The sequence below is a fragment of the Lates calcarifer genome, linkage group LG12, assembly GCF_001640805.2.
Source record: "Lates calcarifer isolate ASB-BC8 linkage group LG12, TLL_Latcal_v3, whole genome shotgun sequence".
NCBI classification, from domain to species: Eukaryota; Metazoa; Chordata; class Actinopteri; family Centropomidae; genus Lates; species Lates calcarifer.
The window spans coordinates 8,085,331-8,229,509 of NC_066844.1; the positions used below are offsets into that span (position 1 = coordinate 8,085,331).

Below are 144,179 nucleotides of genomic sequence, written 5' to 3' on the forward strand. Positions count from 1 at the left end.
CCCCTGGGTTTATTAAACCTTTTCATAACCATTTGGATCTTTAAAAAAATCTGTGGATGTCAAGCTAAAACAAGGTGCTTTTTATCCATTTTGGACATTTTAGATGTGTATGACTTTTTTTTTTTACCCAGCCACAGTGATATGTTTCTGTGATTACCAAATGGGGCCACAACTGTCAACTCCGGGAATGAAATATTAATATTTAGAAAGTTTCAACTCTTGGTGACATTCAAGCATAAAGGATAGGTTCACTCAAATTACAAAACATATTCCCTCTTATAGTGGTATCTAAACATGCAGATACAGTAATTTTGGTTTTATTTTAATTGGAATTTAGTTTGTCATACTGACAGTATTAGAAAATTACATTCATCAAGACAGGGCCTACCATGGTGGTAGGTCTAACCAAGGTTTTAAACAAACTAAAACTAACTGGTGGAACTAAATAACAAAATCATTACAGTTATTACAATTTTGAGGGACATGGATAGAAATACCAAATTTCATTGTGGTCTGAGCCATGGTTTCTTAGAGGTTTGGTCACATAACTGATCTACAACAAATGCAAAAACACGCAATTAGTGTGTGTGTGCGTGTTTGTGTGACCATTTCTTAATGTTTTCTGTATGCTAATTGGGATGTGCCGTCCCCGATACACGATTGGCTCCTGCTGGAAAGGCGTGCTCTTCCTCCTGCTCCCTGATTGGTGGTTCCCAGTCCAGCTCCACCAATCCCTCCGATGCAATTTGGGGACTGAAACCTACATAAATTCAGGCAATGTTGGCATGGTCGTCAGTTTGTGAGACGTGGACATGAACGTGTTACTCGTACAAACTAGTATTACTGAGGCGCCCGTAAGCTGATTTTTTAACTCTCGTCCCCCCTTTGCCATCACGAGCTAGTGGTCATTAACACTCAGAATCACAAACATCACGTCTATGAGGATGAACTAAGACACAGTGATGCTTCAAGTTAGATGCTAACGTTAGCATGCTATCGTGTTCACAATGGCAATGCTAACATGTTGATGTTTACCATGTCCACCATCTTAGTTTGGTATGTTAGCATGCTGCATACCACTGCTGAAGCTGATGAGAATGTCATTATTTGTGTGATTATATAGTCATTAAGCAAATTGGTGATATATAATACTGACAGGTGACTGAGTGTGAGATTATCCTCTGGAATCCATGCCAACGTGTGTTGGTAAAATTAAGTAGAACTGAATTGTTGTGATAATTAGTTATTATATTTTGTTTGGACCAAAGTGATGGACTGACCAATCAAGACACTGTCACCCATTGAGACACACTAAGTGCAGCCAAAAACTATTTACTACTTCCTGTATCTAGCCATGCAGGTATTTATGGTTTTGTTTTCCCCAAGTTTTGAGACGTCCAACTCCGAGCAGCAGAGATGACAGGGAAATGATTTGTGATGACTAATGCGCTGAAAAATCACATTTTGCTTAGAACAGTTTTCTTTGGAACTATGTTGCACTAAAGAAATAGTCCCTCTGAAAATTGTTGACTCCATGTTTTGTGGTGTTCAGGGCAATAAAAATTTAATTGAGCAGCAACGTCTCTTCCCAGAAACAGTGTCCCTCGCTGCTTGAGATAATCCACACTGGGGAGGAAGCAGAAATCTCAAAGATGACTGTCTCAGTCCTGGACAAGTAAAACAAGAACTAACTGCATAACAAAATACCACCAGAGGTTTGTTTGTTTGTTTTTCCTTCTGAATTTGGGTGAACCATCCCTTTAACATGCCAAAATACACTGTCTTTGCATAATTAATAGGCTGACTGTTCTGAATATGGTGACATATCAGGGTCAGTACTTGCTTTTGACACTTGGACAGAAGACAGAGTTTGTCTGTGCTCACTCCTGCACCGCCACTCCATAATGAATGAACATGGTGGCGTGTCTGTTCCTATACAGCAGCCCATATATCAGCTTGTGACCATACAGCCTCCAGTGGTGCGACAGGGCACAGCTGAGAGTCTGGTGCCAACATTAACAGGGGCCTCCTTCAGCGCCACGTACTCTCCTGCCGCACCTGTCGCTATGTGTGCGTGTGTGTGTGTGTGCACATGTGTGTAAAGCATGTAACTGAAAAGACATGTGGTGCTCATGGACATTCCTTCCTGTCCCGCTCATGAATCACTCTGCCCCCGCCACCGGCCCGGGGTCCTCAGAGAGACAAAAAGGGAGATGGGAGGGTGACTGAGGAGAAATGTAGGAGGTGAAGTATGTGCGGTACAGTGCTTTATGTATGTTCAGTGTGGTGCTATCTCCTCATCTGGGCTTATGGTTTCACAGCTTTGATATTACCATATGCATGTCGTAACGCAGGTTTTATTTGAGGAAAGGTTTGTCCGTGCAGCATAAAGAAAGAACAATCTGATTAGGGAGATGTAAGAAAACACACATGCATACCTCCAGTATGTTAGAGGCTCTTGGAGTGTATTTACTGTAGACAACAGATAAACTCCAGCTGGCTGTGATGCTGTGTGAGAAGATAATGAAAGCAAGCTTTGTGTTTTGATATGCATAAAGTTGTTAACATCTGCTTTCTTTTAATAGCCCTAAGGAGTCTTAAGGTTTTTAAAATCATGCACCAAACTGAGTGAAATTGGTTATTACTGAGTGCTAATGGGAATAATAGCAAACATGCCAATAAATAAAGACTGATTTTGTTAGGTCAAATTAAAATTCTCTAGAAATATCAGTTTTGTCAAGTAAAAAAAATTTTTTTCTCTGCTTAGTTTTGAGCTCAAAAATGTTAGGCCAAGTGCAGGATAGCAAGGAACTATGTACATGGCATCTCATGTCAATATGTCAAGTAAGCCTACTGTATATATAGAGGCAGAAAATGAATGGGACCATGCTGATGAAATATAAAATAATATGCATAAAATATGTTAAGTGAGAAAATGCAGTTATTACCATTGTTTCTAGAAGACCAATAGTTACTTTACTGTTTTTGTTTTTTTGACAATTGTCATATTTTTTTCAACAAATCTCTTAAGGATACTAAGACAAAAAAAATATTTATTTGTAATCCTACAAACAAGTGTCAACTCTATAGCAAAAGCCTGAAACTGATTGAAACGCTACTTTTTTTTCATGACTATGATGAACATGGCTCATGTAGTTTGGGAACACTTCAGTGATGTTTTGCTCTTTTCATGAGATTTGATAAATTCACTAACAATGCCAGCCTTATCCTTTAAACTATCTGCAGTTATTCTTGATAAAACTCATCCAAGACCATTTAACTTTCTCTGGAAAACCCTGACACTGGCTGCATCCCGTCCACTCACACTCTCCTGCTGGGGGGCCCGACGTGCCCTGGAACACAATGTCAAATTCCACAAGGCTGAGCTACCTGGCCGGGTTATTATTGGACCACATGCCTGACAGGACTGCAGGAGCAGGAGACAAAGAGCAACTGTGGGGCTGATTAGCAAGGTGCTGGAGACAGACAGAAGGACGAGGAAATCTCTGACAGGCATGAGAGACAGTCAGTATCACCCAGTGAAAAACTACCGAAAAGACCAAAATATATAAAACATAGGTGTCACAGGAAGTAAGATTGGATGCTACAAAAATTTGGATTTGACAATAAAATAGAAGGACAAGGTTATCAGACAACTTTGTTGTGTTATACTTGACATTTTCTGTGTTTTTATCTTTTTTTACAGTGGCCATTAAGTGCAAATCACAACAGCAAAATGATTCAAACACTTTAGCTACTGCTTACATTCACTGGTGCAATTTCACAATTAAGGTACTATCATTTCACAGTGGGTGACTGACAAGAGCAGCAGTCAGGGTGTGTAGCAGCAACAGACGTCCTGATCGCTACTTGTCCTGGATGAAGACAGTGGAAAACATGTAGAAAAACCTGATGGAAAAAATGGCATTTATGTTTGTTTTATGTACTAATTTGATGAACATAACAGGATCATCATTGCTCCACATATGTGATGTTTTTGTCTGTCCCATCAGGAGACATTTCAGTGCATGTGTAAGTCAGTGGTTCATGTACATCACAATTTATGAAGTTTCCATTGTCCTTCGTCACACTTTGTATCAATACGGCTTTTCCACCTCAGTCCAACATAAACACTTTTTTTTTGCGATTTGTTTTTTCGCCATTTCTACTCAAATCTTTTTATGCACAAACTAAAAATGCGTATAATAAGGAAATGTGCTTATTTTCTTTATTTTACTTTAAAAATGGCTTTCTTCTTTGTTTTTGTTGGCGTGTGTTTAATTTGTTTTTACTTGCTTCCTCACAATAGATAATTGAAAGGTTTCACAAGAATCCAATGAGGATCCTTTAATTTGCCACAAAGCAGACGTTTCAGAATTCTCATGGCAGGTCAGATATATCTAAACAGACAGTCGTTAACAATTAAGCCACCCACAATCATTTAATATTCCACAAAGGAAAGAATTTTCATAAAAGTTCTCTTTAGGCACTTTCAGAAATGTTTTCACTGGACAGACAGTTAATTTTTCTGTGCTTCGTGTGTCCAGAAAAACAAGAATTTGAGATGCTATTTAGGATGGCTGTAAGATAATCTACTGCCAGAGGAGCATGAGATCATCACTGAATCAGCAAAGCTTCGATCCATAATAACCACATATTACAGCCAGACGCTGTTGTGTTTGGAGAAATATGTAACGATACTATGCTCTCGTTTCTGCGGGGCAGCCTCTTCTCACACAGAGATTCATATATTTGTAACCTCGTCTTCACGTTCAGGCCCCCCCCACCCCCAAGCCTCCTCTTCCTCCTCCTCCCAGGTCAAAGATCTAGTATATGCAAGAGATGAATAAAAGCTTTTGTGGGAGGGAGGGTCAAACAGTTTGTCAGTGAGGTTGGCTGAGGAGGAGAGGAGAGAGGGCGAGTGGGAGAGAGGAGAGGAGGCTGTCATGGCCAAACACAACAGATGTTCGGCTGTGGACGTTTTGGGTCTCAGCTGCAGCTGGGTGTGAAACAGAAAGATCTCAGTGTGATTTACATCCAACACTTTCTTCTTCCTTCTCTCCTTTCCCTTCTTCCTCCCTCTCCTTTCTTTTTCTTTTCTTGTCCTCTCTTCCTCACCCCCTCCTCTCATCTTACTTCTCCTCTCCTCTGTTCTCCTCCTTTTCCACTTTCTTTTCCTCTTCCTCTCCTCCCCTCCACTTTCTTTTCTTATTGCCAAACCCTCTCTCATCTCCTTTCCTTTCCTTTCCTCTCTCTTCTTTCTCCTTTGACCTCCTCCTCTTTTCTCACCCCCCCTCTTTCATCCTGTTCCTCCACCTCTCTTTTCCTCCTCCCCTCCTCTCTCACCTTCTCTCCCCTCTCTGATCTTTCATTAGTGCTGCAGAAATTAGAAGGTTACATCTCCTAATCTTATCTGTAATACAAAATCCTCTGTCACTGCTAAAAAAAAAAAAAAACAACAAAAAAACAAAACTGCATATCATTATATTTCAGGGATTTAACATCTTATTTATCGGTTCAGAGCGAAATTAAGTCAGTTTGAGACCAGTTATCTCTGAACTGAGGGCTTAAGTTATTTCTGGTTCAGTCCTGGGAAATGATTTTAGACAAAAACGCTCCCTCCGCCTGCAGCTAGCAAATGGAAATCATTATGTGTGATTGGAGGGTTTGGCTGCCTGGGAAAAAAAAGAAAAAAAAAAGGTCTGACTGTCTCTGTGACTGACACACTGGACTACCCACGGTGCTCAGATGGAATTTGTGATAAAGCAATTGGCACTGAGGATTATAAAGGCCTCTCTGCGCTCCCTATTGGCCTGGATCACTGTTAAGTTTCAGTATTGCATTTGGCAGCGGTTTATCTGTATTTATCCCCAAATGCAGCGATGCCTTGTGTTTCATGTCGAAGATCCCCATCATGCAGACAGTGATGTCTACATGCCAGAGTCTGATAAGGTCTGAAAACAAGATAATTAGCTCAGACCTGTTGTTTTCTTGTCATGCTTTCAATGCAGCCCTGCTCCTGACCTATACTTTCTCTCTCCTCCATCAACTTAATCTCTGTCTCCCCTTCTTCCCTCATCTCCTCACCCCTCCTCCCTCCTTCCATCTCTCTGCTTTGATGTACCTTGTCAGCATCACTCCTTCCTATCCACTAAAACCAGACACCCCAGTTAGTCCAGATTACAGGGTGGTGGAGGGAGCAGCCACACAAAACAGTAATTTCTCCACTGTTGTCTACAAATGAAAAGTCAGACTGGTGTGTTTTTTGGTGATTAAAGGGCTGATTCACTCAACTTAAAAAAAAAAAAAAAGTGGTGGAAAGTACAGTACTTTAGAACAAGTATTTTCACACCATGCTACTTTATACCTATACCCCACATCAGTGGGAAATATACTTATTACTCTGCTACATTTATTTGAAAACATCAGTAACTACTTTACATTGCAAATCTGTACATACAAAAAACATATAAAGAGCTTCACAATATGATGGATACGCAGAAAAAATTAAAAAATTAAAACTAAATTGATCAGATTAATCATTCTTCATGAAAAAATGGAGTTCATGTTTGACAAAACAAACAATTTGAAGGTGTCACTTGTCTACAAGTGACTGTAATGAGCATTTTTTTATACTTTTCAGAATTTTTACCATCCAAACAATCAAGTGGTGAATAGAGAAAAAAAAAAAGATGACTAATCCATAATCAGAATAATTATACGTTGCAGCCTTATGCTATAAAATAGCAGCCATTTTTCTGTATTGACTAATTTCTACTTTTTATATACAACTTGATTATATATACATACTTTTAACTAAATAACAATGTCAATGCAGGACCTTTGCTTGTGATGGAGTGTTTTTACAGTGTAGAATTATTAGTTTAACCTAAGTAAAGGAGGTGAACAGATGCAGCTAAATTGAAAATCAACTTAATATGACCCTCTTATGATGCAATGTTTGCAGTGATTTTCCTCATGCTATAAAGTTCTGGAGTTTTTGCCTCATTTAGTCTCCCCCCTGTTCGTTGCTTTGTTAATGAAATTCCTAAAATGTGGCCTCCTGCAACATGCACACAAAGCCATGTTTCCCAAATCCCCTCTTAATAATGCAAAGACTTGTAAAAGAACAAGTGAGATTTCTTCAGTGGCTAGACTGCTACCATGGAGCCTTATCCCTCTAAAACCCCACAAAAATCTCCTTATCTTCAGTCACCTCGTCTACACCGTCCACCCTACTACAACACCCTAATCTTGACCCCAGCCCGCTCTTCCCCACTCCCCTAATCCTGACCTCCCTCTCCTCCCCTCCCTTCCCCTCCTCCTGTCTCCCTCCGGCTGTGTCAGTATAACGAATGCACTCCCATCCTGAAACCCAGCATGCCACCGGGCCGTGATGGATGTGCACATCATGGCCGCAGTTTACAAAGCCTTGGTGAATACAGTGCAGCCACCCCAGATCCTGTCAGCTGAGCCCCCTCCACCCCCGGAACCCTACCCCCCACGCCCCCTGCACTCGGCCCTTAACGCTGCACACAGAGGGGCTCCCTGCTAGTAACAACTCTTAAAACCTGATAGTAGAGATGGTGGAAAACCTCATCCATAAATGTCAACCCCCTTCTCTCTCCAGCCCCCACCGCTAACACCAACAGCAACCGCGGAGAGTTTTAGTTCACTCTGGCACTTTATGGGGGTCTTACACAGGAAAGCTCTGGTGTGAAATTGAAGATGAATTGTCGTCACTTAAGAATGTTCTGCACAGACGTAGAGAGAGTGATTGCTTATTTTGTTTGTGCAATAAAATTCTTTTTTCCCCCTCCACTTTTTCTTCTGTAATAGCGTTATTCATGTCTCAAGCAACGGGCCGTTAAACTGTAAATCAAACAGGAATCCTGAGACGGTCAGACATATCTTTCATACAACAAAACCTCCATCAATAACCCTTTACCTTTGTGCGAACTGGCAAAAATATTACATTGGCTATCTGTTTCATCCCATTCCTAACTTTCCACAACCCTAAAGTTGCACGCTTAGACAGTAACCTGAGCTCTGCAGTGATATTGCAACTCCCCGGAAACAGGAATCTGTGTTTGTGTAGCTGTGTGTGTGTGTGTTTGCAGAGTAGGAAGTAGTAGATTGAGGGACAGCGTCAGACCCTAAGCCCCAAGATCAGCCACCTGTGTGTTATCAAGGGCAGCCTGATAATCCTCCCTGCCCTGTATCTGCCCTCTTTGCCTCCACATGCACACACACACACACACACACACACACACACTTGACGTCGCTGGTTTACTCCTCAACATCACTCCCTGCGCAAACTATCTCTATAACTCAGTTCTGAAAACACACCACATATAAAATGTTATTATATTTGCAGTCAGGAGGTGGGGAGTCTGCATTTGTGATCCATTTTGTGTTGCAGGGTGTTATTATCTAACGCAATCAAAATATTTCTCATGTGTGAATTTGAAGTTCAAAAACCTCCAGCTCCTCCAGGCAGCAGAGAAAATAAACCCACTTCACTTCTGATGGAGGGGGGGGGATTCTTTTTTTTTCCACCACATAATTCAAACGCACAGAGAAGGATGGGAGCAGGTGAAGACCTCAAGATGCAAATCAAGAGAATATGAGCCCCAGCTGTAGACTATAATTTCCTCATCAAGAAGAAAGACATACTGTCACAAGAGCTGCTTCAATTCCAAACCACATCTCAACAGGTAATTAGACATCAGCCGTCCCCTCTTTAACCAAACCTACAGCAGGGTCTTTCTGAGCCCAAAATGCAGGAGCCAACATGTCAACCGCACAATGCGACCACAAACCACCTCGACACTTAATTTGGAATTTTTCACTTGCTCCCTCTGACCTGTTTTTGCCATTTACTCCTGCAGACATTTCCAAAGGGGGAAACTCCATTGCCGAAACATAGGTAAACCTATCCAACAAGGGAGCCCATTCTTTTGAAGGATCACTAAATTTCGAGTGTAATTTAATTCCCGCATGCCTCCTGTCCCGTATCGCGGCTGCGTGTCTCCGAGGTACAAAACCACAGTAAATAATGGCCCGGGGTCTCCACCTCTACTCGCCAGGCTGTTATTCCTGTACAGTAGAGAAATCATAAAGGGACAGCGGCCATAAATATACATCGTCCAACAGCTCTATAAAGACTCCACAGATGGGAATTATGGTTGTGCTAAGGTGTATGCATAAATTAAATATCATAAAGCCTTGAAATAAGATGCCTATTGTTATAGTGTAGTACATTAAGTGCTGTATAATGTGATGGATGGAACAAACATGCATGGGAGTTTTGGAGTAAGTAGCATTACATGGACATGGACAAAGCAGAGGACACACTTTATGATGAACTTGCAGGAATTATGGAAAGAGGTGAAGAACAGGACTTTGAGAGACAATTTTAAGATTACTTGATGATTACAGATGCTAATTAGTGGGTTGCTTCATGGTAAATATTGAAGTGAGAATAATTAGGCCTGATAGGTAACCAGCAAAATGCACACAAGGTTGCAGATTCCCTCCCCTCACCATCAGGTAACACAGAAAATGTTACAAGCCCTCTCTAGAATCAAAGTTTGATTTGTCCGTATTGTGTAAAATGGTGGGCTCTGTTCCCTTTGTAGACATGAAGGGCGAAGTCTAAGCTAACAAAAATGGGATGAAAACATTTTGGTTTTGAAGTCACTGTGAACTGTTCTGTGAGCACTTAAACATGTGGAGTGTAACCAGCACATTGACAAAATGATGCCAAAGGGTCCTGACCAAGCATCCGTATGTGATGAGCAAGACACAAGTGTGTGTAGTTGTTCAGTTGTTCACTTATAACTTCAAATGCCAACCTCATGGTGGCGCAGGAGGAAAAGTAAGAGGTTCAACAAAGTCATTAAGATTTATCCTCTGGGAACCATAAATGTCTGAACAAAATTCCATTGCAAACCATCCTGTAGCTGTTAAGATATTTCAGTCTGGACCAACCAAGTGACAGACTACTGGTGATAGGCTGGCTAAAAACGATCCAAGTTGCATTTTCATTTTTTCATGTTCTTTGTGTACTACAGTATTAAGTAGACAATGAAAATATGTCCCTGATTTCTTTCTTGAGGAGAGACATTGGAGTTGATCATACTAAGAAACTGAGGTGTTTGTTGTAGTCAAAGAACTGTCTATAATAAGAGGATTCTTGGTTTGCAGACGTGACACTGTTCACTTTGATTTCAAGTGTTGTGGCGATCCAAACAAAGTCCTGCATTCTGGTCTTAGTTCCACATCACATCCTCAGGGCCCCACCCTGGTAATCCGACACCACTTCCCCTCTTCACGAGCAAAAGCGGGAATGAAATCTATCGTTTCCAGATCAGTGGAGGGGGGAGAGTGCGCGCGGGTGGGGAGGTGAAGCGGGAGGAATAGCGTGACCTTCTTTGATCCGCTCTGAAGGTCTTCCTCATTCCCACCCTCCTTCTGCCCGCCTCGCACGCATGTTCGGCCCTGCCAAGCACCTGTCTGCAGGTATGAAATTAGAGAGAGAAAGAGAGAGAGAGATTCAGGACTCTTTGCTTGCGCACAATGTTGTCTCTGGTCTCACCTGCCCGTCCTCATCCTTGCCCCTGCTTATCTCTTCATCCTTATCTGCTCTCACCACATCTGTCAGCATCAATATCTCAAAGTAAATTACAGACTCAGAGTGGCACAAAATGGAGGCAATGATGATTACAATCAGACAAGGGGATATGCCATCCAGTAGTGTTTTAAAACCAAACACACTCTCTGTGTCTGATGTACTTAATGTACTTAATGTACCTGCACAGCTTTCCTGTTTTGACCTTCTCCACTGAAAAGCAGTCACTACATTCAACAAACTCTCTCTTCAGCTCCTTATCACCTGCTGAGCATGAGGAAAATCCAGAGGACGAAGAAGCTGTTCTCAGTGGCATTAGTTAGGACCCCCCCCAATTTTCTCCCATGATTTCTCCTGTCCTTTTGTGTGTTGTCTGTCCCCTGTCTGTTGTTAATCCTGCATGTGTGTATGTGTGTCTGCTGGGCGTGGCTTACTGATTCCCGCCCCTGCCAATTCACCTACACACCTGAGACTCATCTGCCTATCCACCGCCCATTAGCTGATGTATTTAAACCCTGGATTTTCAATCTCCAGCCTTTGCCAGATTGTTCAGTCACTCACTGTGGTCTAAACACTATGGCTCACTGCCTTTGAACTTTGTTTTGCCAGTTTGTCCATTTGCTCAATTGTTTGCCACCACCCAGACCTTACCTGTTGCTAGCCTTGTCTTCATCTGCCCTGCTCTCCAGCATACAAACTCCTGGCCAAATCCCTGCCTACCAGTTCTGTTCAATTCTTGTTTAGAAACCTGCCTCAGTCCAGCTAACTTACAATCCAACTCTAAGACCCAAGCTTAACAATAAATACTTTAAAACTTCACCTACTCCCGAGTCTGTTCTGACCATTGCAATTTTACAATTTAACAGAGGCTTTGTTTTTGCAGAATCAGAAACTTCTCAGTTTGAGGCAGTTAAGAATTATATCTAAAAGAAAGAAGAAAACTGAACAACAAAAATTCAAGATGAAACTCTGTCAGTGGGATACAGACTGGAGCTCCAGTCAGTGTTGACGTCAGGTTAATGCCCTGCTGGTGTTTACACCAGTTCACACATATCAATTCATCACTTCTGATAAGCTGCTTATGTTTATACTAGTTAAAGATACACGTCAAATTATCAAGATCATGATAAATCCCTGCTCCTCTTTAAATATTCTGTTGTAAACGTGTTGATTCTTCAGTGACATTTTGTTGGAATATACAAATTGGAGACATCCCGCACAGTTGGGTGATACTGTCAACTCATAAAATCATTTAACACACTCTGGGTTTGGACTTAGTGGATCAATAACTGAGGTCTGGCTGTTTGGGTGGAGCAAAAATAAGCTGCAAACACAACACTGACAAATTAACCAAAAAATCTTCTTTGACAGAAATGTATTTTTAACATTGTGTTCTACACTCATGATCCTTACTCCAATTGTTTTAGGTTATTTTATTTTCTCTGTTTGGCCATTTTGTGACATTTTTGTTGTATTCAATGGTACAGTGTTTTCTGTGCACCTCTGAAGCACCTTGTAAGAAATGATGTTTATTTACGTTCAAAGCAAAAATCGTCACTAAATCCACTTATGGGTCTACAGAAATTCGTAATGCCCTGTTCAAGTGTGTGTGTGTGTGTGTGTGTGTGTGTCTGTGTGTGTCAAGGGTGTGGCTCAGCTGGCTCATCTCCACACCTGCTCTTCATCAACCCATCAGCTCCAGTGTAAGAACCTGGGCTTTCCTCATTCATTGCCAGATTGTTCCACCATCTCAGTGCTATCAGGTTCCCGGCCACTCTGTCTTTGATTTAGTTATGAGTAATGTTTCAGTAACCTTGGACGCGCTGTCCTCCCACCTCCACACTTACCACCTGCAAACCTGCAAACCTCCAGCCAGTCTCTTCCAACATACCTCACTCTCCTGGCTGCCTGTCCCTGCCTTTGTCATCCCCCGATCCTTTCAGCTATTTCTATTGAAACATGTTACTTTTTTTGCAACCTCTCTTCCCATGTGTTGCCCTTTTTTAATTAGGAGAGTAAGGAGAGAACCCTGATCAAGCACCTTTGAGAGCTTTGTGCACTTCTACATCACGTTTTTCTTCTCACGTATATCAACTTGTATCTTTTGCATATGCAGAAAGTCATAAAATAAAATCTGCCTCAAGCTTTCCAGCAGACCACCATCATAGGTAGTGAAACTGCTGTCATTGCCCCCAGAGGTGCTATCTGTTGTAAGGATCAGCTCTCACCTCGGCCGGCCTCCTCACATCTCTCTCTAATCTTTCAGACTGGGACTAGAGGCCTTTGCAGAGACCTCCAGTGGAATGTACCAAGTCATGAGACCGCCACTGCTGCATCCCTCCCTCCCTCCCCTATTTCTCTCCCTCTTTTATGCACAGACTGTTGAATACAGCAATAAACGTGGAGGATATGAGACACAATAGTAGCCGACCCGGGTCACCTTAAATATAGTCAAGGTGTGTTTGATTTACCACACAAGGTTTGATAGCATTGCCGTAAAACTGGAAGGTCTGTGTGCCAGGCAGGATAAATCAAGCAAACCTCACATACCATAAATCAAAACACATGTTCAATCCAGCAATAGGCCTATTTTTAATCCTTAAAAATGTGCTGCACACATTACATAATGATCTACTTCTGCTGTTTCGTAGGAGGTTGATGCTAAAAGAATGTGATGATTACGTGTTACATCGCTCATAAATCATCGGCGGCGGTGGGTGGGTGGTGTCAACATCTCAAGTTAGCCTGTAAAAGGTTTCGCTCGGCCTGTGGAGTTAATCCAACATGACTTTTGCATGTCAGGATCCCATTTGCAGCCCGGAACAAAATTTCTTTTGCCGGCTGAGGTCGAGTAAAATAATATGTGGGCAGATTTGCAAAGGCAACTGATATGGATCCAAATGGCAGATGACAGCAGCAACAGAACGGAGCGTTAATGCATGCGAGTGTGCATGTGTCTGAAGGGTGAACATGTGTGTGTGTGTGTGTGTGTGTGTTTGTTCAAGTGTTTCCTTTATATGTGTCCGTGTGCATGTGCCTGCACATTCCCTGTAGCGGGAGATCCATCATCTGGGTCATATTACAAAGCAGTGGGGATCCTCGGTCAATTCCGGCTGACGGATGAAAAGAAGACCTAAGATGGCAGCTATGTCAATAACAGGCGCGGCCTCTGCTGACATCTGCCAGGCTCAAACCCTCACCCTCTCACCCCATTAGCTCCATTTTGTACGCCAAACCAACCAGATGTGACTCCTGCCCACATCTGTCATGGCCATGACCCCGCAACCTCACCAGGGTTCAAATTTTAATTCACTTACTTAGTTAAGTTTTAAAATAAGACTGCTGTTTAGCTGTTAATAGATGGGAATAATTATTTATTGCTTGCAAAACATACCCATACTCATCCCTTCACAGTTGCCTGCCAAACAAGCCCCTAAAATAGCAGCAGTGCTGAAGCATACAGTATATTGCTGTAATTAAATTAGATTTGCTGAAATGCTTTATCTAAATTACAGTTTGGATGTGCTTCACGAAAGCATTGACTTGATTTTCCATTTTGGAGGACAATGACAATGCAATATGCGCCGCGCTAAGCAGCATAAATCAAGAAATCATCACATAGCATAAATTGAAACACATGTTCAGTCCAGGCACAGGCTCATTTAAGAATTAAACTAATAAGAAACACTTGTATTCAGTTCCAGAATGCTGCATATGCGATAATCTCACGCAGGGGCTCAATGTAAGTTCAGATATGATGATTGTATGTTGAAGAACAACAACCTGGGAGGCACTATAGGGGATTGGGGGGGGGGGGGTGGTCACATTTTTAAGGTAGCACATTCTTGTTCAAGAGGAGGACTTTGCTATCTATGATCTCTCCTCTAACAGAGAAGATATGAGAAGTAAAACCAGAGATATGTCACATGCCATGAGATTATCCACCTCTTCAGAAGTAAAGATAGAGCGGGGCAAGTGTAAAGTTTCCACCTCCCCATCCTCTCTATCCTGTTACAGATTTACTTCTATGGTAGACACTGTAGATTAAAAAGAAGCAGTGGAAGTAACACAACTAAACTTTAAAGGTTTGATTCCAACAAAGAAATACAGCAGTAAGCATGCTTCTTGTCTGTAGTTAAAGGTAGCTTACCACTATAGGAGGTAAGCTAGCTAGCTGGGCTTTTACGTAAGAGCAGATAAACACAGTATAATCCATTTGTTACACTTCTGCTCTGGTGTTTTTGGATTTGAGAAGGTGATTAAACAAGACACCACCCATCAAACTCCATACACGCCATTTTGGCCTGTGGAGAAATCTAAAGCTTGACAGGCCTGTTGTGCTTAGTTACGGTTGCTAAGCCTTGATTAGTCAATCGCTGCAAGCAGTCAATTATCGATTTAGACAAACACAAACAAAACATTCTGTTTCGACCCAATAGCGGTTCAAGTGTTAAAAGCAAACCTTGGCTGACATGCTAACAGTGCAACCCCACTCTGATATGTTTCGTTTCACTAATGGAGATGGAAACTTTGCAGAATTGGAGTGACAGTGAAGCAGCTGTGGCAACCTGCAGCCCTGGAATAAAAAAAGAAAAGAAAAAAAAAGCCTGTGGTTGGTAATCATCTGTTAATGATCAGTGCTTCTGAATATTTGCTCAGCTTTTCCCTGATTGTAAATATCTGCCAGTGACATTCCATCTGGCTCACACTGTCACTGTCAGGAGACACTTAACGGCCCTATCTATGTCTCAGCTGCCAGTGCTCCTCTTTGAATCTATGTTACTGGTGTGTGTGTGTGTGTGTGTGTGTGTGTAAACTCTTGTGAAACTGTTCTTGATTTATGCACCAGCCTTTATGCATGCCTGTATGTTCCTGCGCCTTTTGCGTAAATTAAAAAAAAAAAAAAAAACATTACCAACCAGGTATATTGCAGAGGAGGAATCCAGTTTGCTGCACCAAATCTGTATGACAACAGATCAGTGTGTGTACACATAGCCCCTCAGCAGCTTCATATGCCAACATCTGGAGTCCCTGTGGTGTGTGGATGCAGGGTGATTGTTTGGCAAAGCAGCGCAGTAGCACAACGAACAACTGCCACGAACAAGCATCTTGTCAGAAGATGAATAACTGACAGCTTTATTATCATCTCGCCACCCTTCAGTATTGTCACAAAGACTGTCATTAAGTTACTGTTTGTGGCAAAACACTTTGTAATAACAATCAAGGTTCCTCTTTAGATATATTTGTAGACCAAGCAACCCTCACAATTAATAATACATAAAAATACAGGCATTATCTAATGTCTGTAAAACTCCAGTGCGAGGAATTATACTTAAAATGATGTAGGGTGTCTCAGGTGTTTACACCTATCAGCGACTGTATTAAAAACCCACAGTACTATCACAGTATGGCAGATACATTCTCTCTCTGTGAGCGTGAAAACTGCTCCCACTTTGCAGTAAATGATGGCAGACATGATGGCATTCCTCCTCTCGCTCACCCTGTAGCGTGTTTAGACATCTGCAGCAGTGTGGGATTACAACATCGGACTCAAACGCAGTGCCTATCTCCTCATCAGCACATTTAGGAAACATCAAAACATCACAGTATCTCAAGCCTCACCTGGTTACACCACCTCGGCACTGTCAAAAAAAACCAGAGTCTTTGAATACGATCTGCACTGTTAAGCTTCAGGTGACAGCAGGAGCAAAACCTGGCACGGATGCACTGTGGTTTATTTTCTTTACAGGAGAAAGAACAAAGAATAATGTGCCAGAGATGTGGGTGTCTCTTTTTTTTTTCCTTTTTGCTGGCTGTTTGTCTGAGCTATGCATCGAAGGGGCAGGGATGTGAATGTCTCATTAAAAAGTGGGGTCCTATCTGCAGCATAATGTGTAGCTGTGTGTTGGGTGTATATCCTGTTTGTTAACACATGCACAAAGACACTACACTACATTACACTGTACAGTTTGGGCTGCAGTGTTAGGCCATTCTAGTAATAAGGAGTGACTTATTTTATTTTCAACGATACACATACTTCTGCTTTCTTTGCTCTAATTTAGCTTGTATGTGTCTACTTTAAAGCTCACTGATTCTCAGTCCTACGGGGGGCGCTACTAGCTCATAGAGGGACCTGATAACGGGCCTCAGTCCAAATAGCCAGAACACAAAATGACCAGCATGAATGAACCCAGTCTAAAGTTTCTGTGTGAATATGCAGTCCATGTGTACGTGTATGTGATTGTGTGTATGTGTGTGAGTGTGTTTGTGTGTGTTGACATGTAGGATGTGTGCCCAAGCAAACACACACCACACACATAGCCCACCACAGTTGATAGCTCGTGCTTGGTGGAGGAGTATTAGTTACAGGATTGAGAAATTATTTGATTATAAAATAGCGTCGACTGTGTGTTCTTAAGCAACTCTTGCCAGCTCCTGTATGTGTGTGCCAGCAGGAGGCCGGGCCCAGTAGTTTGTGTGTGTGGGAGTGTGTGTTTGCGGGTGGATGTATGAGTCTGTGTATTAGAGACAGGAAAGGGGAAAATGGGAGTGAGGGTGAGATTAAAAAATTGTGTATGCATTTCATTTACATAAATATCAGTGTGTACTTGTGTGCATCTGCATGTGTCAGTGTTTGTGTGTGTGTGTGTGTGTGTGTGTGCGTGCGCGCATTCCTGAGAGGATCCTGAACGGATCAAAGCTGCTGACACCCCAGGCAGCGTCCTCCTGAGGGAGCCAGCTGTCAGATCTCGGATCAGAGATCAGCGGCGTCTGTCCTCCCTCCTCTTCACTCTCTGTGGGGTCTGTCACAGCAAGTTAGCACTTACCCAGAGGCACTGATCAACAATCAGATTAGGCTCTCCTGAAATAATAGCCGAGACGACTGAGCAGCAAGGATGGGACTGTCCAAGGAAATAGTAGCCGCAGAGAGGGTGCTGTCGTGTTTTGGGTTTACTTTGTGAGACAAGAGACATGAGGAGTCAGATGTTCAGAACAACAGTTTAGCCAAATAAACCAGATGATCCAAAACTTTAAAGATTTAAACCAGGGCACCCCTTTAACCTGTTGGATGCTTTTTCTGACTGCTGAGCACCTAGAGAACTCAAGTGTTGTATTAAAATCAAGTAAACATTGCCAAGTTTTCATGCAGTACTGTCTCGTAAGAATTACATTTATATATTCCTGATTTGAAACAGCAAATGCATTTTAAAGGAAACACAATGCTCCCAGGTTTTGTATCAACAGGAATGAGAATGTGTAAACACATCAACAATGTTGATACTGGGTGTGTAAGTAAAATGTGCGCTCACAGCGCTTTGTTATGTTTAGGTAAAGATTTGGATTCTTGTTTTCATGTAAGAACAGTCCACAGCATCCTGAAATGAGACAAATGTTTATTGTACTGACATTTAACCAAAACCACGGCTCAGGACGAGAATCCTCTGAATCTGAGTCCAAAGTCTGGCACTCTATACTCCAACCATCCACCCAACAACCTTCTCCCTGCAATTTCTGTGTGGTAAAAAAAATGTGGTGTAGTGTTTTACTTGATAAAAATGTTGCCTGCAGGCAGCAGTATCTTTTCTTACCATAACATAATTAAAAAACCATTGTTTTATTACATTATTAAAGCATGAATAAACATAGTTTACTGGAGACATGGTTGTTGTATATTGTTGGCCCATCTTTCAGGCACCTTTGTTGGCAACCACTGGTCTAAACCACCTCCTTCAGAGGTAAAACTGAAGGAAAATTCCTCATTGCACAAGTAAACTGTATGTCTATGGAAAACATGTTATGCCTACAGTTAGCAGGACACCTGTTGGTTGAGCAATTAACTTGGAAAGTAGAGTGTTATTGTTACAGATGGGAACGATGGCAAAAAAAATAAATAATACCCAGACTGTATTAAAAAAAAAGAACAGCGTATTCCTTTATTGCTCATCCATGTAGAGCTTCATGACCTTGAGAACGTGGCACGAAGACTGTGAGAAACTTTGTGTTATGGCTTTGAACATACGGTTCAGGAAGTACAGGTTTAGGCGGACTGACAATTGGCAAAGAAATGTTAATATAAGCAAGATGATGCATTACAAATCTGCCATAGAAAACATTGTACCGGTGGTAAAATTACTCAGCCCAATTCCATTGGCCATTGGCTGTGTATGTAATGGTGTCGGGAGTGTACGCACACCTGACCGTGTGCCAGGGCTCTGGTCAGCCCACCCGTCGTAGATGCGCTGCCAACTCTCAGCTTGGCAGGCACTTTGAAACCCTTCTTTACTTCTGCAGCGGTCAACAGTGTCAACAGTCCCGTCAGACCACATGTGTACACGGAGCCTATGAATCAGTGTGACTGGAGCGTTTGTGTGTTCATGTGTCTTTCTAATGGGGTGTGATACGGGTTTGTGTGTGTGTGCAGCTGCTGCCGATTTGGATTTAGACATTTCTTGATGCTGAATCTGACCATGCAGATAGTTTTTGAGGTTTTGAGATCATCATCAATCTATGACATTTTAGCCTCCACCCCAGTAAAATGTACGTGAATGGAATTTTGTTTGGGGTGTTTGCAGCATTAAAAAAAATTAAATTTAAAACTTCAACAGTAACATCTCTTCCCAGAAACATTGCTCCCATTACTCTCAATAAGCCACAGACCTGACTGTCAACAGTTTTCATTGGGACTATTTCTTAGGTTTTCTTTGGAATTATAGTCTACCATTCTCGGTGAGGTCTGTGGATTATCCAGGGAAACTGGGACATGTTGACACATTGCTATTGACTTTTTTAAACTTCTTCAATCCCAATACAAACTCATTCTGCGCATCCAAGTATTGTTCACTCTAACAGAACTTAATTTTAAATTCTAGAGAAGATCCAATACGTCAGACTGAATTTTGGGGAAATGTGTATGCAGTGATGCACAAGACGGAAAGTATTTCCATTTGACTGTCCATACTGGCTGTAGTTGTAACACAGAGAGGGAAATGGGTACTGAAATGCTTTTAACTTCGGAAAATACCCACTTGAATTGTCAGATTGCTAAAGCCTCATACCAGCTGCCTTTTCATCTTTTTCACCAAGTAAGGACTGTAGATTTAGTCCCCCATCACTTTCTTTTGAATATCTTCATAGCTAGAATGCTATATATGCTGTTTGTAAGTTTTGCAATTGCTACATAGCCAACGTTAACATTGACAGTTGTTCATGTACCAGTCTATATTAAATGTTGCAAGTTAAACATCAAACTTCATTCCTTTACTCTAGTAGTTGAAAGCAACAGCAATGCTCTGCCTGTAGTTCTATTACTCCTTTTCTTCTACTGAAGTTAGCAGCTAGCTCCTACTGGCCTGTCTCATCACTTTCCGATAGCGACTCACTGTTAGTGTCCAGACTATCCTGAAGAGGTAGTGCTGCTCAGAGGGTGTACTCTAACCTCTTGTAACGATCGCTGAAACTCTAAGTGACCATCACCACCATCTGCTCCCAGCAAGAAATTATGTTCAGTGGCAGAGAAAATGTACAAATAGCCCCTTTGAGGGAGAACTCCGCCAACTTTTCACATCAAAGTCTGTTTACAGGTTGGGGGAGTTCTACTACATATGTGAAAAAACTGTTGTATAAAGCTGCATGAAGTTTGTTAAAGCCGAAGACTGCAAATTTAAAACAGCTGGATACAGCCTGTTTTTGCTGATTAGTTAAAATTAATGTTGGATGTTGCCTTTTTCGAATCTTTAATCACAAGGATCAATAATTACCAAAACAAGTTTCATGAAGTTTGGTCTCATTTTTTATTTCGATAAAGAAAGAAACATAACTGAAATAAATGCTGCCCCATTTATATTGTAATTATGAGGTATTTTATTTAAACTATGTGTCCCCTTTTTGTTCTTATTTTATTGGTTACTTAACTCAGATTAGCCACTATGTGTGCCCAGATTTCTGTTTGCAATTGCTAGCAGAAATCTCAGGGGCAAAAATCTCAAAACTAGTACAATACAATTAAATTATAGCTAGATATTATTTAGATACAGTAAATGAGAAAATATGTTTTATTTAGTGGCTGCAGTGTTGACTCCTATTCACCACTACCCTTTTGCACCTTGCTCTAAAGGCTCCCCAGAGCCTTCACTTTAGGAAGTTTGAAGCTCAGACCCCCTCCTCCACACACATGCACAAAAGCACACACACAAACTTTCTTCATCTCTGCCCTCCCTCCATCTTGCTCTCTCTCTCTCTGTCTCTCTCTCTACTCCCTCCTCTCAGCTCTAAACTATAAGAGCCAGACAGGACTGCACACATACAAAATAGTCCTGCTCACATGCACGTACACACACTGGCTGCACATGCATCGAGTGGAACAGATCCACAGTGCTGCACAGTAGTGAACCAGCGGTGTGTGATTGAGAGAGAGGTGGGGTGGGGGGGGGAGGTGGAGAAAGCAAGAGACAGAGAGAGGGAGAGAGCATTTACTCTCCCTCTCACCAACTGAAGGGAAGCACCAGTGTGGAGAAGTTGCATGAAGCGAGTGGTTCCAACTGAGGACTTTCTTATCAGACCATGGAAGCCAAGAAGTGGAGGTAGAAGGACAAGAAGAGAAGAAGAAAAAAGTCCCTGCTGGCTGAACAGGAGACCAGAGTTTCATCTGAGGGATTACTGGACATTTTATATATGAGCTCCTGTCATGGTGATATCCCACCTGATCGTCTCTTGTTGACAGGAGCCCCTCTGTTTCTTGGATTTCCTGGGGATCAAAGTTTGTTTTCAGAGCAGAGTGTGTGAATGAAGTGTGTGGAAGCAGGAAACATGTCAAACAGACGTTTCAGTCACCTGTTGAAGGGAGTCTGGCTGCTGTGGCTGTGGCAAGGTGAGTTCAGCCACTTTCTGCAGCATGGCAGTGTGTCTTCCACTTGTCTAAACAGCTGCATTACTGAATATGTATTTGTCTTTAATTCTTCCTGTAAATTCACAGATTTCTGTCCAGTGAACTGGTGCAGATTTTGTCTAATTATATAAAGCCTTGTTTTTTTTACTTTGATTTTTATCTAAATTTGAAGTTTTAAAAGATAAGGAAAGCTTAAACTGATGCCGAAGTTACTCTTAAAGAAGTTTAAGTTTTTTAAGTGTGAGAACATTTTTGTGTAAATCTGTTCTTAAAAGATTGTAGTAGATTTCCCCCTGTAATCCAAAGCTTTTCCCAGTATGAAAACAAGATAAATGCTCTCTCATGTGAGAAATCAGCTGAACACTTGATTTAGCTTAAAGAACACATGGCATGTCACAGAGACAAAAAGGAAGAGATTATGACAGACAAAGTCATAATTAAAAGGAAGTTATTATGTAATTTGTCACAATTCAAACAATTTGCAAAGTTCAACATGTGGATCTGCATTTTGAAGAATAAAAACACAACCTGTGCTGACATTAGACTTATGAATAGCCAGTCTGTGCTCTCCCTCTGCTCCTCTGAGTGTCTTCAAAGCGTCAGTGGCCAGTGGAGGAGTCTTAAAAAGGAGCTCTGGCGGGTGCCTTTAAACAATGGTTCCCTAGGAGCAGGGAAGCGTGGCCCTGGAACTAATGTTGCCATTATGTTAATGGTTAGAATAACAGGAGACGACCATTACTGACCCTACCTCAGGCTGCTGTGCAGAGCTGATTGTCCAGCCGCCACAGCCTCGATTGCGGAGGCGCAGCGTTTTGCCCATCAGGGTTGGTTAGGGTGATGGGCAGCAGGAGACAGACAGTAGGAGGCATCTGCCCAGTTTTAATCAAAATTTGGTGACCCAAAGCCAACCTCTACCCCTCCCTCTAGATACCTACTGTAGCTGCTTCACTGGGATCTGGTGTCTGTGAACTCTTCTTTTTCACCACTCAAGTGTAGTAGAGGAGACAGGAGAGGTGGAGTTGCTGGCCCCCAAACAGACAGAGCTGAATAGTGATTTGAAATAAATTTAAGGGGCCACTGATATCAAAGTGGAACTGTTTGGACCTCAAAATCTGCATTCAGATGAATTCTGACAGGTGTAACATCACTTCTCTGCAAGAGAAAAGCTTCCCATCTCTGTTAAATCACTGTGACTTTGAGTTGACTCCACATTATTGACTCCACATTGAGCTAGACTTTTGAAAAACTCTTTACTGAGCACCCTTTGAACCCAAACTTAGTTTACACAGTTCCTCTTAAACTGATGTCTCCCATGTTCAAGATAAAAGTAACCAAATTTCTGTACGGAAAAGACTTCACAGTAAATATTTGGATTAGGTCTGGTTGATCCTTGGATGAAAGAATTTCCTCTTGTGGGTCAATAAAGATCTAAACTGAACTGAACTAGATGGGAATATTTAGCGATCCAATCCTTAATCATATTCATTTAAATTAAACTTTGGATGTGGTATTCCTGTTTCGGCCTGTAACGGTCCTGTTCAAAGTTTGAACTCTCCAAGTTTGTGAAACAGACACCGACTGGATCGCCCAAAACTTCAAACCGAGCACTTGGATTAAGGTGAAACTGATATAATTTCAGCTCCAAAACATCAATGGACCATCAACTTCTCTTGTCTGCTATCTACGTCTTGACCGCTGCGGCTGTCCACCAAGAAGAGGCACCACAATGCATGTCAGGTGCTATTATAGTGAGGGATCCTCTCTAGTGTCTCATAGCTCAAAAACCATAGCTGACTGCTGTATATCCATTGATGCTCAAAGAAGTAGTAAACAGCAGAAACTTTTTTTGTATATGTTATTTATAGCTTCACTATCTCATATAACATTCAGAGGATGAAAAGATGAGAAAATGGTGGAGTAGGTGGATGCGTTGGCTTGATGTGGCAGCTGTTTCCTCCATGGTGAGGGTGTGAGATGCAGCAGGAGGATCTGTGAGTTGTTGCTTTGTGAACAGGAGCCAGAGTCCGCTAACCGCAGTGGAACTGGCAGCAGCGTCCACTGGGCAAACCCCCGCAGATCCCTTGTCTAAATAAACGAGGCCGCTGGATTAGCCAGCTTACACTGTGATGAAAAGACAACAGTAGTCGTCCATGTGCTGCCCCAGGGACAGAGGGGATACTCCTGGTCGGGGGAGACCGTTTTGAGATACTGGGGTTAAAGCCCAAAAAAGGAAGGGGGACTTAGGGTTAGAATAACACAACAGACCTCATGTTCTCTGAAAAGCCTCTAAATCAACCTGACCTTCGCCTGACTTTGGCGACAAGGGTGGAGGGAAGGGAGAGAGACAAGGGCAGGGCAGAGCAGCGACAAGGCCTAACTAACCATTATTTTCTTCACTGTTCAGTAAGCATAGCCTTTAAAAAAACAAACAAACAAAAAAATGAATTAGTCACTTTGTCATGACATGTCAAAAAATTCTCACAAATAAAATGGCCATTAACAACTTCACACATCTCAACATGGCATCTTAAAACGTCATGTTTTGTTCAACCAAGAAATAAAAACAAAAAACATTTAGTTTACAATGATGTATGACAAAGAAAATCAGGAAATCCTCTCGTTTGAAAGGCTTTAATCAGAGAATTTTTGGCAATGTTTCACTTGAAAAATGTCTAAAATCAGTTATCAAAATAGTTGCTGATTATTTTTCTATGTATCAACTAATTGATTAATTGACTAATAATTTCAGCTCCCGCTGGGCTAAATGAAATTTAAAGTATTGTGATTTGTTTTGTTTTTTTTGGTAACTGATATTGTATCACATTACAGTTACAAATCACAGTAACTCTTCATTACTTCAACAATTTGGGGTCAACTTGTTTGCTGTCTCAAGGCCCCTTTAGACTGTGCAGCAACAATGATGATGTAAGTTTATTGCCTGGATATTGTGTTCGTAAAAAGAGGGCATAATCTGCATTAGGCTGTACAGTATCATTTCAGAGATTTCAGAACAGTGTTATGAGTATGTGATGAATTGTAAAGCTACTGAGTAAATAGAATAAAGTGTTTATAAATGCAGCTTTTTGCCAGTCCCACAAACTTCTTTTGCCTCCATCATTTTGGTTTGTGTCGAGAGGGCCAGTTTATTCTTCGTCATTTCATGTTGTGATCTGTTTGAGTTGTTTGTAAAGGTGGGTTGAAGCAGCAAATACGTTGTGAGAATTTTGTCCTAGATTTCTCAGACTGTCTCAGGCAGTCACTGGTTGCCAAATCAACCATCGGCAGACGTGTCTCACAATGTGATGTCTGTGACCCCTGTCTTGGATTGACTCCCAGACATTTTACCACGCTAGTAAACCCTTGGTCTCAGGCAGCCCAACATCTCCCAGTGTAAAGGGGCCTTTTCTGGAAGTTTGTTGGAGGGTTGATATTAATTTCTACTGCTGTGAGATGTATTAGCTAGACACAGGACTGGAGGTTGCGATGAGGGGATTAGCCTCTAGCAAAAGCTTTACCTTTAGTTATGGATAAGCTGCATGTGGTCAGTCACCAGGGCTAAATTAATATTCGCTGTTTTTGGACTTGTTTAAAGGCACTTTTGATTGAGCTGGGCTCCATAAAGTATCACTGAGCAACATAACTTGTGGTTGGTGTATTTTTACTATATGTCAGAGGACAATAAGTAGGTCCTGAAGAAGAGGAGAATAATTGAGTAGTCCTAATAAAAAATAAAATAATGATTTAAAAGAAGAAAAAGAATAAAAAGACCAAGAATAATTTGTAATAGTAGCGCAGTGCAGTGTGGCTGGACATGCAAAGCTGGTTTCCACTGTATGAATGAAAAACAAAAGCTGTTGTTTCTTGCTGTGGTCAGCAGTGAGATATTTATATCCTGTGTTTGTGCATGTTGACCTTCTCTGAGTAGGAAAACAAGAACAATCTGCAAATCAGACAATTACACAGGATATGCAGCTGCTCAAATTTCATGAGGGATGATAGATAATTCTCTCAAAAAATGGAAATCACTGTATCCATTAATATGTGAAGGGAGATATCATATTAAAAAACAGTAAATGCATCTTGTATATAACCTGGGCTAAGGACCCTACAACGGGGTCGCAAGATAAAGTTGCCATAACAAATAGGATAAGGAGTTTTTTTCTAAACTTTGCTCTTTTTTCTTGTAAAATGTTGAATAGTTTTGCTTCTTTTGGCTTTTAGCAACTATTTGAAATAGAACCATCTGAGATGTTTAGAGGGGAAATCACTCTTCGTTACTCACTGACCATAATTTATACAAGAATGCAACTTGTGATGATGGGTAGCAAGAAGAGACTCCTTCACTGTACAGGGTCAGAAGCCAAAAAAAAGTTGGGAATCACTGCCTTATAACACCTATCCAAGATCTGGAGGACAGCTCAGCGACTCAGACAGGCTGAAAAAGCAGCTGTGAACTGTGAATAATGTCCAGCACTCACCTAAATATGTGGAATCTCTGAGCTACTGTAGCATTTAATATTTCTATTCACTCACATACATGCAAAAACACACTCATGCACTTCACTAATCTTGTCACTGCAGCGCACAAAGATGCCTCCCACCTCCCCCCTCATCCTCCTGACCAACTTCATTCACCCCATCAACCACTAACAGACAGACAGAGAGAGAGGGAGGGAGGGAGAAAGAAAACAAAGACAGAAAAAAAAGAAAGAAGGAATCTGAAATCCATCCAGGAGAAATGAGCCGTAAACATCATGGCTTTTTCATCAGGGGAGGGGAGGGGGTGGTGGGCCAGGAGGGCACGGGCACTTCGGGGACAGTTTGGAAGGGTTTTGTCCCGCTGCACTGAGGCAAAGAAAGATGAGAGCTGCTTTACAGTACACAGGGGGTAGCCACACTGAGAAATGGAGCGAGGATGTAGTAAAAAAAAAAAAAAAAAAAAAAAAAAAGTAGGAAACACATGAGGAAGTAGTTAAAATACTGGAACATGACGGGCTTTACCATCATTTCAGTGCACCAACAACATTTTCTCTGGGACAAAATAGATTTTCTTTCACCTCCACTGCCTCCACTTTGGCAGGTTTAACGATTCTCCATTAAAAGCCTCAATAGAAGCAGCTATGGAGCAGACAAAGGCGTCTCTCTCTAATGAATGAGACGCTGGGTTGACTTAAACGTCAAGCACTTGATTCCCTGTGCGAGCCCTGAATCAAAAGTGCCTGGATCTGGTTCTTGTTTTTACAGGATAGCTCCAAATAAAGAGGTACATAAAACTGTATTTTGACTTTGGCACTGTGGATGAGACATGAGAGAGGAGACCAAAACGCTGCCAAACCATAATCACAAATGCAAACAAACAAACAGAGTGCAGCCTGGAGGTCCTTTATAAATGGCATCCCTTTTGCAGTCTACTGTAAATCAATGCACGCAGTGTGTTTTTGTCAACGTGCGTGCATACGTTGTGTATGTGTGGAAACAGGATGAATATGGGGGCTCAAAGGCAGGTAGATTACTTTGGCTGGTCATCACTCAGATGAAGCGAAGGCCAGTGGCAGCGGCAGTGAGTCAATGGTGGTGACAGACTGACCGTCCAGACCACACGCAGGTCACAGGCTGCTGCGCTGACCCCTAGTGGGAGAATTGTGACACTGCGTGAGAACAAATAGGAGGGAGATGAGTGTTGCCTCTGCCTGCCTGTAACTCATGCTATGCAGTGTGTTGTTCTGCCGCTCTTGACAATGAAGTCTGGTTTCCTGCAGTAGAGCAGAGTGGCCGAAAGAGAAAAAATTGGCTTTAGCACTATCAGTCCACCCTCTTAGAGACTCTTAGGTCTATCTCCCTGTCAATTAAGATATCAATAGTCCTGGCCCTCGTGAGCAAAACAAGCCATCGCAACTGTTTGTAACCTCTCTTTGTGTGTTGTTATGGCAATCCAAGCGACACGTGCACATCAAAGTTTGGTTGTGTCCCATTCTGGTAAATGGAGCCTGTAAAGATTTATTGGTTATGATGCTTTAGCAAACTATTCTCAATCTAAGTGTTGACCCTTGACCCCTGTGAAGTCATAGAGATTACTGACTGACTGGTCTGGCTTGATAAACAGAAAAAAGTTACTTTAAGTTATCAATTAATCTGTCAACAATTTTATCAACTCCTCAATAAATCAGTTAATTGTTTGGTCAACAAAACATAAAAAAAGGGAAAGACTATCAATTTACTGTAACATGAGACAAGGAAAAAGGAGCAAATTCTGAGATTTCAGAAGCTGGGACCATCAAGTATTTGGCGATTTTCTTGAAAAATGATCATAATTAATTGATTTTCAGACTATGGACTGATCAATCAATTGATTACTAATTGCAACTAGTTTTTGCAGCTCTACTTTGATTAAATGTATAGTGATACAGCTTACTTTATCTGTTCATTATGCGGTTATGTTAGTTACTAGTTGATGTCAGTTTCACCAGAAGCCTCACAGGTATCACTGTTCGTAGGCAATTTCATATTTGACACCTCTAGGTGAACCTGAATTCTGCAAATACAGTATAATTTCTCATAAATCCAAATGCAACTATTCACACGTCCTCCACTGAGTTTCATAAGTGAAAATACATAAAATCTGTTTTTGAAAGATGCATTGAGCACTACACTGTGACAGGGAGGTGCAGACTGTGGCGGGGGGAGTTTTAGGGGCCGTAGTGGAAACATAAATCAGTAGGAACCATTTCAGGGTAAAACTAATGATATTTGACTGCCTATGTAGGAAGTGAATCAACTAAAATAGTCCCCCAACTCCTCCAAATTGAGATGGGGGTTGGATATTATCATACATATTACAACATCGCCCTCACTTGTGGTTGGAATAGGCTCTTTTGTAGAAGAATACTTAAAACCCCACGATGAGCAATTTTGTTTTACTAAGCTCTGCTTTTATGAGAACTCTTTTAGTAAATGCAACCATATGCCCAACTGGAATGAGATCCAAGAGAGGGAGAGGGGCTGAATGACAAGTGACCTCAAGAATCACTCTATAGAAATGCTTTGGCAAAAACAGAAACTCAAATATAGCAACCCAAAATGACTCCACATCACATACTGTGACTCTTGCTTCTCTGTGCATTCACTGTAACCACTTAGGCAACATGCTGCATGCAGCTACAAAGGCTGGATAACAGAAAACAGACCGATTGAATGACTTGCAAGGAGCAGTGGAAATTAATTAATCCTGATTAGTATTTCTGCTCCGAGTTTTCCTGTGGGAGCGCAGCTGGGTCCGACTGACCAGGATCCCTTGCCAGCTGCAGTGACATGGAGCATAAACAAACACATCATTGCGTGGGGAAAATTGCAAACATGTTTCAATGCCTGTGACAGGAAAAAGAAGTATTAATCATATCAGCAAATAGACAGACTGCTTGAAGGAGGAGAAATATGCCTTCAGCTTAAATCTGGTTTTGTGGTCTGTGACTGTATAGTTCAAACACTCCAAACTCTACTGCATGTGTGTGCGTGTTTGCGTATCAGGTGGAAGGATGCGAGGAAATGACTGAGCTGCACACATGTCTGTGGTTGTGGTCAGCATATGGGAAGCATTCCAAGAGTGAGGGGAACAAAAAGCACCCTCCATCTGACACTAACAAGGTTAATAAATGCCGATCAGTCAGCCTCCATCTTGGAGGCTTTCACAGAAAAACCCAATGGCAAGTCAACATCACACACTTTCCGTTGAAAAGCCCACATTTTTCCTTCAGCTCCATCTGCCCAGTCAAAAGAGAACAAACTGATCTGCTCAGTCGACGCTTCCATAGCTAACTCCCAGCTCAACTGGAGGCTCGACAGGTGATGTGCTCCCCACGTGCATCTAAAGCTGAGCGAGAGAAAAGTGGAGTGAAATTACACCCATAAAGCTGTCTGTCCCGGGAAAGTTTAGAAAGTGAGAGAAAGAATGCGAGAGCATTGGGGATAAGAGGGAGCAAAAGGAAATAAAGGAGAAGGAGAAGGGAAACAGAGGAAAAAAAATAAGATGGATATGTTGACTTTAGAGCTGCAACTAATGATTCATTTCATAATTGATTAATCTGCTGATTCATTTATTGTTTAAACAGCAATTACAACCTCAAACACAAACAAACTAGCAGCAGTATTCCAGCAACTCCACTGTTCTGCAACAGTAAAATTATTGTTTTGGTCAGTGGATCTGGTAGTGACATATAGCAATGTTTCTGGATAAACAAAAAAGATCTTGCTCTTTAATTAAAAGCTCTATCTCTGTGGGAATCCTATCCATAATGTTGTCACATACTTATAGTAGCAATCTGGCAAAAACAAGCACTTTAGTGGATGTACTTTGACCTGGATGCTTGCCCGTTGGATTGTATTACAGCAGCTGTTTGCATTGACTGGGTATAGTGTACTTGCTCAATATTTCCAATGATTTTTGTCCCTATCACTCATTTATACCCAAAAACATGGGAAAATAAGACCCAGGTCCAAAATACTAGAATTATCCTTTTGGATAGGTTTCTTTTGATTAGTGACTTATTCCAGCTCTCTGTGACTGAAAGCAAAAGTTTCATGTTTTAAGAAATTCTCTTATGGCAGAGAGTTAGATGAGAAGGCAGATACCACTCATATAAGTCTACAGTCAGAAGCAGATTAGCTTAGCTTAGCATAAAGACTGGAAACAGGTGGCAACAGCTAGCTTTGCTTTGTGTCTACAAGGATCTCTAAAGCTCATTATTTAACGCATTGTATTTCATTTGTTTAATCCATGCTAAAATCGTAGTGTATGAACAACTCCGTAAAGAAGAAAGCAAGCTAGAAGAAAGCGAGAGGAAAAAAGAGAAAAAGTCAGAGAGAAAACAAGAGATGGAAGCATCTGTGAGAACTCATCTCCCTTTGCTTTTTGTCATTTGTTTTGGGAGAATGAAATTGAAGCCACAATTTTCACATGCACAAGAATGCACACACACATTGCTCACATGGACACCCAGCGGGTTTACTCATGTTGCAACCATGAATGCAATCAGAAAATTCTCTTGCCTTTGTCTCCTCTGAAACCACATTGGTGCGCTCTGCCTTGCCATGTTGACAACATACACTCATCTCAGTGCAACAACAAGTGAATAGAATAAAAAGAGCTGTTAGCACCAGTGACGGGCAAACAGACTGCAGATGTGCACATGTCAAATCAATAAATGCTATAGGGTGAATAATGGTTTCATTTCGGAAGTGTGTTTTTTGAGTCATATTATCAGCAGATGTGTTTGGCTTGGCTGGCTGCTGCTGTCAGTGACCCACTGTTTGATTCTTGCCAATGATACAAATGCATGCTCACTGTACAAAGACAATACACTCATGCACAATCACCTACATACACACCTCCTGCCTCCAAGCAAAACCAAAAAACAAGGAGTTTGTGTTGCAGCTGCAGGCTGATTGAAATGACAAGCCAAAACTGTCTGCACTGTGGCCAGCATCCTGTTTCACAGTTACAGTATGTATGATTCCTATAGCACGGACTCATCGCTCATTACATGGAAAATTTACCAAAATTACAGCCTTCAGTCAACCAGAATTGTGTTTAGATGTAACAGGGAGAAGCTGTGAGCGTTCCCCTTCAGCTTTTACTTATTCCCTTTATTTTCTGATGAAGGGACTGATAATCATCTCAGAACTGAATATTTTTGGTTTTCCTGTTTCCCACACCCACTCTAAAATCAGCCTGGAAATATAAATTAAGCCTCTATGATTATTTACTCACTATTGTTTTCTTACTTTCCCTCTAAACTGTAGCTGTGTTTGTGGCTGGGACTGGGAGTAAACTATGGGAGGTGCCCACAGCCTCCCTCACTTCCTCCTCCAACCTCAGCGAGAGCCTGCAGTGGGAGCCCCACTGTCAGTACCGCCACCTACAGGACAGAGTGAGAATCACAGCAGACATCCCCCCAAGACTGGACAGCACGTGGGTGTCAACGAGGTAAAATTTCATGGAATCAGTAAACAGTTTATGAATTTTTATATCTTATACAGACAGGAGAACAATCAAAGTAAGATCAGATTAGTGAAGAAATATGTGAAATGCAGATGCTTTCATACAAAGCATGAGGGGGTGACTAAGTGGCTTATAGTATGAAAATTATGTGAATCACATGCTATGACCTTCACAAATACCAGATGTCAACCCAAACGGAATATTTTGGACTAATGTTTTAGCCAGCACTCTCCTCCACCATCATCAGATATGGGGAAAATATTTTGGAAGAGTCACATTCATTCCCCCAGATCCAGAAATTTGGAGGATCTACGCCAAGGTGCACTGAAGCTTAATAACTTTATTTTAGTTTTCTCTTAAAGATGTTGCCCATCTATACAGTGCCATAATGTCACAATTGGTTTTACTTCATGTTTTCATAGTTAGTATCTTCCAGATTTTTTATTAAAGCAGATAGGACCAGCGCTCACAGAAATGAGGACATGATTGACTTGGAATTGACTCATTGACGGACTAGACTTGACTTGAGACTTGGAGACATATGCTTTGACATAGTTTTGATAAAGTAAATGAATAGAAGGTACAGCGTGAGGTTGGTCTTGCATTGCCACAATCCCCAATTATCAGGCCAAAACTTTGAAAGGATTTGGTTTCAGTTACAAACACTATTAAAAGATTTGGATTACATCTGAGCAGCTGCCATGGGTATTTTGCTTGGGCATGTCAAAACTGTGTCTCTGTGGCCAAATAAAGTTCACTCCCTGGCTAATGTGTGCTTTGTGATGCTGGCTTGATATAGAGGTGTTTTGATAGCTGGCACGGACCTGTCAGAGGGTTCAGTATATTTATGATGGAGCTGCCCGATACTCACTGCAGAGCCATCAGTCAAAATTTAATTTACCTGGTCTTCCATAACAGTGCTCACCAAAGTTTTGGCACTTTTTACTATGTGTATTGATAAGGAAAATGTTGAAATCCCATGTCATCTCAATAGTCAGTCTTTAGAGACTGTGAGGGCTGTATTCACAAAACAGGATAAAAGTAGGTTAGAGTTAAGAGAAACTAACTTTAGGACTGTAATTCAGAAACCCTTTTATCACTATAGGTAGTTCCAAAGTCTGAGAAAATTTAAAGGATGTCTAGAGTACTCCTAAATCAAGACCTGCTTGCAATCAGTCATCTGTTGCAGGTAATATGATTTGTCACAGCAGTTGTTTTGTAATAATACAATAATAAATAACTTTTAAAAGGATATTTTGATGGTAATGAGTTAAGACAGGTCCAGTCAGCTCACCAACGACTCAAAACAATCCAGAAACACCAGAGCTGATGGTTTGCAAACTCTGCACTACTGTGATTTTGGAAAAATCAGTTCAAAGTGCTGATCAACTTGGAATATCACAGCTGTCTGTCAGAATTATTCACCAAACCAAAATGCACTCTTCAGACCTGACTCTAACTCAGTTAGCCTCTCTTAGCATGAGATCCTAAAACACCTTTAGTGTGCGTTGTTTTTTGCTCCCTTGTCACTTGACAGACTTTAAAACACCTCTGAAAATAGCAGGAATCTTAACCTAAAGCTTTTGTGTACAGATGTGAAGTTCGGCCCGGTCCAGAGTTCCTCACCCGCTCCTACACCTTTCATCCCAGCCGTCACTTCCATGCCCTGCAGCACTACTACACTGACAGCAGCTGTGAGGACCCGGCCTACTCCCTGATGATCAGGGGGAAGCTTCGTCTGCGCCAGGCCTCCTGGATCACCCGTGGAGGCACCGAAGCCGAACACCACCTCAGCAAGGTGGGCATTGTGGTCCACAGCCTGGCAGCCAAGCAGCGGCTGGTTTCAAGGCTGCCTCAGACCTGCGTGGGACTGACCTTGGGTCGAGCGGTGCCAGGGAAGCTGTATGAGTTGTACAACACCCGTGCAGGGAGGGGATGTCTGGCAGCACTGGGTTTCTCCATGATGGAGATGGGTCTGATTCGGGTGGAGACACAGCACCACAGCCATGGAGGGAAGATCCAGGAGCTGTTTTTAGGGGATATCCACACTGACTGGACTCAGAGAACTCAATACAGACCGACAGGGTACCAGCAGCCACTGCAGAATGCCATGGTAAGTAATTACAGTGCTTCTCAACCTTTTCTGAAGGGCCTTATTTATTCATTTATTTCATTTCAACAAAACAGAAACAACAGTTCAAAAAGCAACAGAGAAACCAAGGAATATATTTACAGTAGATATTGCATTTATACACCTGCAAACCTCCCATGTTTAGAGTATAGGTGTAACATAAAGTCTACATATGAACCACACATCTCAATGACAGAACAAACTCATTATATTTCAATATGCCCTTTACATCACAAATACATGGGTGATACATCGTAAAAGATTCAAGGATCAAGGCTAAAAAATGTAATTGTTTAAGTTCTGATGTGTTTCAGAGGAGAAACACACCAGAACTGAAACAATAAGCTGACTAATCAATCATCAATATTAATATTATATAAATATTAATATGAAATAAATATTAGTTGTTGTTTTATTTTTGATCACATATAAAATGTCAAGATATTATGATCAATCAAAACTTTAAATAGCTGATTTTATTCAGGCAAAAACCACCCAAAGTATTATTATTTATTATTTAAAGCTATAACTGTTAGTCAATCAAATGATTGATCAGTTGGTTGCTTATAAATTTGCTGTCAGTTGATGAATCGATTAATCATTTGACCAACTAATTGTGATCACTAAGGAGAATACTCATAGCTCCAACACACAGTTTTACCTTTTCCTCTCCTTTGTACAGCATCACATCCACCCCTGCCCTGTGTGCGCACTGGTGTACCGCTCCTCTGAGCAGCGCCCCCCGGTGTTGCCCCGCAGCCCTGCGGCCCCTCTGTCTCTGGCTGGCCGCTGGGTCAGCAAGAGCTGTGAAACCCGTCCCACTGTCCTCTTCCTCACCCGAGACTTCACCTTTGACCCCGACCAGCACGCATGGGAGGGCATCTACCGGCACTACTCTGACCCCGCCTGCTCTCAGCCCACATTTACCCTGAGAGCCTCAGGCCACTACGCTCAGGGAAACCCCTCCGCCAAAGTCTCGGGGGCCACTGAATTTGTCTTTAAGGTGATCCAGGTGAAAATCACAGCCATGGAGGAGCCCACAGCAAAGCTGCTGAATGGGACGAGGCCGGGAAAGTGTGGTCGGGGTGGAGGGTGGGAGGTCGGGGTGGAGCGGGACTTGACCCCCACAGACGGGTGCACTGTGCTGGGCATCAAGCTGCCACACAAGGAGTACGAGCTCTTCAAGACTGAGCTGGACCATAGGAAACACCCACTGCTGCTCATCGGAGAGAGGCCGAGTGATGGGTCCAGTCCTGACCGACCACAGAGGAGGCCCACTTCCTTTCAAGCTCCGATGGTGCTTTGCAGTGGGGGCGAGACACAGCCCTCACATCGCTATGGATCAGGTTCCAACAGCAAGCAAATCCAGTTAGAAGCCAATGGGACAGAGAGACTGGCACAGCTGGTGTTACTGGTGTTTGGATCTGCGCTGTGCAGCTTGTTCTGCATTTATTAGAGACACTGTTCACAAATCAAGCCACACACAAATCAACTTACACAGCTGAAGTCATTGACAGACATTGTTTTCTGGCAGCTTTCCTCCATTCTTCCTCCATACGATGATGACCACATGTGTGATGGTCAAGAAAATCATGAGACATTCAGCAGAGCTCAGTAACTTTTCAATATCTGGCTTTCGGATGCTGCCTGTAGGTTCACTTTAATGACTCTTAACTTCAGCTGCATTTCTACCTAAAACTAATCTGTATATAAACCACCAGCATATACAAGTGCCATCATTTCAGTATGTAAAAAATATATTCTCTTAAACCATGTTCCTTGTGTATAATGATCAAATAGATGTTTTCACTTCACAGGTCAATTCTTTTTTTCACATATCTGGGTAAATACTGATTTCCTGTAATATTACAAAGCAAGATACCAGTGCGGAAATGTGGATCACTTATATCCACATCAAAATGAAAGCCATGGACATTCCAGTGGACTCACCAAGATGCAGTATATCTAATGCACTTTGTACAGAACATTTTTTTAATCAACATACTGGAAAGAAAAGAATCCAGAAAGTAGAACATGTGTTGTCTGCACTCTCAACAGTTACAATGTTCATTGGTCTAATGCCACTGTGGTGTGAAATGTTGCTTTATCTCTGTCCTCTCTCAAAGCAAGTGCATTAGGCTGCTTTGCTTTCAGCAGTCAGTCTAGACAAATCAGAAGAATATTTATTTTAACCATTTATACTGTACTTTTTGATAAAAAAAAAAGATGATGTCAGTCTAATATTTTACTTAGTTTCACCATTTAAAAAGTGATTATTTTCTATGTGTATTAAAAATGGCTTTTCATAACGTTTTGTGTTCATTAGTCTTTACAACAGAGAAGAGTCTGCATGTAGGTGCTCTGTGAGCCACAGCACTCTACAGTGGGGCTATGAGCTAAATGCTAAAGTAGGCATGCTAACATGTTTACAGTAACGATGCTAATATGCTTACGTTTTTCAGGTGTTATGCAGATTCACACAGTGTTTGCAGACAGGGAGAAACAGGAAAACTGTTTGGAAATAAAACCAGATACAAACAAACCAAAATAGTGTACCTTATGCGTTGTACACACGGGTACCTTAATAAAGTGACACCAAGGGTCCTGACCAAGCACCCTTATGAGATGACTTGGGAGTGAGACTGGGTCAGATACTGACATGGAGGTTGGTTTTTTGAATTGTAATCACCGTCTTCATAATACTATGTGAACACAGCATATGTTATCACATCTTACTTTTGAGTATTAGCATGTTAAGTTGTTATTCTAGTTGCAGATATATAAGTATTTGGCAAATTCAAATTTTAACCAGATGATACCATAAGATAAAAAGTTGGGGGGACCAGTAAAGTTCAAGTAAGTTCAACCTGAGAGGGACATGAAAGTCCAAATTTCAATGCAATACATGACAACAATAGTTGCTGTGTCAATAACCTTGACCTATGCTCGTGCCCAAAGAAAAGTCAGGGGCTGGAAGTTTACATGTGTCCCAAAGCTGCTGTTTCATTTCAAGAAGCAAACAGAACATTGGGACTATAGCATCAGCTGGATTTTGTCTTCTCTTTGGTGTTCGTACTATGCTCTGATTCAAAGCCCAGATAGTGGATGAGCGTTTGATAAATAACTGTCATATGGCTCACACATTACGCAAGACATTCCTGTGCAGGTCCAACTGCTGAAACACACACAGAAGGATATCAGATTGGATGCACAGTGTATCATAAGAATGCACAGCTGTAAGCCAACAAAATAGATTTCGCAGTCGCTCTTACAATAAATGAGCCGAGAGGAGCAGCAGTTAGGAGGTAATAGAGGAATATATATATATATATATATATATATATAATATATATATTATATATATTATTTATATATATATTTATATATATTATATATATATATATATAGCTCCAGATATTCTGTGTTATGACTGAAGCAAGTGAAGCGTCGTGCTCCACAGAGAGATGCCCTCCATTTGTAAAATCCTTACAACTACTACAAAATGACTACAGCATTTCAGTTCAACTCACTCTAAAATATCACAGAAATAGTCAACAGTGTCTTTACATTTTTATCCAAAATATATTCATTTCATTATGCAAATAAGCTGGAGTTTTAAACAAATGAGGTAGAAAAACAACATCACCTGTTTTCCTCATAAAAATACACATTAGCAGCAGTTTGAAACAAAAAGTCCTGAAAACACATTTTCTTAATTAGTTTCTTAGTCTCTGGTGTGACAGTCATGTGCTTTGTACGCCCACTATCCACCTCCTGGTGACTCTGCTGCCTTTAATAAATGTAATAAACTTCATTCATTCAAAAAATGTTGCCTCTGAACATCATCCAGCCAGTGATTACATTTGCCACCACAATGTAATTGGGAAAACAAAGAAATAAATAAACTATGTTCACCAGCTATTTACTAACTTTGTCTGTTTAATGTTTGGTGATGTGCAGGTAGCATACAGTTGGTATTTATAGATTTCTGCATTACACCATTCTACCTTGTAGGATTCCATCTCTGATGCATCTTTAAAATTAGGAAATAAGAGGGGAGTTAAAAAAAAGAGTGGTTTCTGAAAAAATAAAAGTAAATATCTAAATAAATAATGAAGGAAGGTAAAATTATGTTAGTTGGCTCTTTAGTGTTGAACTAGTGGGGACAAAGAAAGAAAGAAAGAAAGAGGGAGGTAGTCCATTCCAGAGGCTACATACTGTTCCTATTAACTCCTGCGAGAATGGTGATGGCAGCTGCTAGCCCCATGAGGTCATCCTTCAGGCTTGGATGGAGAATATAGGTTTGTAACCCCCACAAGCCAACACACACATACACACACAAAGAACAGAGACTGATTGAAAAAAAAAACTGAGGGTGGATGAATGGCATTTATCTGTACAATAATGTGCAGCATCTGTCACTGAACTGCTCCAAACCTGGATAAATCTTCATTGAAACCAGTGAATCCAGCACTAACCACATACAGTAGATCCACCCAGTCTTGTTGTGTGTTGGGTGGTGATGATGACTGAGAGGAGGGCCTGGGGGCAGCACAAGTTTTTCATAGTCTGTTTGTGGTTTCTGTTGTGTGCCATAAAATAGAGAGACTGTCAAGGCAGAGAGGAGTACAGGGCCAACCTGTTAGTAATCAGGCCCAGTGGCTTATTGAATGCATCCATTAAAAAAAAAAAAAAGATAAAACACAGGCCCAATTTTGTTAGTAACATAAAAAGCAAGCATGATTGCATTCTGGATGGGTTTATGTGTATTTGCACCAGTTTAATTTGAGTCATTACCCAAAATGATGGTAATAAGATGGTTAAGCTGCTGAAGCCAAGTTGTTCTGTCTTTATATAGAGTAATTTTTGGAGCTCAGTTGAAGGTATAGCTTACCATTTTTGAGAGACATGCTAATTTGCTTTCTTTCTGAGAGATAGATGAGAGGAGCTATGTAGATATGTAGCTGAAATAAGAGGACTGAAGTGAAGCAGGTTTTAATGTCTAAGGTACAGTTATTACAGTTAGGTAGATTAGTCCAATCCAGGATTCCAACCACAGGGTTGTGACCCCTCCAAACGTTCAGAAGCTAAATCTATGTGGACACAAGCCAAAAAGGCTGGGGACCACTTGTTTATGACAATAATTTATGTACAACTTATTATGTTTTATATGTTAAATATTAATATTAATTAATTTAACTGTATTTAGTATTTAGGTAGGTTTTTGCTATCATTACATAGCCAGTGTTAGCATTAACAGCTGTAATTGCCAAGAGCTTCAGCCATTGTTGTGTATACAAGACAGTGAAAAGAAAGTAGATATTACGGTAAGTCACCGGGTCACGTTAGCTGTTTCTTCCTCCACTATTTATGCTAACAAAGCTAAATGCCTATTAGCTGAAGCTTAATATTTAACAGAGTGGTATTGATCTTCTCATCTCTTGGCAGGAAAGGGAATAATCATGTTTCCCAAACTATTCCATTAAGACAATTATATGAAACTTTGTATTACCTAATATTTTGGTAGCAAACCAATTAGGTAACACAAGAATTAAAGGACCATACGTGGCCACATGGCCACATGTGTCCCTTAATGAGCAAACTGGCCAAAATTCTTTCACTGAGCAAGCAGTTGAAATCTTCCAGACTAGAAATCACATCCAAAATTATGTCAATCCAAAAAACAAATGTAATGAGGAAACTCTTAAGGGCCACAAGCACAAATGGCCAAGTTGTCTTCTGTGTAGTTCATGTTGCTCATATGGGTTTCTGCAACACATGTGAGGTTTTAGCTGACATTACTGAAAATCAATCTCTTGAGTTTGTTGTTGAACTTTCTGTAGGTTTCTCTGAGCTACAACTATGGAAGACCCAACCTTTTAATATGACTTCAGGAAGAATGTTCCTATAGACTGAAAAAAAGAAAACAAAACAAGCCCTAAAGAGTTTCCTTTCAGCTAAACCAATTTTCCAAACCACAAACAGTTTGGTGGTTTAGTCTGACAAATGTTCTGGTAAAAGAAAGACACAGTGCTGCTTTTGGACGAAAACTGAATAGAAAATACAGCAGAGGTATGTTTTTTTTTCTTTTTCTCCCATCTCCTGCCTTCCCATAAAAATCTTGCATATGCAGTTAATGCACACACACACACACATCATTGAGATGACATCAGTGCAGTAGTACGGGTAACTTCCAGCCTCTCTCACTCATTCAAATTTCAGGCTCTGTTAAGAAAATCCCATTATTTCTATAAGAATATGAGCTGCAGCTGCCCCATAAAAGATAACATCAGCCATGAGTTGACTGGCTCAGTCGAAACAAATGAGTTTCTATTGAGAAATATTTCTTTTTTGGTTCTGGGACAAATGAACAAAGTGTTGTGTTTTGCCCATGGAGCTGCAGCACAGGGCAGCGTCTGCACTTTCCTGCTTGATCTCATGCCAAACAAAAATTGGGCTCCTTTCTGTCATGACCTCATTCTCATATACTTAACCAGCTACTGAACAGATCCAACGCCACATAACTCCTCACTGATTAGGACACCAGTGGTGGCAGAAATAAAGTTAAAAAGTACCAATACAACAATGTAAAAAATACTCAATAAGAGGTAAAAGGCAGCAAAATGGACATTAAGTAATACTTGTTCTGCAAGAGAAATAGCCCCTATGACTGATATTATTATTATTATTATTGATGCATCAATATGGCAGCAGCTATGGAAGACGTATTTGGATCCTTTATTTAAGTTAAGCTGGCAATACATTCATTCATTCATTTATTCATTATCTATACCATTTATCCATTAAGGGTCGTGGGCTGCTGGAGCCTCTCCCAGCTGACATTGGGCGAGAGGCAGGGTACACCCTGTACAGGATCACCAGTCCATCGCAGGGCCAACACTAGACAAACAACCATTCACACTTTTGACACACACATTTACACCTGTGGGTAATTTAGCATCACCAATCAACCACATGTGCATGTCTTTGAACATTGGGAGGAAGCTAGGATTACCCGGAGAGAACCCAGCAAAACAGGGCTCGAACCTGGAACCCTCTTGCTGTGAGGTGACCACCAAGCTGCCCAGGTAGCAATACAGCAATTTAAAAATACTCAAATCAAGTCCTGCACTGAAAATGTCACTTAAGGGGGTTATAGCATCAAAAGTAGAATTAACCCTATTGCACATAGAAAAGTGGTGGGTGTTGTACTATCATATCACTAAATTATTATTTTACTGTTGTAGCTGGTGGAGGTGAAGCTGGTTTTAATTGCTTAATTAAATTTGAATTAAGTCATCACAAAAGTTGAAAGGGATGTGTCCTTCTGGTGGAACTGCTAAGGGACTGTATGAAGCCAGGTTCAGCCATGATAAAAAAAAAAAAAAAAGGAAAGTGGCTGTTTTGTCACCATTGTGTTATATTTGCCACTGATATGTTATTTTGAGATACTGGCAGGAGGTGATTGAAGTACTTGACTTAATGGACTTTCCACCACTGCAGGACACAACAGATACCATAAAGAGACAAAATTAAAAAAATAAAATAAAATTGAGCTACTCTTCACACATAAAAACATAACAGATGGACAATAACTTGTAACATCTAGTATGACACAACCTTTTTAACATACTTGTTGCCTTTGGGATTCATTTTGACAGAAGCGTTCCCCTGAGAGTGATCTGTCTGTTCTGGTGGCTCGTTAAATCAGGTCATGTTTCTGCTCTAAGGTTAAGATCACACAAATGATTGAAAAGGTTATTGCTGGAGAGATCTGCCACAGGCCGACTCTTCCAGGCTGCGTCGCTCACTGCCAGTTGTCCGGCCTCCAACCCCTCTGGCAAGCTGCGAGTCCTTTTTCAAACTGTTACGGCCCCAAAAACTCTTACAGGGACCTCTTGTAAGCAGAAAATTTGCATGAAATTTGGCTTATTTATGTGCCAAACAACTATGCCGTGAAGGGTATTCTGTTTCACTTGTGCAACGTTGAGAGGGAAAATAAATTAAGGCTATATATAAACATGCCAAATATGTAAAAAACCTGTTGATAAAGCAGGAGATGGATTGTTTTCTCTGTGCACTTTAATAACTGTGTAAAACAATACTCATCACATTGCCAAAAGTAATTATGGCACACAGTTAACACCAAGAATAGGATTGTGTCAGGCCGATGCATAATTGAATGTTTTATGTGTTTTCCAACTTCGAAGCGCAGCCAGACATCAGGTTTATAGTACAGACCTCAATATGAAGACCAGATTCACTGAAACAGGGTGGGAGTGAGGCAGAACAGTTAAAGATCAGTCACAGCCTCTGAAAAAAAAAAAAATCTGTGTCCTCCAGAAGACGTCGAGTCTGAAGGTCAGGGATCAGTGTCTGATGTGGTTTCCTTATGGTCAACATGGATAATAAGAAGCACCGGTTGAAGATGGTGCAGGATAAAGTTTAAAAAAAAAGTTAATTAACTCATCAAAAGCCTGTACTGTGGGCACATTATATCATTAACTCTAGCTCTGTCTCTTCTAACCAATGTTCTGATGCACACGTTATCGTTGACCTTTGTGCTGTTTCTCCCATGATTGGTAAAATGTCAAATATGTGTGTTTTGTAATCTGGGACTACACTTTCCCTTGCTGAACATGTCAAACAATAACTGCTTTTCTTCCTTTTTTTTCATCCTGAAGACCCTGGGCCCTCTTTAATGGATAAAAAAAATAACCTTATCCTAACATTGTTTTATCACTTTGATACTTCATGAGAATTTAACTGATGACATGTTTCAGAAGCCCACTAAAGAAAATTACACATTACTTTTGTTTGAGGTTTTAAAATCCCCAACTGTAAAACTTAGTTTGATACAGCGGATTTTAATTTACTTTATATCTCCTTTTTAATGAATGAACAGCTACCCCTCCAAAAAATTTCCAATGAATGTGTACAGTAGAATATTTATACTTCTGTTATTGGAGTTATCTGTTTGTTCATTAGAAGTCTAACATGTAAGACTGAGAGAGTCTGATGTATTTCATAAATGAGCAGAACTTGTCTTTATGTCATTTTATTTCAGTTTTTTGTACGTAAAACCTGCTTGAGAATAAAACAATGTCACTGATAACAAACAATTCCTGTCTGACTTCTTGGCAAAAAAGAAGAATATATATTTGTCAGTGCAGAACCCATATAACATATAACATATGAAATGTTTCCTTATTTGGTGTAATAATAATGCTATATTGTTATTCCTTTATTGTGTCACCATCAGCACATGTGACAAAGGGAAAGGTTACTGCTTAATTACTTTTATTCAAAAAACTAGCAAGCTGAATATAACGCGTAGACTGGAAAGAGGAGGAAACAGTTAGCCTGGCTCTGTTCAAAGCAAAACAAAAACTTCTAAAGCTCAGTCATGAATACGTTAGTTCTCATTTGTTTACTTGGTACAAAATCTGAAATGTTTAAATGATAAGTTGTGGTTTTATGGCAGGGTCATGTGCTGGACTACTTCTTGGCGAGGAACAGTGATTTCCTGGAGTCTCTTCTGGTTACCTGACAACATCACAGTCACAACAAAACACAGTCAGTTGCTGCCTCTTTGACCTTTTCTTCAGGTGAGCAGCAAACCTCAGAACCTCTTGTAATTTTCATCTTCTCAGTATTTTGAAACATTCCTCTGCGATTTACCTTGGAAATGGATTATTTCCCAACTGAATGTAAAAACGTAAATTAATATTGGTTGGTTTCTACCATTAAGTTCGCAGCTGTGTTTCGCCGTGGCCAAGCCAAACAGCTGAGGAGCTACCGGGCCCAGGTGCACACCGGGGGGTTCCTGACACAAACTCCACTCTGCTGCCTCTAAACCACGAGGTGCAGACAGAAACACTGTCTGGTTGTTACTGATACAATAACAGTGGATGAATCACCAGGACTTTATTTTATTCGACACCACAACTGCAGATGTTGAAATCTAAGGGGTAATTAATTTCCTTGCAGCTATATATTTTAACACTCTTATCCCACTGCAAATTGTGGTACTGCCAAATCAAGCAAAGTGGTAACAACTAACAAGTCAGCTCGGCCTTGGATGTCAGTGGCTGCAGGTCTGGCTGCGAGGAAAGCAGTAATCATGCAGCATGTCGGTTTTCTGTCTCTTAACAGCCAGTATTATTCTTTTTGTGATGGAGCCTGTGCAGTCTTTAGAGCCTTTTCACCTTGTAGTCAGTCTGGCAAACACTCAGTCTGACAAGCTAATGTGAAAAAAATAAATAAAAAGTCATACACTTCTGCTCATATATATACTAGACTTGCAGGCAAGTACAACACTGAAAGCAACTAGGAGGCCAAGAACAGTGCTGAATGTAGTTCCAGTTTGTGCCTCTCTAGTACATCTGTTTGCTAAAGGATAGACATGCCACTGTTCTGAAGGTATTTCCAGAATACTCAAAAACTCTTCTAACTGGATGAAAAATCAGTCTGTCTGCTCCATAAGAACAGATTTCCCAAAGCAAAGCAAATACAGTTGTGACTGGGAAGATGAATGATTTATTGTGCAGTGGACATAAATGTTTTTCATCCAGATGGTTAGAGGAGTCTTTGAGGATTCTGAAGAGACCTGCAGAACAGCAGTGAATGTTGTTATATGACCTTGGTTTTTTAAATATCACTCCATATTTTATGCAAGAGACTGATTCTTGCCACTGTGGTTTGAATGTAACGCTAATACATGAAAGACCCAGACTCTGGCTGTGGTATACTGGGCTTTGACAGGTGGTTTTACAGACGTTTGAATGCTTGGCTCCTGCACACTGCTAGGATGTGATCCGGCCTTGGACCTTGAGACATCTAAGCGATAAGTGAAGTGCTTTTGTCTAACTTTTCTGCTCTTATTCATCAGCACAGCTCAAGATACCATTAGGTGACATTTTGTTTGAGATTATGAAATCTTTTTAGACTTCAGTTAGACAAGAACTAGTTATGACCTGCCCGTTAATCTCTCTGGACTTGTTATTTCCATGTTTTATTTTGAATTACTTTCCTTGTTGTGATTGTTGTGGTTTTGCTTCCTGTCCTTGTGCATTTTTCCCTCCAGTGTTTCATCCCTTCACCTGTTCCCACTTCCCCAATCAGCCTTGCCTCTGCCTGGTCTCTCCCCCACCTGCACCTCGTTCAGTAATCAACCTGGTCTATATGTACTACTTCCCTTCTTTCCTTTGTGTTTCCTTGAAGTTGCCTTGTTCCTCTGCTTATGGGTTTTTCATGTGGGATATTTCTAGAGTTCCCGATTCCTGTGTGTGTTTTTTGCCTCCCAGTGTTCCAGCTATCTTACCCATCTGCATGTAAGCCTGCTCTTTTTGCTTATTTATTAAAGTATCATTGTACTTTCTGCTTGAATGTGTCTGCTGAATCCTGAACTGTAACATAACTAAAGTAAATGAAACTTTTGTGTGTTTTTTTTTTTAAGAACCATTTTTGCAAGACTTGAAGTTAGATTACATACTATCAAAACACACCCAGATCGTCTGACTGAACTGATGGGGCATTGGGGAGAATTCAGGCTGTAGAAAGTACAATATTTCCTACTAAAAAGAAGAGTAGAAAGTACAGGTACTTTTTTTTTTTTTTTTTTTTTTTTTTAAATCGTACTTAAGTACAGTACTTGAGTAAATGTACTGAGTTACTTTTCACCACTGCATGGTGGAAAGTAAGACAGGGAAGAGGAATGCATAGATTAAAAATATCTGATTATGCTGCATTGATTTTGATCGTAAAACAGTGGAGTACAAAATGCATCTCAAACTGTTAGCTGACCTGCGCTTATTTATGAATACAAATGGACCTCATTGGGCACCATTTTTCCCTTCCTCAAGCTGTTTTTTTTCCCACACAATAAGACACAAACAGCCAGTTTCATTTTCAGAACTGTTTGTTCATCCTTCAGACCACATGAATTTGAACCTATGGAGTAATGGCTACCTGCAGTGAAAATAGAGAAAGCTTTAACTGCACTGTAAAAAAAAAATCAGAATATTAATTTCTTTCACTTTTTCCCCCCACTGTTCCTAGGGGTACCGTTTTATTCACAGGATAAAGACACCTTGTGCCCTGTCTGCGTAACAGGAAATGACTTCACACAGTAAGGTAGGGGCTTTATTCATTTAATTTATTAAGATGCTACATAGTCCAACCAGGTTGGGTTGTTTTTATACACCAGAGAGACTACTTGACTAGGAATATTAATCATCTTCTCAGATAGACTTATTTATTTATTTATATACATACAAAACAGTTTCCCGACTGCTTATATTGATCACGGTGATGGTCAGAGACTCCAGGACAGATCAGTGTAGTGTGTTTTACAACTTGGGCCTGGATCCATTAGTATTTACATAGAATTATTTTTGTTTGTTTCATCCTGCTTTGAGTACCGACATTGCCAAGGTTTACTGCATCAGTTAATTAATGTTAACAGCATAATCTGGTACTTGGCAAAGTATTTTTCCTTTTGCAAAATGTTCTGATACTCCAACCAGGATTCACTGAACAAGAAGAATTTTCTGTAAGTACTATGTGACCCAGGCCTGAAAACCCAAGATGGGACTGTAGCTCAGGTCCGCTCTGCCCTCCCTCTAAGCAGCAAGTCATCCTCAACCCAACAGCTTTACAGAGATACAGTAGAAACACACACTCATGTTTATTTTAATCTCTTACCCGCCAGCCAAACTTATCATCTTCCACTCTGCTTAACATGAAAAGATGGTGGATTTTTGTATTTTTCTTTTTCTAGCAAAGCGGAAAACACTCCTGCTTACTAATCTTATGAGGATAAAAATGTAACCAATTGCTCTTTTTCCCCTCAAATGATGTAAAGTAGAATGAATGACACTCTCCACTGCTTTTTCCCCCTAAATATGCAAATTTGGAGATGAAGCAATTTGTTTTTCTTTTGTTTATTTTTGACACAAAAATAACCATTGGCTCTGGAACAGTACAATGTCATCATGTGGTCCCCTCAAGGCTATAGCTAGGCTGTATGTTTTTTTTTTTTTTTTTCCCCCCCTCTTTTTTTTGATTTAAAAAAAAAAAAAAAAGGTTGTATGCTGCAGGAAGATCAAAGGAGAAACACTCTTAACCTTAGTGCATTAAAATTGAACACAACTTCAAATGCAGTGAGGATATAACGTTAATAAGCATTGGATAAATGCTGAACAAACACCAAAAACTGAACAAAGGCCTGAAGTGGAGTGAAAGAAAAACAGAAAAAAGAACCAGCAATAATGACCAGACCAGCAGTGGAGAACTGCAGCAGCTAGCTTAAAACACTCAGCTGATCTCTGACATACATTTGCCCAAATAAAACAGAATGTCAACAAATGTATGGCTCAGTAAGAAAATATGGAGAAAACAGAAAAAAAAAGAGCTGAAAAAGACCAAGGTCCCTTTGCTAGGACACAGTAACAAGACCTTGGTGATGTTGTCAGGAAAACACAAAACCATTCGCCTCTATATGCACCTTCTGTCCATTTGTGGTTTCTTACTATACATATGCATGCTTTCTGTGTTGTTTGTGTGCGTGCGTGTACTATATATATATATATATATATATATATATATATACACATACATACATATATATACATACATATATATATATATATATATATATATAATTATTATTTTAATGTACTGTATATATACCTCCTTCTTGGCCTGAGAATAACTTGCCCAAACAGGTCACAAGGCAAGGCTTTCATCTGAAGAACATTTATAGAAATGATCTAATCCTACAAATCTCATTTCAGGTAGCTGCAAATATTCTTAAATGCTTCAACCCTAACAACAACAACAACAACCAAAGGAGGAAAAAAAAAATTCACTTAAAATCATAAAAATGCAACAAAACAGAAAAGAGAGAGAAAAGAAAATCAGAAAATGTAGTTGTGCAAACCTACAGCCAAATGACATTATTATTATCACCATTATAAAAGCAATTAAATTAGATTCAAAAGTCCAGATGCAACACTCTGTGTGAACGCATGCAATCATCAAACATCCCCCTCTGACAACTGGGGATGTGGTGAATACCGAGTGATGGGTGACAGGAGTAAGGTAGACTGAAAATAAAAAGGACACAAGGAAAGAAAATACCTACGGTATAGTGTTTCATAAGCTGATCAAGGTTGTTCAATCAGAGACAAGCAGATTTTACAAAGCCTCTGATTGGAGGAGTCAGTTTGATAGCCCTGTGTGAAACCCCGACTGTGTGGATCATCTCTCTGGTTAAATCCCTTTTTTAAAGGGGGTTTAGCTGGAAGGAACACCTGGATATACTGTACAGTGTGTTTGCGTGTGTGTGTGTGTGTGTGGTGGGGGGTTACGTTTACATATACATAGGCTCTGGCCTCCGTCATTTAGTAAAAAGAAACAACAATGCACTAAAATGACATTCGCACAATTGCAAACTGACTCACTCTCACCAACACTACCTCGCCAGTGTTAGAAAATCCATTGGTCTGAATCACTAGCATTAACTCATATTTCCATTACCCCCGACCGATCTCCCCACCCCCCACCCCCACGGAACCAGTCATCTGTATACATGAAACTTTGGGAAGAGGGCCAGACTGATTATGTGATGATTACGTAGAGGCAAGACCTGTAACAGTAGGTTTGTTCATAAGATGATTTCACTTCTTTTTTTTTCTCATACATTACCGTTGAATTTTTTTGTTTGTTTTTTTACATAAATTAGACTGAATCAAAATTTGTACCACCCCCACCCCACCACCCAGCGGATATGGCATTTTTTTTTCCTGATCCAAAAATCCCAGATCCCGTGTTTTTGTTTTCATCCCCCGAAAGCATGCTGCGGCCAACCAAAGAGCTGCTCTGCGCTCTACAAGACCAACTTGCCCACTATGACGCCCACCACAAAGAAAAGCATGATGAGGGCCACCGTGCGGGCGCTCAACCCTTCCTCCTTCTTCATGCCAACGGAGGTGTGCTGAGAAGACATCACATTGCTCTTCCTCATCCGCAGGCCGTCGTCCTCCTGAAACGCAGGGTTGGAGGGCAGGAGGAAATAATTGAGAAATGATGAAAGAGAGAAAGTGTGTGGGAAGAGGAAGAGGGGTGGAGGTGGGATAGTGAAACCAAAAAAAAAAAAAAAAGGCAATGCAGAGATGGAGAAGAAAGAAGACAACAAGGGGAGAAGAGATGATGAGTTTGTCAATCAGTCAACAAGGCAGTATTTATTTATTAGCTCAAAGAAATAGGATCTGGTTAAATCTTCATCTGACCAAATCCCCAGAGGACCGCAGAAGGCGCCAGGCTTTAACACACTTCATTTCCCAGCAGCGGGTGGGTGGGGGGCAGCTCTCTGTTAGTTTAATCTAAGCCGCAGGAACAGCCAACAGTCGTTCTGCCTCTGGCAATAACTTAAAGGGGAGGAGGTGGTGGTGGTGTTGTTTGAAGGGAGGACAACTCTTTCTTGGGCTGTCTGCGGTGTGTGTGAGCATGTGCGCGTGTGTGTATATGTGTGCGACGTGACAGATTTCCAACCAAGCCTATAACAAAACCCAATTTCAAACCTTACTTCATTGATCGTTATGATTGATGGCACGCTCGTTGATTTGCACAATTGCCTTACGAGCGTTGAACCCTGAGGTCTGCCGCTGATTATAGATACGAGCAGTTTCACTTAGTGCAAACCTCAGTCTTGAGTGACTGTCTCTGTTCAAAGAAATACAACACAGGGTGGAGAACCACTGCAGAGCCATTTGGAAGATCAACTCTGTGTGACTCAAATTTCCACTTAATTTGCTTATCTTGATTGTGAACATCAATCAACACAAAAACATTATCAAGAAACGCAAATGTGACTCCGGACGTTCAGTGATGTCATCTGCTAATTTTAATGATTGAGATGAAGGGAGTTTTTTTTCCCTTCATTCATTCAGCAGAGTAACACTTCCCCTATGTCTTTGATTTAATCCTCAAGCTACATTGTTGTTTGAACTAAACCATATGTTACAAGAGTCAACGTACAGAACATATTAGAGGGGTCAATGAGTTGATTAGTTGCCTGTAGAGCAGCAATGACATTAGAAAATTAATCTTCAAATATTTTTGATCTTGAACATATTGATCATTTTTTCAAGTAAAATGCCAATAATTGGTTCCAATTTGTTTAAAATGATAATTTGCCACTTTTATTTTTGATTGAGTTAATCAATTTATTTAAATTAATTTCTTCAATCAATCAAGGAAATAGTCAGATTAACTGAAAATTAATTGGCAACAATTCTGATAATTTAATCATTTAAAATGTAATTTTTTTTGCTTTTTTTGGCATAAAACAGAGAATATAAGGCCTGAAGTACTATCTTCTGTGTAGATAACACTTTGGAGCCATACCCAACATCTGAACCAATTCTGTGTCAATAGCAGTGATATGGGGATCCTCAAACGCTTTACACAATCAGAATCAGGAGACTCAGAACTTTCAAACAATGTAATTTGTCGAGGTTGTGTGAAGACTGATTTCAGCACAGGACCAAAACACATACTGCCAAGGACAAAGGATCCAGTGGGTGGGATATGTCAGCTTGGATTCCTGGGAAATTATAATAAGCATTTGCACTAGTTTCTGATGCTTTATAGATCAAATAATCAGCATACTGATCAATAATGAAGACAACTGTAGTTATAGTACATGTTGGCTGAACATTTGACCTTCATACAGTAACTTTTATCCAGTATTCTCATATCCACACATGCATGGGAAATGAGCTACCATCGGAGCAGTCCGGATTTCAGTGTCAGGTCCCAGGACACTTGAACTTGGGATCAAACCACCAAACCTGTGATTAGTGGGCGACGAGGCCTCTAATCACAGGTCACAGATTTAATGAGTGCGGTGACTGTTTAAACTGTCATCTAACACTGATAACAAGATGTGTCAGGATCTGTCTGATTCAGCTGAGCAGGTGATTAATTGATGACAGCTTAGGGTTTGCTTTGTAGTGATTAATTTATAAGAGCAGCAAAAGAAGAAGTTGGTTTGATAATCAGGACCAACAGACTTAAGGACTCCTTTGTCCATCATGCCATCATGCTCTACAACTCCTCACTCCTGGGGGGAGGAGGAGATAGGGTAGAGGACAGAAGGGAAGGAGTGGTAGCCACTTAATGCAGTAACCCACCCGGACACTCAAAAACCTCATCCACCGCCAGCCATATACAGTTCAGTATATTCAGTATATTTATCTTAATTCATTCTTATTCTATTCTATTTATATTTTGTGTTGTTTGCAAACTGTCCTGTGTGCTCTGTTGTATGCTGGAACTATTCTGAGATCATCATAGTCTATCTAGTTAGTCTAGTTGCTGACACATGTTTTTTTTTTTTTTAATCTAATAGAGTCTGCATCCATTTGAAGTTAGTTTGAGGTATATCAGTTTGAGGTTATTATATCAGTTCCACCAAACAAATTTGTTGGGGAAACCTTGCATATCCTTTCTCATCTCTGTACCTGTGTCTGTATAGAGCCACGGAAATGGAAAATAAAGCAAAATGATTAATAGAAACCTTAACTCCCTCTGGTCCTTGGGCATCCCACTCACCCTGATCTGTTTGTTTTCTTCCCGTAGCCTCTGAGCCTCCATCTGCAGCCTCTTACACTCCTCCATGATCTTCTTCACCTCCCCATCATCGAGGGTGGAGCTCAGTGACTTCACAGGCAGCGCAGAGGACTCTGACTTCAGCAAGCTGGACGACATCATCTTGTTGGACTCCATGTCATGCTGTAAGTGGGTTAGAGGGGGGGACGAGTTATAATGCAATATGTATACTGTTGTTGCTGAAATGTTTCTATGGCAACTTTTGAGCAATGGCTTGGCTGGCACACGGGTGCAGTTTACATTTGCAGACTTGGCAGGCTTTAATGTGTAGTATGTATGGAAAGCAGAGGCCTGCAGGAGCCTCAACTCGAGCGTTCCTTGTTTACCGACAGCGTCTGTGGTGTGATGAGATTGATCCAAACTTGCAAAGTGAAGCGATGAGGTTCCTTGATGATTAAACATAATATTTTTCTCCAGAAATGTGTGACTTTAATAACAGAGTGTATGAGTTTTTAATCTCGGAAATTTACAGCTTTAATCTCGGAAATTAAGATTTTTTTCTCAAAATATTACCCCCTTCCCCAGGCTCTGTAACTTGGCCCTAATGGCCCTAATACAGCGTTGTACGTTTGTGCCAAAACATCAGCTTATGGAGTCAAGTCTGTACTGCATAACCATCTCTTGCATGTTCAATGCTCCCATCTCTATGTTTACAAAAGAGGTCACCCAGGGGTGCCTTTCATAAGTGGATCAAGCTGGTTTCTATCAGCTTTATATCTGTCTAACGGACTCTGTGGAGCACAGTGCTGACTGGGAGCCATGTGTATGTATCGCACAGCTCATAATGAATTGAAAACAACTACCGCAGGTCCTTTCCCCTTCTGGTGTTCGTGAAACCGGTGTACTCAGCTCATATCGTGATGAGATAATGTCTCTACAGTCATGTGGGGTCTGAGAGGAATCTCAACAATAACAAACTGCGTGTGAGAGTGAACAAAGTGGCCCTCTGAAGGGTTGCTGATGCCTGAGAGTGTGGGTGAGGCAAGAAGAGAGAGGTGGAGGTGGAGGAAAGTGGGACAAGATGGAGAAAGAGGGAGAGAACAATGCCAGAAAAATAGACAAAGACAGCATAGATGGAAAGATTAAGAATGAGTAAATACAAAAAGAAGACGAGAGATGGAACAGATGAAACGGAGACAGAGAAAGGGAAGGCGGATACTGCAGACTATTAAAAAGGTGGGGTGCTGGAAAACAACCATAAATAATGTCACCCCCTCCTTCGGACAAATATTAACAAATGTTGCACTGAACAGAAAGATAGGCTGAGTGAGTTCAACAAGCTGAAACTTAAGAAAACACATGCAAATGGACAACAAACAACCCAAAAAGATCTGGAAACTGAAATTTGCTTGTGTTTAGTCTATTTGCATGTGTTTTCTTAAGTTCCAGTGTATTGAGTTTCCACAGCCAACTGTAGAAAGAAGGCATAGAGGGCATCTTTCTGTTACATTTGATGAAAACAAGCAGCATGATAAATAAAGAATGACACAACTGACCATTAAACATACAGTGCATTGTGGCATCCTGCTAAGGCCAATTAGTGTGATTTTTTTATTTTCAATATTCTGGAAGGAAACAACGAGATGTTTCGCTCCCTTTAGTCTCTTTGATATCCAAAATGTACTGACAACAAAAACCAACACGGTGAGACAAATACAGCAAGAGAGCAATTACCGTTTTTTCGTTCTCCACTGGCATCTCAAAAACACACCTCAGCTTAGAGTCCATCAGCTCCTCTGGCTTCGCCTCCTTCCACTGGAGAGACACAGAACCAAAAATAAAGAATGGTTATGTTTAAGCAAGGCAAAAAGTGAACAAAAAAAATATTAAAACCAAATTATAGTAACAGCAACTTTTATGAATCTATCATTGAAACAGGCTTCTGTATTTATTACTTAATTGAATGTAAGACCTTTTAATACCACTTAACAGGCAATTGCATACTGTCATACCTATCAAAGAATGAAAGATATCAGTGAAAAAGTAGGCCTGATATGACCTAGAATTATTTACCAAGTGCACAAATTTATTGACATTTCTATCACATTTTTTATGTATGTGCCAGCTTTATAACAATAATTCCTGATGATAAGAAAACATTTCTTAAATCATTTTCCAGAATATATTAGATTGTTCAAGGGATCAAAAGTAAAGTTGGCTAGTTTCCTGTTGTCCAAACTGGGTGGCAAAAGCTTAATGTTTAGAAAAATCCTTTCTAGGCTTGTAATCCCAAGGTTGCCTTTGAATCCCATATAAAATGGAAATTTCAACAGAGGAAAAGTGATAAAATTAAGCTCTCTTGGAATTAGGCACAAAACATACGCCACAACTGCAAAATGCTGCTTAAATACTTGCCATTACTACTCATTCAGGCAGTGGCTGTAGCTGCGACCGTGCTCCTAGTCAACTTGCATTTTTAAGATTTCCGTCAACAGCTGGACTGTTATCAGGGAGATCTGCTCTGTTCATTGTTCCCTGACTCCACATCTCGTGTAAAACAACAAAGGACAGAGATTAACCACCAGGAGGACTGCAGTCTCTCTCTGTTGTGCTCCTCTTACAACCCAACTTCAAAAATCTGCTTTCAAGTCTAACCTCTGTTACAATCACAGGCCTGCACAACTCCCCACTGGGGTTCAGGCTGTGCCTCAGTACAGTGTCTTTGTAGCTGTGTGGTGTCACAATATCACAGCAAATTCTCAAGACAATTGTTAGCATGTTAGTGACGATTTACTGTATGTTGGCCAGTGACTGCAAAAAGTGAGACCACACACGCTGTTAGAACTAAGCCATGTTTGTTTTGATTTTATTGCCGTGTGTCAGCACTGCGACCCAGACTCATTCAGGCTGGGAGATACACCTCAACTGCCTCTTTCTCCACAGTTAAATTCAGTGAATGAATTTCTTGTCCTGTTAAGGACAAAATAGTCTCCCATAGCCAGACCCACCTCCTCAGTTCTGTGTCAGTTCTGGAGAATAGTCTGGCTGCACCCATTACCATTCTGCTAAAGGAAAAAAAAACACTCTGACTTGTCTGTATTTCTTTAAGTCGATCACAATCATCTTGGGGAGCACTACACCCAGGATGCAGCAATAGTACTCCTGAAAAATAGTGTCGCTGTGCTATCAGTTAAAATGGCAAATTGCAAGCAAAAGAAAACACCACATAAAACAGTAAAGATGTATGTCGATTGTGTGATACGACTTTTACAGATAAGAAAAGACTTGCCATTTTCAGTGTGTAGGTCACTAGCTCAGAAATTGTTGTTGTTATTTGCAGGAACAGAGGGGATTTTGAAAACGGTGACATGCAGACAGCGGAAGGGGAGAAGAATGGAGCTCGAAATACAGGGCCAGTGGCAGGCTTTCACCCACAGTCTACATCCGGTGAGTCAGACTAAAGGCAAAGTTGATAACAGTATCTGTCTGTACGAGAGACTGTGTGCAAGTGCATTTTGGATTTAAAACATCTGCAAACACTGGCACAGATAAATACACAGTGACCAGAGTTTCTGCAGTGTTCACTAACTTAGGTTTAGGACTTTTTAAGGGCATGTTAACACCACATAGAATTCAACTTAATACCTTTTTCAGGGTCATACCAATCAAAAAATGACAGAAAACCAGTGGGGACGATAAAGCCTACAATTACTTAGTGCTTTCATGTTGTATATAACAATAACTCTTATAACTGATCAATTAATGAGACCTGGATTCAGATAAGAGGCATGATATTAAATGATATTAAAAACATGAGCCACACTCACCACTCCCTCCATGTCAGTCATGTCAGGAGGTGCTAGCATGGACTGGACCATGAACTTGTGTTTGCTCTTCTCATTGGGGTCGTAGTCAAAAGGCTGCAGCATAACTGTAAACAAAAAAATGACAGTGTCAGCTCAGGAAGGAAAACATACTGTGGTGCAGATTATTTATTTGTCTTTAGTTAACAGCTAAAAATTAGGAGTCACATAAAACATGGGGAAGATAAGTGACAAAAGTTACACAACAGCACACTGCGTGACCAGGAAGTCCCAACACAGAATTAGCAGAGTCATTTTGTTTTGTAATGACTCCACCTGTTTTATTACTTCCTATCTTAAGCCTCATCCTCAGGAGGCTCAAGAAAACGTGTCAAAGAGTGTAGTTAGTGTCATCCAAACTGCAGCAGACAGGCAGGAACACAACATGATTTCCAAATATGAACACTCACGGAACACAAGAAATTAGGCCTTTGCTTCTTCTTTGTCAGCAACTTTCCATCTCTTTCCCTTCCTCAACTCTTGTGCTCGCTCCTCAGATTAAATAGGAATTAGTGAGTATCAAATACCCATGTATTTGTCAAACAGTAAACTAGGGCCTCCACGTCCTCAAGAATCTGGGCTTGCCCCTGCTGCTCGGAAAAAGTGGTGGAGATGATTTATTTCTATGTTCGTGTTACCATGACGGCGAAACACTGACAGATCTACAAATTCCCAAGGGGGTAATCTTGCTAACAGCTTCCAACCCTGCCTTTTTCTTTCTTAACATTACATATCGCTCTAACAAAAAGCAGGTGTGGAGTTGGAATACTACTTTAAACCATCACCACATCAGTCCCCTCAGTCCGTGGTGTGTTATTTGATGTCATTCCAATGACTGAGAAAGTATTTTAGAGCTGTAACGATGATTTACAATCACCTTCTTATGTCCGTGTTCAAGTTTAGTGCAGAGCAGATGAAAATGTCCATTGATGGCTGATCTTTTTAAATGAGGGTGTGATTCAAAGGCATATTTTGACATCAGTACCAGCTATGTCTGCGAGATGCCTGCGTGACTCTTTGGCTTTCACTCGAAAACAAATGACCTCCTAATTTCAAAGCCTGTGTAGCTATCAGGATGGTTTTCATATATGGCACATGCCAATTCTCCCTAGAGTGGAAAGCCTCAGAGATGTAGTGCACCATTACAGCAATCAGGGCAGTTCAATATCGCAAACCAGAAACAGACGGCATGAACAGATTGAGAACGTCCTGTTTCAGTCAGACCCAATTTGCACGGCCATCTACCTTCAGGTCCAAGGGGACAATAATATAGAATGGAGGCAGGAAAGCATGTAAGTTATTTGAGCAACATAAAAAAGGGTCCCAAGCCAAAGACTGAAATGGAAAAAACATAGCCACAGAAAGGGGAAAAACTGATTTAAATTGTTTTTGATTTACAGCCTTTGAACACACCTTTACAAAAAGCTACTTCTGCTAATGGCGCAATTTAGTATTCCTACTTCATGCTGGGCAATCATTTATAAAACTCACAGAGGCTAATTGTAGTCAACACGGTCAAGCAGGTAATCGCCTGCCTGCTTGTTGATGATAAATGGAACAGGGTGGGGGTGGTGAGGGAGGCAGGTAAGAAAACTTTCCTTTCCTTCAACTAATTAACAGTGTCACAAGAGACAAGATGCTCACAACAGAATTACCACTAACTATTTACCTTGAAGTGCTTACAGAGGCTAGGTTTAGGCCTGCTGTTTTCTTTTTAACTGATTAACTGTTTGGTCTACAAAATATCAGGAAATATTTAAGAATGTCCAGCGCAATTCCCTAGAGCCCAAGGTGATGTCTATAAATGTCTTGTTTTAGCCAGCAGATAAAAAAAACAAAACAAAAAAAAAAAAACAAAAAAAAAACCCCAGAGATGTTCCATTTATAATTCTATAAACAGAGAAAGGCAGCAAATCATCACATTAAAGAAACTAGAACCACTGAAGGCATTTTTGTTGCTTTTAAAATGACTTTAATAGTAAATCACTAAAATAGTTCAGATTAAGCTTCTGCCAGTTGACTGACTGATTAATTGATAAATGAAATTTATGTTTTAGTTCCATTCTACAGTTATTGGTCTGACAACTGACAACATTCATGGGTCAGTTCAGTTCATAAACCATGGTGCCATGTAGGGCTGCAACTTAAAATTCTTTCTGATTTATTGGTCACTTGCTTTGTCTATAAAATATAAAAATAGCAGCAAATGTCCATCATGCAGCTCCAGTGCCAAGATTTGATATGCCCTCACTGCAGGAAAAATTACCAGTGCCTTTTCTTTCCCACTTTCAAAGTATTATGTCATTTAGCTTCAATAAAAGTATAAAACCTGAGACTTCAGCATTTCCCTGACCCATTTTAAGTGAATTCTCAGCATAACAAAACAGGCTGTTTGACAATATACATACAGTATATACAAAGAGGTAAATTCACCACTTGTCAGCCTTACTTCGAACATTATGACACAACATGATATGAAATGAGATATGACTGAGATACAACTCAGGGTCACACCCCTATCTGAGACCTTTTCATACCATTCAGAGAAGCCTTACGTGTAAAAAGGGTGCTCCCTGTCCTCTTTGTTCAGTGCTACTCAACACAAAAACTTGGTCAAAGATCAGCAAACCTACTGAGACAATATAGCGTGGGAGCAGGGAAGTGAGTGAAGCCAACCCTAGTTGTAGAGATACAGGCCAAGAGGGAAAACTCACTAACATGTAAGAGCAAACACTCGTAAAATGTATTCATATTCAGGCTTCTCAGGGGCAGCAGGATCTCACACTCCTGAGTGTGCTCTCCTGGGTCTATCTTATTCAATAGAATTCAAAAAGAAAAAAGTACTGACTGTATACCACCAAGCTTATTTCAGGTTGGGAAATAACTCACAAATCAACAGCACTTCAATCCACCGCACTTTAGAAGAAATCTGCTACTGCTCTGAGGTCAAGTCCTGTTAAGAATGGAGCTGGTGTGTAAAACAGCTAACAGAGCATGGGACAGAGACATGTTATCATACCAGTTTTTCTATTGTGTGAAAAAAATAGTCACCATACCACCAACAATTTCTTCTATTGTAACTGATTATTGTCATTTTCATTAGAGGTTTTATTTGTTGACTGTATCAGTCAAAAAATTTAACTGGTATTTAGCTGTTAATTAGATGGATATTTCCATTAAAGGCCTATGCAGTTTGGTACTAATTATAAGGGAAATGGACAAAGTGTATAATTAATGATAACAAATTGCTTAGGCCTCTCTTGGAAATATTATTGCAATTAATTGAGGGAAGTTTACAGATGATTAGCTGGAAAATACAGGCGCTATAAAATAAAATAAAGCATTAGCCCCATGAAGGTCTGAGGACTGGAACATTGTAAATAAAGCACAAACGATCAACAGAGTACAGGATTCTTTTGCTCTTTTATGACTATTAACATGTAGGAAAACATGAATGGGTGCATGCATAGAGTTTTAGAGACACAGACAGTGCATATGAAGCGATTTCCACTCAAATATCGACAAACAACCTGCTTTTATTAATGGTACTTTTAGTATGTTTGATATTAGTTCATTTGTAGGGTCCAACAAAGTTGCAATATACAGTTCATGGACTTGATGTCAGTTCAGATAGGAGAACCATTTTTTCCTCCTGTCATAACACAGACTAATAAGTGTATGAACTGAAGCTAAAGAAACTAATTCTAATACTTCCACCAAAAGAAATTTTATTTTCTATTGTGTAATGTTCTTTTGCTTTCCGGCTCCCTTGGAATGATGATACGTTCCGAGTATGTCAGACAAACTTCTTACATATTCCCAGAAGAAGCTCAGTATTTGTGGACACAAGGATTTTTGAAATATTCACGCCACATATTTTTCCACTGCATGCTGCTACCTAACACCAATCAAGCTCAGCAACATTCCTGTGGTCATTGCTACATTCAACATATACTGTTACAGCTGGATTGAGCTTCAAAAGCACTGTCTATCCTCAGCTAAGCCAGCAAATGACACATCTCGAGTTTATAGGTATCCTGTGGCAGACAGTTCTCTCTCGCCTCGATGAGGGTGCACGTCTATGTAGCTTTTGTGCTGCTTTGTTAAAATATTACAGGTCAGAAATATGAGACATACTGCAGCAAGTTACAGAGCCTGTGCAAACAAAAATTCAATACTTTTGTCTAAATACCTGAATATGGATGATGTTATTTTGGGATTTGTGCTTTCAGAATAATACAGGAGCATTTTTATTAGACTAATACTGACAACCAAGAAGATTTATTTCACTCAGCTAAAACAGTCTGATGTGTTTAGAGATTTTTATCTAATACAGCTTTTAAGACCAGGAAGGAAGAGCAAGGCAGAGCTACCCTTTGGAGTTTTCTTGTGTATAATGACGGTATATTTACACACATGGTGCGTGCATCCTGGAGTCTAACATGTTGAATGTGTTTCCTTCCATATCAAACAGTAGCAAATCTGGTTTTTGAACTTTTGAAACCTGCATTGTTCACATTTATTTGCTTGCAGTCTTCTTCTTCACTGCTTTTGCTGGTGCACTGCTGCATTTTACCACTGCCTGTAGATCGGTGGAATAGGGTGAGACCTCTGCACCCACCTGCTTGTGCACTAGACAGCAAAATGAGGGTCTGCTCATAAGAAAACACTGCTCCACAGCACGACTGGTGGTCCAAAAACCCTACACAGTCTTTAAGCTATAATGCAATGTTAATATAACAAAAGTCAGTCAATATTTATTTCTACATCACATTACTGATACACGGACCAGCTCGTATGCAACTCTTGTTATGATTTAAAAGCCCTGCACACTCTACCATTCATTTTGGTGGATCAGACTTGGCTGTACTAGTGCGCTACGTGTTTCATAGCAACAAGATTGGGGAAACACAATTAAATGGAGGGCAAAGAAGGTGGCAGGTATGACATTGAATCTCATATAAGCTGATAATCACAGCGCAACAAACAGAGTAGCTGCTGTGTTAAACTTTCATTTCATCTTTCGACAGATTTTTAATCTTCAACAAGTCACACGAAGTGTGTGTTTATTAGTATGTATTGTTTACCACGCTGTCGGTACACAGAGCCATTGATTCCAGATGACATAGGTGGCATGTGCCATTTTGAATGCTGAATTGAAAAGAATGAAAAAAATCCCTAATTGGCTACAGGGTTTGGAGCACCCCCATTGATAAAGGTGCACCAGAGCTAACAGGAGAGTCAGAGGGAGATGTCAGTCAGTATTGTACACACCTCACACACAATCAACCAAAATGGTAAATCAGTGTGTGATGTTAATCACACCTGGTCTTCAACTTGGGTTTTCATAATGTGTGTGTTTTCATTTAAAAAACACACAGTGTCTGCAAGATAAGAACCCACAACCCCTTGTTATCCAGTTAAGTGCACTGCTCTGATAATACTATGTAGAGTCGAGATCTCCCAGAAGACAGATTGGACAGAAAGAGGTTACAGACCATGCCTATACTTTCTCAAAGCAGCAGTATTCCTTTGGGACTGCAACCTGTGACCTTTTAAAGGTCTAATGAGGGTGAAAAATGACGAAAACTGACAGAGTAGACTGTGTTGATTTGTCGCCCACTGCTGACAGCAGGCCCCAGTGACACAGTTTGTAGTTGTTGACACCAGAAAGGAGAGGAGGTAAAATGAGTCTGTGGCCGTAAATGGCAGAGGCGGCACAGTGTGGAAACATTAGACTGTACCTGTCTCCCTCCAAGTGTATGACAGGGAATATGGCCTGCCAGGAGGGACAGGAGCAAGAGGATAGGGGAATACTTTATAATGGGAGAGAGACAGCGTGGGTGTTTATGTAAAAAAAGCAAACTCATATAGGATTCTAGAAAGATGATAATTTCCCTTCTTTCCTTATACTGAGTCATCCTCATGTGTTTGTTTTATTTTAATCAAGTTACAAATAAAATCACAGTCAGAGATACTCAGATATTTAGTCTCGCAAGTCCCTGCTGCAGCTACTAGAGTTGCAACTAATGACCGTTTTAGATATTAATCTTGTAATCTAGAATATCCCAACAAAAGCAACAAATACTTGTCACAGCTTATAAGAAATAATTGTTTTAAAATTGCATAATTTGTCAAAAAACCCAGATGTAAACAGAAAATGGAGCAGAACCCTAATTTCTGGGAAGCTGTAACAAGCAAATGTTTTGTATTTAATGCGATAAAATACACATAATCTAACCTGTCAAATACATTTTCTGGTGACTGACTTATTGTTTCAGCTACATTCCTTTAGATAAATAAGTATACCGTATACTACTTAGAACACCTCAGTTCTTCATTTATTACCTGAGACGTTGATTGAGGTGCCTGCATCGATGATTCCACTGTTTGGCCGGACACAGTACCGACGCGGCGCTGTCGTCTTCACCTTGAAACACACATTCCTGTCTGTTGGGTTGGAGAGCTTAAGATTTGTGGTGACCACGTCTGAGAATGGACCTGTGTGGAGAGGAGACAAGGTGGAGACAAGGTTGAGGTAGTCTTTGAGAATTTGACAAATAAATATTAGATAATGTCCCCTAGAGAGTACAATCTTCAACAGGAATTCATGATCAAAGGGTGTTGAGGCAAAGAACAGAAAAAAGACATTTCTTAAACTACACAAGTCACGATGAATGGCAACAAATCATAGTTACCTCATTTAAAACTGGACAGAGATCCATTTCAATGGTGATGTTAGCCAGTGACACTCTTAAGGGTTATGATCTCACACACATTAATTTCAAAGTACTATTCGTCATTTGTATTGTTTGAATGCCAAATGGTAGGAGAGAATGACACATGTACACAGACTGATGGAGAATCAAACTGCCACTGGCATACAATCTCAAACAAGCACATAATGTGTTTGAGCTGTGCACTGAGCAAAGTGACATGCTAATATAAAGAAATGACTTTCTGTTAGTGAACTGATCAAAACACATCAAAATGCAAATCCATCATACACTGCTGCAGAAGAATGACCACAGTTAAAAGGAAAAGAAAAACAGCTAGCCAAGGGCAGACTCAGCTCTTTGTATTATATTTTAAACATAATGTCTTTATACACTGACTTAACAAGGAAGACAGTAGAGTGGGAGCTTCATTTTACTGAGCAGATGTAATATATGGTTGATGATTTTCTCAATTAATTGATCAGTAATTTATTCTTTAAAAGGTCAGAAAATTGTGAAAAATGCCCACAACAACTTCCAAAAGTCCAAGATTTTGTACAACCAATACTCTAAAACCCAAAGATATCCATTTTTTTTTGTTTTATTTTTTTAGGTTATTTTTTGAGCTTTTTGCCTTTATTTGATTGGACAGTGAAGAGAGATAGGAAATAGAGAGAGAGAGTAGGTGAGTGACATGCAGTAAAGGTCCGGCCAGATCGGGAGTCGAACCAGGGACTCACTGCTCAGAGTGCTGTTATACAAAGCAGACACAGGCCAGAATGTTCATAAATTAGCTGAGTGAAATACCAGTGAGCAAAGCCTATTAAAAAATATGTGACATGTATGCTAACACGTTTAAATGTGGTTGACCAAGCCTTACTGGATGTGACTTTAATTATAAGAGAATTCAACTTACAGCCCACAGTTTGGATCTTCTGCCACATATTTTCTTTATTTGACCTGACATTTAGATAAACAGGGTTTTACTGCCAATTCAACTACTGTAGATTTTTTATACATTTGACCTGAAGTTGTCCTCACAATAAATATTTCCTGTCTGTTTCTTACATTAAAATCCCAAATATGTATCTCAGAAACACACCCTGGTGGGACGTAGACTATTGTAAATATATCATGGGTGCAAACTAAGGCATCTGTTTGTTTTTTTCTTTTTAATATTACTCTCTAGATTGATACAGACTACTGATGTCTAATCTGTCCCCTTGATTAAGAAAAACAATTCTACAAAAGTCTTTTTAAGAGTAGACAGTGTGTACAAATCTATAAATCACAGTCTTCAACCACTGCACTGCCATGAGTGGAGTAGTTGATGCAGTTTGGCTTGAACTAATTACAGCTATCATTGTTGATGCAGGCCACATCTCTCTGAGACTCTCTTAGGGCCAGATGCATTAAGCTGCACAGATTTGTCAATAATGCAGAAAACCTTTACAATAAAAGCCACAGCAAAATAACACTGTGCCAAATCTAAAAGGTGAGTGAAGGTTAAGAGACTTATCTGTCCATGATGTAGGACTAGACTGTCAGTATTATGGGGTAAGTTATGACAATAGCTTCAAGTTTATTTTCAAAAGGTGATGGTTTCAACCTTGACTTTAAGTCTACGTTTTGACACATTTGTCTGATCTTTACCATAAACCTTGGTGGACAACAGTTACATCCAATTAGTATCTCATCATTTCTATCGGTTTTTACAGTTATATGGTTGTCAAAGTAATGCTCGACCTTAAGTAATACAGATGCTTCTATTATTTGAATCTACACTCATTAATGTAAATGGGTTGGACATAATATTAGAAACAGTATTTTCAGTATGATGCAAAATAGTTTAAAAGCAGCACAAAGTTCAGCCTGCAAAGTAACCATGAAGTTGTTCAATAAAGACGTCTCTAAAATGGGTTAAAAAAAAAAAGCTGAGCATTATAATCTTCATGAAGGTAGCATTTATTGCAAGTCAGTAGGCAACCCTATCTCCTAGAAATTACGACTGGATTACATTTTACACCAGGTATAAATATGATACATTTTTGTGATATTTCAAAAGTTTTTGAATTCCCAGTGTTTCTGCTCAAGTTTTTTTTCCGCAAACTGGAAATGCTCTCTCCTATTGATGTCACTTCTAGTCAGTTTAACGGCAGTAGCTGTTGTTAGGAAACAGTTCATGTTTTTTTTAGGTCAGTTGAAGAAATGTCCAGATTTAAGAGCTGTTATTTCTATAAGTTGACTTAAAACAATCTATGCACCTATATAGATCTCATCCGTGTATGTCAGCCATCAATGAGCAACGCACCAGGCCTATTTGAACTGCTGATATAAGATGTGGGCAGCGCTTCAGAGGCAGCAGATATATTAAAAAGTATAGTTATTGCACTCACAGGTAATACCCGCCACGAGAGAAAGCAGCACTTCACACTCTGATTCATCCTAAAATGACGAATGAAGTGACTCAATTTCCACTTTGATGTAAGGTTTTCTTTTCACTTTACGGGTAATGACATTAACAGAAAAGTAAAATGTGTTGAATATGAGAGCTCTAGTATGAGTGCAGTAAGAAAAGTACCAAAACATGCAACATCTAATCTGGCTAATGCACTGACCCTGGAGGGAGCCCAGACCCTAATGAGTCTTCTTTGACATTATTGGCACATAGCACATATTCTAAGGAGCCTCACTGGTCAGATATCTATAGCTTGTAATTGTGTATCACTTAAATGCTCCCTCACGAAACCCCAGTGTTACATGTCATTAATTTATTCCTGCTATTGCTGGCAACAGTTTCTTTATTGACAGGACACTGCAGAAACTGTATCCAGATAACTGGCAAGCGTTAGTCACTCCTGTGTTTTCCTAATACCTCTAGTGAAAGTAAAGCTAATTCATAGTCAAGTGAAGGGCAATGACGAATGAATATGACTTCCCAAACTCAGTGGACACAGTGCCAAAACCACACATTTTACATCAGTCAGACTTACGGAAACCAAGTTTCATTTTAGAACTTTACAGTATCGCTTAAAAACCATATAAAACAAATATTATTCATGAAATATGCTGCATCCATGAAGGAGGTCCAAATTTATTTGCTGCTGCATATTAAGATCTCTTATTATCATACACATCATGGTTAGACACATGAGTATGAGCTGATTTGGGTTTTGAGACATTTTTGGTCTGGTGATGTTTTTCAAGCTGCTGGAGCAGTGAGAATATTTTCAGAAAAAGCACAACTCATGACTTCTTAAAAGTGTCAACAGTGAACCCAGCATTTGTTGACCAACTTCCATTTATCCAAGTAACATTTTTAACTTGTGGTCTTATGCAACATTACAAGCCCCTCTGCTCAGTGAGGCCAAGTTTTCTAATCAAGTATAGTTCTCTAATGAAACAACAAAGGGCCACGAAAGTAGCTTTTATGCTGAGGATAAAGTTTGCAGTTGAGAGAAGCACACTGAAGCTGCATGAAAACATGGAGCTATTTCAGAATTAGCACATACACCAGATTGAAGATAAAGTTTCAGCTCAGCAAATATCCAGAGCAACTGACACTTCCTTTCCCCGTCGAGCAAAAACAGAGAGGAAATTCAGACCCTCACAAGCTTGGCCTAACATCTAAAGGCTTTTAATGAAAGGGACTCACACCACCAACTACTGTACACCTGATCTACTACTTCCTGAAAGTTTCTCGGGATGCCGTCCATCTCACAAAACCCACAAATGGCAGTAAAAAAACTATTACGAAAAGCTGATATTTGAAGCTTTTGCCTTCCAAGGCTGGATTTTATAAATAGCACATAAAAAGTGGGGAGCTGGGAGATTTTTGTAAAGATCTGTTAATATTACCCCTGACGAAGATGAAAATTAATAAAAAATGAAAAAGCCCAGAACCTAACGTTTGAGAGTATTTGGTCCACAGATGGTTTGAACAGAGGCTAACAAGTTGCTACTGACAGACCTACTCCCTGTCCCCTGACGTTTCACATTGTGTGCCTACACATTATTTAGAGCTTGAGTATAGGAATGTGACTTGAGGCGCTGTTAGTATATTGAGGAAGACACATAGCTCCTTCTATCTGTTTAACACACAACACGTGATTTGACACTGTCTATATGTCTATGTACTGGTAACACTTTATTTTCAGGTCCTGTACTGTCCAGCTCATTTCCTGGAAACTTTCCTATAATTTCTATTACAATTAGTACCAAATTGCAAAGGCTTTTCTTGGAAATATCATGGTAATTAACAGCTACATATCAACAAATTTAAAGAAAATTAAGATGAAAATTTTCAAGAAATTATCTGTAAATCTGGGAGCTGTAAAATAAAGTGTTACCTATATACTCATTCCTGATTGGCTGGAATGTTTCCATTAAAATCTTATAACACCACAAGTCAGTGCACAATGTATATTAAACTACAGGTAACCATAGCAACAGTGCCTCTGCTTCATGCTGAGTTATCAGTTTAAGGGTGAGGCTGATAATTCAATTTCCTGTTGTGAACAAATCCCATGAAAAGACCAAAACCAACAACACAGTACACTGATCAAACTAACAAGCATTGCCTGTATATCCAGTGCCTTATACACTGCAGCTTATTCCCCCATGGCATTCAAAAACTATTTAAAATACATAGCTGAGCCACATGTCATACCAGTTAATCCCCACCAGCTATGCAAACATTTACTTCTGATTTGTTTCTTTAAAGATGTACATCTTCAGTTGGAACACATGGGCTTGAGGTTAAGAGCCACTGCCAGGATTTGAGAGTTGGAAAGAACTGAGAGATATTTTGGGTCTTTTCATTGGGATTTGGTGACAATAAATAAAACACAGAGTAACTCCAGCCTTATTTCTACATCGTCACTGGTGAAATAGGCCTCCCAACAAGTTAAATTGACAAAAAGCAAGCTTTAAAAATTGATAACAACTTGAACACAACTTCTCTATTTGCCTGTGGTATGGGGCCATGGTGCAACTGTGATGTAATGTGCTCAGGGGTGTCTTATAAGAGTGGAAAAAAAGAAAACAGAGTAACAAGGCTCTGCAGAGGAAACTGTATTATGTCATGGGTCAGGTCTACTTCGTCCATCATTTCCATACAACACCTCGTGGTGTATATTATTTCTTATGCAATTCACAGGCTCAACATGGACTCTGACACTGACCCTGTGTCTCATAGAACTCAGATAATTTATTACTATCATCAACACACAGGCAGCGTGAGCGTAACACCTTAATGTGTTGAATACTGTTATAATTTGCTATTACAGTGTAATCAAGCGGCAACTAACAATTACTTTTATTACTGATCTATGAGCCATTTGGTCAATAAAATGTATGAAAATTATGAATAAAGTCCATCCATGTTTCAAAAAGCCTAAGGTGATTTAGTGTTTTGAGCACCTAATTTATTAATTCACTAATCGTTACAGCTCTTACAGTTAGAAAGTTAATACTTTAACTGCACAACTGATGTTAACACCTACAGAAATATATCTCACTTGTCATCTTATTCATAGCGTGATCAATTAGATCAGTTTTGGTGTGAATCACTTAGCTGTGAAGCTAATCCAACTATAGTGACACACTCTGGCTTTTGTGACAAATAGAGGCATCATGCTGGATTTGTTGGAAGTGTCATTTTTGACTGCTTTGAGCCTCTCAACCCAAAACACTAGGGGTGGGCAGATGAATCCCCAAAGTATGAATACTATTATAGTCACTATTTAGTCAGTTTTGGTCACTATTTAAACAAAAATGTCAAACACAGTGCTGTTTCTAACTTGTCATATATGATGATTTGATGCTTTTCATTGGTACACATCTTGATAAACTGGATATTGGAATGTTGGGCAACCAAAAGAAGTCATGTGAACATGTCCTTGGTCTCTGGGGAATTATAATGCCTATTTATTTATTTTATTCATTATTATTATTAGTATGTCACAATTTTGTGGCATTTTATGAACAAAACAACATATCAATTTATTAAAATAATGATCTGCAGATCATTAGTTGCAGCCTTGAGATGTCTTAAAACCTTATTCCTGATTAGAGTAAAAGTTTGACTGTTTTGAGGCTGTCCTCTAAACTACTGATAGTAATTGTAAGAAATGTATTAACTTCTTACTCCAAAGTGCAAGGTGGAATATTTCAAACTGTGTAAGGATGCCAATAATCTGTTATAAAATGACTACAATAGTACCATATGTGTTTATGTAACATTATCTGGGCCTAAAGCAACGTGACATCTTCCAGCCACATACCGAGCCTCAGTCAAATGTCTATTGGCAACTGTAGATCCCAGACGAAAGGGAAAGTGGCATGTTGATGACCTGTAGCTAAAACATACTGAGCAGCAGAGGCTGCAGAGTTATACTGTTCTGTGATCTGTCAAGTTATTAAATGACAGCTGGCTGTCCAACAGAGCAGAGAGAGGGCTAATGCCAGCTAGCCAGACCTGCTAAGGATGTTGCAGCTCATGTGCAATTAAAGGTTGTGAATTTAGAGGGCAATAATGTTGTGACATGTTTATTATGATTGCCGTTTCCCTGTGGACATACGTTTCGTGTCTTGTACTGGTAGACTGAACTAGAGACTGCAGCATGGATGCATGACAGGGCCCGGCTAGCTTAGCCGTCGGAAGCTAATCCAGCTAGCTAGCTAGCTGTCAGTTGACCTGCCGTCCTCTCAGAGCAGTCTTATTCTTCTCATATGAGTGCAGTGTTATCAAAATGTGTGCTGAAGCTTCTCCCCGGTTTAGTTACCGTAACATTGGCCTGCCCCCCCATCCGCCCCTGCGCCTGGCAGAGGCGCCCCCCCCCTTCAGTCCCAAAGCCGGGCCCTCCCCTCTCCTACCTCTGAATTTCAGTTCGTGCTGAGGCTCCAAGAGCAGAACCTGTTCCGGCCTGGCCATATCCCAACAGCTGGAGCGGGGTTATCGCACTGCAACCAGTTCCTGTCGGTTACCTCCGTGTTAGGATGTTGTTGGGTGCTGCAAAGTCCGCGGAGTTATTTTATCAATGAATTAGCGGGTGGATATCCTGATCCTGTCCCCCCCCGGTCACTGGTGCTACTCGAGCTGCTAACGGCTGTTGTGATGCAGCAGGAAGGGAGTGAGAGACAGCCCGGTGACGTCACTGCCTCTGCAGAGAGAGGGGGGTGAGGCAGGGTGATGATGGGTGATGCCAGGGTGCACCCAGTGCTGGTGGGGGCCCACCACCTCAGTTTTTTCAGGAAGCTAAAACATGATGGTTGTCATGTCTGCCTAAAGACTTTAACATCTAACTTTACTATGGTAGAATAAGTGATAATAGTAGTTGTGCTACTACTGCTACTACTGTTACTATTTGTAATGTTTAATTATAATATTGATGCCTCATAGATAAGTTAGCGCTTATTTTACAGGTGTAAAAACTTAAAGTCATATTTCCCATTAATCACATAGTTTTACATGCTTTATTAAGAAAAAAGACTTGGCTTTTGAATTAGACTGAAGAAAGATACAAAGTACATAATTTGAATATATACAGCACTGTGCAAAAGTTTAAGGCACTTGATTAAGATTACATATTAAGATTCTTATGCATTCCTATCTTGCAAATACCAATACAAAAACTTCTATTGTTCACAATGTGGAAATTACCCTTTGGTCTCACCATAAGATATATCATAAAAAACAAAAATACACAGTACATGTGACAATACATCATCTCATCATACACACTGATAAAAATACAACTCATAAAATACAACAAATATTTAGTTACAAGAACAACCAGGAGTGGGGATTACACGATGAGACGGAAAACTGAGACTGTCTAAATCCATAGAACACGTTCTCCAAGACGCCTAGAACAACCTATCTGCCAAGTGCCTTGAAAGACTGGGTACTGAGGAGAACTGATGCTGTTTTAAAAGGCAAATATTGATTTGATTTAGTTTTTCCTGTTAAATGGTAAATAAAACTTACTCATGGCATTATTTTTGAAAGCATCCTCACTTTACTTTTAGTGCCTATAACTTTTACACAGTACTGTGTACAGTTTCTAAAACTTAACTGGGGTTTAGAGAGGGATTGGGGGTGGAGAGTGTCAAAAAAAGTGTTCTGCCCTCTCAGCACTATTGAAAGTGCACTGAAAAGCCCTCTGTCAGTCAAACACACATCTCAAGTGTCATATCCACACATATATATAGCCAGGTGGCTGGCTGCCAACTGAACAACACAACCAATCACTAACAACATTGTCACTGAATCCCCCAAGGAACAAGTTAACCCCCCCCCCAACCGCCTAACTCAAGGGAGAACGAAACTAAACACACACAGGCTGCATGCAGGACCAGAGGAGGAGAGAGGATTTTTTTTGTCAATCTTTTATTAGTAAATAATTGACAATTCCCTTTTTTTTTACACATTTGGAAATACACCGCAAACAAGTGTTTTCAGGCATTTTGTTACAATCATTATAAACGTAGTAAAAAGCTAAATATGATAAATACAGTGCTGATGGTATTACTGCAAATGGTGAACGAGTCTATTGTGGTCACACCAACTGGCTTAGAATAGAATATAGTCACTGATTTGTGTGCAATTTGATGGTATTTATCTACACTGAAAAATATACATAATATAGATTAATCACATTCCCAGGGCCAGCCCAAGACTAATGGTATTTTTCAATGCAAAACTGGCACACAATATCCATGCCTCCTGTTTCCAGATGAGGGAAAAACATGTGTCATCATCATCAAACTTCAAATATTTTTTAAGCATTTTACGTGATTAGTACTTTAAATCATTATATTACACCAACAATAAAAAATGGTTAATTACGCACGATGTAGTAAAATGGTTTTGACATTATTTGGCACCACGTTCCCTCGCATCAATAAGAACTGAGCAAACAGTCAAAACCTAAAATAACATCATGGGACATTAAGAAGGTCTGACACCTTTACAAGAATGTTTCATCAAGTGATTTCACAGAGACATTAACAGACTGCAGACAGGGTGTTAGTTAGTAATCAGAGCCAATTAATACAAACAGTCAGTCAAAAGTGCAGCTTTAAAAGTACCAGAGTGATTCCCTTTTTTATATGATCGCTGAAGCCTTAGTAAATACTAGCTAGAGTTGGCATTATGATGTAGTGCTAGATGAATTATCAAAGACAGCAGAGTGAATTTAAACTTAAGGTTTTGACCTAGAATGCCACTCTGGTTTTCAAGGGGTTCGGTTGGCTCCATCACACTGCTTATTTGATCAACTATGTATATGTGAGCAAAGCTGTCATCAAATAAGCGTAAAATTAGGTCAATATAAACCTGTCATTATCATCTGCTGGAGACTGTTTGCATAAGCGTGTGTTTTGATGTGAGAACATATCACTCTGTAACTGATTTCTTGGATTAGGTCACATTTTTTTTTACCTTTTGTCATAATAATATTGCACTCCAACGGAAAAAATCCTGAAAAATAGGCAGCACTGTCTAGCACAGAACTCATCAATAACAGCTACATTTAAGATGCTTAAAGGCAAATAAAGTTCCTTGAGCTGACAAAAAAAGCACACAGTTCATATTTCAAAATGTGCAGATGCAGTCTAATTAAACCCACATTCGTATTTTTTGGCAACTCAAAAAATAAAAAATAAAAAGGTTTAAGGCTAAAGGGGCTCATATGATACAGACATGAAAATGAAATTACACAGAATTCATTCTGTTTAGGCTCATGGGTCAACAGCTACTGAAGCTCAATTCAGCCAATATGAGAGGTAAATGAAACTTCTGTAACATAGCATAAGGATCATAGAGAAATAATAGTTTTTTGTGGATGCAAGGGGTGACGGTAGGGCTCTGTAAAAGCCACAATACATTGTAGCACAATTGAAGTCTGGCCCTACAACAAGACAGAAGAAGTGAGAGAAAGGAAAGTCAGAAAGCAGACCCCTGGAACAAAGCAAATACAGTAACTCAGAGCAGCATGGACACGAAGGTTCATTAAGGGGTCAGCATGTCCACACAGTGCCACGTCTGATTCTCCACCTCTAACCCTGTGCTGAAAGGAGATTTAGGCTTTAAAATCTTGAGTTTCCAGATCCCATTGTTTTCATCACAGGCCAGGTAGTAAAACAACTTTGTGCGAGCCAGTGCTGATTATGTTGGGGTTGGGGGGGGTGGAAAAACAGGAAAGTTGAAAAATATTTATGGAACAATTAAAGAATTTGGCAAAACCTCACAAAAAATCAGCCTCTCCTGTAAAACTGCTGTTAAGTAGCAGCAAAGGGCTGAAGACAGACAGGCATGCCAATGAACAATTAAAATGAGATTTGAGAAAAATAAAGCTCAAGTAATATTTGGAAAGAACTGGGAGGATACTCTGTGTACTATGGGGTACTTCATTTACACAAGTCTGTTCATGGATCTTCGGCAATTACAAGTGGAAATGTGGAACACATGTGAGCAGCTGGAACTGTTCTCATATAATCAACTTCAATACTACCAACAGAATCAGCATTTTCTGCTCTGATTAAAGCCCTGTCATTGGGAGATGTGGACTAAGAGGTTCTTCTCATCATAGAGATGAAATTTTGAGTCAGTCTTATTGTTCAGGGACGTGGTGGTCAAAATATCCTTCAAGGCCAAACAACAAAGTTTACAATTAAAGGAATAGTCTGGGTATTATGCTTTTTCGCTTTTTCGTGGTGGAGAGCTAGGCCCAGTTCAGATGACAGACTACATTAATTGTGACACAAAATTGTCATAGGGATGTGGTGCCTGGGAAGTCCCACAACAACCCGGATGTGAAGGATGATTGGTTCAGGCAAAACTGGTGGTGTTGTCAGTCATTTGTGGCACTGTGATTACACTAATCTGACACGGTGACCATGAGAGACCGTGAGAGACAAAAAAATTCTGGCGTCAGATCACGACTTTAGCTGAGAGGAACATGTCTACTCTCGACTCCAACTGTTAAATACAAGGCGACAGCCAGTAGCAGGTTAGCATAGCTTAGCATGAAGACTGGAAACAGGGAGAACCAGCTATCCTGGCTCTGTCTTTATGCTGAGCTAACCAGCTGCTGGCTCCAGCTGCTTATTTACCGTCTAGACATAAGAGCTATCAATCTTCTCATCTCACTCTTGCCAAGAACACCAGTAAGTCTGTTTCCCAAAATGTTGAACTATTCCTTTACCATGAGGGAAGTAGGGCTACCACACACCTTTCATTTCTGCATATCTGACTGTGTGATAGTGGTTAAAAGCAATCACACGATAAATTTTAAATAAAGCGTGCACCATCCTTTTTGAGTTTATCCTTCAAGCAAACATTGAGTTAAGAGATTGGTGCAAACACTGATATTCTCTTTCATCAAAAACCTATGATAAATTAGTGATAATACACATTAACTATAGAAGATGGATCCTTCACAAAGTTAAGAATATTTGGGTAGAGGTCTCCCAAAAACACAAGAGGCAATAACTTAAATGTTATGTTAATAATTTGGTGATATTTAACCATTTTCAGTCCATATTTTGGTTGAAAGATAATAGATCTGTACAAATTTACAAGTAACAATGACTCCTGAATGAATCTAATGAATCTGTGGCTGCAAGTTCCTCTGATCAACCTAGGCCTATGATACACCAGACAGAGACTGGTGTCCATTAAAGAAGCCAGTAATATTGCATGTATAAGTATGGGGGTCTTTCACTGACACATGAATGTATTTATGCAAGCATATTTGCCAATGCTTGGTAAAAAAAAAAAAAAAAGAAGAAGAAGTATTTCTCCTGTCAGCAATTTTCAGACAATACATGATGATTTGCTGTTGCTGGTGTGCTGTAAAAATGTATTTGCTACGATCATGATAGTGACAATTCTGCCTCCGGGTGTCAGTGATGGCAGGGTGTATGAGGCCATGTAAGCTGAAGCAGGCCAGGGGCAGAGAGGGTAAGCAAAGGTCAGGTCACAGGTCACGTGGGGACAGTCACGGGCATCATCAGCAGCACGTCCTGCGAGACTCTGAGGCCTGACGTCCCAGTTTGAAACCTTTTCCTGAAGTTCCTCCTGCTGCGTCTGCAACAGGGATGCGCTTACCTGTGAGACACAAACAGAGGTTAGATTCCCAACTTTCAACTATTGTGTAATATGGAAATGGGACATAGCTACTGTGCATATCTCATTTTTTTAAGGAAACTTGAGCTTATCAGTTACCACTGAATCGACTGCTCCCTCACCCACCTGTCTCAGATTTTTGTTTCAAAATTAAGTGTCAACCTGTCATGATTAAGTGCTCTACTTCTGAGATTATCTATAGCTTATCTTGATCCAGCTCATCACTGTCAGAGGTCTGCTTCACACTCACACACATGAGAATGATAGCACTCTTGAAGCATTCAGAAGTTACACCTATAATTAGCAATACTGCTCAAAACGTAGTCTACCTGCTTAAAAATGCACAGAGAAGAAGACAATTGTGTTAATGCTGTACAATGCTTAATTTGTCAAAGTATCACACAGCTCAATAGGAACTGAGCGTGTGTAGGCAAATGGAACCAAATGCTGGAGAAACACACTCACTTATCTCTATAAACACCTCATTGATGTTAATGGCATTCTTGGCGCTGGTTTCTACAAAGATGGCATGGATGGAATCAGCATAGTCCTTGGCATCCTTCTCTGGCACTTCCCTGTAAATACAGGAGATGGGTCAAAATTATTATGTTGCAATATGCACACAGATTCTCCAATTTCATGCTTGACCCGATAATCAAGTCGTTTTTTCTGCAGCAATTATGTGGAAGGTTTCCCAATTTCACAGATGCATACCAAAAGTGTATATTGTATCTGAGTCTGGGAGTTTGCAGAGGATGTTGAGTAACAACAATCAATTTCTTTTACTACTACACTTTAGTCCGCTATAAAATAACTACAACTTTCCTACTAGCACTTCAGTAGCCTTAATGATTATTGTAAACTACAAAGACCAGGACAGGCGAGAGTCTGATCACTTCATATTCAACAACAGATCAATTAGACAACCAGTATGAGTCAGTATTCCTCCTTGTAGAGCAGAGTGCACTTCAGCTCCACGCACAGTCGGTTCTAATGATATTTAAAAAGCCAAAAAATGATTTTGATGCTAATAATATATCCTTAAATGACTTTAAAAAGCATCTTAAGTAAACATCTTAAGTACCATCATCTCTCTCAAGTTGTAAATGAGAAGACCTCATTATACTGCCTACTTATTCATTACAAAAATGATCTCTAACACAGGTTCACCTGGCATCTGACAGGTCACATTTGTTACCAGCGATGGCAACCACTATGTTAGGAGGGCCGTGCTGGCGCAGCTCCTTCACCCAGTTCTTCAGTGTCTGGAAGGACTCCTGGTGAGACAAAGTAAGGAACACATTTCAATAAGCAGACAGCCCATAATATCTCTGGTGAAAGTTTAAAGGAATAGTTTGACATTATGGGAAATACGCATATTTCCTATTGTGCTGACAGTTAGATGGAAGGATTGATACCACTCATGTCTATGGTAAAGATGAAGCTGGAGTAAGCAGAAGCTGGTTAGCTTATCTTAGCATACAGACTGCAACAGTGGCAAACAGCTATCCTGGTATTCTCCAAAGATGAGAAAATCTGCTTACAAGCACCTCCAAAGGTCCTTTAATTAATACACTACATCTCATTTGTTTAATTGGCACAAAACAGAAGTGCAAAGAATACCAGGGAGAATATTTCTTGGACAATCCATGAATCTGGCACATAACCTCCCCAAAAAGCTGAACTTGCCATTTTTAATTTTTACTGTACAGACATGAGAGTGGTATCAACCTTCTAAATTAACTCTCAGCAAGCCAACGAATAAACATATTTCCCAAAATGTCAAACTACTAATTTAATGCGTGCATTAATTGAAAGTTCAGGAAAGACTCAGAATAAAACAAAGAAACTATACAGCAAGTACTTAGTGGATTAGTGGTTGAGGAGAAAAAGTACACAATACCTCTTTTGTGATGTCATAAACAATGATGGCTGCTGCTGAACCTCTGTAGTACATCGGTGCCAGAGCACGGAACTATGGGAAGTCAGAGAAAGTAAATATGATGAGTAATGCCCTGTTGCAATTCTCCAAGGGGAAAAGGGACATCCACTGTTGGATGGGGAAGAAGCTTGCATGTCTAAGGCCTTTCAGTGAGATTCATCTCTGCCTAAACTAGACTGTATGATCTACTGAGATCATTAAGCCTGCATCTAACTTTGAAACCACGTGAAACTGAACGTGATTAGAATAAAGAACAAGAATTTAAAAGATCTTACTCAAAGATGATGACAACAATGACTCATCTTTGGAGACTATTTACCTTCATTTCCTTCCACTTTTTCACTTTTGGAAATGAAAAGAGCGCTAAAAATATCAGTATTAAATATTTTTCATATTTCCACTTAGTTCCAGAAACCGTGTGTAGGCTTTTCATAGACTAAGGCTAATCCATTACATGGGCACAGACCTTGGTAATTAGACTCATTGTGAGTTTCATTAGACTCAATAATGCTGACTGTAACAAACTCAAAACAGTATAAAAATAAGCAAAAAAGACACCAAGCACCATTTTACAAAACCAGAGGCCTGGTGTTCTGAGCCTATAAGCCAAGCAGCTTTATTTAAAATGGAAGTATGGCGAGTCTTTCCACCAAGACCTCACACATGTGGGAGCCATCAAGAGAAAGATGAGCAGAATGTGTCAAAAGCTGTTAGCGTTTTGATATTTATGGAAGACTATACATTTGATCTCAGCCCAATACATCACAAAGCCCTGCATAATCAAAACAACATGTGCAAAATTTCAGAATCCATAGCTGCTTGGGAGGGTGGGGGTTCTTCTTTTTTTGCCAGGTTTTGGTATTTTTCTGGTAAAATACTTTCCAGTGCAGAGTGAAAGCTGGCTTCAACAATTAGCCTGCTGTCATAATATTTTAACACATACTGGGTTTTTTAACCTCATGCTAAGGAAACAAAAAAGTTAAACCCAACAGCTACAGCATTAGTTTTAAGTATCTGAGCCACCCAAATATCCAGGCTATTGGGTCAACAACCTTTATGATGACTTCAACTTAACACTGGACAGATGAAAAAAAAATGCTTTATGATCTTACCTCTCCACAGTTATCTGTTTAAGTTACTGGTTACTTTCCCAATTTAGAAAAAAAAACATTCAATCTATTTATGGACATATTATAAATGATGCTTTGTTTCAAATGAATCTACCAAACAATATATAAAATTGTTAAAATTAGCTCCACTGCAACCAACTACAACAGTAAAATGCTGCTTAAATGTCTAAGCATCAGTATTTATATACAACTAGTACACATATTATATAGTAATATAACTTATTTAAAAGGGGGCATTGTGCTGCACAATAAATACTCTTATTTTTGATATTTTCAACACACTTAATTAAGGTTCTGAGAGCAGGCCTTCTACTTGTAATGAATCAATTAATAAAAAAGTGATATTACTATTCTCACTTAAGGATCTAAATACATCTTCCAGATTACGCAGACTATTTGAAGAAAAACTGAACATTATAACCTTCATGTTATAGGCTTGTAGGACTTGGGGATTAGACTGCATTACTTTTAACTGGGTGTAGATAATAAAAAATGGCAGCTGAGTGTATTTCTAGATGTGAAAGTCACAAAAGGATTATTCTCCTTCTACAACCCCTAACCTGCGTGAATATTTTTACGCCCTCTTGTAATATAGGCTGTACCGGGGCTTTTAACAGGCTAATAAACCATGTGTCATGTATTAACTAATGATATTTATTTTAAATAGAAGCAACCCATGTCTCAAAAAGACCTCCACTTGGAATGACCCTGCCTTCCCTCCAATTCTATTTTCCTTTACAATATGATGGAATAAACTATCCATCTTGGAGTGACACTGTTACCTCAGGAAAGCACACATTCCACATAATTATAGTTGTTACTGGCCCCAAGTCCACCAATGGGTATCCAACTTGGGATATTTGGCAGAGACACTGAGGAGAGTGCTGTCTGTTTCATTGGCCAGTGTTGGGCTGCACCACCGCCAGTCCTGTGTGGTCTATCTGTGCCTTAACCCAAAGAGCAATCACAGCGAGGCCAGACGTCTGGCCACACAGCAGCCCAGAAAACAGCCCCACAGTGATGCCCCGCTAGTGCTGATTAATTGCCGAAACCACGAGCTGGGTGCATAATGAAAGGAACCCTCCTATTCCAGTAGGATGCAAGGTTCCTTTTGCTTGTTTTCAGTGAGACGGAGCAGCGAAGGGGGGGGGGCCTGGATGGGCTGTTGACAGCTGAGCTCAGATGTACTCGTAAGGCCTCATATGGTCTCGAGATTTGGATTGTGGAGTGTGGAAATCACAGAGCTTTTCCTTACTGCCCTGGTCTCTCCTTCCATGTGAATTGGCTGGCTCTGTATTCCCCTTTCTCAACTCAACAGATTTTGATAGGCCAAAGCTCCACAGAGGTTAGAAAACAAGCCATGAAAGGCCTGAAAATACCACAGCAGCTTTGTAGGAAAAGACCCACACACACACATACAGACACATGCAAAACCTACCAAAGGAATGTCGCTACTTTTTCACTCACAGATGTGAACCACTTGGGAGACCGAGAGGCCACATGGGCGTGAAAAAATGGATGTGTGGGGATAAAAAAGGTGGAGAAAAATGGAAATGGACACAAAAGGAATCACAGGAAAATAGACTGTTGCCAAGAAAAGAATTATTGCATGGGAGAAAACACACAGGAGGAGAAAGGAGGACATTCTGATGTGGTGCGGTGGTGAATCTGGAGACAAGACACAGCAGCAACACATGCCAGTGGGCTGAGACAGCTTGGGTTTCATCCTCTCATCTTGTCTTAAATGGGGGTTACACTGATGTCCCCTCAAGGCCGCGAAGAGGCTGAGATCTCCCGGGGTGGGGGATAAAGACAAGCGGCATCTTATCTTACCTCTCTGGAGAGGACAGCAGCAATGATAAAACATTACAACAGCATGAGGAAAAAAGAGAAGGACATGCACAGAAAAAAAGGGGAAGTGATGTGGTGAGCTAATGCAGAGAAATGTGGGATGCAGGGTGTGAGTCGAAAGAGAAAGTAGTTCCTTACTCTACAACTGTCTGGAGCTTGGTGTCAATTTTCATAGGCTTTCACACTAAACTGTACTCAGACACCAAAATGTATAATGTTTCTCATATCATATATCATTTGTAAGGTTGGTTTCAATGACAAATCTTTTCAAATGTGCATTTATGGATACACAGGAGTGCAGATTACATAAGGAGGGGCACCTGGACATGATAAATACTCACATACAACCCTTTCTATGGGTGTATGCAACATAAAAATCACACAAAAAGAAAGCAATGACACTCCTTTATTTGTGACTACAAATTTAAGAGTGCAGTGTGAGAGAGGAAGTGAAATGGAGAGGAGACAAAGATTAAAGGTGACACAAGGGACAAATCATGACTCTCAGTTTTTGTTCTATTATACAAAGATCCATCACACCACAAGTCATTTTAACTATGAAATAGTGGACCCCTGAAACAAGAGCCTTAAAAGAGGTAGGTTATCAGTTAAGGGGGGCATAACTGTACGTATAGAAAGGTAAATGTTGCCCCCTATCAGAAGTAATGAATAACTACACTGTTCAAGTTCCCCAAGGGCTGTTTCAGGGAGTGGTTCCAGCACATGTAAGTAGCTTTCTCACTTCCTTTAAAACCAGTGAATAGACTTCTGAATAAGCCAAGTAAAACTGCTTTATTACTATATGAAAACCGTGTGTTGTTGTTGTGCCAAAATACATGTAAATCCTGCTCAGACTTGGTATCCACCAGCCCATTTAAAAAAAATCCTATGGGCAGTACCTCAGTGGAAATTACTAACCCGCTCCTGTCCTGCTGTGTCCCAGATCAGGAACTTGTGTAGTTCATTTTGGTATTGCACTGTCTTGGTCATGAAGGATGCCCTGCAGAAGAGAAAGGGATTCATCACACACTATGTCATACTACGAAAAATATCAATTTAATTTTGCTGTTTTACAAAATATGGACAAATTGACAGAACTGCAGCTAAAGCTCTCTTGTTTTATTCCAACTCATTTTCAAGAGTCTGAGACAGTGGCAAAAAGACACATATTCATTTAGTTCATTGGTTGATTTAAGATAGCTTATACTGTGTGCCAGCTTTAGTAAATAAACCCCCTAATATGAAACATTAAAAAGGACTTTAGAAAGGACTGATTTACAGTCAATTACAGTCCAACTCATACGGTATTTCTGAGGCAACATTCGTTTTCCATTATAAAATTGGATATTGATTTTATTACAGAAATTCCATGACATATCTGCCAGTATTCTTTGCATACTTCACAGCTGAAAATAACTTTGTTAGTGTGTGATAGCAAGGCTGTTTGTATTTTACCTCAAAAACATCTGGCAATTCTGCACTGGAATTTCTTGTTATTTGACATATGCTGACACACGTATATCTGTGATAAGTATAAATTAGTTCAGTTTACTGTCATGTGAGACAAAATAAACAGAAACTTGTCACATTTGAGAAGCTGGAACCAGTGAACTGGTATTAAGAGATTACACACAATATTTGATTATTATCAGAATTTTCTGTCAAAACATCTAACCAACTAATTCTTTCAGCTCTACCTGATATCAGTTATTAATGACTGACAGAAATCAAGTGGCTACACCATAATGTGCTACAACAACCGTAAACACAACAAAATGAGGCAGTTAATAAACATAACCTCTAGCGTGGGGGACATCAGGAACTTACCCAATTGTTGGGTTGATGTTTGGGTCAAAGCTATCCTCCACAAATCTCCAAACAATACTCGACTTTCCAACTCCAGTGTCCTGCAGAGACAAAATAAAGACGATGCTTACTAAACACAGTCAGAAACAGTTACAAGAAGTATAATCACAACAGTAAGAACACATTCTCTGGCAACTGGCCCGGACATTATTTGCTTTTTTGTGGCCTCTTCTTGTTCCAACTTCCCTTGTAGTCCTGAGACTTATTGATAATTAAACAGGACACATGTAGTTATATTTACATTGTTTATTTTAACTCTTATACACAAATAAGGACGAGAATGACTTTGATGATGTTACTTTAACAATACATAAATAAATGAATGGTGGAGAAACTGATGGCTTGTACTTTTGTTATAAAGTCTACACGTGCGTTAATGATGTTCCTGTGATGGATTTGTAAATAATAACTGAAGCAAAGACCAGAAATGTAATGCAAAGACCTCTAGTCTATAAACTTAAAATTTGTGAGAATGACCAGCACAAGTTTTTCAGTCCATGATGACAACTTCAAATGTGATGTGTTATCTGCCAAACAATAAAACAAATATATATAAAATCAACAGTCAAATCAGCAAATCGTCACATTTGAAAAGCTGTGTTGAAAAGCCAAAAAAAAAAAAAAAAAAAAAAAAAATGTAGTAGATGGTGAAGAGGAGGAGGAGATATGAAGGTGTTATTTAAAAAATGATGGCTTACAATGCTGTTGCTGTAGTAGTCTGGACATGCATGAATGTGGAATATGTTTAGATATAAATGCAAAAATTAGAGACGTTATTTGCGTTTATAATGTACGGACTGCCACACAGGTATGAAAACCGGTAACCCATGTAAACAAACCAGCCTGGCGAAGGAGCAGTGGGGCTCAATTGATGCTACAGGTACAAATATTTACTAGAGGCAAACATGTTCAGATAAAAATCAATGCTGACTTACCCCCAGGAGACACACTTTTAACTCTCTCAGCGCCATATCGATCTCCTCTCTGTCAAAATGAGTTTGTTGTGATGATGACCATTGACAGTTTTTTTCCTACTCTTATCTTCAATATTCTTCAGGTGGCCTGTGTTTACAAATAACTTTACTTCATCGTAGTGCTCGAAAGCTGCCACACACACGCTTCAGGTTATATAATAATTCTTGCTGTTAGCGTTAAAACGTCCAGTATCCCGTCCTATTTGCCATATTGTGATTAATGGTAAACAAGCTAACTAGCTAACAGTGAAGCCTCCAGATCGCTCCGTCTCCATCTTGGACTGTGCAGTCACGTGACTGTTTGGCTCTTTTTTTTCCTCCTTTTGTATGTGTGTGTGTGTGTTTGGAGACACACAAAGCCCACGGGTTGTTCTTTGCACCCAGTTATGTCGAGTTTGTGCCCAAGCTAAAAACCACTTTATTGGTTGAGTTATTTAAAGGACAGTTCACCGGTGAATACCAGCGTCAGGAAGTGCTTTCAGGAAGTAGTTTGCTGCCGTGTTTGAGTGACAGCTGTGCGGCGGTGACAGCCCACACCGGGACGGCGGCCCCACAGAGCCGAGCCGAGACTCAAGATGGCAGGTAATGGCACTTTTTAAATAGTATTTTCTTCTGTACTTTGACGCCGAGTGGGCACTTATAAAGCCGTGTTATTCACTTCAGAATTGTAACAGTTAAAATAATGGCTCCTGCTTCACTACATTTGTGCTATTCCCAGGCAAAGTGTTAGCGTCAAGCTCAAGCGAAAGGGCTGGACAAGCCAGTGTTAGCAAACTTAGCACCGCTAGCCAGCTAGCTAACGAAAGCTACCTCAGCGGTATCGAAATTGGTGACTCTGGGGCAACATTTAAGCATATAACGTCTCAGTACGTGCAGTTTGTTTTTTAAACCACACATGTCTTCTGTAGTTAGACACTATCGCACGCCTTTACCCACGTTTATTATCGAACTGTTGTCATAGCAAAGGCTAGCGAGGTGACCTAGCTAACGTTAGCCGAGTTGCTAAAGTCATTTTCAGCCATAAGCTGACCAAATCCTCCTTTATACCATAACAAAGGGGAGATGTTGTTCTTTGCCAACCTGGTCTTTGGGAGTGTTGTTGAACCACCCGTAACGTTATTTACTCAACTCACGAAACACCACGCTTATTATATCTTTTTAGAGATAGGAGTTGTTTTCATATTTGGAGCACATTCCCTTGCTTGCCCAGCTGTAAACACAGGCATTAGCCGTCCCACCACATGCTTCTTCTGGGACTTATTTCTGGGCTTTTCCTTTGACTACCCGACCCCACTATTGTTCTGTATCTAGGGCTGGTTGGTACCGAAAACAAATCATAAAACAAAGTTTACTCGTAGCATCGCTTTGAAATTTTATCACACAAATATCATATTAAGGCGAGGAGAACCACCTCTGAGCAAGACTACTTGCTCGTTGGACTGCATGGTAGTAGGAAGCCCAACTGGAAATTTCTGGGAGAATTCTGTTTCAATATTTGCATTGCATTTTTTACTTTCCCCCCTTATTTATTGACTTTTATTACAACTGCAAACAAAAATTTTCTTGCCAGACACAACTCCTGAATTGTGAGCCACTTTTCTTTATCTTCTGTAATGGTAAACTGAATATCTCATCGTGTTTTGCACTGTTGGGTAGACAAATCATGACACTTTTTGATGTTAGTCTTAGGGCAAATATGATTCTAAAATAATGTCATTTTTCACTATTTTCTGACAATTTATAACCACACAAGTAATCAACAATGAAAAGTATTGTTAAACATAAAATTGTTTTAACATTACTCTAATGTTTCATGACTTTCTGTGACATTTTGATTTCTTCCCCTTACACATCACTTCTCAGAAGATGTCCTCTGAATGCAGGAGGTTTCAGTTTATCAGCATGACCACAGTGATTTATTGTCAATGTTACTGAAGGAGACTTTGTCCCTCTTAGTAATTGGCAGCTTGTAAACCTGTCAGTCCAGAACTCCTTTCATTTTGTAGGGTGGAGAGGTGTATAGAGACAGTGATGGTATGTTGATGACAAGTTTGCTACCATGGACCCCCACCCCTCTAATTGCCTTATCCTTGCAGGTCTATCTTTATACTTTGAAGATGGCCATGATGATTTGGATGACTGTGAGTACTCTGCTTATTTTACTTTGTTTATAAAACCACAGTAAACAATACCTGGATTGAAAGATTACTTTATTGCATATAATGTATGTGGAACTTTGTTTTCCCACCCTTCAGTAGGGAGGTATATATGGAAGCGTCATCTTTCTGGGCAACCCCATTCACCCATGTGAAATTTAAAGCTGTCAACAATGTGTCAGGGTTTTACGCCATGCTATTATTAGCCGTTATACAGACCAGCAGTCCCTGTTGTCTGCAGGGTGATGAAACAGCATTTAGATCCAACTGCAAAGCAAGTGTGTATTTATGGTTTGACCATTAAATGGAATAAACAGTTAGACTTGAGCCTTTCTGCTTTATTCACACATTGAAGGCTCTTCATTTCTGACATTTTGCCTGACTCAAAACTCCTGTGGTGCATCTGTCAGTTTCCTTATTATAAGTGTTGTTTCTGTAGGAATTACAAATGTGTTTCACACATTGTTACAACTTGTGTGACTATAAAATAGTCTTTCCCTCCATTCCACAGTTGGATTTGATGACTATGGTTCAGAGTGTGACGGCATCCGCATCACAGCCTTCCTCGATGCAGGACAAGACAACCTTACTCCTCTTGGGAGGCTAGAGAAATATGCCTTCAGTGAGAATGTTTTCAACAGGTAAGTGGAGCTCTGTGCTCAGGCAGCACCCAAAACCAGACAACATGCTTAACATCAGACACTCAGGGGACTTGTACCATGAAGCAAGATTAGCAGGTTATCTGGGTATTTTTGGGCTTAACTCTTGTTTTTTGTGATCACAAAACCTGCACACTTTTAACTGTGGTAGATCACCATGATAACCTATGTTGTACAGCTTCAGAGGATCAAATGTAAAGCTGCCAACAGCCTGATGACTGCTGTTACAGGATCCTTACAGGGACAAAAGAGTTCACAATAAACTGACAAATGATAAAAAGCAATATGTATTTTTATAGATCAGTCAAATTATTTCGCTGCTCTAGATCTTGGCCTTGTCATAGTTTTGTTTTTTCAACACGGTCACCTTTCATCGATACAAAGCCCACCCAACTCAGTTAGTGATTATTTTGCATGCTTCCTATCAGAAAGCGAATGAGTCAGATTTTGCAGTGATAGAACCTGGTTTGACATAGAAACTGTGATTTCAAATGTATCTGCAGTAATGTAGGTCTGGCCTCGTGTTGAAGGTCGTGTTAAACTTTTACGTCACTGCTAGTCGATCTATGCAGGAAAGGAAACATCTGCAACCTAGTGGAATACGGTAACAAGGAAACATCTGTCAAATGGCAAGATATGTCACTTGATGAGAAGATGTAGTCAGATATTCAGATTATCTTTTAATTTCATTTTAAAAGAGTTAAACTGTATTACGGAACTGTTCAGTATTAATTTGACTTTCTTAACAATGTTCAGATTTTGTCTGTCTTTTATGCTGTTTAAACCTTTTAACAAGAGAGCATATTACTTGCATTGATAAAAGAAAGACTGATTGGTTGTTAGATTGTTCACTAATCGCAAGGAAATCCATACTAATCTTGGTGACTCAGATTAGTAATGGTGCAATGTGCACAATATGTCATTATTTGACTTCTTTCTTGTGTTTATTGTATTAATCATATTTAGTTATGAATCATTCCCAGACATGTTTATTCATAGTCATCTGGACAACTGTCTGCATTCCTGTGTATTTACTAATCACACATCTATGCTAACTCTATAGTGCAAGAATGCCAAAAGACTTAAAGTAGAGCCCTGGGTGGACAGTGTCTGTCTGAACATAGCATTAAGTTAGCAGTAGTAGTCCCTATTTATGATTTACGATGGGTTTAAAGGATTTTTTGGGTGGGTTTAAAGGATTTTTTGTGTCATGTGTATTTTGTATATATTTTGTCTTTATAAATGTGTGGATTTTAATGTAGTTTTTCTGCTTCAGAAATGGTAAAAGCCTGTAAGATAAACTCCCCAATATGTGGTTTATGAATAGTTTAATCACAGTTCTTCTGCAAACATTTAATACTGCCCTGTTGTCCCCACACAAATGTGTTCAGCTCCTGTCTTCATGCTTTTAATGTTCAGCTTTGCAGAGTTCAAGCCCTCCTGTCATTTCCAAGTACATGTGCGTGTAATGTACTTGACAGCTCTGTCAGCACTGTGTTAACGCTGTGTGCACTCAGCACTCGTAGGTATTGGCAGGCAGTCTACTAACTTGAAGCTCCTGTTGCTTTCTAGGCAGATCGTGGCTCGTGGCCTGCTTGATGTGCTTCGAGAATTCAGTGACAATGAAAATGACTTTATCAGTGTCATGGAGACAGTTGCCAGAATGTCAGAAGATGGAGGTAGATGCATTTTTTTTGTTTATCTGTTAAGTTGTCATGTCTCTAGATAAATCCACCACAGCTTTATATTAGGCTCCAATTTAATATTTGCATTTTTAAATAAGAATAATTTAATCTCTGCAGGGTTGAAAATGATACACTTATTGTCTTTTAATGCATACATTTTATCTTTGTTCATTAATCGTATAATGTGATGTGTGTATTCAGAGCCCACAGTGCGAGCTGAACTGATGGAGCAAGTCCCCAACATTGCCATGTTTTTACACGAGAGTCGGCCTAACTTCCCAGCTGCTTTCTCAAGATACTTGGTACCAATTGTAGTCCGGTATCTTACTGATCCAAATAACCAGGTAGGTTTAAAATTTTCCAGTTATTTCCAGACCAACTTATTGTAGCTTCCAGGCTGACCTGAAGGACAAGCACTGCTCAGAGGGCATAGTTTAGCCTTTTGCATGTTAACATTTGGTGGCAGAGAAAACTCACAAATAGCCCCTTTAAGTAAAATAAGTAAAGCATTAAAGCATAAACAGTAACCAGTCAGATTTATCCATTTTTCCAGGTGCGGAAGACGAGCCAGGCAGCACTGCTCGTTCTGTTGGAGCAGGGGCTTATCTCTAAAGCTGACATGGAGACCAAAGTTTGTCCAGTTCTGCTGGACCTCACAGAACCCAGATGTGACGATGACTACAAAATAGAGGCTGTTGCTGTAAGAAAATCCACTTGTGAAAACTTCTTGTTCATAATCACAGTGACAGGCTTGAATGATATATAGCTTTAAAACCACACAGCACTAGACAGACTGCCTTTACAGTATAAAGGCTTAGCTATTAAATCGGTATGAGTTGAATGCAGCCGAAGAGACACCGTGGGTTTCTTTTATTGCTTCATGGTGATCAGTCAGTGCCTGTATCTCATCAAGTCAACAGGCTCTCTCCTAATAAAGTATGACTAATGCCAGCAGAGATCGTTTTTGAATTACGTAAATTGAAAAATGAGTTATTGAACTGTCAAGGTGTAAATAATGCATTTATTAAACAAATGAGTTCAGAAATTGAATTTGTAATGCATCATTTTGAATTTAATGCACAGACTTCAAATGTGATTTATTATTTATACTTTCTCTCATATTGTATCTTGAGGTTTGCCATTCACAAATTCACTTTACCCAATTCAAATGAAGTTTTCTCAAATCAGGAACTGCCTCCTCAAACACACATAAGCTCCTATATAACTTTCACATTCCACTCACAAACATTAGTCACACACACTTCCTCTACACTCTTAATACTACCTCAAAATACTACTTTTCCACAGTGGCACATTTCTTTAGCTCTCCATAAAGTTTTTCAGTTCAAATCTTCAGCTAGTTTTCAGAATTGAAGCATAGTCTTTGTGTCACAGTTGTGTGTCACTAAATGCTCTCCATACGTCTCCTCTTACAGATCATGTGTAAAGTTGTCACCATGTTGAGCAAAGATACGGTGGAGGATCTACTTCTGCCACGTTTCTGTGAACTGTGCAGTGATGCCAGACTCTTCCAAGTCCGCAAGGTAACAACCTCCAAACTGCGATTATCTTCTCCACCTTAAAAATCAAGATGCTTTTAACAGTCTGAAATTGCTTTATAATTATGAACCCACAAGATATTCTGTTTCAGACTATAGCCAACCCTTACTTGAGAGAGAATATAGTTGTGTTACGGGTGTTCCATGAGGATAAATTCAATAACTCACATGCAGAGTTTGCCTTAATTCCGTTTTGCACATCAACTTAGTCCACACTATGCTGTTGTTTTCTGAGGAATGTTAATTCTCTGGCGTCACTGGTGCCGGCTGGGGAAGGATTTTTTAAGAGCAGCAAAGGTGGTCAAACATTGTGAATAAGTATTTAGCGTTTTATAAATTGTAAGACATTTTTCCACCATCATGTACCCTTCTTTTTTCCTCCGAGGCTAAGCCTTTCAATTTAATGAATGTCATTTTTTGATTTTTTTTAATAATTTTTTTTTCTCTATTTTTGCTTGTTAATCTGTGGCTGCAGTCTCAGTAAAACATACAAAACCTTGTTTACTTCAGTGATCCATCAAAAGGCATTAAGCCAGTGCAGATGGTCTGTGATGATTTGTAAATTTCCCACACTTGGGATAAATAAAGTATATCTTATTTTATCTTGATTTTACTGATTTGAACACTTAAATACTGGTAGAAATCTTTTGTAAGAAGAAATCAAGCTCTAAGAAATGTGATCTCTTCATTTTCACAAATTTTCATTTGTTATGAAAAACAAAGTCACAAATATGATCAAATAACTGCAGATTAGTTTGATTTTTCTGATCAAAGTCTGCATGCCAGAATGGTGGAGAGGTTTTGTACATTCATTATTTACCCATGTAAATATTTACCCACGTAAATAATGCATGTAAAAATGCAAACAACCACAGGATGTTGCACAAAAACACATGCACACAGATCATGTTGCTAGGCCCTGGCCATCTTAATCAGAGCATACAGCAGTGAGTATAGTAGAGATATCCTACAGAAATACTATATGGCCACACTAGAAGAAACTTTGACACCAAAACTGTTTTTTAATCCATAGTGTTTATATTAGTGTTATTAGATCAAGTATCCTCTCGAAACTCCTTGTAAACCAGTACTTCTCTTGTCTTTTGGCTAATGGCATAAAATAAAAATAATTGTAACTTAATTATTTGTTATTAATTTGGCTCTTTAGTTTTGTGTCCTTGTACTTTATGTTTATGTCATTTATGTATTGCAGGTCTGTGCAGCAAATTTTGGAGAGTTTTGTTCTATTGTGGGTCAAGAGGCCACAGAAAAACTACTGGTGAGACCCTCGAGACAAATTACATATTTACACATTTACATTTACGTCATTCTGTAATATGAAAGGTAAACATTAGTGTCCTTCAAGCTTTTTCTGAGTCAACACTTCTACAACACTACAACACATCACACTTAGTGCTGTGTTCAATTGCTCCCATGTCACTTCTTATTTTAAGTTGTGCTGACTTGTTTTTGTTTTTAACATAGATGCCCAAGTTCTTCGATCTGTGCTCAGACAGTCTGTGGGGCATCAGAAAAGCCTGTGCTGAGTGTTTCATGATGGTCTCCAATTCCACCTCTCCAGAGGTGCGACGCGCAAAACTGTCCCCCCTGTTCATCAGCCTTATAAGTGACCAGTCTCGCTGGGTAAGACACACACTCACACTGGAAACATCTTTATTCATATGATTGCACAGAATTGCAAGCACATTTATGTGTAACTTCCTCTGTACTATGATGAAAATAGTTGCTTAGCTCTGAAATCTAGAAAGCTTGTTTTCCTTGGCTTTGTATACGTCGTCTTGTTCCGGAAACTGAAGCTGTGTACTTTTTATTTAGATTACAGTTTTTAGCACTGTAAAGTTAAATGTTAAAATTGGAATGAATGGAATGAAAGAATAGAAAGTCTCCAAAACTGTTATGGGTGTTAACTGGCAATTTTGCAGAATTTCAAACTGGATGCCAAAATAATGCAAAATGGGGCTTGAGGCTTGAAGCTTATCAATTTTGGTTTTAAAAGTCTCTGCACACTAAAGCCCCATTTATGCTTTCTGTATTCAGGTGGCTGTTTACATAAATGTCTGCATCTACTCATGTCCATGAGTGCCATGCCAAAATGTATTTCTCTGTGGGCAGTTTGTTCTGCCCACCCAGTCTACTATAAGGAGAACTGTGTGGTTCCTCATCTGCGTACTATTTTTGGCTAGATACAGCTCTTTAAATGGCGCTCCACACTAATAACTTACTACACATTAAGACTAACCAAATTTTGATAATTGGCCTAACACCTAGTGCGTTTTGTGGTCACAATGAAACTGTTCCACTTGCCAGGTGCGTCAGGCTGCCTTTCAGTCTCTGGGACGGTTCATCTCCACCTTTGCCAATCCTTCAAGCACAGGCCTTCACTTCAGAGAGGACGGCGCCTTACTAGAGGTCCCCAGGTGTACATCAGAAGGGTAAGACCCCCTGACCCTCATCACCGCTGCGACAACAGACATTAAAAGAGACAAATAATGATGTTAGATTTTCTATTTTTGTGTATCTTAGGTGAAAGTTAGGTGAAGATTGTAACATAAGTTTTACTTAGTGAACTCTATATATCGGTTGAGATAGTAATTATATTAACACGCTGTGGCACTACACAAGTATGAGTTTGTGTCAGATAATTCACTGGCTTGATCAGGCCAGACCAGTTTTGTCTTTTTGGGTAAAAGTTTATCTGCAGTTCCATATGCATTTCCCTTCAATCTTTTTCACCAATTTTGACTCTGATGTAGGAAAAATATAACAGTTTTTTGGGGGGTAGTGCATAACATTTACAAAGAGGCTTTCTTGTACAGAAGTGTTCCTATAAATTTTTTTTACCTCCATTTCAGTGACTGCTCTCTAAACTCACTGAACTGCTCCGACATCGGCAGTTGCCACACAGAAAGAACCATTGCTCACACACCTCCCAACCAGGACGGCCGTGCCACACCGTCCCCAGAGCATGTGTCAACAACGGACAACGAGGACCTGCACAACTTCGATGACAACCACACTTCTGTTCTTGGGGATTTGCACGACGGTTTCACCCATACTGTCTCAATCAGCAGTGTCAGCCCTACAACCACAAACAACGCTAAAAACACAAAGGAGATGGAGCAGACGGATGAGAACTTTAATTCTTTCCACTACTGGAGGTCTCCTTTACCAGACATCAGTGGGGAACTGGAGATGCTAAGTTGTCAAACATCAGAGGAAGTGACAGAGAAAGAAGAAAATAATGAAAAGGAGGAGGAGCAGGAGGAGGAGGACAAAGAACCTGAAGATAATTGTCCTGATTCCAAGTCCAGTCATGGCAAAGCTACCAGTGACCAGATCCAAAAGGTTTTGGACTGTTTGCAGCCACACATGGATGACCCTGATGTACAAGGTGAGTATACAGAGCCAGAATGTTTATCAATTATATTTGATCATCTGCTGTCACTATATTTATTTTGGCACTGTATTGGCACATAGATTGAGCTGTGCATGTGTGGTTTACCTCCAGCTCAAGTCCAGGTGTTATCAGCCGCTCTGAAGGCAGCCCAGCTCGACAGCCCGTCAGATAACAGCCCAACAGACAACAGCCCGACTGATCCCATGTCAGAGGTGCAGCCTGAGAGCAGTGCTGAGAGCCCTTCTGTGGAGAGCAAATCTGTGGAGGTTCAGTCAGAGAGCGAGGAGAGCCCCGCAGAGGAGGAGCAAATGCCGGAAACTCCTCCAGCTTCTGAGTCCAGCCCCGTCCAGGAGCAAGGAGATGAAGAGACGCAGACGGAGCCCCTGGAAGATCAGGAAGAGTCTCCTCCTGACTCCCCTGCTCTAGTATGAGACTATTCAGATTTTAGCAGTGTGTCGATTCACCTCTTCTATATTAGATCGCTGAACAGATATATACTCAGTAGCTACATACATGTACTGAACTTAAGCTGGAATTATACTTCATGCAAGGGGTTAACTTGAGTTCTGCTGTATGCAACTGAGGCATAGGATTTCCCCCTTTTGATAGCACCACCACAGTACTAGAAGGATAGATCATACATCATTAGGTCATCTCATGCTTTAATACTCCTGAAAATGTGCGTGGGTACAGTTTCATCCAATTTGACTGACAGATGGCTGGCAACTAGGACTGGATTTTAGAAAATGGATTTTCCAGTCAATTACAATTTTTATTGTACATATCTGATAAGAATTTTTAAAATTCTAAGATTGATCTTTGCATTTTCAGGTTTTCTCAGTAAACATGTGCATCTGCACGAAATATTGTGTGTCACTGTTACTTGTTCTAAGTGGTTCAATATGGCTGTGCTAGCTATTCACACTGTGTCATTCACTGTGAAAGAGCATGGCGGTTACTGTGAACAGAAGAACATTACTGAGCCTTCCTTACCATCGTCTTCCTTAATGTTGTCTTTACTCTAAACTGTGTCCACCAGTGTCAGAAGTTTTGAGGAGAAAACATAAGTTGATGTCAAAGTTTTGACATCCCCACTTGGGAATCTCCATAGCCCCAGTGTGTAGTTAAGTTATTATTATTATTTTTTTTAATAGATGCAAGGCAGCTACAGTAACGGTAAAGTAACTCCATCGCTATAATTCTAGCTTTAGGAAAGGTCTTGTGTGTCTACAGAAAATAAATTGAAGAATGGTCAAAAGTTAATGTCTTCAATTTGTGCTGTGCTTGCTTGTTCCCTAATTGTCTGTGTGGATGTTTGTATTCTCCTCAGGAGTCTGAACTGATTGAGAGTGTAGAAGAGGAGGGAAAGGAAGACTCAGCTCACAGTCCTGTGTATGAGGATAAGCCTAAGATCCAGGTCAGTCAGCACTGCTCTCACACACCCTGGAAATATTGATCTGCTTCTTACTGTTGATATTGATCATCTCAGCCATGTATTGCTAAAATACCTTCTCACTGTGCATCCCACTTCCTCTTTGGTCATAAAACTCTTTAATCTTGTGTCTCCAGAATGTCATCCCCCAGCAGCTGTTGGATCAGTACCTCTCTATGACTGACCCAGCTCGGGCCCAGACGGTGGATACTGAGATAGCCAAACACTGTGCCTTCAGCCTGCCGGGAGTTGCTCTTACTCTGGGGCGACAGAACTGGCACTGCCTCAAGGACACATATGAAACCCTAGCTACTGATGTGCAGGTAAGCAGAGAAATGGGAAACCTTGAGGGCAAAGGGGTTGCTGTTTCAACTGCATGAAAAATATAAGCCATATAGTGACAGAATGATTGCTGTAAGTAAAGTTTGTTTTAAAATATCTGGTTTGTGGTTTCTGCCAGTAGAAGATTTTAGTTATATAGTCACAGCCCATGTAATGATAAGATGAAAGTCTAGTGTTGTCTGTCTAGTCCAGTGTTCCAGGATTTTGTTGTCTTACAAGAAACCAAAGCCAGAAGCCCAATAAAAAACAAACAGCAGGAGCAGCTGAGTTCTGTGTTTTACTGAAGGACCCTGTGGTGAATCTATGTAGCAGCAGTCACGTTGTGGAAATTTGGTCTTTAATTTGACTTGGTATTTCACCACACTTCTCTCATGATTGTCATGAGTGTTTTTTGAACAACTCAAAAGTTGAACTGTGTAAAGTGGACTCAACATGACTCTTGTTGTGTAACTGCATTACTTAAGAATGTGAGCAAGAAAGGGAAATGTACAAAGTGAAGTGTTGCCTCTCCTCGAAAAGCAGCAGTGGCAGTGTGACAGCACTTACTCACACTGTTCATCATTACGTCATCACAGCACTGACTGTCACTGTTAGCTTGACAACACTGGACCGCTGCCAGCCACTAAGGGATTCACATAAATGACCTTTTCCTCAATTATTTATTTTACTTATTGATTCTACAGCCTAATCAATAATTACAAATACAATAAGACATTGTTATGCTGTTTTAAAAAGCAATTTAATAGGATTTTTTATTTGTATTTTACACTTGCTTGTACATTGCTGAAACTATAATCCCATTGTGTCATCCCCCCCATTTTAGTGGAAGGTGCGGCGCACACTGGCTTTCTCCATCCACGAGCTGGCAGTCATCCTGGGAGACCAGCTGACGGCGGCCGATCTGGTCCCCATCTTCAATGGCTTCCTCAAAGACCTGGATGAGGTCCGCATTGGCGTGCTCAAACACCTTTATGACTTCCTCAAGGTAAGAGTTATCAATTGATCTATTGCCAGTCCAAATGTGATCACACTTTTTGAGACAGAGATTAGTTGTTTTTCATACTGTTTCAAGATCAGAGAGCACAAAAATATTTTGTTTTGCCATATTACGCTTAAGATTGACTGTTACTTATATCAAAAAGGGTGAAATGATAGCTCTGTTCTGATTTAATGAAGACTAACTAAGCTGGTTCATATTCTTTTGCAGCTGCTGCACGCAGACAAGAGGAGAGAATATCTGTACCAGCTGCAGGAATTCATGGTGACGGACAACAGTCGCAACTGGAGATTCAGATACGAGCTGGCAGAGTATGTGTCTCCTTTTTCTCTTTCAGTCAGGAAGGAATTTGAAAATAATTACATTTGTATTTTTAGACTGGACAGTCTTACCCAGACTGACTTCCAATCAGTGTCCTACTCAAAGATTGTAGGGCAGGGCTGAATTCCTCTCCTGTAACATTGTGTATTGGTTAGATTTGATTCTGCAGTCAATTTACTGTCAGTTAGTATCAACTTAAGAGTTAATTTGTTAACTTCTGTCCACAATAGCCTATTTTAAATTGTGGTTTATTTCATTTTGGGTGTTTGTATTTACTGTATCATACTAGTCAAACCACTAGTAAACTTCGTGCTCTCCCTGTCTGTCTCCTTCCAGGCAGCTGATCTTGATCATAGAGTTGTACAGCCACTACGATGTGTATGACTACCTCAGACAGATAGCACTCACACTGTGCTCAGACAAAGTCTCAGAGGTCAGGTGGATCTCATACAAACTGGTAAGTTCTACGGTAGATTGTATGATTTGAGTTTGGTTTGTTTTGTTGGTGTAGGTTACATCTGGTGAGGAAAAACGTTAGCAGTTTTTGACAGATGGTTGGAATTGGCAAAAACACTGGAAAATCTAAAGGAAATGAAACAAAAGGGAAATGAATCCCACTAATGGATGATGTTCAGTACATGTTGTTAGGAGATAAGTAATGCCCTGACAGATGGCTGTATTTGATTATCTTATCTTGGCTTCAAGGACACCAGAAAGTAGTTACCTAGTCACTTAGAGGGCACTTGTACAACTGCTGAGTTCTCATTTGTTTAAGGAACACTGTCGTTTTGTTCAACCCTCTTATTTGTTTCCTTGACAAGAAATACTCACACATTAACACATTATTTGATTTGTGTTATATTCTCCCAGACTCCAGGAAGATACCTCAGCCCTCCAAGAAATAGTCAGGCACATTACCAACCATTAAACCACAACATGTCATTTTTACACTTTTTGCACTGCATGGATTAAACAAATGAGATGCAGTTACTGAGCTTAAGGGGTGTTGATAGGCAGATTTTGTTACCTTTGGACAGAGCCAGGCTAGCTGCTTGTTTCCAGTCTTAATGCTGAGCTGAGCTAGCAGACTGCTGGCATTAGCTTCATATTTACTGCCAATTGTATCTTCTCAACAAACTCTTGCCAATAAAGACAAAAAGCATATTTACTAAAATGTTATTCCTTTAAATGCAGGGTAAAGTTTCCAGTCAATGCAGCTTTCACTGTACCTACTGCAGACAGAATCTCACCATCTTATCTCATATTTTTGCTTATATTTTGTTTAGACAGACTGCACGAACAATCCCAGTGTCTGAAAAATGTACATCAGGTTCAGAGTCAAATTGCCAACAACTTTGAAGGCAAATTTAACAGCAATTTTACCCCTTTTCACAGGTCTAATACACCTACATTTGTAAACTGCTGATATGTTGTTTTTTTCAGGTTGTAGAGATTCTCCAAAAGCTGTATGCATGTGGTGCTGATGATCTAGGCCTGAACTTTATCAACGAGCTCACCGTCAGGTTCTGCCACTGTCCTAAGTGGGTGGGGAGGCAGGCCTTTGCCTTCATCTGCCAGGTATGTTGTGTATATCTGGCTTCTTTTGCACGTAATAGTAGAACAGTGGCTCCTGCATCGTTGCCCTTCCTGTTCTTCAACTCTACAGACAGCTGTCTGATTGTTGTCCAAGCTACTGCTGGCAAATATACATAAAGTCACACTAATTAAATATTCATTTATAGATCTTGAAATTCCATTTCCACTGAATTTCTTACTAAAAAAATTTGAGGTTTAAGGTTCTGGATTTAAACCCTAACCCTTGTCACAAGTAAAAGTTGATTTTGTTTTTTGGGTGATTCTCGATGCTATCCTATGGTATTGCTAAATACAGTACAGTATATAAGTACAGACAAAATGCAACTGACTGTTACTTTATGCAATAACCACATTAGACAACCTGATGACAGATAAAAACATGACTGTGGAAGACACTGTTCATGAGCCTGTTTGACAACTTCTCTGTTTGATGAGATGATTTTTATCTATTCTAGCATGCGTGAAAATAGTTGCCAGTCACACCAGCCCATCTGAGTGACATTCTTTAATGTTTCCTTATATTTCAGGCCATAGTGGAGGAGGACTGTATGCCCATGGAGCAGTTCAGCCAGCATCTCCTGCCCAGCCTGCTCAGCCTGTCCTCAGACCCAGTGGCTAATGTCCGTGTGCTGGTGGCCAAGGCTCTGCGACAGAGTGTCATGGAAAAAGGTAAAATACCAATGAACTTTGCGACTGATGTAGAGTAATAGTTACACTATGGGTATTACGCTCAGATTTGTTGGTACGTGTTTCCCTGTGCCTCTGGTCTTTATGCTAAGAAAAGCTAATCTACTTCTAGTTCTAGGTTCATACTTAACACACAGTCATGAGAGCAGTATCAGTTGTCTCATCAAACTCTGGGCAAGAAAGTGATTTTTCATTTTTAAGAGGAATATTGTGTTATTTCATGCTTTGCCCCCTTTTCTCTTGCTGTAGCTTGTTTTATGTTTTTTTTTTTTTTTTTTACTTTAACTAACAGAGTCATGTACTTGATTCACAGCGTACTTCAAGGAGCCAGGTTGCGCCTACTCTGACGAGCTGGAGGAGACTGTCATGGCTTTGCAGTCCGACAAGGACCGGGACGTCCGCTTCTTTGCCAGCCTGGACCCCAACAAAGCCCTGATGGACACGGCTCCTTTGATCTAGCCTCAGCGCCCACCTCCAGTTAACAGCTCACCTGCCTGTCTACCTACCTGTCTGTCTGACTGACGTGCAGTCAGTATAACCTGCAACACCAGCACCCAACCAGACCCCCCCCCCAACCACTCGCCTGCTGGGCAGACCTGCACCAACGACCACTTGAGAATCATGTCAGATGTTCAGATTTCAGTATAAAAGTATGAGCATGCTCAAACAAACCCAGTCTCTGGTTGGGCACTACATAGCGCACATTACATCACAACAACAAAAAAATGCATACTTTTCAGAGTTTTCAGGAAATGAGCAGGACTCAGAGGCTGGTGGCACTACTTTGTGGAAGCTGCCATATTTTTCGCCTGAACTTTTTGTCACGCTCCACACTAACAACATTGACTCAGTCTTTCCCCAGTCATGGACTTGTAAAACTACAACGGGCTTTCTTTCTCCAAAGCTAACTGTAAGCTTGATATGAATTTGATGAATTGATTTTTTTTTTTTTTTTTTTTTTATTCCTTATTGCTTCTTTTTGAGGATTTCTTAACGAACAAGCGGGCGAGGCCTGCCTGACTCTGATGTGTGCACTAACTCAGGGGGACTCATCTGAACCTAAACAGCATTATCAGCTTACAATGATAAGCAGCAGCTCCTGGATCCCTGGTGAAAAAAAGAAAAAAAAAAAAAAACTACAGCTGTCTGAGCAACGGACCAGCCAAACCCACGTAGCTCTGCTGGTGTCTCTCGCCTCATTTCCTCCCAAATGCCTCTTGTCTCAGACGTCCTCTGTCTTCTGAGATGTCCTCTGGGTTGTTGTCTGTTTCCCCTTCTACCTTCTCTACTTCACTCTTTCTCTTTGCATTTCTCCACCTGGGCTTCATGGGCCACTGAAACCACTACTACTGCACAGAAGAAGCTGATTCTGCCACTCAGCATAACTCTTGATTAAAACCATATCTTTGACATTTCTAAAAACACCTTAATGAACTGTTAATTGCCCTCCTCCCCTTCTACAAAAATCTGTGTCTGTTTACCAAAAATGTGACACAACGCGTTTCCCAAAACGGCAGGAGACAAATAAATGAAATACCTCTGTGTGGACATGACTGGCCAGTGTGTCATACATGTAGAGGGACATCTGCGGTTCAAACAGGCTCTGAATGTTGTTGATTGGTGATTCTATTTCTTGAGTGATTCTGTGGTGTTGACTGAAACATCTTAACAAGGGCTCACGATGATGTACCACAGGGTGACGTAAAACTTAGAGAGAGGAGGAAGAAAGCTAGCACACTGTTGGATTATGCATGAACCCACCCCACCCACCCTCCCTTTGTGTATAGTCTATTCCAGTTCCTTAAGGTTGACCTCCTGACGTGAATTATGTGACCATGGTAGCTTTCAGTGGATCTGACCGACCAGTTGTACAGTAGTATATAGGAATGGCTGTGTTAGGAGACTGAAAGACAGCTGACCATTATTTCCCTGTCTTGGTGGAATGATTTAAGTATGAGGTGTCTCAAAAATGTTGCTACTCATCTTTGTACAGCTTAAACCTGTGGAAAGGTATGTGTTAATGAAACCAAGGCCAGTTTAGTCGGGTTATGACCCATTGAGATGTGTGAATATTGGGAGCAGTCACCAAGTCACTTTTTGTAGTCTCTTGAGCTTGTTTGTTCTCCTCTGTTGTAAATGGTAACCCCACCTCCCACCTCTTTTTTTTTTTTTTTGAACATAGACATAACTTGAGAACTTAAGCTGATTGTGGTGTGTGCTGTGCATCTCAAAAGTCTTTCTTCCTTCGAAAGGAGAGATCACTGCGTTAATGGCGGTGTCTGCTCATCTCATCTGTCTGCAATTTGTGTCCATCTCATTTTTTATGTAGTAGAACAGTTAATATATACATTTTATGAAAATTATTTTTCTTTTCAATTATGCACCACTGTTCAAAGATTTTATATCCTAACTTTACAAAATTTACAACCTTTGTAATATTCAATGGTTTCTTTTAAAAAGACATTTTATGTAATGTTATTTTTAGTATTCTGTAATTAAAATGATGAAAATTAGATGCTGTGCTTAAGTTTTTGTTTTCTGGTTTTGTATTATTGAACTACTATGGTTCACTCAGCTCTGATACAGAAGGGAATAACTGCTTCATAATGAAAAATTATGCTTTATCATTCAAAAAGCATGACACTGATTGCATATTATAAAATGTAGCAGTTCTGTAGCTGGGCAAATATTTTAATTACTACAAACTATCACAGTTTAGGGCAGATAAATTACAGTTAACTGTTTTTTTTTTTTTTTTTTAAATGGACGACAAAATGTATTACAAGGTTCAGCCACAACATCTAAATTTAAATGTGCTACAGTGACCAGTTCTCCTTTCCTCAAGCTGCAATCAGTACAGACTGAATATCTTTGGGTTTTGGGCTGTTGGTCAGACAAGACGTCACCTCAGGCTCTTGAAAACTAGATATTTTTCACTACTTTGTGACACAGAGACTACAAAATTGCAAGCTGCTGCCCTAATTGTTACAAATTAGAACAATCTGCTAATAGCTGGACCAATAACATGCCAAACCAAGAGCACAAAACCTAAGAATACACTTAAGACAAAAATAAATTAGAAAAATTGAGTATTTCAGAAGCTGGAACTAGTGGATCTTTGACCTTTTTGCTTTGAACATTATTTTACAATAAATTGATTATCCAGATACTGAGTAATGTTAATCAACTAATTCAATCCTATTTCCTCCCATTCTCCACACGTGTCTATTTGGTTTTGTCTTTCTGATCATCTACCTGCAGCTCCTGTGTAGCAGGACACTGTCACTCCGTCTCATCTCCTTCTGAAGAGCAGCAGTTTTCGGTCCCACGTGGTGCTGCCAAAGCTCTGCATGAGCTCCATGCCACAGTCTCTCTCCAGGTGCATCCTGGCGTGCTCTGCTATGTCCCCGCGAATCTTCAGTGTCTTGAAGTGGTCAAAGTCTGAGCGGCCAAGTTTCCTCAGCCGGCGGGCCGCAGAGCGGTAACACTTCCAGGGCTGGGCCTCCAACAGGAGGTACTGGCTAATGGAGGCCAGGCGAGAGAGTAGCTGCAGCAGGCCAGAGTCTCCGTGGTTTAAATGGACCCACATGGTGACAGCCAGGCACAAACACAGGTGGAAGCGGGAGCAGCCGTGCTGGTTGAGGTAATCCTGAAGCCGGTCAGCATCTGTAGTGATGTCCAGGGGGATGAAGGAGATGCTGCTGGGCAGAGGGTTGGTCTGCTGAGCCCTCTGAATGAGAGCCTCGTCCAGATCGAAGCCCAGGAGATGAACTTTGAACCTGTCTGACTCTCCTCCGCACACAGGCTCCTGCACCAGGTGCCTATAAAAGGCTACACTCAGGTCCTGTCATTCACAGAGAGAAATAAAAAGAACACCACAGTAATTTAGAGGACAGTCCATCAATTTGACATATGAAGATTCTAAAATGATTCCCAGAGATGTCATACATGTTATACTGGGTTACCATACATAAACCTAATCTGAAGAAAAATAAGCTTCACAAAAATGAGACAGCCATTCCACACCTATTTTCAAAATGTGAATTTGTAATATTTTGTATAATTTTTTTTTAACAAAAAAGGTTCAATTTAGATTAAAACACCTTGAGAAGTCAATTTGAAAGCTATAAAACCAGTTTAGGTACAGTTAAACCCAAAATTATTCATACCCCTGTCAATTTTATGGAGTTTTTGATTTTTCTAATCTATACAGTAGCTCTCCACAAAACAAATGGGACAGGTTGATTATACCATCTTCAACTTCAACACCATCATCCCACAACACCTGGTAGACAAACTGGGACCCCTTCAGGAAGAACCAGCCCAGCCATGCTCTAGTACTCATCAACAACAAAACCGTGGAGGTGGTCAGCAGCACAAAGTTCCTGGGGGTGCACATCACAGACGACCTCACCTGGTCCGTAAACACTGCATCACTGGTGAAGAGGGCACAGCAGTGGATGTACTTCCTGCGGAGGATGAGACAAGCCCACCTGCCCCCACCCATCTTCACTACATTCTACAGAAGCACCATAGAGAGCATCCTGACCAGCTGTATCTCTGTGTGGTGTGGAGGCTGTAGTGCCTCAGACTGGAAGGATGTAAGGAGAGTGGTGAGGACAGCAGAGAGAATCATTGGGACTTCTCTCCCCTCCATCCAGGACGTTGCACAGAACCGCTGCGTGTCGCGGACCAGGAAGATCTGCAGTGACTCCTCTCACCACCATCATGGACTGTTTACCCTGCTGGCCTCTGGAAAGAGGTTCCGCAGCATTCGGTGTAGGACCACCAGGTTCTATAACAGCTTTGTCCCCCAAGCCATCAGACTTTTAAACAAAAGAAAATAAAAAATAAAAATTCACTTCTGTCTGTATATACTCAGAGCTGCTGGACTCATATTCAAATATTTAATATTTAATCTATACTGCTGTAAATCCTGCTGTACACATTTAAGATTTATGTATATATATTCCCATTCCAATTCTGATTGCAGAATTTTTGCATATACATTTGCACTGCACTGAAACTGGAAAACTGAGACCTATGCAAACGAAATTTTGTTCTGTATACACTTGCTGTATACTGAATGACAATAAAAGTCTGTCTAAGTCCAAGTCATATAAGAAGGTCTACAGCCACATACCATTTAATTTTGAATTACTACACAAATAAACATCTTTTAGAGTGTGATAACAAAAAATCACTACGTCCAAATGTATTCATACCCTTCTTGATCAAAACAGCCACACAGGGACGCTGTGTTTTGATCAAGAGGGCCAGCTCTGTCCTGGGGTGCCCTCTTGACCCGGTGGAAGTGGTGGGAGAGAGGAGGAGGATGGCAAAAGTTATCATCCCTTATAGACAACAAGTTCCACCCCATGCAGGACAGTCTGACAGCACTGAGCAGCTCCTTCAGCGATAGGCTGCTTCACCCAAAGTGTGTGAAGGAGAGGTATCGCAGGTCCTACTGTAACAATGTAAATTGTGTGGGACTAATAAAGGAGAATCTTATCTTATTTTATCTCTTGTAATCATGACAACTAACCATGAAATGTTACAACAAACTATGTTTTCTTTGGCAGAAATATGTTAAATAGCATTGTAAATGTTTCTCAAATGTTCAAGACCAGTTTTCTGCCCTATATAAGTTTGTCAGCCATTTTGGAATCAACACAGGAGCTATCATGCCAAAGACCAAAGAGCACAGTGGGAATTAGCAAGCAAGGAGTATTGATGCCCAAAAGTAAGAGAAAGGATACCAAAAAAACTGCCAAGCAATTTAAAGTGCCAGTTTCAACCATACAAAGTATTGTCAAAAAGTTTAACACTGTGAAAACTCTCCAAGGATTGGGTTGGAGGGCAACAGTGTCAACTCAGCTCGCTAGAAAGATTCAGCAACAAATCCAGATCAGTCTAAGAATTACTACAAAGGCTATTCTGGCAGAACTGAGCTCAACTGGTGTGAATCATCAAGGCATATCAAGGCAGACACTCCAGCAGACATTACATCAAGGTGGTCTCCATGGATGTTGACCAAGAAAGCTTATGTTCTGGGGGTGCTTTGCAGCAAGTGATGCTTTAGTTAAAGTGGAAGACATCATGAAAAAAGAGCAGTCCCTCAAGATTCTCAAAGAAAACATCAAGCAGTCAGCTGAGAATCTGGACCTGGGGGGTGTTGGACTTATCAACAGGACAACGATCTAAAACATACGGCCAAAGCCTTCCAACCTCAAGGATCTTAAATCTTTTGCTAAGGAAGAGTGGTTAAAACTTCCTAAGGACTTTTGTAGTAAACTTGTGACCACTAACAGGAATCGTTTGGATGCTGTTATTACAAATAGAGGCTGTGCAATTGATTACTGTAACAGGGTATGAATAATTTTGAACACAATGTTTTGTTGGGTTTTTTTTTTTTTTTTTCTTTTTGCGTTGTTTAAAAAGTTTAAGTTGTAATTCCAAAATAAATAGTGTAAGGCTGAAGGCTTTCCAGCATTTTCTGTCAATGTTGTTTTTGGGGCGAAGAGCTACTGCATAAATTAGAAAACTCAAAAACTCCTTAAAATTGACAGGGGTGTGAATAATTTCGGGCTTAACTGTAGGTAGTACATGTCGCCGACTCACTTACCCCTGAATTACATCCCACGTCCAGGATCAGAGTGGTCTGGTGGCCGTCGCTGTAACCTAAATCCTGAAGGAGCGTGGCTGGAATCAGACTCAAGCGGTTCTCCGGAGGATTAAAGGTGTAATAGTTTATAAAGTTGCCGTAAGGAGCGGCTCCTGGATCATTTATTTCCTCAACGGAATCGCTGTTTATCTGACATGCTGCCATTGTAATGTGTGCACCTATAAAATACTTCCGGGTGGAAAACGCAGGCAGCAGTCAACTTTTACTTTTTCTGTATTAACACGAGGTGTTATTTTTATACCATTTTATACCATTAGGGTGTAAAATAGAGTATAGCTATGTAAATCACAGAGAGAACACGCCCCTTATAACTGCAAAACTTACCTGAGAATAATTAACTCTTTAAATCCCCTGTGAATAAAAATGACACTAAAAGGTTTAAAAGGAGGAGCACAGATACAGGTAAGGCAGCTGTAGAATTATAAAACTTCTCCACACCTCCATGCCCTGGCTGTTAGGTAAAAGAAAGTGAAGTATGTTAATATGACAATTTAAAATGAATAGAAATTAAATGTAACAATAAATAGGTCTATAGATAAATAAATAAATAACAATTCATAAAACTTACACACATTGAGGTTAATAAAAATCTCAAAAGGGTAGTGTGTGTGTGTGTGTGTATATATATATATATATATATATATATATATATGTGTGTGTGTGTGTGTGTGTGTGTGTGTGTGTGTGTTGCTGTAAAAAAAATAAACTGTATAAAATATGCATATAGTAGAAAAAAGAAAAAAATCATTTGTTTTTTACCCCTAAGCATGGCCATGTGCACGTTCCGCAAATAAATTCTGGTACTTGACTTTACACACCTTTAGAAATAATAGTCATTTAGTGCACATGTTTAGGCCACGTTTCTAGTTTTGAACGCTTTTTTATTTTGTTTAAAAAGAGAACATACAAGAGAATTTTTGAGAACAGGTATGGGAGGAGTAGTCAACAAAGTTCTTTATAGTTAAATATGAGCTTGAACTGTGTTTTTCTGTCCGGACGTCACCATGTCGATTGGGTGAAACCTCAGGGTGAGATGTGACGGTCAGTCGCATCACACCTGAGCATCCACCAGACACTGTCACTGACGAGGTTTTTTTTTTTTTCGTTGGAAATGTGAGATTAAACCGTTTGCATTAATAATAATAATTGTTTAATCAATAAGTGGATTGCCAGATAATTAATTGTTCATCGATTAATTATCTACATTAATTATCTAAATAATTTTCTGCGCAAAAGTTCCCAAAAAGTCACTTGTACCAGCTCCTCAAATGTGAATATTTGTGGGTGGGTGGGTGGGGGGGGGGGTTGTTTGTTTGTTTGTTTTTTCATTTGTTTTATTAATTTCTGACATTATACATGCTGAGAAATCAATTGGTTATTAGAGAAAAATAAGAATTTACTGTGTGTTAAGTATGATTTAATGCATGCCATTTATTTTTATGGTTTATTTTATTTTACAAAAGAGGACTAAAGGTTGTACTTACTTTGTTTCCACCTTCAGATGGAGCAGGACAACTGGACAGCGCTTCTTGTTCCAGTCTCCAGCCGCTCCATCATCCCACAGGTCGTCCTCCACAAGGTCCCATCGCCGGCCTGTCACAGCGGCATCACACCTGGCCATCAATCCGGATCCCGACTTGGCTCCCCAACGGCATCCTTGGACTCTCCTCTCCTAGACATTAAAAAGAAGAGAGGAGAGGAGGTGGGAGGGCAATATGTGAACCCTCGCATGTGAAAGGTAAATATTTCTAGTTATCAGATTTCATACAGTGATGATTTATACTTCTGTTTACCTCATCTCTAAATTTTGTTTTTTTGTCTTTTCTGTTTTTCTTTTAGAGAGAGGAGCGGAGGAGGTGGAGGTGGAGGTGGAGGGCAATATGAAGAGTAAACTATCTCCATCAAAAAGAAAAGCGTCAGTTTATTTCATATTGTCTAAATGATACACATGAATAATCCATCTGTCCACATTTATTTACCAAAAATGTAACTCTTATTCCCTCGTCCACTTGTCTGGATTTTTTAGAAAGAGGAGAGGAGAAGACACAATTGAAGAGAGAAGAAAAATCGGAGTGGAGGAGAGGAGGTGGGAGGGCAAAGTGATGTGTAAACTCTCTCATGTAAAAAGGTAAATATCCATTTATCTAATGTTATTGCCAGATTTTATGAAGTTCTTTATTTAGTTAATTACTTGAAGTTTTTAACTGTTACTCTCTTTTGATTGTCATTTATTTTACAGAGAGGAGAAACAATTAGAGAAATCAAAAGATGAAAATGAGTTTAAAAAGAAGAGAGGAAAAAATTAAACAAGAAAAAAAGGAGAGGAGGACAATATGTCATGTAGACTCTCTGATGTAAAAGGTAAATATTTCATGTAATCATCAGATTCATTGCAGTGATGACTTAAACTTCTGTTTACCTGATTTTAAACTACAATTTGTTTGTCTTCTGTTTTTCATTTAGAGAGATGATGGAGGAGAGGAGGCGGCAACATGACATGAAAACCCTCTCATGGTAAAGGTAAATATCTATTTATCTAAAATTTATGAAGGTCATTGTTTGAAGTTTTTAACTTTAACTTTTGTCTGCTATTTATTTTTGCAGAGAGGAGAAATAGTTAGAGAAGAAGAGACATGAAGAGATGAGGAAAAGGGACATTGAAAAGAAGAGAGGAGATGCAACGGCACGGAGAGGAGAGGAGTTGGGAGGGCAATATGTAAACCCTCGCATGTGAAAGGTAAATATTTCTTGTTATTATAAGATTTCATGCAGTGATGAATTATACTTCTGCTTACTTCATTTCTAAATGTTTGTGTTTTGTCTGTACTGTTTTTCTTTTAGAGAGAGGAGTGGAGGAGGTGGAGGTGGTGGTGGAGGGCAATATGAAAAGTGAACCATCTCCATCAAAAAGAAAAAATGCATCAGTCTATTTCATATTGTGTAATTATTCCCCCTCGTCTGCATTTTTAGAAAAAAGAAGAGGAGAAGACACAATTGAAGAGAAGAGAAAAATCTGAGTGGAGGAGAGGAGGTGGGAAGGCAATATGTTGTGTAAACCATTTAGACCCCCTAGAAAAGAGACATGAAGACATTAAAAAGAAGAGAGGAGAGGAGAAGAGAGGGGGAGGGGAGGAGAGGAGGTGGAGGGTATTATGAAAAGTGAACACTCACATACAAAAGGTAAGAAAGGTCTCTGAAAAGCAGTCTGAAAGCAGCTTTACTTTACATGTAATAACTTGAGAAAAAAAAAAGTCTTGTGTTTTCCTTTGCAGCCAAGAAAACTGAACTGCCACTTCACAAACTACAAGTCAGCCCCATTTCTACAAAGATTTTTGTCATAATCAAACTGTTGATAATGATGTTGTTGATCAAAAACAAGTGTTTGAAATACAAAGTGACAGCAAAAAGAAATGTCTCAGTTTGGTTCCTAGGGTTTATGTTTTACCACATGTTTTTAGTTTTGCAATTGATGCTATATGTTTAAAAATCAGAAGACATTGTAGTTTCATAGTGCTATATTATCATGTGTAGTACAGATCACCAATTTCTAAACTTCAGGTTCAGTTAAATGATTACATTAAGTGGGGACAATTTAATGATACTAAATAAAAGCATTTCAGAACATCTGGATACATTCAAAAATATGCAACCCTCCTTCCCCAGTCCCTTATGTTAGGGTAAAATACTTGGCTTGGAAGGCATATAACACCTCCATCATGTAAGCTAGTTTTCCATTTCTTTAAATTTATATTAATGAAATCTTACTGGTCTGATCAGGACGAGTGCTGAAGCTTCACTGAGGCAGAAAATTAACAGTCCAATACAGCTTTAAGCATACAGATTCATATATTGAGAAGGACTAAGTACTAAGTCCATAATGGAGATGGAGAAGAAAGCAATTGCAAAACCCAACAAGGACATCTGGTGGTGAAGTACAACAAATCCAGGTTCAGTGAAACTCAGCCATGACAGGCAAACCTAATCCTGACTCATCTGTCTGAAATTATAGTTTCATCAGTGTAAAATAAAGTACTTCCAGTTTTAAATTTGGCCACCTGACCTAGTTTTACAACTGAAAGTGTTTCTGTTCAGTCATTGGCATGATGTGCAGCATGAGAGAGCAACTGCTGACTCTCTGGATTTAGAATACAGACAGGTTTTTTACTAAATTTGACTATAATAAATTCTTCAGGGAGTAGAGATTAGTAGTGCAGTTGAAAGAAGAGGTAAGCCTCCTGATGAAGTTTTCTATTACACAGATTCCCAACCTTGTGCGGCCAACCAGTCCTCCAGTCCATGACCCCTCGTCAGCTTGATCTATCATTCAAACACTTTTTACGAGTTAAAATGTCTTGAAACCCCATAGATTTATTGTATTTTGTGATGGCCCGGGGTTTGAAATCACTGGCCTACAGCACAGTGCAGTCAGCTCAGACTATCTGACAACAATCTCATAGGAATTTCATAGAACCAGACAGATGAGTTTCAGTAATTAGTCACAGTGTGGCAGGGATCCAAGGAGGGTTGAATTAAGGGCATGGGTGCTGAAAAATTATACTTTTGCTGAATTTATCTTAGTGCTGGAGTTACCTGTCAGATTAAGATTAATTGCTGCCATCCCAATTCAGACTTTTAATTGGGTCAGACCTCAGTCACAGAAATGTGCGCTTCATTCTTAACTTGAATTTCACTGTTTGAGACTTAACTTTCTAAAAAGTAAAATCAAAAACTTTCAACTCTCAAGTTTTGACCTGATGAAATCCTAGTGATAATATATACTATAATACAGTAATAAACAGGATATGGACAGGGAAGTCTCGCATAGCCTCACACCTGATATATTCACATATTCAATTAAAGGGACTTGTTCTCTGCTTTGTAAAAAAAAACTACACAATAAACAATTAGCGCTGCTTTTAAAGTAAAATGCTTGGTAAGTGAGCTGCATTCACACAACTGAATGACTTTCAGTGTGTCTTGTGATAAGTTAGCTAGCTGGCTAACATTAGCACTCGCTGGCTAATAAATAGCTAGTGCAGTTTAAAGTTGAATTAAACATAGACAGTGTGCACATTGACTAAGACATAAACAAAGAAAAAAAAACAGACATATACATAGACAAAAACATAGACATATACACAGACATAGATATAAACATAGCACAAAGACATATTTTTGGCACAAATGGAACTCCATACTTTGATGCTAACACTTGAGCCTCGTAAGAGGTATATGCTCATGTGCAGTTCATGGGTAAGAGAGACCTTACTCCTGTTAGTTCTGCCAAATGCGACAGCACATAGTTCATTCACGCACTATTTCATGTCTTACTCCATTCTATCTGGAACAAATCAATTAACTATGCATCAAATCAACTCAGATTTAAATTATAACCTATCATGAAATACTAATTATTTAGTGCTGATTTATTAATTACTTGAAATTATGAAATGCATTATGAATTAATTACCCATCATGAACATTGAGCATCTATGCAACAGCACTTAGAAAGAGGTTTCCAAATGCAATGCACACATTACCCTGTGAATTCTTTGAATCACCTGAATTGGACACTGTGGCATTGCAGTGTTTTTCCATCACAAGGTAGAAATGTCCCCTCTGAGAATCACCATCTTAATGTGGTGGAGGGGTTTGTGACAGAGGGTCGAAAAAGTGAGGAAGTAGGAGAGAATGAGTCTATACCTGCTACTGCTACATCGCTGTATGTTGTGGTGTGTAGCTTCGTGACTGTGACCTTCAGGTCCCCGGAAGGGGAGAAATAGGGGAGGCCAGAGGGGCTTCTGAGGAGGCCCCATTGTCTGCTGTGTTGCTGCTATCAGAAGAGGTCGATGTCACGGCAGAACTGGGAGGAAGCTGAGAGGGGTGGACTGTAGATTTCTTCTCGATCTGGGCCTGTACTAGTGTGGGGTCAGTCTGCTCATAAGGCTTCACAGGTGAGGAAAGGCATGATGGGACTACAACAGCTCAGGTCTGGGGATTGTAGTTGTACTTTCCACGGTCTGTCATTAGGTGGTGGTAGAGTGTCAGTGGATGTAGATAGGCCATTTAACTGAGCTGTTACTGTGATGTTACTGAACTTCAGCTGCTGAAGCGTAGGACTATTTGTGGTGTTGTTATGATTATTGTCATTGTGAGTAGGCTGATTCCTATGGCTTGGCCACTGTTCCCAGACTCCCTGTTGAGATTAAGCCCGTGGATGGACGAGGCGGTGGAATCTGCTCAGCCTGCTTAGGCTGTGATGGAGTAGAGACAATTCTACACCCTGTGGGGGAGTTCACGGTTGGCCCTGAAGTACCATGGATTTGAGAGTGTCTATAGAGCTGTTGGTGAGTCAGCGGCCATATCTAGCTTGGCCCATTTAAGGGCTTTACTGAAGGCTAGTGGCTGGAAGTTGGTTGTCTGATCAAGGAAAGAAGCTAACTGCAATAGAAAAAAATGGGTCTCAAACTGTAGCATAACTCAGTGAATCCATGTTGATGTAATATTAAGTGTTAGAGTAGGTTGACAGGTAGGTGAGGTTCAGTGGTTCACACAAGATATTTTTTGCACACAAGATAAAAAAATATTACCTCACAGACTTTTTTATTTGCTATTTTATTACCTATGTAGCATATTAAACATTTCCTGCCATGTAGGTTTTGTTTTTGTGTGTGTTTCTATAGGGCAGGAAAATATTTATGTATGGCATTTAAAGCATGCTTGGATTTTTGTGTTTTCCTTTTCCTCCCCTTCTCCCCTTCCTTTTATTGCATTGCCTTTTTGCATGCAAATTGTTGTGTTTGATGAATTTGTCTGCAGGTTTCACTGTTCGGCCGAGGTAATGCTCAACTGATGTTTTTTTCTGGATGGATCTTTTTTTTGGGGATGTCTTAGCCCTTACAGCAGCAACATCTTTTAGGATAAGACTAATGGTTAACCCTGACTCTCTCCTGGACCCTAACCATGATCCTCACCCTACGCCGACTCAAGCCTAAACTCCAAATCATATTCAGATTCATATTTCAACTGTCGCCCCCACTATTCCACCTCAAAACAAGACCACCTATTCTATTGTTGTCTGGCATAAACGGACTCAACCCCATTAACTCATTTCTCCCATAGCAAAACCATAGTTCTCTACATGATACCATATTGTACAAACAAGTCTGCAGAGACATAAAACACAGAATCAGTCCACACAAACCGTTAATTCTACTTTCTTTTTCTTTGGCCCCGAGGCCCTGGATGACCTCTCCTAGGATGCCAGATCCAACATCCTGAGCCTGTCAACATTCAGCCAGATTAGTCCCAGTTGCTAAAGCACTCATCTACTGTGTTTTGCAGTGCTTGGATTCCTACCTGCCTCCTACACAGAGGGAAAATCCTCTCATTTTGGAGGAGAGAAAAACCCTTTTGAAACTACAAAGGAACCCCCACATTGTTATTAAAGGGCTCTAAAACTGTTATGCTAGATTCTGCAAGCAGGAAAAAGGACCAAACAGGGAAAAACTTTGGGCCTTCAAGCCAAGAAAGTTCCTTTTTAACCCACATGGGGGAGCTGGTGCCTCAATCATAGAAAACATCTCCCTGCAAACCCAAAGCATACTCTATCTCTGTTCATTTTTCTGTTATGTATTGTTTTGCCGCTATTGTTCAAGTACAAAACAACAACAAACACTTCCACCTTAGACTCCCTCAGATCCATCAGGATCTTATGGCATTTTCAGAAAATATGGTAGCATGAAATATCTTAGAGAAAATTACTCACCCTGCTTCCATCCTTAATCTTGTGATTCTCAGAGGCGCTTACCGTACCATACCGAGCACCTATGGCCCTTGGACTCAGAGCAGCACCAGCACTTTTTTTATATCTGTCTATCTATCTATCTAACTATACATTTATTTTGTGGCATGTGGGCATACACACCAGGCAACAAGTAGGTCTCAACACTGATGTCAATGTCTTTTTCTTCCCACAGATTCCAGGCGGCCCACTCCAGCCAAGCAGCAAGGAGTGCAGCAATTCAACAGGATAGGGATAGAAACAGGGATATTACTCACACACCTAAAAGGGAAACACAGCAGAATTAGAAAAGGGAATAAAAGGAAAAAAAAAACTTCCAGCAGGCCCTTAGTGAACACACTACACAAACTGGCCAAGAATTACTTCAAACTAATACAAGCTATACAAGGTGGAGGGTGCGGTTGGGTGGTAAGCATTTAATCAAACTTACTGCTTTTTTTAATCCTTACCTACTGAGGAGAGTAGGACAGCTGTTGGCAAAAACACAGAGGATTAGATGCAAAACAATCTCACCATCCTCCAAGACCATTACCTCAACACTATTCTGAGCTACTGTACCTTTCAAATTGGTGTCGGCTGGGCCAGAACATGCTATGAGGCAAGACTGACCCAGCTGACGATTTAGGCGGGGGGGGGGGTTACCCCTCTCAGTACTGAGTTTGAAGGATGAGGACGAGTTCCCACCCTGACCACAACCACAACAAACAGTAACTTACCATAAGTCTCTCCATCAAGGGCAAACAAAACTCAATATAAGAGAGCAACAGGAGAGAGAACTCTAAGTTGACACCCCTAATGGGCTTGGTGGAAGGGGTCTTGCTGCTGCCCCTCTTTCCCATAGTCCAGGTGATCAATGGGACAGGAACCGCTGTCACCTCCGCAGTTTTCCTTTGCCCTTCCCCTCTCCCCAGACAGGGTCAGGACCAGGCGATCCAAAGGGGAGTACAAAATCCACCTGCTTCCTCATCCGAGGACAACTTTGTAGAACTTGGAGACCAATCATGGATAGGAGAAATAAGAGCAAGGGACACATCAGGGTAGATGCACAATCCATAAACAAACACACAGCTAACAGTAAATCTTTCTACATAGCCAAGCCTTCCAGGGCCAGTGAAGTGATGGTGGGGGTGGGCCCCCCACAATAATTCCTACCCTTAATATATGTTGTCGATGTTTCAGCCGGATGAGGTCCAGGTGTTAAAGCAAAGTGTAGAGCAAGCACATTCAAAAATGTTCACAGGTGCCAGATCAAAGAGTTGAACTAGAGGCAAAAATCAAGACAAAAGATTTGCACACTGTGCTAATAATGATTTCAAAGTATCAAGGTAATCATTAGTTGTAACACAAAAAATCTCATTTATGTGATCAAATGTCCCTGTGGCTTGTTTTACATAGGAAAAACAACATGCTGTTAAAAGACCTCTATCTATCTATCTATCTATCTATCTATATATATATATATATATATATATATATATATATATGCGTGTGTGTGTGTATTTTTTCTATGTGTGTGTAGATAATATTGTATTTCTCTATTCAGCAGTTTTGCCCAACAAATTTATGTGACCTGTGATCTACACTCTCAATTTTTCAGCTGTGGTATTTCACACAGTTTGATTGGTCCAGCCTGTTAGTGGATTGACTCTCAATCAATCACCTGAGTGATGAATGTACTAGTCTCTATATATTGCCTGTTCAGCTCTGTGATGGAGATTTGACAATGCCTGACAAAGAGCTCCTGTAGATCAAAATGTTGCTTTATAAAAATAACTGGGAACTTTTAACAAAGTATGCAGAGCTTTTGTCTCTTAAAAAAATACAAAGGAACCACATTCTTATTAAAATGGTGGATAAAATTGATATGCTAGATTCTGCAGGCAGGAAAAAGGACCATACAGGGAAAAACACGGGGCCTTAAAGCCAAGAAAGTTTCTTTTTAACCCACTTGGTGGAGCTGGTGCCTCAATCACGGAACATTTGGAAACCCAAAGTCTAATCTACTGCATAAACATTCCACTCCTGTAATCTCATGTATACAGGTGAATTGAGCCAACCTTTAATGACAAGACTTAAACAGCGTCTTTACACTACTGGGGAGGGCAGACTGCAAACTCACTTGGTTCAGCATTTTCAGATCCATCCCATACAGCATTTGTCCATCACTGGTCTGCAGATAGACGTGGCATGGATGGAGGGCCAACGACAGAGACACAAGGCTTTAGGGATGGGAAAGTTAAACACCAGAGTCCCTCTAGGATTAAACGCAGCCTAACAGCTCTTTTGCGGTACCCAACCTGTAATAAACAAAAAATAAAAATTCTCTTGCCCTTTTTATCTTTATTCACAGAAAAAACTGACTTTAGCCAAGTTTTTACTGAAACAGCTGTACCTTTTTTAACCTTTCACTGTGTAGTTTTTATTGTTGTTTTTATTTATGTTTTTTTTATTTAAATGTTGGTAGGAAAACCACAACACATACCAATATGGCCTAAACAGGAGACAAACAAACATCAAGCCTACTGGAGCCAACACCCGGTCTGGACCAGCAGCTGGGTGAGTGTTGCCCATCAAACAAAATGGGCAAAATAGTGTGCACACACACTGAAGATCACTTCGGACTCCTTCCTAAGGCTCTACACACTTTTTTTTTTTTATCTTGCTTATCCATGATTTTACACTGTCTTTGAGTCTTCACTCAGAACAGCCCAGCACCCTCCTTCAATTGTGGACTTCCCTCAGACTCCTAGTGCTTTTTAAAAACTTGTTGTTTGGTACCTCCCTCCCATATTTTATTCAGTCTTTGTGCTTTTTCCAAGGCCGCAGGATTACAAACAGTGCACTAACTATACAGTCAGTCCTTCTAAGCTTCAGATAACTTGTTTAGATTGCTTTGCTTGCTGCTATCCTCTTATTTCCATTCTTTTAGCATGTAGTTTTATTAAATTGTTTTCTTCATTCTTAAATCATCAGGTGTTTTTTTTTAAAATATATAATCATTTATTATCTACCAGTCTCTCCTGCTTTGCTAACCTCTACTAGCCTGATGCTAACTATATGCCTAACTTTTGTCTGCTTGGTACTAAAAAAATGAAGGGGTCAAGTATTCAGACCCCTTAATTTTTTTCACATTTTGTGACATTGCAGCTAAAACAGCAAAAAAAAAATCCCTCATCAATCTCCAATCAATACCCCATAATGACAAAGTGAAAAGAGAATCTTATAATTTATTGCAAATTCATTAAAAGAGGAAAAATATACTGACACTGAGGAATGTTATTACAAGTTTTGCTAGCTAGCTATGCTGTCGCCCTGCAAATGCATCTTCCCTGGATGCAGTAGTTTGCAGAACAGCATGAAATTTTCAAAAGGCATTAGGAGGAGGTGGATTAATTTTGTGCAGAGCCACACTAATGAAGAACTGAGGAACACCACCAACACCCGCAGTGACCGCAGTCTCTGCAGTGACTGTTTCACTCTGGCTAGTTTTACAAACTTTCATTGCTGACAACAGGAATTCACTGATACACACTCACGTTCACATCTACAGGCAATTTAGAGTAACCAGTTAGCCTAACCTGCATGTCTTTGGACTGTGGGAGGAAGCTAGAGAATCCACACACACAGCACGAACATGCAAACTGCACACAGAAAAACCCCAGGTGAACCACGGCGTAAACCTAGAACTTTCTTGCTGTGAGGCACAATGCTAACCACTGCACACTGTGCCACCCAACAACTGAAAGGGGGAGAGACAAGACTATATAGACTTGGGGGATGATTACAAATGGGACACAGGTGAGACTGAAAAAAAGGAGGGAAACAGAACAAAGGGTGGAAGTAAAAACACCAGAGACACACCAGAGAGGTAACTACAAAATAAAACAGGAAGACAAAGACCTCACTAGAAACACAAGAGAAAAATAACAATTCACTAAGGGGATGGGTCATGACAGTCACAAGCCCCCTGCTACTTGTAATCATGTAAACATCTAAGTCCATTGAGGTTGTGTATTTGAGGTGTAAACCTTAACTGATTGGTACATCACAGTCAGGCTCTCATTCACTGCCAGACTGTCTCCCCAGCTTCACAATTCTGTAACTTGCAAAATCTCCCATTGTGTTTGGAGTGTGTGCACATGCCATATATCCTCATGCTCAGCTACTCAAGTGCTAACTAAAATACTAAATAAAATACTAAAACCACACCCGAGAAGCTTTATTCTCCAAGTCTGTGTACCTGTATCGGCTGCAAGCTGGGTAAGAAAATGGCTGCTCCTTACACAGCTTCTCCACTTCATAACTGCAAATGGCCCAATCCAGAAAGCTCTTGTTCAGAGTATTTCCACAGATTTTACCATTCTGCATAAAGGCAAACATCCAGATAAATTAAGACAACATTATGGTGAAAATACACTGACCTACTTTATACACTTCTTGAAATATATGGAAGTATCAAATACTAAATGCTGTGTTCATGTTTTAAAACAAACAACACTTTGTTTCTAGTATTGCTCTTAATACTTTCTCATAGAAACCAGAAAATGCCTCTTACTCAACTTTTTAGCTCACTCTTCCATGGTGTAAGGTCTTTTGGTCAGGAAGCTGACAAAATGCCACTCTGGCACTACCTGGTGCAGCAGTCTTAACCTCCTGAAATGAGCAGAAAACTTCAACATTGAAAACTCTGCCATTGCCCATGCTTGCTGTGGCGGGCCAGGTGCCACACTCTGCTGGATATCTGTCACTCCAGGACACCAGTGGGTAGAATAGGTGCTGCAGCTGACCTCTGGGAAGGGGACATCATATCATCCTGGTGAAAAAGTAGAAATCAAATTATGAGAAGTAACATCCAAAGCTGTAATGTAAAATGCAGGGATATGTTGAAATGAAGACATGGTTACATTTTATTTAGGGCCACACACCCTTCATGTCAACCAAAATAGTTTCTCTGCCAGGACCCATACTGATGGCTGGCAGTTTCACTGCAGAATGTGAAATGGTCACAAAATTTAATCTTTTGATTCGTGCCCACAGACACAAATTTTCCTTTTTTTCTTTTGCCTTTCACCACAACTTTCAAACTAATGTATTTCAGTTGGGAGTATCTTTCGTGCCTACATCAAATCATCCAATTTTTTAATTTATGTTTGTATTTATGTATGTATTTTTAGATTCTATTACTGTTCTCTATCTCATGTTTCTGTGATTTACGTTGACTGATACAGTTTTGTTTTCTGAGAAATATCAAGAACCAGGGTGTAGACCTCTTTGACTGTTTGTCTTTGGTGGTGAGAGGTGCAACTGAATTAAGGAGACTAAACAGAGCTGGGTTTAAGGCCCTTGTATAATTTTCAACAGAGCCTCTTGCAGTGAAAGGGGGCCAGGACCTCTGGTAATCGCTCACCAAGAGCAGTTGAAGTCGAGAGACCAGTGTATCAAGTGGTAAATATGTATGAAACAATGTTAGGTGGACAGGCTAAAGTTGCTACAAGTTTTATGAGAAAGTGGTCTGAGATAACAAAAATAAGAGGAGAAATAGATTAAACAACTCTGTCCCACGCAAAAGAATCAAGTCAAGAGTGTCACCACTACAGTGAGTAGGTTCATGTACAGCTGGGGTGAACCCAAAAGTATCAGTAAGTGCCAGAAAGTCTTTACTTAAAGGGTCACAGGTCTAATTTAAGTGAATGTTAAAGTCGCCCATAATTAGAATTTCATCAGTATATGTAACAAGACCTTAGATAAAGTCTCCAAATTCTTCTAAAAATTGTTAATAGGGGCCTGGTGGTCTATAGAGTACCACAAGGTGGAATGGCTGGATTCTGTTCTCCAGGTGAGGGAAATCCAAAGCTGACGGAGAGCATAATCATTATTTGAAAAAAATACAGACATATACTGTATAGTTTTTACCTTGAGAATCATGGCAGTAATCTCCGTCCTTTACCAGCACCGCTACTGTAGGAGATAAAGGTGCATAAAAACCAGAGGTCATTGACCTGCAGTTTCTGGAGTATCGCTGAACTGTTGACTTAATAGTCACAGTCCTCACAAAGAAATGATGAAGGCAAGCACTCCTTGCACTCCACCACTGCCTTTTCAACACAGCATCTATTACAATCTGGATCCAGACACCTCTCTGCTGTCATTACGCTTCTTGTGGCCTGGAAGCAGTCAGAGGCTCCATAACCTGCACCTCAGTCTCTTCAAGTTCCTGGAGCAGTGCATCTAGTTAGGAAACAATTAAACTTCAATTACTATGGTAACAAAGCTATTTCATCTCCAGCTCATCTTAGTGTCCAAAATCATATTTTGTGTTTCTGTCACACACCATCACCAACAGACATCACCTCACCGCAAGTATTCATTGATTAGACACTATTTAAGTGACATCGATGTGCCAAGTTTTACAGACCATTATATTTTTAAAATCTGCTCAGTTTAAATGACTTATATGTGTCAAATACTTTTTAAGCACTGGTGGAAAACTAGATATTGTCAGTCCTGCAGCTAAACTCCTGGGGTTGTCTCAGTGCTCAGTCACTGGTGACCACTAGTTAGGGGGCCTCCCCTTCACCACAAAACTGAGTCTGCCTTGGGCTTCTGTTTTAGTCCTGTGGCTAGTTGTGACAAACCCCTTGTTTCCATTGCTAATAAATCTATATTTTGTGTTTAGCTATTTGGTCCACCATAGTGAGAGTTGCATCCTCTGTCCCTCTGTGCGATCTTTCTCCTAGTGACTAGGGCCTAGTCAACAACCAGAAATAAATAAAAAAAAAAGGATAATTTTCATACTCATGGCTTTGATAAAGCATTTTTTCTGATTCATATACAATATGAATGTAAATTTGAAGGTGATCAAGTTGAGAGTTGAAGAGCAGAAACATAAAATGAAAGCAAACCAACCTTCTCTCGTGAGAACAGAGGGGGAATAAAAGCCTCTGCTCTGACATGGTCACACATTTCAATTCAGGAAGCAATCTCCTTGGATCCAATCTGTGACAGGTCCAGCAAAAGGTCACAGAATCGAAATAAGGTTAAAATGTGAAGTTCCTGTGAAATACTTTGAAGAACTGAGCAGTTAGTTTGAGACTGCCTTGTTTTGTTTTTAGTTTCTTTTTGATTTTTTTTTTCCTCCTTACATGGTGGAGCTGAACGGGGTCAATACTGTGACATTTCAACTGGAGAGCTGGAGTCAATGAAACAGAAGAAACTCTCTTCTTTTCATTTCTGATGGCACTTAGCTTTGGAGATGCAGAAGGCCATTTCCAGAATGTTAATTAGTCAGGAGTTCTACACAATACTCCAGCCATGGTTTAAACATGGTAGGATGTGCATGTGAAGCAGCTCTCAAACACTCTCTTAAGCTGAAATGTTCAGAGTGCTACAGTACAAATCTGGGTATTGATTTGATTATGTAAGTGGAAAAACATTTTTGCATCTCATGCTTTGTTCATTAATACTTCATCTAAATTATCCAGACACAGTGCTGACAGTTTGTGAACCTCATTAAAATATCTTTCATAGGAGTCTCAGAGGCAACAAGGGCATGCATCTACAGCCTTAAGAACCACAAAAGACAAACGTTATATCTGTCAAACATGGTTTCATTAGATAAAAAAAAAATATCCAGATTTCCTTTAGGAACCTCTGGAAACTGCTGAATGACATTTTCCCACTGGGGATATGTAATGACAATGCAGTTTCTGCATTAATATGCCTCAAATAAGACAAATGGTCACTGTGGATATGAGATGCTAGGTGTAATTGCATGACAAAGTACTGTAATTAGATCTTTCTTTTTTGTCTTTTTTTCTGAAAATGTAAGGTTTTTATTTTGATTTATTTTGCATGTACAGTTATTAGTGCAGACCTTGTAGTAGTATGATGAATTGGGACAATGATCATCTATCTACACTTACCCAAGATGAATGTAAAGATTAAAGAATTAGTTCTTAAAGTCAGCACCTTAACCTTTGTGATTACTGGTTTCATTTTAAGTGTGGATTGTTGTGCTCTTCTATGATTGTGATTGGAGCAGCTGGTTGGACAGTTTGGACCAGATGGGTATGCTGGGACTCAGTCGCTGCCAGGGCTTCATCCACAGGATGAGCTGATTAACTTCTGCGAGTGAGAGAGATGATAGAAAACTTGGCAGCCCTGCATTACATGACAGAGACAGAGGTAATTCCAGTGACATCATCAAAAGAGGATTCAACAACCAGAACCCTGTGGGTGTGTTTTCCTGAGCAGTGTGGGATTTGGCATGTTGGTGTGGTGCCTTAATAGGTTTAAATGCTAAGTGCAATGGAGAGCCTGTCTTGAGAAAAAAACAATAATTTGTTAAAATATTTTCAACTATATTTGATTACATTAACAACCTGGATAAAGATGAAGGTGGTGGAAGGTGTGCACTCCACTAAAATATATGTAACCATATATTTAACCTGAGAGCCCGCCTTTCCAGTTCAAACTGGCCTATCAGGTCAGCGCTCTAAGACAAAGTTGTACATAGTTTTTCTGCATCCATTCATCATGATTTCTGCTATGACAGTCGGATGGTGGGATGACAGTGAGTTCACTTTTGATATTCTACAGTGGATGAAATGTTCTATGGTTTTGTGACCCACAAACCACAAACTTGAACCACACCTTTGTACCTCCATTGTCTTAACACAGAAAATGCAGCACCTATTCTACCCACTGATAACAAATGTGGTCAGCCACCCTTATTTAACATGGATTTTAAAGTACCTCAGCACAAAAGTTTGGATTTAAAGTTTAAAGCCATGCAGTCCTAACTTATGTCTGCTTTTCCCTCTTTAATTTGGCCCAACAATAGTGAAATGTAAAATGGAAGCTTAATGACTTACTCTTTGAAAGGTCTTTAATGGATTTCCCTGAATTTTTCAAACTTTGTAACTTTACGGCACACGTCAGGGAAGGTTTCTGATCTTTCATGCACTTTGATATCTTTTTAGAGAAAAAAAAAGTCAATTCGGGCAAGTCTGAGGGTGAATCAGTTCAGAGAAAATATCTAATTAAAGTATATAATGAGATTTCCCAGTGAATAGTGTGAAATGTGCACTTTCATCAATGGTACAGATCATATTGTGTCTCAGGAATGCTGTATTTCAAAAGGCTTAGTTGTCACTGATGGTGGAGTACAGCCATGGGTAGACTGTATTCAAAACCTTCAAATGAGAAGGTGCAGGTTGAATGATTTTACACCTCACTGCCTCTCACCTCATATGCAGTCTATAGAAAATCTTACAGCTGAATAATATATTCATTTGTTCGGTTCAAGTCCTTGTTTAGAATGTGCTTCTGTAGTTTACCTTTGATTAATTTTACAAATGGGCTATTTGACAAACAATTTTGATGTAATATCATAAATGAGCTGTTTATGACATTCTAATGAGTCCTAAATGACAACTTTATCACTTACATGGTTTCCATGAGTGGTGAGTCAAGAATGATGAATTCAAAGCAAACAGTTATATTTCATTTTCTTGTAAATACACTGTGAGGTTTACATTTTTGCGTCTAACTTTAACTGCAGTTACAGCCACACTCCTCTGAGAAAACTGTGGAATACTTTTGAGGAAAAAACTAAATTCAATGGCTTATGTCATGGGCTATTACAAAGAGGAGACACAGGGGAATCCTGAAAGACAACGTAACCCGGAAGGCTCATGGTGCTCCTGCCATCACTGCTCTCCTCAGCTGACTGAGAAGGAAAACTCTGCTGAGAAAAGTTTGGGAAATGTTGATTTCAGACTTCAAAAAATGAATGCATCCACAGATGAAAGTAATTCCAGCAGTGTTACAGTATGTGTGTTCCACCAGCAATAAACACTAGCGTCTTGTCACATTCCTGGACCCACTATTAGCTGAGCTCATAATGGAAGCTGAGAGGAAATGGTCATAACTGTTATGGATAATTAGCTGACATCTCAGAGCAGTGTTATGAAGGGGGAAGGCAGCCAGCAAGTTGAACCATATGTAGATTCCTTAGCATAATGGCTCTTCCTAGTGGCTACTCTATGTAACTTTCAGTTCGACCCAGAATCAAGTCTTTAAAAAGGATTCATATAAAAATCACAATTATTTTGAAAGGTGTGGGAGGATGGCACCAATTATCCTGATATATACTATTTTGCACAAGTCCTCATTTCCCCCTAATTCTAAACCATAATTTGGAGGGTAGACTCACAAATAGAGATGTTAACCAACTCCAATGATTCCTTTAAGCCTTTAGCTGTTACTCTGGGCTTCTAATTTACCTCACTGAGTATTCTGTCTTGTTCCTTTAGAGTCAACTTGGCTGGGCTCCCACTTCAAAGGAAAGTAGCTGCAGCACCACATTGTCTCTATTTATAGACAGTTTGACTGTGGACTGATGAATATCTGAACTCTTAAAGATGACTCAGTGACACCCTACAACTGATTCATATCAGCACATTCTTCTTTTGAGTAACAAACCTGTGAGTGTTTTTTGTTTGTTTGTTTGTTTATTTGTTTTTAAGTTAGAGTACACCCCCAATCTGGTTTCATTGACTGGACTCCAGGTTTGCCAGCTCCTGACTCCATCTAGTTTTTGTTGATGTTATTAGCCAAGCCACATACTTTTTCCAGTCTACACTGATAATGTCTGAATTATATATTCAGAATAGACAAAAATGATACAATGACTGTTGATTAGTTAGAAGAGATTGTGTTTGTTCATAGCTGTAACTTGGATGAATAGGCAGCAGCAATGGACAGGCAAACGGGGGCACAGGAGAAAGGCTCAAAAAACACAAGGAAAAAACTCGGTTAACTACACAAGCTGGACTGAGTGGCAAAGAGAGTTAACACGAGGTAAAGCCCACAATCTGGCGATGAGTGATAGGGTGACAGCAGAGCACTGATGGGATGATGAGGATCAGGTGAACCTTGTAACCGTTGCTGTGCCACACCTTTGCAACCACAAAAATATGTTTCAGTGCTTCCTATCTTATTTCCTTTAGCATAGGATACACCGGACCTTCCTTCACGAAAGGAAAGCAGAGAATGCCATGCCTTAATTTCTCGCAGCAGCAGCGTTTAAAGCGATGCGCCGTCGTAGTTTCCCCATTGTGGAATAAACTAAAAAATGCATTTCTCTTCCTAACAAATGTATTTAAAAAGCCCCGTGACAGGAAACTCAATATACTTCTGTCTGAATATAATTTACTCTGGACCCTTGTACAATTCCTTATTTTTATTTATTATTTTAATGGCTCAACTTTCTATACTTGCATATTCCTTTCGTGTAATTATTTTATTTAAACATTTCAATCCTGTTTGTCTTTTTTGTTGTTGTTTCCTCTGAGTAATTGATGGTGGAATATTCCCTGTGTATAAACTGTTAAACTGTTGAAAACACTGTTTCTTTAGGAGGTGGTCAGCTGTTTTGGACAAGAAACTGAATTGTAGCCTGAATTGTAGCCTACAGCACAGAGTTTGTCACTGTACATGTCTTCCATGTGTTGGTTTGAAATAAAAGCTTAATGTAAGTGCAGTCGGATTCTCTAAATAAGGTTCTCTTCCTAAGTCTTTATGAATTCTCCCTTGTGTTTTTCCTTGATCTCATGACATTTTCCTTCGAGGTCAGGAATTTTTTTTTTACTATTCAACCGCAGCCTAGGCGAGAGAAGGGGCCTTAACATGCTCAGTGACACCATAAGATAGCAGGCAAGATTATGGTACTCAAATATTACACCTGTCGAATCACTTTTATTAATATAGTGCCAATTCATAACAGAAGTTATCTCAGGGCACTTGTCATTTAGAGCAGATCCAGACCATACTTCTTATAATACAGTCATGCTCTCATGCACAATTAGCTAAGATCAACAAGGCAAACAGCACACAAAATGCATGAACTGAATGTGGTTTGACAGCTCCACTGTGATGTTTCACTGTTCATTTATGAGCACTTTATTAGGGCGGTGAAGCCGTCATTAGGGACAGATGTCTTCGTTATTTGGCATACTGAAATGGTGCAGGCTCACATCTCTTTAACTTGTAACTTTGTTTATTAATGCCTTTGAAGGATTGGGATTGTGTGCATGTGAGTGATGTGAAGGTATTATTTATGTATTATTTTGTCTCCACAGCAGTGTTTTAGAAATAAAGGATCATATGTCATTGTTTTTTGTTTGTTTTGGATTTATTTTGTTTTCTATTGAGTTGATGTTATCAACTGATTCTGTGTTGTCATAAAAAGGAACAGAAGCAAAGACAAATAGTGAAAAACAGAGTCTATCACAAGTCTATTTTAGAGGGAAGATACCGATATTTTTTACCATTAGTATTATCCTGCAATGTCTTCTGCCCTCACAGGTCATAAGCAAACTGTTGGAAACAGAACCATCTTGCTACAAAATCATTTATGTTCTCTTTTTCACTTTGAATGTGAAGAACATCTACATAATTCTATGCAGGATTTAGATTACGGGCAGAGAGAATTGCCATGGGAGTTCTGCTAATTGTAATTACCATTAAGGTCAGTATGATTATTGCCCCATGTAAATCTACCTGGCCAGTAAATTTCACCTGGAGAGCTAATTCTCTGTGAAATGGCTTTGCTTTCAGCAATCACTCTAATGTAATCTTCACTCTTTATTATTCTTCTATCTTCTGTTTTCTTCCATGTACTGTTTAATCCATTATTTAATGCACATAACTCCTACACGTTTGCAGGTAGAAACATGGTTTTAAAACTTAAATGTTTAGATGGTGATGATATCTGTTTTTAATGTTTTTCTATGGGGAATAAGCAAATATGATGAAACGTGATGAATATCTAAAAGAAAGGCTACAAGACTGAAACTTAAAGAATGTAGCACATATGCACTCTAAATATAGATGATTTTATTAACTACTTTCTGTTAACATGGAATAAATGATAAACATAAAATTAAAGATATAAAGGTGATAAAACCTACAGGATTAACTATTAGCTGTTGAAATGAAGGAAGCGATATGGTGGAATCTAGGAATCTTGAATTTTCGCTGAGATGCCTGAAAACATTTGACCAATGAAATGATTTGGGTTACAGAGCAGTTGGACAACTATTTCAGATGATTTCGGACATTAGGGGAAATACGGAGATACTGGTTCCTTGGATAAGATTGGAATGTAGTGTTATTTACGACAAGAGATCTGGTTAATGCAGAGGTATGGAGCTAGAACAGTGACATCAAGATTTGGCACTGAAAAAAAACTGAAAAAGGAAACACGGACATTGAAATATTTGTATTGTAAAAAGGGACTGAAAACAAGTATTGGCATTGAAAGTTTTACTGAAAAATAAAATGAGGTGAGGGGCAAGGGCAAGAGCAGACCTGAGCAACACGCCAGGTTTGACACACTGCTGGAGTTGAATTGCGTGGAGGTCATGGAACAACCATAGACTGTATTCAGACATATACAGACCCTACCCATAGACTTTATATTTATATATAGTAAATAGGAACGACTTGGTTTTCATTTCTGTGCCTATGTTACCAGGTTTGAGCCACAGCCAAGCAGCACGCCGGCTTAAGCCTGGCTAGACTACAGTTCCGGGTCTCCACTATTTGATGCCTGCGGCTTCCCGCAAAAATAGAAAAGATCTGTTGCAGCATTACATAAAATTGACGCCTCTCCAAGGTGGTTTTCAGCTGTGCCATGTCTCACTTTCTCTCCCCCTGTTTCTGTGTGTGTCTAGCCTATATGTAGAGTTCTTTACTCCGCCCACCAGCCCTCCTTGCCCCTCCCCTCCAGCCCCGCCTCTTCACGCTAAAACAGTGATGCAGAATTTAAACCGAAAACGAGTGGCATCGAAAAAATACTAACAAAATACAACAGACAGATTGGACAAAAGAATCTGCAGATCATCACTGAAAAACACATTATAATACAAAATATATTATAATAATGTAATATAACAATATTATGAAGTGGTAATTTTTGGTCTGTGTTTTATTTTTCAGTTATTTTTAATTTTTTTATACCACTGTTTCATTTTTCAGTTTTGGGTTTTGTTTTCAGTGCCAAATATTAATGCTTAATGTCACTGTTCTAGCTCTGTACAGAGGGAGATGAATAGGGAGGAGAACTCTACCTAGTCTAAGCATTGTTCTCTTCATGTTGCTTCTCTTGGTAAAAGTAAAAGTCAAATGCCCAATGCAGAGATTAAGTCTTGTTGGATGGAAAAAACTAATTTTCATTCTGGAGATTTTGGGTGTTTATTCCTATGGTCAATATGGCTTTGTGTCCATTGGAGTTGATCTAACCCTCACCTTATATCTGAGATTAAATGAAATTATTGTCTAACCATTGTGTAAACCAAATCATTTTATTTTGTATGTATTTTATGTCATCTTACTTGTTAATCAAAGAATTGTTCTGTGTGGCCACTCATTTATTAATAGTGTTGGAACCAGTTTATTATAATAAAGAACAGTTACCTAATACCAAGATAGAAAAATTCACAATCCACAGGCTTCCTCTCTTCTGTCCCTCAGCAATCAGTAATCCATGGACTTACATGTACACACACTTCAAGCGACCTCGTCCTCGTCCTCATGCTGTCTGTCTGGAAGCCAAGTGCCATGTAAGACTTGATGAGAAAGCTGAGTCTCAACTGGCCAGCCATGACAAAAATAGATTAGTCTGAAAATGACAGAAACAGCCCCCCCCCCCCCCCCCCCTTCTCGTTCTCTCCCTCTCTCTTTTTCTCTGAGAGTAGTGAATGGTCAGCTTGACAGAATAGTTTAAAGACCTTAATTATTCTAATCTTCCAGACAGTTCCTCTTTCCTTCTATTAAACACTGACCAACATGTCCTCTCTTCTTACTGTTACCCCTCTTTGAACTCATGTTTGTAATAAGGCCCGAGTCTATGATGTTATCAAGGCTAAGGGTCTAGGATCTGTGTATTATGCTTTCATTCAGTCATTCCATTCAATCTGGAATTATTTCTGTTTCGTGGTAAAGTGACCATTCGCAGGAGCATGTAGAGCAAAAATTGTCTTTAATTTAAACTCTCATTTTATTTTTCCTTTTGGAGAGATCAGAACTGCCAAATGCTTCAGGGTAATACAAGCAAATTATACTTTCAGCAAGTTTGAGTCTAATTTACTTAATGATAAATCACCAGTTTGTATGCAATCTCATTTACTTCATATGCCTGTGGTTGAGATGCATCAGTCTTTGTTAAGGTGAAAGTAAAAGAGAAATATGATCATATACATCTTTTTGCACAAGTTGCATTTGTTCTTTAATTGCATTTTCTGAGCCGGTGGCACGGTGCTATTCTCCTCACATCTACCCATATACTGCAGGAACATTTCAATGATTCCTTTCGCTAATGGGAATAAATGATGTGCTGGAATAGCATTATGATGGCCCTGCCTGATTACAAGTTGCAGAGGTAACTATCTTGTTTTCGAAATGGCAGCCACTGAGCTGACTATTGATCAGTGTCACGTCTCTGGGATGAGCACAGCAGAAAATTAACATCCAACAGGAGGTGTGCTTTACAGTCTGAACACAGGAGGAGAGCAGCAAAAGCTCAGATGTCATCCTCAAACTGCTAAATTACAATCTCTGACTTCAGTTATAAAACAGCATGAAAGAATAATCTGTAATAGGAATAAATGCTGTTATAATGCCAACTATCAATTCCCCTCTGTCTTTATCATTTCTGTTTCCTCCCCAGTCACCTGTGTTATACTAGCAAGTCGCTAGTAGGCTTGATGGATAGATACAAGTACTAGTTTTTGGGAAGAAGAGAAAAAAAATGAGAAAAGAGAGATGCAAATTTATCTTTCTAGTGTCTTTCTAGTAACTTGATGCATTCTATTGACAGACCACTTTCTTTGACGTGATCCCCGCCTCTCACACAGCACATCTGAGCACAGCAACACCTGGAGGTGTGGGTCAACATTTACAAAAGCCTTCTGCCTTATATCCCTGACTGTCCAGACTGATGGGGTTGTCCAAAACCTCTTTCTTAGCAGTGTCACGGATGGAGGGGAAAGAAGCAGGGCTATCCTTGTAATGTCAAATTTGCCCCATCATCTGCAAAAAGTGAAAGCCCCATCCTATTCCCTTAAATATATTATTTATCATTATTGAGAAAGTCCCTAATCCATTTATATGTTTGACCTTTAATACCCAATTTACATGGTAAGATTAATAATGCCTCTCTCCACATCATATCATATGCCTTTTCTATATCAAAAAAACAGCCACTACAGTTTCTGTTTATTTGTGCCTTTCTAATCTCATGTTCCAGACACAGAGCTGGATCTATCACATTTCTTCCCCAACTAAAACCACTTTGGTATCTAGACGTATAGCCTTTATTTCTATATGGTATGTTAACCTTTCATTTATCATTCTCTCTGTTACTTTGCATATATTTGATGTTAGCGAGATTGGTCTGTAATTACCGGGTCTGTACAATCTTTCTCTAGCTTGTGTATTCCTTCCAGCTTTGCGGCATTTCCCACCCTCCCAAACTTTGTTATATAGTTCCAGTAAAATGTCCTTGGATGATTCACTGAGATGGTTTACCATTATATAATAAATCCGATTCTTGCCTGGTGCTGACATCTTGGTTTTCTTAAGAGAACAATTTAGCTCTGTCCTTGTAAATGGTTTGTTTAATAGATCACTGTTGTCTTCCTCATGCTGTAACAAGTTTTCATTTTCTAATGGTGTAGCTTCCCTCCCTCGTTTCCTTCCTTCTTCACTGGGCCATAACAAAACTTTTTACCAGCATTACTGCTTTCTCCTCATCTCTCACTGCTGTTGTTTTGCCATCTGACAGAACTGGATATCCATATTCTCTTTTAATCCCAATCATTGTTTTTTAACATTCTTTTTAACAACTCATGTCTCCCTTCCCACTGAGTTACAGAATTTTCTCCAAAATTCCTTTGCATTTTTTATAACTTTACTTACATTTGCCTGTTATATTTATTTTGTTTATCATTACCTTTTATATTCAATAAGATTTTGAGAACTGTGATTCCTATTTAACATTTTAAAAGCTTTGTTTCAAGACTTGCTCTGTCACATTCCATAGTCCACCATGGAACTATCTTTTTTTTTTCTTTTTGAGCTTACCTCCCTTCTTCGGAATGGACCAACCTCTAGAATAGCTTTACAAACAGAAGCATTGAAATCGTCAACGTCTTCATTAATAATTGTTTTCCATTACTTGATCACTAATATACTTAAATGTCTCCCATTTGGCATTATGAAAAGATCATGTCTGTACCCCTCCAGTATCAAACTCTTCTAACCTCAAACCTACTTCAGTTACTATAGGATATTGGTCGCTTCCTACAGTCATTCCTCTAACCACCTCCCATGTGCAAACACCTGCCAATAAGTCTGATTATCTCCATTAATTCTTCAAAAACCATTCTATTGTCACCATTACAGTTACCCCATAAAAAAAATCATTGAAATCAATTGAAATCTCCACAGCATACTACTTTCCCTCCTATGTACAAGTTTATCCAGAATCTCTTATGAAAGCCTTTTACATGGATCTTTCCTTCTCTGATCCAAATTTAAGTTACTATGTATTCCAACTCTGTTCCTTTCCCTGAGACTTTATATTGTATTCCTTGCTATGTTATACGCTGCTCTCTCCTCTATCTCTATGGATGCTATCATAGCCTTTAATTGCAAAGTCTAATGTTAGTTTAAGCCAGGTTTCCTGAACACAAATGACATCTAGTTTCTTTTAAAGCTCTTTAATGAATCTGTTAACCTCTTGGGCTTTTACTATTAAACTTCTTGCATCCCGCTAAAATGATCAGATTCCTCCTGGCCTCCCATCTGCTTCAAGTCTTTTATTAATATGCTCCCAGGATACATCTGTTACACCCAAGAACTTCTCAGCTCCCTTCACAATTATTTTAATTTTCTCTGTCTTGCTCAGTACAATTGATCACGCACGCAATGAACAGAAGTAACATGTCCATTGTCAGTGCTATATCATTTCCCTCTGTTTGCCCAGGCTCTGCTTTAGTTAATTGCTTAACCCTGTGACTCTCTTCTCTTTCCCTCTGTCCTCACGCCCTCTTCACCACCTCTGCATAGCTTATGTTGTTAACTGCTTTCACTTGTTCAGTTACCACAGCTTTTTTTTTTCTTTCTTTTTTTGCTTCACAATCACCATATGTCAAACTGTCCTGACCACCACAATTACAACATTTAGCCTTCACATTGTCTCTACAGTCTTCAATTCTATGATCACCTCACCTCACACTTAGGCATCTCTGCCTCCCTCTGCAAACCACAGCTATATGTCCATACCTCTGGCATTTGTAACAGCACAGCAGAGAGGAGGGGTCTAGGGCCTCACTGGGAAGCTTATACATCCAATTGCAACTCTTTCAGGAGGTACTGACCACTGAAACTCCAGACAAACAGACAAGCTAAATAAATACAAAGAAGCAACAATGACAACAATATTTGAAAACATAACACTTTTTAGACACAAATAATTGTGTTATCCGGTTTAAATTAACACTGTCTATCAATGTTACAGACAGGCAGGACTGATAACATTTGCTGTCTAGCTCTCACACTAATGGTATTGTTTCATTATTACCTTTAGCTGCTAGTCCACTACCTTGGCTAATTGCTAATAGTTAAACAGCTAATGTAAACCCCATGTGCGCCAGGCAGGTCAACATTTGTGAAAGTAATACTTAAGTACTGTTGAAACAGGGTCTTTGCTGACCTCTTGAAATTCCACATAAATGCCTGCCTGTCTGCAGCGGTGTTGTGTGAAGTTGTGTGTCAACTGGAGGAGGCAAAGATGGCACTGTTATTATTGATACTGTTGCAAATGAATATCTAATCAGATACTAATTTTCAGTATCAATTAGTATCTGAGAATTGATTTTTTTGACAATCCTAACTCAAACACAGGAAATAGCCAAGTAAACACATTAACATGACTGTAGTTAATAACTTAGGGGTGAAGCTGTTGGAGGATTGTTACACTGTGATGCTCTCTCTATCAGCCCGTGGAGAAAAGGAAATTATCTGCATCATGTGCAGAACAAGCCACCTGTTGTGGGGCCAGGCTATTCTCCAGCAGCTGGACCTGGCACAGCACTTTGAGTTCAGTGTCATCCCAATGCACAGGTACATTTTCATGTCCATGCACATGCACACACAACACATCCTGTGCAATGTGGAAGAAACATAGTCAAATTAATTCATTTCAAAGATGTGCCTGTGACACACAGGTGATCCCTCCTCTGCATGAGCTGGACCATGCTGAAGGAGAACCACAGTGAAGAGTGGCTTCAGTGGGTTGCGCAGGACACAGCAGAGTGTGCTGCCTTCATGGCCACCTCTGGTCAGCCGCCACCACATTTACAGTAACCCCCAGAACCTGTGGTATTGCCCAGCTTGTCTCCTTATAGTTTACAGCCAAGATACCCTCAACAGGTTAGAGGATATTAAGCCTTATTGAGCATCAACATATGATTAACTCAACCTTCAAACCTGTGCACATACACAGGGAGTGGGTTCATTTTGTGTAACAGCAACTATGAGAAGGTGTGAAATTTGGTCCCAATGTTCACACCACCTGCAAGATGAATTTACACCTTTTTTGAATCTTTTGTGATGCTTCTGTTCATTAAAATTTCTCAGTTTAGTATTTTCTCAGGGGAACTCATCGGGGTATAGTTCTTAGTAAGGCAGAATAATGAGCCCCTGCAAGACATACATCCCAAATTCTGAGGTGGCATCCCATTTAATGGAGCAGTTGAATGTAGAAGAGCCCATGTAGCAGTATGAACAATCTGAAGAGTTTGTGGGAGGAGAAGCAACATATCCAGAGCTTCTGGTTTCTAATGACACCATGGAGGTTTTCCTCTGCCTGTGGATGAAGTGGCTGAGAACCTGGTAGAGCTGTGCACAGACGGGCCTAACACTGACTAACCAGCAGGCTAGTACCATTGTGGGTCTGTGGCAGAATCTGGGACTGGCACAAGGTTGTGTATCCTGCTTGGTGTCAGGACAGTTTTCTAACAAGCCACTTTAGGTCCCCCAAGAAAAAGGCAGTTTTCACTCCTGGTGTTGAGAGCACAAAGAAGTGTGTTCTGCATTCAAGCAGCCTGCTCAGTAGCCATATCTTTGTGAGGCTGTGTAACATCCACACAAGCCCCCCCAAGTATGGAACAGCACAGCATGTCAAGATAGGCTCTCATTCTGCAGGACTACAAAAAAAAAAACAAACAAAAAAACAAGCAGCGGATTTTGTGCAATGGCATAATAATGCAGCAAACCAACCTTTAACTGGTTGAGGTGAGCCAGACCAGCTGCACACATAACACACAGCATCCAACACAGCTGTGGCTTACAACCACAGCTGCCTTTTGTAAGTGGTGTTGTGCTGCAGTTACTGATGTAACCCAGTCCAAACCTTGGACCCAGTGCACCCACACGACCTCTGACAGCCCTGCCAGTGCCAGCTGCACCTGTGAGATGCAAATAAAGACGGTTGGTCATATTTGATACTTGCAAGAATTGTGCAAGTAAAGAACAGTGGCTGGTGAGGAAGTAATTACAGTGATACATTTCCCTGTTCATGCTGTCATGTTTGCCCATGAGGATCCCTGTGTAACTGGGCTTTACCTGACCTGATATATAAAAATGTAACTTAATGTTAGCTAGTTAGATCTATGTTTCTCTCTCATTTCTTTCTCTCTTTCCTCCCCTCATTGGCTCCCTATCTATGTTAGGTCAGACTTTAAGGTGCTTCCAATGATTTACAGAATTATAAACAGGCTTGCCCCCTCATACCTGTCTGATCTCCTTAAACCTTATATTCCATCCTGTGCTCTGTGCTCTTAGAGTGCAGGGCTCCTGTCTGTCCCCAGAGTTAAAAAGAAGTCTGCAGGCTATAATTCCTTTCTTATTGGTCCCCCTTCCTCTAGAACAACCTCCCTATTAACATTAGACTGGCTGACTCCATTGAGGCCTTTAAATCCAAACTTAAAACTCATCTTCACACCTTAACTTTCAGTTAGTACCTCATTCTCTTACTTATTTCAGGCTTCTACAAAAAATAACTCAGGGGCTTAGTAAATATCACAATAATAAAAAGCTGTACTAACTTAATAAAATCCCTGAATATCATTGAACAGATAATATTTTTAAGATATTGTTGATATTTTTTGGTAAATTTCTATCATAATATTTTAAAACACATAATAATAATAATTGCCAGTTTCATCAACTCAAATTACTACTCATTCCAACTCACTGCTCATAGTTTCAAACAACAACTTATGAAATTTAGTAAACTGTGATAAAAATCATGGCATTGACCCTGGTAACAATTGCAGGCTAAGAGAGTTGCCTCATGGGAAATCTGCCATTCTGGCTGTGTAACTAGTGTCCTGCGTTGTGTTATGTTGAAAAAGGGCTCTGTTTATTGCTTCAACAAGAGTAAGAGGTGAACAAGGGAGATCCCCTTTATTGAGAGGAACCCCCAAAAGTGAACATAGGGGTGCAGAGAAATTAGCCTCAAACGTTCCACATATTGTAGGTAATAACAGGTAACTAAATAACAGGTAATAACTATTTACATAGATTTTGTGTATTTATAACTTTACTTTAATTTATAACTTGGCAACAAGCAAGTGCAAATGCTGCAGTGAGGACTACTGACTCATGAAAGTTCAGGGGGATGTATTGAAAACCAAACATAAACAAAAACTCACGGGCCAGGACAGGCAAACATCCAAAACACAAGAAGTCCATGAAGTCCAGAAAACACAAAATAATCCATGAAGAAAAGGAACCCAAAGAACAGGAAGACACACAGGGATCCACACAGGACAGCAGCTTGGGAACAAAACACACACACACAGCACAGGAACCAAATGCATACACAAGACACTGACAAAGACCAAGGCAGTGACAGGACTATATACACACACACAAGGGATAATTACTAATGAGGAGAACACAGGTGGGGCTGAAAAATAGAGGGAAAACTGGACAAAGACCAGAAGTAAATACACCAAAGACAAGACAGGACAAGAGACTTCAAAATAAAACAGGAAGCACTACACACAAGGGACGTGGGGGACAGGGATACCAAAATATAACCAAGAAGCCAGAGACACACAGGAACCAAAAAACACTAGAAACACAACAGACAAAACAAAAAAAAAAAAAAACACATAGAAAACACAACAGACAAAAATCCAAATAATCTTCACTGTTGCTGTTGTGTTGTGTATTGTTTGAGATTATCTGTCAATATTAACAGATACATTGTAGATTACTATCATTATTTTTTTTTTTTTTTTTTTTTTTTTTTTTTGTTTTCTTTTTTTTTCTTTTTTTTTTTATTTGTGTGTGTGTATGTGTGTGTATTATATATATATATATGTATGTATGTATAATGTCTGCAGGATGCTTCTGATGCACCTGTCAGTGTCCAAGACGAAATACCAGATCAGCTGATGAAGATTTACCACCAGCATGCGTCAGCTGATGAACCTACTGACCTAGGGATTGTGATTGAAGCCATTACTATTGTAGTCTAGATGATCTTAGCAGAGCCTGTTGCTATCTGTTGGGACTAATCTATTCCTTAATTGTGAGATACCCCAAGAATCACAAATATAGCTTTGAAGTATTCCAAATAGTCATGCTGGAGTTGGATCCTGGATTGAAAACCCATTGTTCTTGCTGCATTTCACTGTTGAGTCACCACTTAACAATCTGCAGAGCTCAGTTCTGTTAACATTAGACACTGTTATAATGGTGTTGATATTGTTGCATGTTATTTGCAAAGTTAGCCAGGTTAGATGAAGAAAGAAATAATATCATGCCATAAAGGTTAAATTTGATGATTAAATGTTAAAAAGCAAAAGCAAAAATGTTTGAAAAAAAAAAGCATTTGGTTTTGTGACCTCAAGCAAAGAGGAAAAAGAGGAAAATACAGTTAAAAACAACAACACCAAAAAAAAAAAAAAAAAAAAAAATCACTGTTAGTTTTGTGGCTCAGTCATTTTAAGACAAAACTCAGTTGTGAACTTTACAGCCTGACACACTTGCTCCTGCAGCGCTCTGTGTGTGAACTGTGAGGCAGCTAAAAAAAAAAGCGCAACAAATCACATTATATGAGTTGAATCAGAGTCTTGCCCACAGATACATTGAATCGCTGACTTTAAGGGGACAGCCCCAGTGTAATGTATGTGAAGATTCAGTCATTCAGGCCGTAGTCAAGGGTTGACTGGAGGGCAAGTTGACATCTTCAGGTATCTACTGTACAATCAAGTCAAGTTGCCCTCCATTCAACCCTTCTTCTATAACTTATGTGTATTGTTTTAATGGGCATACTAAAGGTTTAATTATTTCTTTTATTGTGAAGTCAATTTTTTTATTAGACAATCAACAGAATATTATTAGGGATTTTTTTATAATCATGTAAAACACTTTCCAGGTAAAAAACCCAGTAAGGTCTCATCCAGTGTAAGAGGAATGAGCAGTCAGAAAGAAAAAAAAGTGGCACATTTACAAAAAGTGTCAACACCTGAGGTTAATTTGTCTGTGTGTGAGTGTGTCCCTGCTCTCTCAAGTCCCCACAGTGATCCGCCTGCCAATCACACACGTCTGTCCACCTCCACATTAATTATACCTGACTGAGGCTGACTCCCCTGCTTTCCCAGCCTGGATTTTGTTGAGACTTACCTTCCAACTTCAGTGAAGATATACATCTAAGTTCCCTCCAGGCAAAGAAAGATCATATCAAAGACGCAGTAATTTACTTCAAAAAAAGAATGTTTTTTTTCTTTCCTCTCACATTTCAAATGAGATAACTTTGTGATGGAAAGACTCCATCCTGTGCTGATGTCCCTTCTAGCTGCGAATAACTCACTCTACACAACTGAACATTCCCATCTTCACACAGTGCCTTAATAGTCTGTAACTTGAAGCCCTTGCTCATTAATGTATCATTCGGCCTGTGTTACATTTATTGGAGGCTGTGTAACATCATTCACATCTTTTCCCCAATGCCTTTATTGTTCTGTGCCCTAGAGTTGGAATACTGGTGTGAATATAATGTCTTCCACCACAGAGAGCACATCCTCCAAATGGATTTTGATGTTGACAGCTTTATTCTGCCTGATGTGCTCTGTGGCAAACAAGGAAGAGGAGGGTCAGCCAAGGATCTTTGGTACATTGGATCTTTGATTCCATTAAGTGTAACATTCCTATTAGCTGAAATGATAATGATACTTTCAGATGTTCTGTTTTTTGATGCAGATTTACACTAAATCCCTGGGGGTGCCACAACTACATGGCAATCTCAGGGGATGAAAAATATAAGTGCTAAAAACTACAGTTCCAAGATCCTTGAGGAAGCAGTTGCCAATCAGTTGTTTGTCTTTCTACAACAGTAGTTTATTTTCAGTCAGAATTCAGAATGCATCATTGCCAGCACTGTTACAAATGACCTTCTAATCACAGCGGACACAGACACTTGTCTTTGTACTTATCTTGTTAGATCTCAGTGCTGCATTTGATACAACTGACCACTACATCCTGTTACAGAGACTCAGGCATTTTATGGGCATGACAGGAACTGCACTGGATTAAGTCATATCTATCTGATAGACTTCAGTTCTACATGTTCACAACAACTCCATACATGCTTAAATTATACAAGGTTCTGTTTTTGGACCTGTTCTATTCACCTTGTATATGCTTCTGTTAGGCAATCTTATTAGGATTAGGATTAGGATCAGAGTAATATTACTAAAATCAAATACTTCATGACTCAAAAGGATGCAGAAAAACTAGCTCATGCATTTGTTACTTCTAGGCTGGACTACTGTGATTCATTATTGTCCGGCTGCTTCAAGAAGCCTATAAAGACACTCCAGTTGATCCAAAACGTTGCAGCATGATTACCGACAGGAACTTGAAAGAGATATTTCTCCTGCGTTAGCTTCTCTATACTGACTCCCTGTAAAGAGGAATATATGTGTGTGTGTGTGTGTGTGTGTGTGTGTGTATTTGGGGGGTTACATAATCAAAAATTAGAGGCTAAGACCTGTCATAATCAGAGAAAGTTGCATTTTTCCAAACATGTTAAGGCAAAGGTTCATGTTTAAGGGTCTCTACAATTCAGTGTTGCTCTTCCTTAAAAATGGGCAACATACAAGAGACAGACTAAAAAGAATAGTCAGAATGGAAGGAGTTGAGCTGAGACATCCTGGTTCAACTTTCAGAGACACTGGCTACTAGACTTTTTGTACCAATCCATAAGGGTCAAATTGAAATTTGCTCCCCATTCATTTAAGTTAGGAAATGGCACACACATACCTGTAGTTCCTTTTCTACAACCACATAATGTTTTTAGTTGTTTATTTGTTTTTTTATTTATGTGTTTCCAGCAGGTGGGGGTCAGGTTGTGTTTGGCCTACATTGTCAGAACATTAAAGGGAAGTTATGAGATGCGATGGGAACATTAGTGCTGTCGTAATTACAGCAGCATGTGTGCCATGTTTCATTCCCCACCTGACAAACACTCCACTTGGCTTGAGCCTCCCTATAATCAATATGAATTACTGCCTTAATTTCCCATGTAGCCTTGTGTTATGCTCCACTGCACACTATATTATTTCATACATAGTGATTTTTTTTAAATTGTAACACCTGCATGTAAGGACTCAAAATCAATGTGTATCCCACAGAGTGGATGGAGATGTTACTGTAGGGGTCTGCTGTAAGAGCTGATCAGTGTTCTTTACAGTGTGCTCCAACACTGAGAGGTCCTTCACGCCCACTAAAGTCTTAAACAATGACCTTAAGGGAGCACTAGCAGTACAAAAAGAGTGAAAAGAAATTATTTCTGTTTAATGTTTAATGAGAACAAAGTATATGTCTAAGCTTGATTAATGAGGTTCTTATATCAACAGAGGTGGAAGATGATAAAAAGTGCTTTTTCTTCCCTTCATTTCAGTTTTTTTTTCTCCCCTTAGCAAATGTTCATTTTTCAGGGGAAGAGCCTCTGCGATAGCTGTCTCCACATTAGTGTCTAACAGTAGGACAAAAGAGACTCACTGGAAAAATTACAGCATTTGTTGTCAAACACATAAACATGGGTCATTTTTCAAGGACCTCTTGTAGTTTAGTGTTAGTGAATAATAACTACCGTAATTTCTGGACTATAAGCTGCTACTTTTTTCACACGCTTTGAACCTTGCGGCTTAAACAACGATGCGACTAATTTATAGATTTTTACGGGCTGACGAACTTCATGCCGGCAAATATTTAGCCTCGTCACATCAGACCAATGAAATTACCGAACAGGTCACAGTGGATCAATGAAACTGTTCGAATTAGATCAAACGCACTCACACTAAATTCTTCATTCGTCATTTTGCGCTTAATGCACACACCCTCATCATGGAAAACACACTAAGAAATGCATATGATGCAGCTTTTAAGTTAAAGGCAATCGATCTGGCTATTGAAAAAGGAACTAGAGCTGCTGCATGTAAGCTTGGCATCAATGAATCGATGGTGAGACGTTGGAGATGGCAGCATGAATGTGTAAATATCTCATGTTACAACGTAGACACCTGCGGCTTATAGACAAGTGCAGCCTATATATGTACTATTTTTTTCTCCTTTTTAACAATTTAGTGGGTGGTGCAGGACTTATATATTCAGATCTATCAACGTTAAGAACGAGGAAGTGCTGTGTCACAGATTGTGCTCCACTACAGCCTTAAGACATTCACCGAAGAGGAACTGATTCCCTGGCAGGAGTTGGAGAGAGTTATAGATTTTAACCATCACTGACGAATTCAAAAAAACGTCACTGAAGAATGCAATCCTGAATGGCAGGCGATATTTAGCAACTTTTGACTCTATTATTCCTCCGCTTCAGCTGCCACAGCAGCACTGGTCAAAACCTGGGAATATTTGAGATATATTAACTGGATAACTCATCACATAGCGTATGGATACTCTGAACTCAGCCTCCATTCATCGTTTCACACCTAGGTCTAAAATCCTTTCAAATCCAGCCACCATTGGTCACTGTGCGTCTCAGGACCCATGATGTCACCAGGGCAACAAAAACCAGTTGCTCTTTTCTTTCTCTTCTCTTGGCACGAGAGCCTGCCTAATTTGGATTTGCAACCAAGTAATTTAGCACCAACAGGTACAATACAAGGTCTGCCAGCTGAGTTTACCAGCTAAAGGAACTACAAAACAGAGTTAGTGTCAAGCAGCAAACTCTGCAGGGAGAACAAAAGGAGCAACCACTGATCTCCTCAGCAACAGTGAAGCCACACAGCCAGGACAATTGCAGTTTACTGAACTTTAAACATAACAACATATCAGGCATCTTTTTTCCCTTCATGGACTCGGTAAAGTAACTGGGCCTTATCTAGCACACCATGGCTCGTCAAATAAATAGTTTTGAACACTGAACATTTTGCTAGTCTGGTTACGTGGTGGTGTATATTTAAAAATAATAATAATAATCATTTTCTGGTAGCCAGCAACAAATAAACCACATTATCTACAAAACTGTCTAGATAATACTTAGAGGGTTTGATTGGGCAGAAGTACATTCTCTGGAACCAGCTGATAGTCTGCCTGGTCAGTCAGTGTGAACAGTCTTTGGTATGTCCAAACCTTTGTAATTGGGTACATACCACAGTGTTCCTGCTGTTCTTCTTAAATATAATGAAAAATATAAAATCACAGGCATTCTGGTGTGTATGTGTGTGTGTACTATGGAAACTGCTGAATTCCCTATAGGGTTTGACCTCTGAGGTCTCAGTTGTGTAAATGTTTAATTAAAACAAGAACACATTAAAATAGAGCGAGGAACTTTACACCAGAGCCTGTGATTTAAATTTGCTGTGATCACATTCACAAGGAAAGGAGAAAAAAATCTCACACTAATTAAAAACAACATGTATTTATCTGAGAGTCTGGCAGTGAGCTGTATCTGTGATACTTGCAATCACATTAGACTCTGCAAGATGATTCCATACAGAATACATAAAAACATCTCCTCACACCCATCAGGGAGCATTACAATTTAATATGTATTTAATAAAATGGTTTTCTTTGCCATTAGTATAATCCAGCAGTTTGTTGTTTATTGTATAATGGTTTATCTCCTTCCTTGCTGCTTCATTGCGGTCAACAAGTCCAAAGCAAATGTGTTTCTATTTAAATGTAGATAAGGACTATGTGTCATGTCAGACCCCCCCGAAATGTTCAAAAACTCTTTGCCAGTTGTCCATTTGTCTTAGGTGACGTAACATGCCAAAAAGCACATTGGACCCAACGCATAAACCCAAAAGGAAGTCAGCCATTTTGAATTCTGCGCAGATTTTGCCGTTTGGAAGCATTGTACTTTAACATTATATATGATCAATGCTTCTGAAATGCAGTCAAATATCAGTACAGATATCTGTTGACAGATTTAAGGTTTAGATTGTTTAATCAACATTGTTGTTATATCCTTGGATCACTGATACTGTCCTCTCCTCTAAAATAAAGTATAAGATTATAAATGAGTAAAATTACATGTGTCAAGTGCTACTTTATAACAGAATATTGACGTATTCATGGCAGACATATATCTAATAAATGATTTTCCAGTAAAAAGGAAAATCCTGGGCTCCAGTCTTTTTTGTGATAACCTCACTAATGCAGCATCAAAGACCAGGCAAAAGAAAGAGACTAACAAATACAAATACCAAATGGCAAAGCAGAGCAGAGTATGAAGTGTGAGATTCTGTTCCTGCTGGCTGAGCATTAAGTTTCATGGTACATTTCTCCCTGTCAGGTTTGTCTCTGGTAGATGGAAATGTTATTAAATCTGCTGCTTTGCAGCACTGATTGATCTGATCAACAAATAAGACATTACTCAAACAGCATCCATCACTGCATGCCTGCACACACAGCAAGACATCTCCATCTACCAGTTTAAGTTAAGAACCTGTCTGTTGGAATGCAAGTACACATACATGCATGGCTGGCTGCGTGTCTTGTATATATGTACAGGAGCATTCACACACATCCAGCCTCCTGAGATGTTCTGACTGAGGAGAAAAACCTTACCACAGAGACATGAATGTTGGTACAGTGAGTGAAAAAGTAGAAATCTTTTCCCATCACTTTTCTTTCTTGTATCAGACAAGTTTCTAAATCTGTAATATTTGATTTGGGATTGCTGTAGGTCTGATTTTACTCGGGCAAACAGTGAGAGAAAAGTTATAAATATATCTTAAACTACTACCTATTTTTTATGTAACATAATGAGTGATGTGCTTTGAGACTATAGAGTGATTAGCACATATAGCAGTCTACAGTATTAAAGTACATCATTGTATGCATGCCTTTTGAATTTAAAAAGTAGTAGTAGATATAGGTTTGTAGGTTGCTGGCACTGATCACAACTTTCAACCATAACTTAAAACCATAACAGTCAATCTCATGCTGACACTACAAAGTCTTCTGTTTTTCATACAAAAAGATATGGCAAGAAATTATTGCCATCCCAAATCTCCATGGCTGCATGACTGTCAGGTTGGTAGTGTTGCAAGAAAGCAGATATGACAGTGAATAGGATGAGCTGCTCCACTAGCCAACCACAAACAAGTCAAACTGAGGCTGTCCACAGGTCGTCTAAAGGCCTCTCTCTAGACTTGAGGGGACCACGTTACTAGATTTATTTCCTCCACCTCTTGGCTGTGGCAGCCCTCCTCCCTGCTGGTTTCAGACCAGGGCCTGGCTGCCTCCAATGTGTGATTTGTTCTGGCACTGTAATGGAGGCAGGTGAGCAACACTAATGAGCCTGATTGCACTGTTTGCCACTCTGAGACATCACCATGTACACAGAGTCATTACAACTCAGGGAAAGACCTGGAAAGATCCTGATGACAGCACTGTCCCTCTTCATTCCTGTTTTTGCTGATTGTATATATTTAAATTAAAGGAACATGTGTATCTGATAAAAAATCTGCTCCAGCTGATTCAGATCATTACCTAAGGCTTAATTATAAAGAATGCAGTGTGATAGAGACCCAGATTTAATGTGTTTGGCTATGGGGAAATAAATGAGTGAAAAACAGTGCGATCATTTGTAACCATTAAGGATGCACACTGTTAAAGGCATTTCAGCTGACTTTTGATGAAGATGAAGGTGAAGATTCTCAGAAGAACTGTAACCATCCTCTCAAATTAATGCTGGGTATATTTGTTTAATTAGAGGAGTGTTCGTTACCCTAATTATGGGATGAAATGCACCATTGACTATCAAAGCGTGTTGTTTTTTTTTTTTAAAGTTTATCTGTGACTGGCGGCACAGGGCTTGTGTTTCAAGACTCTTGGCTGTTCTCCAACCACTGCGCATCCTGCTGTTCCAAATATTATTCACACTTGACTTGGCTGCCTTCACAGAGAAATACTTCCTATGTAATGCCAAAAATGTTCTCCCAGCCTAATCACCCTTTCTTCTTCCCTTTGCCTCTCAGCCTTTGCAGTTTGCCACTGGAAAGGCCATCCAGTATGATTTAAAACTGTGTGAGAGTTGCTCTACTGGTTTAAGCAGCCAATCTAATCCTTGTAATCATGGATTGTACAGAAAGCCCTTTCCCCAGTGGCTGTAGGGGGATGGTGGCTGGGAAGCAGAGCGAACACGCTCCATGCTGTTGAGGAGCTGTGACCTGTACACATTCATGGCACTGCTTTATTTTGCCACCTTTTAAGAGATATGTGCTGGGAGAGTAAAAGTGACAGAAAATGTTTTCAGCCTGCTCTGGGATATGAATGCAACCAATATGGAATGACAGGTGCATTTCCCAAAAAGAGAGACCATAATGTTTTTCTGTTTAGCATTTGACAGTTTACCTTAATCATAACATGAGCGTAAGGGGTTCTGAAGCTGCATGATTATTGCTGGCCCCCAGCACCTCTTTGCTGGAATTGAATTCCTTTATGGGAAGACGAAAGCTGTTAAAGGCTCTGTCTGAAAGGATGCAAACAAATCAGTATAGTAAGTGAGGTGGGGTGAGAGGGAGATTTTTTTAATATACATATATACACACATATATAAATCTCCCTCTTACCCTCATGAGACTTGGGTGTTTGAGGGTTCTGTTCAGTATCTTGGCTGTTCCTAGGTAGGGAGGTTTAATGCTTGGTGTAATGAGTGCATCTCAACATCTCAGGTTTTGTCATGAAGGTGCAGTTGCCAGGGCTGAGACTCTCTCCTAAATGTGAACAACACCCAGGTGACTCTTAGATGGATTGATAATAGACTAACATGATGTTATGCTAAGCTAGACTAAACATACGTCCCCTGTTTCTTTTGGCAAGATAACCATGGACGAGTTAACTTAATTTCAAGACAGCACCAATTCATTATAATGAAATGTGTTCACCTAGGGCATACACCAATGTTTTCTCTCTTTCTATTTTGCTTCTTTGTTGTTCTGCTGACTTCATGTGCATGCTCTGCATATACAATACATGCATATTCAACTGTCTCGTTCCCTGGCTCTGTTGGTCAATCCTATAGACTTTACATTTTGCGCTAATGCATTTAGAAATGCAGGTTTAGCGCCTCTGGTAAAGTTTTTTAAACATTAGACCGTAACGTTCTGCTTAGATATACTGCTAACAGTTCTTCAGACTTCTCTAATATATGGGGGAAATGCTTTTTAGGCTGCATTTTTTTTTTTTTGGCAGTACCATAGTTGGCATCAGGGGCAAATTTGCAGCGAGGCTGACCTGCCACCTACTAATATGTCCACTGGGTAGATGCACAAAATGAAAACTGGTATCAATCTTCTCGTCTGAAAAAAGTTTGGGTTAGAGTAAAACCAATTAACCATTTTTCTGTTGCGTGTGTCTTGCTTTTGAAGGGGCTTTATATTCTCCTACAGATCTGTTAAGAAGATTAAGTAGTATTGAAGGGATTCTCATATGGATATCAGAATAGAAGTTAAGTTTTCATTCAAAACAACATTCATAACATTTAATACAGACGCTTTTGACTCTAACAATGTCATACCCCCATTGTCCCTGTTGCTGTGAAAAACATTTTTAATTCATTTAACATTAGTGTCATCCACTTATCCACTGATTCTGTGCAGTGACTGCTTTTCTTTGTTCCATATGTACAAGAAACATCAATAGTTTTGACAATAGTTTTTGAATTCTGATTACTCCTTCAGCTTTTTCAGTTATGCTCTTGTCCCACGAGTGCTTGAACAAAGTTGTTTGACATTGTGTTCATGTTTGGTCAGATAAGCCTAAGGGTGCTATTCTCTAAGTTGTTATAAATGTATGCAGTACTTCTGCTCTAACAGAATATTTTATTCTTACTCACACATCTGCACAGTCATCAGCAAAGCGCTGGTTGTTTTTCCCCTAACATGCCCACTCCAGATAAAATAGTCCTTGAGCTGAAATTGCTGTGCTGCCAACTGGGAATTGGATGGAAATCAAGCTTTTCTGAGGTAATACTATTAGTAAGTTAAAAGTGATTGCCACTCCACACTTCTATGTACAGACATTTCATTTCAGAGGCTTAGCGTCTAGGCTTAGTTCCTGTTTTGTTTCTAGCACTTCTTTTCCCCTACTGAAGTTTGTATGCTAACCAGCTAGCCCCGGCCCAGCCTGCCTGTTTCGTCACTTTCCATAATGTCTAGACTGCCCTGTAGAAGCAGTGCTGCTCAGAGGACGTATTCTAAACATCTTGTATTGTAAACGCAATGATGGTTAAAGCTCTTGGCAGCAACCATCACCACCACCTGCTCCTGGCAAGAAACCACATTCAGTGGCAGAGAAAACTTACAATTTATCCCCTTTATAACCATAATGATTTCAGTTGATATATAGTTTTTATATTTCTATCAACTTTTCCAATAGTATTTGAAAAGGGGGAATAAAAGAAACAATTAAGAATGAGGTTTTATCAAATTACATGAGACTTTTTGGGCCTATAATATGTTAATATGAAGGGACTATCAACCCACCAG

At 39.8% G+C, this 144,179-nt stretch overlaps 5 protein-coding genes and 1 long non-coding RNA gene across 7 annotated transcripts; 3 read left to right on the top strand and 3 right to left on the bottom strand.

The window, feature by feature from the left end:
- The first annotated feature begins 20,923 nt into the window (after positions 1-20,923).
- Positions 20,924-35,952, top strand: apcdd1l (adenomatosis polyposis coli down-regulated 1-like). The gene is made up of 4 exons (XM_018661784.2): positions 20,924-21,500; positions 31,314-31,497; positions 33,106-33,625; positions 34,326-35,952. The coding sequence occupies exons 1-4, from the start codon at positions 21,416-21,418 to the stop codon at positions 35,097-35,099; spliced, it is 1,563 nt and encodes a 520-aa protein (XP_018517300.1). The 5' UTR covers positions 20,924-21,415; the 3' UTR covers positions 35,100-35,952.
- Positions 35,953-44,727: 8,775 nt separating this feature from the next.
- Positions 44,728-47,035, top strand: LOC108873561 (uncharacterized). Its single transcript, XR_001959502.2, has 2 exons — positions 44,728-44,976; positions 45,704-47,035. It is a non-coding gene; the product is annotated as an uncharacterized LOC108873561 (long non-coding RNA).
- vapb (VAMP (vesicle-associated membrane protein)-associated protein B and C) lies at positions 46,717-68,978 on the bottom strand. The gene is made up of 6 exons (XM_018661814.2): positions 68,715-68,978; positions 61,471-61,623; positions 55,087-55,190; positions 52,994-53,074; positions 51,263-51,442; positions 46,717-48,689 (listed from the first exon to the last, which is right to left on the bottom strand). The coding sequence occupies exons 1-6, from the start codon at positions 68,770-68,772 to the stop codon at positions 48,534-48,536; spliced, it is 732 nt and encodes a 243-aa protein (XP_018517330.1). The 5' UTR covers positions 68,773-68,978; the 3' UTR covers positions 46,717-48,533.
- A 2,268-nt stretch (positions 68,979-71,246) lies between these two features.
- Positions 71,247-82,030, bottom strand: rab22a (RAB22A, member RAS oncogene family). The gene is made up of 7 exons (XM_018661810.2): positions 81,696-82,030; positions 80,722-80,801; positions 79,813-79,894; positions 75,875-75,946; positions 75,142-75,248; positions 74,437-74,546; positions 71,247-73,953 (listed from the first exon to the last, which is right to left on the bottom strand). Exons 1-7 carry the CDS (start codon positions 81,729-81,731, stop codon positions 73,856-73,858), a joined length of 585 nt encoding a protein of 194 aa, XP_018517326.1. The 5' UTR covers positions 81,732-82,030; the 3' UTR covers positions 71,247-73,855.
- A 70-nt stretch (positions 82,031-82,100) lies between these two features.
- On the top strand, positions 82,101-99,099 carry ppp4r1l (protein phosphatase 4, regulatory subunit 1-like). Its single transcript, XM_018661807.2, has 20 exons — positions 82,101-82,316; positions 83,831-83,875; positions 84,402-84,531; positions 86,122-86,228; positions 86,436-86,578; positions 86,788-86,934; positions 87,671-87,778; positions 89,007-89,072; positions 89,279-89,437; positions 90,122-90,246; positions 90,667-91,205; positions 91,323-91,636; positions 92,542-92,628; positions 92,781-92,966; positions 93,809-93,970; positions 94,193-94,293; positions 94,640-94,760; positions 95,747-95,881; positions 96,427-96,568; positions 96,900-99,099. The coding sequence occupies exons 1-20, from the start codon at positions 82,310-82,312 to the stop codon at positions 97,043-97,045; spliced, it is 2,970 nt and encodes a 989-aa protein (XP_018517323.1). The 5' UTR covers positions 82,101-82,309; the 3' UTR covers positions 97,046-99,099.
- On the bottom strand, positions 90,125-103,456 carry LOC108873554 (pre-miRNA 5'-monophosphate methyltransferase). Of its 2 annotated transcripts, XM_018661809.2 has the most exons (3): positions 103,212-103,456; positions 99,842-100,430; positions 90,125-90,272 (listed from the first exon to the last, which is right to left on the bottom strand). In XM_018661809.2, the coding sequence occupies exons 1-2, from the start codon at positions 103,413-103,415 to the stop codon at positions 99,879-99,881; spliced, it is 756 nt and encodes a 251-aa protein (XP_018517325.1). In that variant the 5' UTR covers positions 103,416-103,456; the 3' UTR covers positions 90,125-90,272; positions 99,842-99,878. The 2 variants fall into 2 exon arrangements, with proteins under 2 accessions (XP_018517325.1, XP_018517324.1); XM_018661808.2 differs by lacking the exon at positions 90,125-90,272 and having other exon boundaries at positions 97,526-100,430; positions 103,212-103,455.
- Between the last annotated feature and the right edge of the window lie 40,723 nt (positions 103,457-144,179).

Excerpts from the sequence above, each read along its gene's own strand:
- LOC108873554 (XM_018661809.2), bottom strand. The coding sequence starts at position 103,415 with ATGGCAGCATGTCAGATAAACAGCGATTCCGTTGAGGAAATAAATGAT. Across the intron at positions 100,431-103,211 it reads ACGTGGGATGTAATTCAGGG|GACCTGAGTGTAGCCTTTTA; the intron begins GTAAGTGAGTCG and ends TGTGAATGACAG.
- vapb (XM_018661814.2), bottom strand. The coding sequence starts at position 68,772 with ATGGCCAGGCCGGAACAGGTTCTGCTCTTGGAGCCTCAGCACGAACTG. Across the intron at positions 55,191-61,470 it reads CACCTCAATCAACGTCTCAG|TTATGCTGCAGCCTTTTGAC; the intron begins GTAATAAATGAA and ends TTTTGTTTACAG. Across the intron at positions 48,690-51,262 it reads AAGAAAACAAACAGATCAGG|GAGGACGACGGCCTGCGGAT; the intron begins GTGAGTGGGATG and ends CCTGCGTTTCAG.
- rab22a (XM_018661810.2), bottom strand. The coding sequence starts at position 81,731 with ATGGCGCTGAGAGAGTTAAAAGTGTGTCTCCTGGGG. Across the intron at positions 75,249-75,874 it reads TTTATGACATCACAAAAGAG|GAGTCCTTCCAGACACTGAA; the intron begins GTATTGTGTACT and ends TTGTCTCACCAG. Across the intron at positions 73,954-74,436 it reads TGAGGTGTTTATAGAGATAA|GTAAGCGCATCCCTGTTGCA; the intron begins GTGAGTGTGTTT and ends TGTGTCTCACAG.
- apcdd1l (XM_018661784.2), top strand. The coding sequence starts at position 21,416 with ATGAAGTGTGTGGAAGCAGGAAACATGTCAAACAGACGTTTCAGTCAC. Across the intron at positions 21,501-31,313 it reads GCTGCTGTGGCTGTGGCAAG|CTGTGTTTGTGGCTGGGACT; the intron begins GTGAGTTCAGCC and ends TCTAAACTGTAG. Across the intron at positions 31,498-33,105 it reads AGCACGTGGGTGTCAACGAG|ATGTGAAGTTCGGCCCGGTC; the intron begins GTAAAATTTCAT and ends TTTTGTGTACAG.
- ppp4r1l (XM_018661807.2), top strand. Across the intron at positions 94,294-94,639 it reads TTCAGATACGAGCTGGCAGA|GCAGCTGATCTTGATCATAG; the intron begins GTATGTGTCTCC and ends GTCTCCTTCCAG. Across the intron at positions 95,882-96,426 it reads CCTTTGCCTTCATCTGCCAG|GCCATAGTGGAGGAGGACTG; the intron begins GTATGTTGTGTA and ends CTTATATTTCAG.